The sequence below is a fragment of the Mobula birostris genome, chromosome 13 (assembly GCF_030028105.1).
Source record: "Mobula birostris isolate sMobBir1 chromosome 13, sMobBir1.hap1, whole genome shotgun sequence".
Lineage (NCBI taxonomy): Eukaryota > Metazoa > Chordata > Chondrichthyes > Myliobatiformes > Myliobatidae > Mobula > Mobula birostris.
The window spans coordinates 26,471,913-26,616,091 of record NC_092382.1 but is presented as its reverse complement, the minus strand read 5'-3'; the positions used below and the strand labels follow the sequence as shown (position 1 = coordinate 26,616,091).

General features: G+C 45.5%; 4 protein-coding genes and 2 non-coding genes across 10 annotated transcripts; 2 read left to right on the top strand and 4 right to left on the bottom strand.

The window, feature by feature from the left end:
- Positions 1-35,554: 35,554 nt before the first annotated feature.
- LOC140208646 (uncharacterized) lies at positions 35,555-46,990 on the bottom strand. The gene is made up of 2 exons (XM_072277487.1): positions 46,951-46,990; positions 35,555-39,465 (listed from the first exon to the last, which is right to left on the bottom strand). The coding sequence occupies exon 2, from the start codon at positions 39,085-39,087 to the stop codon at positions 37,864-37,866; it is 1,224 nt and encodes a 407-aa protein (XP_072133588.1). The 5' UTR covers positions 39,088-39,465; positions 46,951-46,990; the 3' UTR covers positions 35,555-37,863.
- Positions 46,991-54,344: 7,354 nt separating this feature from the next.
- On the bottom strand, positions 54,345-54,535 carry LOC140208761 (U2 spliceosomal RNA). The gene has a single exon (XR_011888916.1). It is a non-coding gene; the product is annotated as a U2 spliceosomal RNA (small nuclear RNA).
- Positions 54,536-61,091: 6,556 nt separating this feature from the next.
- LOC140208655 (NACHT, LRR and PYD domains-containing protein 3-like) lies at positions 61,092-74,991 on the bottom strand. The gene is made up of 3 exons (XM_072277500.1): positions 73,047-74,991; positions 67,680-67,766; positions 61,092-67,524 (listed from the first exon to the last, which is right to left on the bottom strand). The coding sequence occupies exon 1, from the start codon at positions 74,060-74,062 to the stop codon at positions 73,235-73,237; it is 828 nt and encodes a 275-aa protein (XP_072133601.1). The 5' UTR covers positions 74,063-74,991; the 3' UTR covers positions 61,092-67,524; positions 67,680-67,766; positions 73,047-73,234.
- Positions 61,144-61,326, top strand: LOC140208759 (U2 spliceosomal RNA). Its single transcript, XR_011888914.1, has one exon. It is a non-coding gene; the product is annotated as a U2 spliceosomal RNA (small nuclear RNA).
- Positions 74,992-95,557: 20,566 nt separating the features above from the next.
- LOC140208654 (uncharacterized) lies at positions 95,558-109,309 on the bottom strand. Of its 2 annotated transcripts, none has more exons than XM_072277499.1 (2): positions 109,283-109,309; positions 95,558-104,097 (listed from the first exon to the last, which is right to left on the bottom strand). In XM_072277499.1, the coding sequence occupies exon 2, from the start codon at positions 103,759-103,761 to the stop codon at positions 102,889-102,891; it is 873 nt and encodes a 290-aa protein (XP_072133600.1). In that variant the 5' UTR covers positions 103,762-104,097; positions 109,283-109,309; the 3' UTR covers positions 95,558-102,888. The 2 variants fall into 2 exon arrangements, with proteins under 2 accessions (XP_072133600.1, XP_072133599.1); XM_072277498.1 differs by having other exon boundaries at positions 108,926-109,300.
- A 9,481-nt stretch (positions 109,310-118,790) lies between these two features.
- On the top strand, positions 118,791-141,527 carry LOC140208645 (uncharacterized). 4 transcript variants are annotated; one of them, XR_011888853.1, is made up of 4 exons: positions 118,791-118,835; positions 123,907-124,087; positions 129,869-130,036; positions 134,500-134,565. XR_011888853.1 is itself a non-coding variant. In XM_072277486.1 (4 exons), the coding sequence occupies exon 4, from the start codon at positions 138,312-138,314 to the stop codon at positions 139,599-139,601; it is 1,290 nt and encodes a 429-aa protein (XP_072133587.1). In that variant the 5' UTR covers positions 118,791-118,835; positions 123,907-124,087; positions 129,873-130,036; positions 137,918-138,311; the 3' UTR covers positions 139,602-141,527. The 4 variants fall into 4 exon arrangements, 3 of the variants coding, with proteins under 3 accessions (XP_072133587.1, XP_072133585.1, XP_072133586.1); XM_072277486.1 differs by lacking the exon at positions 134,500-134,565 and adding an exon at positions 137,918-141,527 and having other exon boundaries at positions 129,873-130,036; XM_072277484.1 differs by lacking the exon at positions 134,500-134,565 and adding an exon at positions 137,918-141,527.
- Positions 141,528-144,179: the final 2,652 nt, after the last annotated feature.

Sequence of the window (144,179 nt, the reverse complement as noted above, 5' to 3'; positions counted from 1 at the left end):
CGGCACGAGTTTGCTCCAGCAGATAATGAAAAGGAGAGCACCAACTCCTTCATCAAATATATTCAAAACAAAAGTATACCAAAAGGCAAAATTGGTCTTCTTGAAGTTCAGAGAGGGCATTAATGCATGAAGCTGACGTAGGTGGGGGAGATTTAAAATGGATTTTTTGCATTTATGTTTACTCAGGAGACATACAGCGTCTTTACAGTGAGGCGAAACAGCAATGCGATCATGGACCCTATACAGATGACGGAGGAGGAGGTGTTTCTGTCTTGATATAGAATATAGAATAGTACAGCACAGTACAGGCCCTTCGGCCCACAATGTTGTGCCGACCCTCAAACCCTGCCTCCCATATAAGCCCCCACCTTAGATTCCTCCATATACCTGGCTAGTAGTCTCTTAAACTTCACTAGTGTATCTGCCTCCACCACTGACTCAGGCAGTGCATTCCACGCACCAGGAAGCAACAAATCTCTCTTTATATTAATCTCTGTCTAATCTTGCTGCTAACATTGTGTTTGTCACAGAGTCCAGAGTCTGGGAACAGCTAGATGGCAGGAAGCAGATGGTGATGATGGGAGGCTGGTTATTGGAGTCCAGGCCCGCGCCTCGTGGAGTTCCCCAGGGTTACACCCATTGCTACTTGTCATCTATGTCAATAATCTGGTTGAGAATGTACAGGGTATGGGGAGTGAGTTTGCAGCAAGTAATGTCAAACAATTACTTCTTTTTGCAAGATTGTAATATAAACACCCCTCTTTCCCTCTCCACACTCAGAACAGACCAAAAGCTACTTCATAAGATGCAAGTTCTTCAAATGAGCAAACACTGAGGGAATGTGAGTGAGATTAAAGAGCTGGGATACTGACAGTACATTACCAGACCTGGAGTGATTGTAACTGGGTCTGACAGAGGCATAACTGGTATTTCTGGGCACATTCAGTCTCACCATAACTATTCCCTACCTTACTCTGTACAGATATGTAATGTCTAAAGGACCAGTGTTTGAGTAAATGAGACTCACCAAACTTGCTCCGGACTGAATCAATGGAAACCCTGAGTCAGAAGGGTTCTCTCCAGTTGGTGCTCTCAGTCCTCGGGCTGGGTCACTTGCTGCTGTTCCCTCATCTTCAGTCGTGGTTCTCTTCCAGTTGTGAGCTTTTCTTCCAATAAATCTCTCACCGCAGGTCTAACTTTAACATGAAAGATAATGAAGCACGTTAACAATACAAAGGAGAACAAAATATTTCTGCTCACTGAAATCTAAACATTGAAGACAAATATAATGATCTCTGTGAACAAATCTGTAATTGTCCCTGACACGTCACAGAACCTGATAAGGGATAGGAAGGAGTCATCGTTCAGTCATGGTCAGATATAAGATGCAGGAACAGAATTAGGTGATTCGATCCATGGAGTCTGCTCCATCACTCAACCACGGCTGAGATTTATTCCAACACCATATTCTCGCCTTCCTCCTGTAACCCTGAAGCTACTTACCAATCATGAATATGATTCTTCTCACCTCAGTCCAATGCCATTTTTGAAATTGTGACTCTTGGTTCTTGAGACTCCAACAGAGAAACATCCTCTTCCTAAATATACCCAAATGACAGCCTCAGCCACCCTCTGTGGCAACAAATTCCACAGATCAGCCATCTTTTGGCTGAAGAGATTGTTCTCATCTCAGTTTTAAAGGGAAGCGTCTTTATTCTGAGACTGTGCTGTCAGATCACTGACTCTCCGTCTAATGGAAACATCCTCTCCATGTCCACTGTATCCAGGCTTCTCAGCATTCAGTAGGTTTACTTAACCACCTCCCCTTTCACCACCCCGTCTGAACTCCAGTGAGCACAGCCCCATAACCATCAAATGCTCCTCACACGTAAAGCTGATCATTCCTGAGATTATTCATGTGAACCTTGTTGGCAACAACTGCACTGAACACATTCCCAAGTACAACAGACAATCAGAAAATTTAAACCATTCCAGAGTGAATTTAATAAAAAGCAACTGGAATCACCAGAGTCGCTCAACAGGAAAGGAACTGCTGTGGGGAGATCAACAAATTTAACGATTCAGGTTCACAATCTTCTGTCAGAATGGACTCAAAATTTTCCATTTTTAGTGCAGATCTCCAGCAACTTGAGTCTCTGTTTGATTTCCACTGTCTGACAGACAGGTGACAGCGTGGAGGAATTTCCAAACACAGTTCGAACACTGAACCCCCCCAGATCTATTTCTGCTGGTGCAAACACAGAACAGCCCATTTAATCACAGCCTCTCCTTGTGAGGGATGAATACAAACTCATTCTCTCCTCAGATTAACAGCATTGCTTCCAGAGGAACTCCAGAAACAAACATTTGATCCCAGACCAGAAATACTGGCTCAACACCTCACAAACCCGGGCAGCTTGATCCCCGGGTCCATTTTACTTGGATCTAAACAGGAGTGCAGTGCTGCCGGAGCTCACCGGGGCACCACTCCGGCACCTCGGTAAAAAAACGTCAAAATGAACAAGCGGGGAATTTAACAGCGGCCGCATATTAAATAGGGGGAATTTTACAGAAGTGGGGGTTGGGGATAGGTGGTGGTGATTGGTGGGGAAAATACCACTAACAACATTAGGATAGGATATTTGATCGTTTTTGGTGAAATCCTGGATCTGTGACTGTTTTTTATTTAGGTATTTGTGAAATTTGTCCTCGCTTGACCCGTTGTTTTCCCAGCATGCCCTGCTGTAGCCTCCCTCCATTTCACAGATCCTCCGTCTCTCTCCAGCCGAGGGACGACTGGACACAAGTGTGAGTGTTTTTCTGCTCTTTCCAACGGGTACCATTGGATTCCAGGTAGCAGCTGTATTAAGCAAGGAATGAACATCGAAACCCAGGTTAAAAGTCCAAAATAATGAAAGAAAAATTCACTGCTCGCTTATCTTCGGCCTGATTTTGATGAAGAATTCAAGGTAATCATCCAAAATCTTCTTCTACACCTGGATAAAGTGAATTTAGTTTTTTTCACAAGGCAAATGGGGAAAAAAAATTTCTAGGCTATAAGCTAGTTTTACATCATTTCAACTGTCATTAATAGCGCATCAACCCCTTGGCCGAGCTCCACCAACTGTAGTTGATTGGAAAGAGGCTGTTTGTCTCTTTGTGTTGACAGGAAAAAGAGTAACTTAGGGAGGCAATGAACGAGACGAAACGCATTTCCAAACCTCCCAAATGGTTGCCCTCCTCCCCTATTAACATTTATCACTTCCAAATACGATATTTTTTATTCGTATAGATACGACAATAATTTATGTAAAGATTCAAGCTTCTTTAACTTTTTATACATTTAAAGACTAAACAGAATCTGTATAGGTCTAACCATGTAGTACTCGACGTGTGAGGATATTGTGAGTATCGACACTCACAGATACACTTCCTGTCCAAACATTTCTGTGAGAGAAACGGTACGAGGCAGAGTTGCCAACCTTCCACTTTTGATACTAATATTCAGCAATATTCGTGGCTTCAGCAAAACTTCATTAGACGTTTTTTTTTCATACTTGATTACTTGGTTCCAATGTAGATATCTAAAAGTGTAAAAAACTTACTTGCTTTATTTCTGTTATTTTTATACCTGCTTAGGAACACTGCTAAGCGCTGTGGGCCCTGCTGTCTGCTCTGACTCAGTCGTATTAGTAAAGCTACATCTGTGGTGGTCCGTGGATTACTCACTAATACAAAAGTAAATTTTTCTCACTAACAACCCTGTGGCTTCTAAGCAAACAATGTTAACTTCTTTCTTCCGTAAACAAGCTGAGGAGTGTAACAAGAATAACATACAAGTCATTGATAACAGTAAAACTAACAAAAGCTGTGTTTCGCCTGCATCTAATTCAAATTTTCTAACCGGCTCCAAATGAAGTTCTGAAAGTAATGGTCCTTCGAAGTCAGGCTTGTATCCCTGTTCAGATGTTTGATAGGCTATAATCTTGTTAATGTCTTAACTGTCACTATATTTCTGTGTACATCAGTCACTGAAAGCAAGCATGCAAGTACAGCAGGCAGTGAAGAAAGCTAATGGCATGTTGGCCTTCATAACAAGGGGAATTGAGTATAAGAGCAAAGAGGTCCTTCTGCAGCTGTACAGGGCCCTGGTGAGACCACACCTGCAGTACTGTGTGCAGTTTTGGTCTCTAAATTTGAGGAAGGACATTCTTGCTATTGAGGGAGTGCAGCGTAGGTTCACAAGGTTAATTCCCGGGATGGCGGGACTGTCATATGTCGAAAGATTGGAGCGACTGGGCCTGTATACTCTGGAATTTAGAAGCCTGAGAGGGGATCTAATTGAAACATCTATAATTATTAAGGGATTGGACATGCTGGAGGCAGGAAACATGTTCCTGCTGATGGGTGAGTCCAGAACCAGAGGCCACAGTTTAAGAATAAGGAGCAGGCCATTTAGAACGGAGTTGAGGAAAAACTTTTTCACCCAGAGAGTGGTGGATGTATGGAATGCTCTGCCCCAAAGGCTGTGGAGGCCAAGTCTCTGGATGCTTTCAAGAAAGAGATGGATAGAGCTCTTAAAGACAGCAGAATCAAAGGTTATGGGGTTAAGGCAGGAACTGGATACTGATTGTGGATGATCAGCCATGATCACAGTGAATGGTGGTGCTGGCTCGAAGGGCCGAATGGCCTACTCCTGCACCTATTGTCTATTGAGCTGTGGAATTCATATATTTCTTTCATCTTGGTTTAGTGCTTGACATTATAAGAAGCCCTATTCATTTATATATGCCACACCCAATTTGTATACCTGCTCATTACATGAATGGGGGAAGGAAGTTACCCAGTGCATGAAATGAGCTGGTAGACTGATTAGGTGTGACATCGAGGTTCTTAGCCTAAGGTGGAAGAAGTCAATTTTGAAAACCTGTCAATTTTCAATGATCTGACACAGAAATACCACAACAGTTATTAGCTTCAAACTTTCTGCATGATCACTCACAGAGCGGAACTACACGTACATGTAACGACAGCTGTAAACTTCAGGCCTTCTGACTTAGGCCACGAACTTATCAATCACCCCTCGTCCAGCTCCGGCACCCAAAAAACTGGCACTGCACCCCTGCTCCAGCCGTCAGGCAGAGCTCGGGCCCGGGACTTTCCGAATTTAAGCGGCCCAGATTCACACAAACTCGGGGATGTTTCCACTCACCGCCGCCCCGAATCGGAGAACCACCAGCGGCAGCTGCATTCGGCACCGCGCATGCGTTAGCAGGATGTTCGCGGCAGCGCCACCAGTGTCCGGAGGTCCATGCAGCGCCACCAGTGTCCGGAGGTCCATGCAGCGCCACCAGTGTCCGGAGGTCCGTGCAGCGCCACCAGTGGCCGGAGGTCCATGCAGCGCCGCCAGTGGCCGGAAGGCCGGAGCGATAACAGGGAGGTAAATCACGAACACGACAAAGTCTGCAGATCAAAGTTGCTGGTGAACGCAGCAGGCCAGGCAGCATCTCTAGGAAGAGGTACAGTCAACGTTCCAGGCCGAGACCCTTCGTCAGGACGTCGACTTCCTAGAGATGCTGCCCGGCCTGCTGCGTTCACCAGCAACTTTGGTGTGTGTTGCTTGAATTTCCAGCATCTGCAGAATTCCTTGTGTTTAAAGTCTGCAGATGCTGGAAATCCAAAGCAACACAAACAAAATGCTGGCGGAACTGAGCAGGCCGGGCAGCATTTATCGAAAAGAGTCAACAGTCGACGTTTCCAGTTGAACCCTCCTTCAGGACTGAGATGAAATGACGGAAATACCTGAATAAAATCGGTCCGGATGAGGAAATGTCTCGCTGGAAGGTGATAGGTGAAGCCAGGTAGGTGGGAAAGCTGAAAAGCTGAAGAAAATAGAATCTAATAGGAGAGGAGAGTGGAGAATAGGAGAAAGGGATGGAGCAGTGGACCCAGAGAGAAGTGACCAACAGGTGAGTGGACGTGGAAAGTCAGAGAGGAAGAGAGGGAGTGGGAGGGAGGGGTGAGGGAGAGATTTGTTCACCGGAAGGAGAAATCGATATTCATGCCATCGGGTTGGGGGGCGAGGGGTACCCAGAAGGAATATAAGGTCCTGATCCTCGACCCTGAGGTGGCTTCATCTTAGCACAAGAGGAGGCGATGGGTTGACACGTCGGAACGGGAATGGGAATCGGAATGGGAATGAAAATGTTTGGACACCGGGAAGTCCTGCTAGGAGCGGATAGTTCAAAGGTTAATTTATTATCAAGCAGGTATCCGTAAACAACTCTTGAGTTTCTTTTCTTCTCCAGAGAGCCACGAAACAAAGAAAGAACATGAAAGTCGTTCAGAGAGAAAAATCAAACTCCCAGCCCACCCCCCGCATCAAAAAGAACGGCATCCCGATCATCAACCCCCAAAACCCACCCCTCCCGCACAAAAGGAAACACTAACATCGGACCCCCCACCAATAAAAACAACCCGACCCCGCACAACTGCGGAGGATCTGGTGTCACCAGTGTCGAGGCGGCCGCATCCGGAGCAGCGGACACAACGGGCGACCCCGGAAGGTTCACAGGTGAAGTGTCGCCTCACCTGGAAGGATGTTTGGACAACGGAGAGAGTTCGGCCGTCCGGCCCTTTCACTGTGACACCCCGAACTCCACATCAAATCCGTCCACACCAATCTGGGTGAACTTTAATGACCAATAAATATAATTGCTCTCAGTGATCAGCTGTCTGAGTGATCCCCTGACTCTGAGAGGAAGGGGTGTCTATGGTTCACATGGTCAGGGTGTTGAGTTTACCAGGAGACAGAGACTGCAGGGACGAGAGGTTTTCTGTTGACTAATACACTGTGTGTGGACCCCGCTGGCAATTCTGGTGTTGTGACCCGAATCGAGACAAACACCAGGCTGCCCACGCCACCAACAACACGGCACAGCCGGACACATAACAGGGGACTTTCCATCTCACAACACTGGATTCAGTGATGAAACCCGTGATTAATGTTGTTGTCCCACCGAAATCATTAGAAACGTCCATTCAGGTGTTTTTAAATACGAGCGCTCCCCCACAGGTGACGTCACACAGGTGCACGCACGCGCCTGACGTCACACATGGGCTCCCCCACACCGGGATCTGCCCTCACGTGCGCCGTGTCTTACGTCACCCGCGCGCTGGAGAGCTCGAGCTTTGTCGGTTTAACGGCTGGGCTACTAATCACGTGACCAGCCCCTCCCCCACCGCTGTCAACAGAGGATTCACGCGCTGCTCTATTCCCATTGGTGCGAAGCGATGTCAATCACTGGTTACAACCAATAGCGGAGGCGGACCAGCTGAGAGGGCGTTACCCCGCTGAATCAACCTGGCATTGCTCTCTCCGTCAAAGCGGAACAAATCCCAAAGTAAATGTCCGCTTTCTGATTTATTTCCATTTCCCTCCGAGGGAACAAAATCTTTTGCATCAGCTGTTGAGAAAATCACCTTTGTTCTGCCCCCATGTGAGATGAGGAGAGGTGAGGTACACCCCAGGTGCGGGACACGGGAAACTGGGTGAGAGTCGGGAAGGGGAATGAGGTGAAATGGCCATCGCAGAGTAATCTTGTGTCCGTCCCGCACAACAACAGGTGGACCCACTTTAGACACTGTCGGGGGGATCACTGACAGAGGAAAGTCAAAGGGGTGAGAGGGGACTAATATCCCAGTGGTGAGGCTCGCTAGTGCGAGTGTGGGGAGAGGGTGATGTGGTTCAAATAAGTTGTAGGGGGAATGGGAGCCAGAATGACAGAACAGATAGTGGGGAGGGTGAATTGACTTTATTACATACATCCTTCATATACATGAGGAGTAGAAATATTTACATTATGTCTCTGTCTAAATGTGCAATGTGTAATTTATAGTCATTTATAATAAATAGTTTGTACACAGGACAGTCAATATAACATAGAAATGCAATTGTATCAGCATGAATTAATCAGTCTGACGGCCTGGTGGAAGATGATGTCCCGGAGCCTGTTGGTCCTTTTGCTGTGGTACCGTTTCCTGGATGGGAGCAGCAGGAACAGTTTGTGGTTGTGGTGATTTGGGTCCCCAATATCCTTTGGGCCCTTTTTACCCCCCTGTCTCTGTAAATGTCCTGAATAGTGGGAAGTTCACATCTACAGATGTGCTGGGCTGTCCGCACCACTCTCTGCAGGTTCCTGCGATTAAGGGAAGTACAGTTCCCATACCAGGCAGTGATGCAGCCAGTCAGGATGCTCTCAATTGTGTCCCTGTAGAAAGTTCTTAGGATTTTGGGCCCCATCCCGAACTTCTTCAGCCGTCTGAGGTGAAAGAGGTGCTGGTGTGCTTTTTTCACAACACAGCCAGTGTGTACAGACCATGTGAGATCCTCGGTGATGTTTATGCTGAGGTACTTAAAGCTGTTCACCCTCTCAACCCCAGATCCAATTGATGTCAATAGGGGTTAGCCTGTCTCCATTCCTCCTGTCATCCACAATCAGCTCCTTTGTTTTTGTGACAACGAGGGAGAGTTTGTTTTCTTGACACCAGTCGGATGTTGTTCAGACCTCAGACAGAGTCAGCAATCAAATGGTTGAGCATGGTGCGATGAATGTGCATCGTAGGAAAGCCAGATGAGCTCAGGACAGGGAATTATAACCATATAACCATGTAGCAATTACAGCATGGAAACAGGCCGTCTCGGCTCTTCTAGTCCACGGATATTGAGGCCACGGATATTTTGTTCCTCCAAATGCCTCAGACTGTTTGGTGCTACCAAGACCCGTTAATGACTACAATATTATAATTCCACACACTGAGCTCATCGGACTGTTTTTTAGTCATCTTCTGTTGGTTTCTAAAAGCTTCCCAATAGTGTTTGCTCTTTTGTTTGCCCTCTCTTTGGCTTTTATGTTGGCCTTGGCTTCTCATTTCAGCCACAGTTGTGTCCTCCTGCCTTTCCAATGTTTCCACTTCTTTGGGATGTATCGATCACTCAGCTCCCGAATTGCTCCCAGAAACTCCAGCCATTGCTGCTCCATTGTCACTCCCACCTTTTCCCTTCCAAACAAGTTTGGCCATCTTCTCTGTCATAGAAACATGGAGAAGTTCAATACAGAAACAGGGTATTTGGCCCTTCTAGTCAATGCCAAAAACATTTAACCTGTCTAATGCAACTATCTGCACTGGGACCATCGCCCTCCATACCCCTACCATTCAGGTACCTGTCGAACTTCTTTTAAATGGTGAAACTGAGCTCATATTCACCAGTTGTGCTGGTATCTCATTCCACACTCTCACGACCATTTCAGTAAAGAACTTTTCCAAATGTTCCCGTTAAATTTTCACCTTCCCCACTTACCCATGACTTCTGGTTGTCATCCCATCCAACCTCGGTGGAAAAAGCTGCTAGCATTTACCCTATCTATACCCTCATAATTTTGTATACTAACAAATCCTCAAAGCAATGTATACTTTCTTTGTTTATATTAGGAACCTTGTTTAGGTGTATAAGATGATGAGGGGCATTGAGCCAGAGGTTTTTCCCAGGGCTGAAATGGCTAACATGAGGCGCATAGTTTTAAGGTGCTTGGAAATAGATACCAAGCGGATGTCAGTGGTAAGTTTTTTTACACAGAGAGTGGTGGGTGTGTGGAATGCACTGCCAGCGGCGGTTGTCGAGGCAGGTACAATAGGGTCTTTTAACAGCCTCTTAGATAGGTACATGGAGCTTAGAAAAATAGTGGTCTATGCTCTAGGGAAGTTCTAGGCAGTTTCTAGAGTAAGTTACATGCTTGGCACAACATTGTGGGCTGAATGGCCTGGAATATGCTGTAGATTTCTGTGTTCTGTGTTCTATGTTGAACAGCAAAATAACTTCTCTTATTAAATCTGTACAGGGTCCACGATTTTAATGCCACTTTTCCATACTCCCATACAATCTTTGTCCATCTCCTGAGTAAATAGAGATGATAAAAATACTTAAGATCTCCCCCATCCACATATGGATTGCCATTCCGGTCTTCCAGAGGAACAACATTGTGCCTTGCAATCCTCTTGCTCTTAATCTATCTCTAGAAACCCTGAGGATTATCCTTCATCTTTTCTGCGAGTGCAGCCTCGTGCCTTCTTTTAGCCATCCTGATTTATTTCTTATGTGTTCTCCTGCATTTCTTATACTCCATGAGAACCTGCCTGCTTATCCCTGTTATGCAACTCCATTTTGTGCTTTACCAAGGTCTCGATATCTCTTGAAAACCAAGGTTCCCTACAGTTTCTATCTTTACCTTTTATTCTGACAAGCAGATACCCACTTCGTATTTTGAAAACTTTGCTTTGAAGGCCTCCCATTTACCAAACACACTTTTTCCATAAAGCAGCCTGTCCCAGTCCACAGTTGCCAGATCCTAGTATCTTAATTCCAGGTGTTGATCCATGCCCTGAACACATCTGCCTTTCCTACGCTGCTCCTTGTATTGAAATATACAGGATTGAGCATATTTACTGCACCATGCTCAACGTTTCTCATTCCTGAATTTGTCTGAGGACTGAACAACATCTGTCTCCACAACCCCTCCACTATCTGTTCTGTTATTCAGGCTCCCATTCCCCCTGCAACTTTAGTTTAACACCCCCCCACCCCCACCTCCCACCATGCAGCTCTATCACCCCTTTGGCTTTCCTCCCCCGGATCAATAAAAAGGAGGTGCATACCAGGTACAGGCAGATAGGAGCAAATGGGGTACTTATGAGATACAGGAAATTCAGGTGAACACTTATGAAAGAAATAAAAGAAGACATCAGGTTGCCTCAGCAGACAAGGTGAAGAAGAATGCTCATGGATTCTGCAGGTATGTTGAGTGTGAAAAGATTGCAAGGGAAAAATTAATACTCTGCAAGATCAGAATGGTAATCCATATGAGGAGACAAAATAGATGTGGGAGATTTTTTGCTCAGGAGATGGACACAGAGTCTATAGAAGTGAGGCAAAGCAGCATCAACTTCATGGACCCTGTACAGATTACAGAGGTGGAGGTGTTTACTGTCTGAAGGCAAATTAGCGTGGATCAATCCCCAGGGCCTGACAAGTTGTTCCCTAGGACCCTGCGGCCGACAACTGCAGAAATTGTCGGGGCACAAGGACAGATATTTAAATCATCCTGAGTGACAGGTGAGATATTGGAGGATTGGAGAACAGCCAATGTTGTTCCAGTGTTCAAGGAAGGCTCTAAAAATAAAATAGGAAATTATACGTGGGTGAGCCTGACATCAGTAGTGGGAAAGTTATTGGAAGGTGTGTGCCAGTAGAAAGTTCTCTGGATTTGGGGCCCCATTCCAAGCTTCTGGTGAAAGAGGTACTGTTGTGCATTTTTCACAACACAGCCGGTATGTACAGACCATGTGAGATCCTCGGTGATGTTTATGCCGAGGAACTTAAAGCTGTTCACCCTCTCAACCCCAGATCCATTGATGTCAATAGGGGTTAGCCTGTCTCCATTCCTCCTGCCGTCCACAATCAGCTCCTTTGTTTTTGTGACAATGAGGGAGAGTTTGTTTCCTTGACACCAGTCAGATGTTGTTCAGACCTCAGACAGAGTCAGCAATCAAATGGTTGAGCATGGGGCGATGAATGTGCTGAGCTGTGTATATCACAATGCACGAAGCATAGTAGGAAAGCCAGATGAGCTCAGGACAGGGAATTATGATATTGTAGCCATTATTGGGACTTGGTTGCACCCAGCAGTCTAAGGGATATTGAGGAACAAATTTGTAGAGAGATTGCAGACCATGCCAAGAAACAAAGGTTGATTCAGTAAGTGATTTTAACTTTCCATATATTGACTGGGACTCCCATACTGTAAAAGGACTAGATGGGGTATAGTTTGTCAAATGTGCCCTTAATCAGTACGTAGAATTCCTGACGTAGAAGTGTGCAATGAGCTGATGATCCAGGGCTGGTGACAGAAATTAGTGATCATAATGCTATGAAATTCAAAGTAAATATGGAAAAATAGTGGTCTGGACCATGGGTTGAGATTCTAACTTGGAGAGAGGTCAATTTTAATGGTTTCAGAAAGGATCTGACAAGTGTGGTTTGGGACAGGCTGTTTTCTGGCAAAGGAGTACTTGGTAAGTGGGAGGCCTTCAGAAGTGAAATTTTGATGGTGCAGAGATTGTACGTGCCTGCAAAATAAAAGTTGAAAGGTAACTGGTGCAGGGAACCTTGGTTTTCAAGAGATACTGAGGCCCCAGATATTTTGTTCCTCTAAATGCCTCAGACCGTTGGGTGCAACCAAGACTGTTAAATGACTACAATATCATAATTCCACCCCCGAGGTCATTCAACTTTTTTTTAGTCGTTTTCTGTTGGTTTCTAAAAGCTTCCCAATATTTTTTGCTCTTTTGTTTGCCCTCTCCTTGGCTTTTATCTTGGCTTTGGCTTCTCATTTCAGCCACAGTTGTGTCCTCCTGTCTTTCCAATGTTTCCACTTCTTTGGGATGTATCTATCACTCAGCTCCCGAATTGCTCCCAGAAACTCCAGCCATTGCTGCTCCGTTGTCACTCCCAACTTTTCCCTTCCAAACAAGTTTGGCCATCTTATCTGTGATAGAAACATTGAGAAGTTCAGTATGAAAACAGGATATTTGGCCCATCTAATCAACACTGAAAGAAACATTTAATCTGTCTAATGAAACTACCAGTAACGGGACCATTGCCCTCCATACCCCTACCATCCAGGCTCCCATCCAAACTTCTTTTAAATGGTGAAACTGAGCTGATATTCACCACTTGTGCATTCCATACTCTCATGACCATTTCAGTAAAGAACTTTTCCAAATGTTTCCAATAAATTTTTTCCTTCCCCACTTACCCATGTCCTCTGGTTGTTATCCCACCCAACCTCAGTGGAAAAAGCTGCTCGCATTTACTTTATCTATACCCTCAAAATTTAGTATACTTCTACCAAATCCTCAAAGCAATGTATAATTTCTTGTTTATGTTTGGAGACTTTTTTGATGTATAAGATGATGAGGGCATTGATCGTGTGGATCGCCAGAGGTTTATTCCCAGGGCTGAAATGGCTAACACGAGGGGACATAGTTTTAAGGTGCTTGGAAATAGATACCGAGGGGAAGTCAGGGGTAAGTTTTTTACACAGAGAGTGGTGGGTGCGTGGAATGCACTGCTGGCTATTTGTGTGAGAGTGTTACTGTGGGGCCAGGAACCCATGCAGCTCAGTGGGAACAGGGAATAATACCAATGGAGAGAGTCAAACTGAGCCAGGTCACAGATTGGAGATGGCAGAAATGCTCCATTCTTATAGAGACAGGAATAGCATCAGAGAATTTGATGGTCATTCCAGATACCAGTACTGTGTCTTGCTAGAAGATGATTTTGTTCTCCTATTTGGGTTGAACTTCACTGTAACAGTGTGATGCCAGATCACACTTTGACAACTCAAGTGATCTAATCTGAAAGGTTGTCCAACACCGTTTGATGGATTTTGTAAATCTTTTTTTTACAGGTTAAAAATGACAAGGAATTTGTCTACTGGAATCTCGAACACAACACGCCAGTTTTGCTGTCTTTGTCCAGATATTTAAGAAGTAGAGCAAGGGATTCACTCAATCATTCTTCCTGCTCAGACTGTAGGGAGGAATTCTCTCAATCATCAGACGGACTGGCATTCCCGTCAATTTACACAGGGAGGAACCCATTCATCTGATCAGATAGAGGGAATGGATTCAGTCAGTCTTCTGAACTGAAGGTACATTAGCAAATTCACACTGGACAAGGCCATTCACCTGTTCTGTGTGTGAGAAGGGATTCAGTTGGTCTTTCCACCTGTGGACACACCAGTCAGTTCACACTGGGCGGAGGCTGGTCATCTGCTGAATTTGTGGGTAAGAATTCACTCGATCATCTGACCTAATGGCTCACCAGTCAGTTCATACTGGGGAGTGGCGATTCATCTGCTCAGACTGTGGGAAGGGATTCACTTGGTCATCCCAACTGAAGGTACATCAGCGAGTTCACACCAGGGAGCGGCCGTTACCCTGCTCGAACTGCGGGAAGGGATTCACTTGCTCATCTAAACTCAAGGTACATCAGCGAGTTCACAATGGGGAGAGGCCATTCACCTGCTCAGACTGTGGGAAGAGATTCACTCAGTCAGCCCACCTACTGTTACACAAGACAGTTCACACTAGAGAGAGGCCGTTCCTCTGCTCAGACTGTGGGAAGGGATTCTCTCGGTCATCCACCCTAATGGCACACCAGCGAATTCACACCGGGGACCGGCCCTTCATCTGCTCGGATTGTGGGAAGGGATTCACTTTGTCATCTCTGTTACTGAGACACCAGTCAGTTCACACCGGGGAGTGGCCATTCACCTGCTCAGTCTGTGGGAAGGGATTCACTTGCTCATCCCAACTAAAGGTACATCAGCGAGTTCACACTGGGGAGAGGCCGTTCACTTGCTCAGTGTGTGGTAAGGGATTCACTCAGTCATCTCAGCTGCAGAGACACCAGCGAGTTCACACTGGGTAGAGGCTGATCAGCTGCTCAGACTTTGGGAAGAGATTCTCTCAGCCAAATCAACCAAATTTGCATCATTGAGTTCACACTGGGAAGAGGCCGCTCACCTGCTGTGAATGTGGTAAAGGATTCACTCAGTTATCTATCCCTATGACACACTACCAGGTTCACACTGGGGAGTTGCTGTTCACCTGCTGTGAATGTGGAAGCGATTTACTCAGTCGTCTTGCCTAACAAAACTCTCACTTCAGCTAGCAGCTTAATATAGGGTGTGGTAGCCCCCCAGCCCAGCCAAACTTAAGAAATCTCGTTTGGGTGGATGCTGTGCGATGTCTCCCCTGTTACAAATCAGTACCCTGAAATAACAAACAATACACAATATGTGATTAAACGATTGAGCTTTATAATTCTGACTTTGACTATAGGGTTCATAAAGAAAACCAAAAAAAAGAGCCCACTCTCTCCATTGGCGTCTTCTCATCCCTCCCCAGCAAAACACCACGAAAATCTCCCTTCCAGACTCACAAGAGAGAACATTTCTGTCATTGGATAGCCCAGCATTCAAAACCCTGTTATCTCTAGTTGTAACCTAAACATTTCTGCTACAGAGAAACCGTGATGTTACTATTGTGTCCACTCCTTTTCTGAAAGTTTATTTAAGTAATCTTGTAAATTGTCTGGCAGACTTTTTGTTTTTCTGTTTTCGATTTGTTTTGTCCGTGCTCCACCTGGTACTGTATTTCCTTGGTATTGTTTTATCTTCAATATATTTTGTCTTTGTAAAATTGAAAATTGTAAATAAAGTAATTTTAAAAAAGAACGCATTACCTCAGCAGTGAAACATTGCAGAGAGGCCATTACATTAGCAGTGAAACCTTACAGCATTTTACACTTATGACACACTACCGGGTTCACACTGGGGAGAAAGTTTCAATAAGCTGCATGCTCGATATTTGTCCACCACCGTTGCTGAATGCAATTTTGACAGTGACTGTTGGTGCTGAACTCTGCAATTATTGTTGCTGCTCACTACACCTAGTTCTGCACCCTGGTCACTGGGCATGGGAGGAGTTTCTTCTGCTGCACATTCACCTCTAATGGGACTGGAGTTTAATATTCTCCATCTGAGACAAATAAATCAGTTCTATTTTAAACTCTGTCTCTGGTACTTAGTGAATTTATTACACAACTAATATACAGGAGAGAGTTAACTCAGGCTGGCTGCACCCTGCCAGTGATTCAGTTCCACGACAGTCCTTTTAAATCCTCCCCTGTTCCCCTTTCGCTCTCCCTGTGATGATGGGTTCCAAACAGTCACCACTCTGTGGGTGAAGAGGTTTCCCTTGAATTTCCTGCAGACTGAAGAAGTCGAGCTGACCGCAGTTCTGTCTGAGATGTTCTTCACTCCTCTAATCTCTGGGCTGAGGAAGAATGACATTGGTAGTTAACCTCCTTGTTCACGGCTCATTTCCACATGTGGGTCATTTTCCCTGCATCTAAAGGGTTGTTAGAAAACACCACTCTCCTCTAAAAACTGAAAACAGAATGGGAAACCATTAGTTGGATGTTCAACGGAGCAGGGTCAGAAACCAATGTTTTAATACTTTGGAGCTCACACCTCCAGTTCCATCCACAATGACCCTCCGAGCCCTCGGCCACCGTCTGAACCGCCGACTTCCAGTATCTGTCACCCTGGAACCGCTATCCGCTCCTCACACGTCCGTCCTCCTCGCTCGCCTCCTGAAAAAGACGGCGAACTCCCGCTCAGCTCACACATACAACATAGCATAACAATTCTCCATTGATTTGTTCCACCCGTATCCGCAGGAGGAGGAGAACATGGCGGCACAATGCAGTGCGCAGCGGCCACTCCGGTGGATGATATCTGTAATCTGTCAAGTAGGGTGCCGTGCACAATCCTGATTTGATGGAGACAGACGTGAGAGCTCGGAGGAACATCTGGAGAAACTTCTGAAATGCCTTCTTCGCCGCCGCTGCTACCACGTGGTCCAGAATCTCCGGAGGAGAAGGCCCCGAGTTCTCAGCTTTGCTTGTTGCTCTGTGGCCGGGGTGGGGTCAAAGCGCTCGGCAGAGGATGGTGCTCGGGAGGCTGTATCAGAGGGGCTGGTCGGAGACTCGAAGATTTCAGATGGGCTCAGAGTCTGCTGTGGTCAGGTGCTTCCAATGCATTGGCAGTTGGCGCCTGGAGGTTTACGGCAGGGTGGATTTCGGCCAGGAGCCTCCCCCTCCATCACGGGGGCCTCAGCGAACGGCCACATGCACCAATCGTCCGAGTCATCATCCTCCTCTGAGTCAATGTCCCTCACAGGGGCTGGGACCGGGCCCGTCTCTCCCGGTGTGCGTTCTTCCTCCACCCTGCGTGGACGCAGAGTCCGGTACTGGGTGTAGCCGGCACCTGGGGCTCCCACTCCACCTGTACATCTCACCCCAGGGGCGACAGATGATTCCGATGGAGAATCTTGACCGGCCCCTTCCCAAACTCGGGCCGCACTCGGAAAACCAGTAAGTTGGGCAACTGACTCTCCACCACATCATCGTGGCTCTCCCTCGAGGTCGAGGATGATGGACTTCGTTCTGTTGATCTACTTATGGGCTCTCAAGTGGTTTATGAGTCCAATCTTGGCTTTGAAAGTTCTTCTGCATTCAGGACAGGTAGTTCCAGATGGCAGATCGGGCTTTGGTTGTTGCTGCCTCTCTTTCCATTTTCTTCTCTTTTCTTCTAATTCTGCACATCTGTTGGCTTCGAAAGTTGCTGTTCCTTCTCGGATGATGGCTTGCCAGAGTTTCCTGTCCTTGGCATTGGCTTCCCAATTGTTGATGTCGATGTTACATTTCTTCATGGTGGCTTTTAAGATGTCTTTGAATCTCTTCTGTTGTCCGCCTCTTTTACGTTTACGATTTGTTTTGGCAGCTGTTTGTCTTTCATCCGAACAGCATGACCGCTCCATCTTAGTTGGTTCCTGAGGACGTCGGCTTCAATGCTTGTTGTCTTTGCTTCATTGGTTCTTCTATCTTCCCAGCTGATATTTAAGATGTTTCGAAGACAGCGTTGATGGAACTTTACAAGTGCCTTCAGATGTCGTCGGTATGTTGTCCAGGTTTCGGATGCATACAGCAGCATTGGGATTACCACTGCTTTGTACACTAACATCTTGGTATCTGTTCGGATGTCACCTATGGGTAAATTGGGCAACTGACTCTCCACCAGACAGGGCGTGCCCGACCGGCGATCAGCCAGCTTGTGCTTCCCAGGAAATCCCAAATTCCTTACGAGGACTCGGTCTGCCGGCAGGAGTTGGGAGAACTTCACTTTCTGGTCACACCTCTTCTTATTTCCCCGATTCTGCTTGGCAGCCGCCTCCCCAGACAACTCATAAGCCTTTGCAGCTCCCTCTTCATATCAGACACATACTTCAAGTGAGACTTCGGTGAAACTTCACCCACGGCAGTCCCGAGACAGAGGTCAATGGTACTGAGAGCCCTACCTTTGTAACCCAAAGGTGAATGTCGAGAGAAGGCAATTACATTGTTTTCCTCGATGATAAACAGGATAAAAATAGCTGCATGTTTTATCTCTGTCGTTCCCAGATCCACACACGAAGTATCTCCTACAGTGATCTTCACGGAATATCCTTTCGACATGTGGTTACCACAACACCACACCCGAATTCAGCTACAGGTAATCCCAAAGTGGTGACCACAGGACACTCAACCAGAATCCACTTATGCATCATCACCAAAAGGTAGCTTATCACAGGGGTAGTGTGTTCAGGGGGAACTACCACCCAGGCAAGGGTAACACACACAGGTAGATTCCACAGGGTTGCCCCAGTCACACAACGTGAAAGCCACTTGTCCAGTTCCACGACATACGAAGTAACTCCAGCAGTGATTTACCACAGGGATACCGTCTTCCAGTGGACTACCACGCCCAGGCAAGGGTAAAACAGAAGTGGTATTCACAAACGTATTCCCCAACCAGAAAGACCCACTCCAGTGGATCAAACTATGTGACAATCACACATTCCTATTCGCTGGAATCAATAACCAAACCCACCCTTGTGGGCTGTTGGGAGAGTCCAAACAGTGACCCCTTGTCACTCGGTTCTTTGTTTCAAACCTTCCTCCCCACTTCTCTGCAACGGCTTCCACCCACTGCCACTGTGTGTCTGCTTGTGAGAGTCACTTATCAATACCCTGGATCGAAACTCAACCCAAATTTCAAACAAATCATTTGTTCCATTCCCCAAGACCTTTGATTCCGTATGTTCCCATGACAACATCCGCAGATGGTCTCTCCTGGTCAAAATAACACTCCACTTTGTTTTGAGAGATCTCCAAGCCCTGTCTCTCAAAACCACAAACTTGAAAAAACAACCCCGTTGTTTATTTTCAAATTCCAAAACTCAATTTAACAGAATAACATCCACTTTCTCATCAAACCACTGTTCCCTCAGCAAGACCAAGGGTCCTGAAACCAATCCAGACTTCACAAAAGGACTGAATTCCCTTCCAACCAAATCAGACATTTCAAGTTTTAACTGAGCTTCAACACAATGCTCAGCATCCTGCGGGTTTACAGATGCTTCAACAACCTGAACCCAGGCAACTGGGACTGCCTCCTCTTCCAGGCTTTCATCACTAGTCCCAGTTTCCACTTCTAGTTTACCCTGGTCATCCCAGCTACTCTCTTGGAAGCTCTCATCCGAGGTAAACTTCACCTTGTGGGTCAAAACAAGCTCATCTGCTAATCTAGCAGCCTCCTGCAAAATGGCAACATCCTTTTCATCCAGGTACGTCTTCATCTCATCAGGGTCGCACCTTTTAAATTCTTCGATCAAAACCAACTCTTTCAAGTTGTGAACATCCCCATTTACCCCATCGGAGGTGCACCAACGATTGAAGTACACAGACTTCTCACTGGCAAATTCCACATACGTTTGGTTCCCAGATTTCCTCAAATCTCTAAACTTTTGTCTGTAAGTGTCCGGAACCAACTCATAAGGCTTGAGCACAGCCTCTTTCACTGAGTCATAATCAGCTGCCTCTTCAAGTGTTAGGGCAGACTACCCTTGCTGGGCTTTCCCCTGAATTACACTTTGTAACACAACAGCCCAGCTGTCTTTCGGCCACCTTCGATTCTGAGCCACTTTTTCAAAATGCAAGAAGGACTCATCAACTTCTGCTTCATCAAATGGAGGTACCAACTTAACTTCTCGACTGGCACTAAACCTCTCACCAAGGTCTGGCACTGGACCTCCTTGCAGCCATCCCTGCACCTCGAACCACCTCTGTCTTTCTGCCTCTTTCCTCTGTTTGTCCACTTCCTCAGCCTCAAACTGTTTTAGTCGTAACTCATGTTGTCTTTGCTTATCCTCAGCCTCCCTCTTTAATTTTTCGAACTGGAGCTGAAGCTCAGTCTCAGTAGGTTTACTTTCAGCAAACATTTCCAACACATCTCCGTCAAACCTTCCTCAGATAGATAATACTCCGCTGTCACATCTCTGTCAAACACTTCCTCAGATACATAATACTCCACTGTCACATCTCCGTCAAACACTTCCTTAGATACACAATACTCCCCTGTCACATATCCATCAAACACTTCCTTAGATACATAATACTCCACTATTAATGTCTGTATCTGAGCCTTCCTCATTTTAGTGCTCACCTGAAGTTTTAATTTCTGATCAATTTCCAACAGCACAACCCTCTTTGCACCATCCAATGTTTCAGGAGTTGTCTTTGTCAGAAACCTATCAACCTCCATTGCTGCTGATCTTCCACTCAGACAAATCAAAGGGGATTTCCCCAATCAGATCGATCATTAATCAATCAATTCAGCCCCCAAACAATTTGTTCATATCCCGGACTCAGGCCCCAATTATGTGACGTAAATGCAGCGGTTTAAATGAACCAGCAGCAATAGAGCACACCTGGAGTCTGGTTTTGATATTAAAAACCACTATATATTAGTAACTACTTAATATAGTAACTTAAACCAGGTAAATCAAAAGTTAGCAGTTTTATGCATATATTTGTGTGTAAATATAATTCCCGAACTCATTAAAGCTCGGGTGGCAACAGTTAAAGTCTTACGATGGTAATGTAAGGAAGTTCAGTTCAATTGGTGTGTAAGAGAGAGTGAGAGTGAGTGAGAGAGAGAGGGAGATTTGTGATCCAAGGTGAAAACCACACGAGGAGAAGACCGAGTAAACAGGTCCCGTTGATCTTCCGTCGTCAGGCTCCAAATCCACTCTCGAGTTAGGCAAACGCAGCTTATCACTAAGGGGACCGTCTTCGAGGGTAAACTACCACCCAGGCGAGGGTAGACACACCGGTAGCCTCCACAGGGTCAGCCCTTACACACACCGTGATAGCCACTGATCGATTCTGCTGATCGATCCTCAACCCTCGCTTGTGGGCACTCGAAAGTTCCACCCAGTGACTCCTCTGTCACTGGCCTCCTTTCACTGACCGGTCGCCGTAACCGGTGTCCCACTGTGTGTCTCTGGGAGAGTCATCTGACCTTGCTTAAATAAACTCGCTACGAAGCAACTGTGAACATCGAACTGTCCATCACATAACTCCGCCTCTCTCTCACCATGGCAACCAAGAAGCAACTGTGAACATTGAACTGTCCATCACATAACTCCGCCTCTCTCTCACCATGGCAACCAAGAAGCAACTGTGAACATCGAACTGTCCATCACATAACTCCACCTCTCTCTCACCATGGCAACCAAGAAGCAACTGTGAACATTGAACTGTCAATCACATAACTCCGCCTCTCTCTCACCATGGCAACCAAGAAGCAGGCAGCAGTACTGTAGACAGTTTCTCTCTCTCTCTCATTTAAAGGCACAGTCCATGTCCACCACAAATCCTTCACCACATTCACAGTGGGTGAACGGCCTCTCTCCGGTGTGAACTCAGTGATGCACAATTGGTTGATTTGGCTGAGAGAATTTCTTCCCACAGTCCGAGCAGGTGATCAGCCTCTACCCAGTGTGGACTCGCTGATGTTCCTTCAGTTGAGATGATGTAATGAATCCCTTCCCACGGACAGAGCGGGTGAACAGCCATTTCCTTGTGTGTCAGTAGGTGAAATGACCAATTGAATCCCTTCCCACAGACTGAACAAGTGAATGGTCACTCCCTGGTGTGAAGTGACTGGTGTCTCAGTAGATGAGATGAGCAAGTGAATCCCTTCGCACAGACTGAGCAGGTGAACGGCCTCTCCCCAGTGTGAACTCGCTGATGTACCTTCAGATGAGACGACTCTATGAATCCCTTCCCACAGTCTGAGCAGGTGAATGGCCTCTCCCCAGTGTGAACTGTCTGGTGTCTCAGTACAGCAGATGACTTTGTGAAACCCTCCCCACAGTCTGAGCAGGTGAATGGCCTCACCCCAGTGTGAATTCGCTGATGTATCTTCAATTGAGATAACTGAGTGAATCCCTTCCCACAGTCTGAGCAGGTGAACGGCCTCTCCCCAGTGTGAACTCGCCGATGTACCTTCAGGTTACATGACTGAGTGAATCCCTTCCCACAGTCTGAGCAGGTGAACGGCCGCTCCCCGGTGTGAACTCGCTGGTGAGCCATTAGGTCAGATAACCGAGTGAATCCTTCCCCACAACTTCAGCAGATGACCAGCCTCTGTTCGAAGTGAACTGACTGGTGTGTCCACAGGTGGGAAGACTGACTGAATCCCTTCTCACACACAGAACAGGTGAATGGCCTTGTCCCAGTGTGAACTTGCTGATGTACCTTCAGTTGAGATGACCGACTGAATCCATTCCCACTGTCTGAGCAGATGAATGGGTTCTCCCCTTTGTTGACGTACAGCTGGGATTTTCTTTTATCTACTGTCAGTTTAAAGTGCCACAGTTTTAAAGCCATGAAAACATTTTCTGCCCAGATGAATGGTTGGTCTGCACAGCTGTTAAAAGGAATTAAATGAATATTAGTATTATTTCATGTTCTTGTCACAGAGTCATAGAAAAGTACAACACAGAAACAGGCCCTTTGGCCCATCTAGTTTGTGTTGATCTATTTAAACTGTCTACCCTCGTATCCCTACCATCCAGGTACCTATACAAACCTCTTACACGTTGAAATTGAGCTTGCATGCACCAGTTGGGCTGTCTGCTCATTCCACACCTGGATGACCATCTGTGTGAAAAATTTTCCCCTCATGTTCCCTTTAACGTTTCACCTTTCACCCTTAATCCATGGCCTCTGATTGTAGTCCCACCCCATCTCAGTGGAAAAAGCCAGCTTGCATTTACCCCATCTATAACCCTCATAATTTTGGCACACCTCCATCAAAACTCCCCTCGATCTTCTACATTCCAAGGAATAAAGCCCTGACCTGTTCAATATTTCCTTATAACCCAAGTCCTCCAGACCTGGCAACATCCTTGTGAATCTTTCCTGTAGGTAGGTGATAAAACTGCACACAACACTCAAAATTAGGCCTCACCAATGTCTTGTGCAGTGTGAACATAACATCCATCCCCTGTACTCAGTACTTTGGTTCATGAAGGCCAATGTGCCAAAATCTTTCTTTCCATCCCTATTTAACTGTGACACCACTTTCAGTGAATTATGGACATGTATTCCCAGATCCCTTTCTTCTGCAGCACTCCTCAGTGCCCAACCATTCACTGTGTAAGACCCAGGTCCGACCAAAATGCAACACCTCGCACTTGTCTCCATTAAATTCCATTTTGCATTTCTCCAGCTGGTCCAGATCACACTGCAAGCCATTATACCCTTCCTCACTGTCCACTACACCCCCAATCTTAGTGTCATCCAGAAATCTGCTGATCCAGTTAACCACACTATCATCCAGATTACTGATCTAGATGACAAAGAACAACATATCCCTCACCGATCCCTGTGGCAAACCACTAGTCACAGTCCTCCAGTCAGAGAGGCAACCATCGGCTTCTCCCACAACCAGGGTTTCATGCAATTTACAATCTTATCTTGAATGCTGAGTGACTGAACCTTCTTGACCAACCTCCCATATGAGAATTTGTCAAGTGCTTTTGCTAAAGTCCATGTAGACAACATCCACTGCCATGCCTTCATCCAAATTCCTGATAACTTCCTCGAGAGACTCTACAAGATTGGTTAGACATGACCTACCATGCACAAAGCCATGCTGTCTATCCTTAATCTATCTATCCAAATACTTATAAATCTGGTTCCTGCACATGAGTTCCAATGACTTTCCCACTACTGATGTCAACCTCACTGACGTATAAACTTCCTAGTTTATTTTTAGAGCCTTTCTTGAACAGCGGAACAACATTGGCTGTCCTCCAATCCTCCAGTACCACACCAGTCACTAAAGATTATGTAAATATCTGTGCTTGGGCCCCGACAATTTCTGCACTTGTCTTCCGCAGGGTCCTTGGGAACAATTTGTCAGGCCCTGGGGATTTATCCACACTAATTTGCCTTCAGACAGCAAACACCTCCACCTCTGCAATCTGTACAGGGTCCATGAAGTTGATGCCATTTTGCCTCACTTCTATCGACTCTGTGTCCATCTCCTGAGTAAATATGGATGCAAAAATAATATTTAAAATCTCCCCCATACATTTTGTCTCCTCATACAGATTACCATTCTGATCGTCCAGAGTGGGCATGTTTCTGTACTGAACTGGCCAAACGTGATTGGGAGGGGAAGCTGGTAAGAATGATGATGGAGCAGCAATGGCTGGAGTTTCTGGGAGCAATTCGGGAGCTGAGTGATCGATACATCCCAAAGAAGTGGAAGCATTAGAAAGGCAGGGGGACACAACCGTGGATGAAATGAGAAGCCAAAGCCAACATAAAAAGCAAAGAGAGGGCAAACAAAAGAGCAAAAGCTATTGGGAAGCTTTTAGAAAGCAACAGAAGATGACTAAAAAAGATGTCAGATGAGTTCAGGGTGTGGAATTATGATATTGTAGTCACTAATGAGTCTTTGTAGCACCCAACAGTCTGAGGCATTCGGAGGAACAAAATATCCAGGGCCTCAATATCTCTTGAAAACCAAGGTTCCCTGCACCAGTTACCTTTCAACTTTTATTTTGGCAGGCACATACAAACTCTACACCCTCAAAACTTCACTTCTGAAGAATTCCCACTTACCAAGTACTCCTTTGCCAGAAAACAGTCTGTCCACACTTGTCAGATCCATTCTGATACCATCAGAATTGACCTTTCTCCAATTTAGAATCTCGACCCATGGTTCAGTCCTTTCTTTTTCCATGTTAACTTGGAATCTCATGGCAATATGATCACTAGATGCAAAGTGTTCCCATACACTAATATTCTGTCACTAGTCCTGGAATATTTTCTAATAGCTTATTGCATATTTCTATGCTGGGAATTCTACGTGCTGATTAATGGCACATTTGACAAACTCTACCCTGTCTAGTCCTTTTACATATGGGAGTCACGTCAATCTATAGAAATTTAAAATCGCTTAGTATATCAAGCATTGGCATAGTCTGCGATCTCTCTTGCTAATTTGTTCCTCCAAATTCCTCAGATTGTTGGGTGCAAACAAGTCCCAGTCATGTCAACAAGATCACAATTCCATGCCCTGAGGTCTGAACAGCATTTGCCTGGTGTCAAGAAAACAACCTCTCCCTCATTGCCACAAAAACAAAGGAGCTGATTGTGGATGACAGAAGGAATGGAGACAGGCTAACCCCTATTTACACCAATGGATCTGGGGTTGAGAGGGTGAACAGCTTTAAGTTCCTCGACATACACATCACCGAGGATCTCATGTGGTCTGTACATACCAGCTGTGTGGTGAAAAAGGCACAGCAGTGCCTCCCTCACGTCAGACGGTTGAAGAAGTTTGAAATGGGGCCCCAAATCCTAAGAACTTTCTACAGGGACACAGTTGAGAGCATCCTGACTGGCTGCATCACTGCCTGGTATGGGAACTGTACTTCCCTTAATCACAGGAACCTGCAGAGAGTGGTGCGGACAGCCTAGCGCATCTGTAGTTATGAACTGCCCACTATTCAGGACATTTACAGGGACAGGTGTGTAAAAGGGGCCCGGAGGATCATTGGGGACCCTACTCAACCGAACCACAAACTGTTCCAAGCTGCTACCATCCGGGAGACGGTACTGCAGCATAAAAGCCAGAACCAACAGGATTCTTCCATCAGGCCATCACACTGCTTAATTCATGCTGATACAACTGTATTTCTATGTTATATTGACTGTCCTGTTCTATTATAAATTACTATAAATTGCACATTGCACATTTAGATGGAGATGCAACACAGATTTTTACTCCTCATGCATGTGAAGGATGTAAGTAAGAAAGTCAATTCAATTCACCCTCTCTATTACCTGGCATTCTGGCTCCCATCCCCTCTACAATTTTAGTTTAACACCACCCCCCCACCCACCATACCAGCACAAGCAAGCCTTAACACTAGGATATCAGTCCCCTTCTAGTTCTGTTGCCGTAACTAGCAAATCCCCTATCACCCCTTTGACTTTCCTCTGCCACGTAATCTCCTCCCCCCAACAGTTTCTAAAGTGGTAGAATACATAGAACATAAAAAAAACATAGAAAACCTACAGCACAAAACAGGCTCTTCGGCCCACAAAGCTGTGCCAAACATGTCCCTACCTTAGAGCTACCGAGGCTTACCCAGAGCCCTTTACTTTTCTAAGCTCCATGTACCCATCCAGGAGTCTCTTAAAATACGTTATTGTTTCTGCCTCCTCCACTGCCGCCGGCCGCCCATTCCACGCACTCACCACTCTCTGCATGAATAACTTATCCCCGACATCTCCTCTGTATTTACTTCCAAGCACCTTAAACCTATGCCCTCTCGTGCTAGCCATTTCAGCCCTGGGAAAAAGCCTCAGACTATCCACAGAATCAATGCCTTTCATTATCTCATACACCTCTATCAGGTCACCTCTCATCCTCTGTCACTACAAGGAAAAAAGGCCGAGTTCACTCAACATATTCTCATAAGTCACGCTCGCCTGTTGAGGCAAAGTCCTTATAAATCTCCTCTGCACCCTATCTATGGCCTACCTGCTGTTGTGGGGGATGGCCACAAGAGTACTCTGAGATGGCTATTTAACCTCATTCCCCTTCCTGACTCTCACCCAGTTTCCTGCGTCCTGCACTTTGGGTGTAACTCACCTCTCTTTATCCCACCCCCTCCGACTCCCGGATGATACGGAATTCATCCATTTCCAGCCCCAACTCCTTAAAGTGGAGACACAACATGTGCACACTGAATTTTATATATAGAGGTACTCATTTTAACAGCTAGCAAATCACTGTCAGTAATAATTTTGATCTGCAATCTCACACAACGTTTGTAACAGGTCTGTAGCAGGTAATGAAGGATTTTCTCACTGGAGCAATTGCACACTGTCCATATCTGATTTGCTTGCTAAATAATGCTATAAAGTGTCAGATTTTCAAATATCACTCCACTTCCTCCCACTTTCAAATTCTCCAGCAACTTTTGCATCACCACAATACACACAGGTAACACCAGTTTCTGTATTGTACATAAATATTTCCCCTGAACCCTCCCCCAGGTGACTGACGGTGGTGAACTCAGTGATGGCAATGCCAATGAATATGAAGGGAAGGGCAGTAGTCTGTCTCATTGGAGTCTGGCACATTTGTGATGTGAAAGCTACTTGTTGCCCAGGGCAAAGGTGTTTGATATCATTATGTACCCAGAGAGAGTGGGACAAAACATGTTCTCACGGGTAGAAAGTCCAGAACAAGAGGGGGTGGAACCAGCAACAGACACAAAATGCTGGGGGAACTCAGCAGGCCAGGCAGCATCTATGGAAAAGAGTACTAATGCTGAGTTCCTCCAGCAATTTGTGTGTGTTGCTCGGATTTCCAGCATCTGCAGATTTTCTCTTGTTTGTGACTGGAGGCAGAACAAAGGTGATTTTCACAACAGCTGATGTAAAAGATTTTGTTCCCTTTCTCCGAGTTCCCGATCCTTGCATTTAGACAGCTGGAGCTCAGCTCTGTCTGAGAGACCCATCGGTTCCCATTCCCTCATCAGCCGGAAGCTCCCCGGGGCCCGTGTACGGATGGTGGGGCTGAGAGAGAGGGAAGAGAGCAGGACTGTCCCGGGATTGCGGGTCACGGAGTCCGGAGTCACAGCAACTACCCGAAGTCGGTGTTGAAAACGCCGCCCGGTGAGACCCCCAACCCGGAGATCCCTTCTCACCTCAACCGATCATCCGGGGCCTTTTGTGCCCCGCGCGCTGGTGAGCTCGAGCTTGGTCGGTTTAACGGCCGGGCTACTAATCACGTGACCATCCCCTCCCCCACCGCCGTCAACAGGGGAGTCACGCGCTGCACTATTCCCATTGGTGCGAAACGATGTCAATCACTGCTTCCAACCAATAGCGGAGGTGGACCAACCGAGAGGGCGTTACCCCCGCTGACACCGTCTCCCGAACTTTCCGTCACGGCGGGACAACCGTCAAAGTAAATGTCCGCTTTCTGATTTATTTCCATTTCCCTCCGAGGGAAGTTGGGGCGTTTGTGAAGCGTCTCCTGCGGCCGGAGTCTGATGTGTCGCTGAGAGGTAGGAGGAGACCGCTCGGCCCGTCGGTTTGATGCCGGTTCCCCGGGGAGGGAGAGGATGAAGACGGTGAGAGAGGGGGCGGACAGGATGTTTGTCCCGGTGGGGACAGGAGGGGCTCATCTGTGGAAATGTCTGAGCCCACGGTGGTGGCGATTCACCACATTGGGGGGCAAACACCGGCAGACTGTTGCCCTGCAAGCGGGGCCAATGGTCCGGGCAAAGTGACAATTATTTGTGTTTTGTTGAGACTGTACCGGGAATATGGTGTAAAATCCCGCTCCCCACACTAACACGGGTCACACAGACCAAAGAACAAACTGCCGGAGGAACTCAGTGGGTCGGGCAGCATCTGTGGAGGGAAATGGACCGTCAACATTTCGGGCCGAGACCCTCCCTCTGGACTGAGAGTGGACGGGAAATAGTCCGAGAAAAGAGGTGAGGGGTGGGGATGGGGCAAGAGCTGGGGAGTGAGAGGTGGATCCAGGTGAGGGGGAGGTGGGAAGGTGGAAATAGTGACGGGGTGGGAGGTGAGTGGTTGGGGCAACACGGGGCTGCAGAAGATGGAAATTAATTCCATAGAGGATTAACAAAGAGGTTAGAGAGTATTTGCTATAGAGAGTGCAATGAAGATTCACCAGACTGATCCCTGGAATGGTGGGGTCATCATATGAAGAAAGATCAAATGTGATAACCCTTTCATTTGGCGAATCGAGGACTGAGAGGTGAACACATTGAAATGCACAACATCATTACTGGCTGAACCAGGGATCCCAGTTTCTGAAAAAGGGGGTGGACTGTCCGGGACTGAGATAAGGGGAAATGTCTCCACACCGAGGATGGTGAATGTCTGTAAATCCCCACCACAGAGGCCGGTGAAGACTCAGTGATCGTCCTCACAAAAAACAGAGGCCGGCAGATGTGTGGAGACCGAAAGTATCAAGGAAATGAGGATCGGGCAGAAACATGTGGCTGAGATGGGAGAGCAGCCTTCATCTTGTTGGTAGTTAGAGGGGCTGAATGGCCACCTCCTGCTGTTTCTCACTTGATGTTTCAGTGTTCCTGTCCAGTGAGGCTGGAGGAATGTGAATAGAAATGAGTGTTTATAAACATGGACAGATTTAAATGAAACCTGCACATTTCCGGTTTGGGTCTGAATTGTGTGTTGGACCGGGATGGGAATCGAGCCCGTGACTCTGTGACCTTGGGGTGGAGGGAAAGGGACAGGGAAGATATGGAGGGAAGAAGTAAAAATGTATCTGGTGTAAATATGGAATGATGTGGGAAATGTGGCGGATGGTTCGGGCAGCGTGTGAGGGGCGAAGAGCAGAGTCACCGGATCAGGTGGGAGACCCTCCACCAGCACATGATCCCGTTTCCTGTTCACGTTTTCCCGCAGACCTGCAGCATCTGCCGGTCACTGCTGGAGTGTACGTGTAACTTCATCTTTCGCCCGTTCAGACAAGTCAGTGAGATCCGGATCTGTCACGTCCTCTCGTTGTGGGTGGACAATGTTTTATTCTGCAATATTTTCAGCATGTTTCCATATTACCACATAACAATTACAGCATGGAAACAGGCCATCTCGGCCCTTCTAGTCCGTGCCAAATGCTTACTCTCACCAAGTCCCAGACCTCAGACCATAACCACTGGGCCGAGGCCTGGGACTAGGCCTCATTCCACTGTTTTTACCTGCTGAAGGGCAGCCAATGTTTCTGGGTGTCTGACCCATTCATATGAGAACTTAGCCTTTTGTATTTATCCGAGCTTTTCATAAATGTGTACAGTTTAGTTCAGCTTCACTCCAGAATTTCCAAAGCACCAACCCAGTCAGTCAAATAGTTCCACACAATTAAAGTAGTTTACAGTATTACATTTTAATTTTATTTTGTATTACTTATATAATTTAACTATTTAATATGTATATTCTTATTTTAAATCAAAGGTAAAAATCTATTGTTATGAATTAAATTCTGTTGCTGCTGTAGAGACAACAAATTACATAACATCAGCCAGTGCTATTAAACCTGATTCTGATAATTGGTCTGGGAGACCCACCACCGGTCACCTGATCCCAGTTACCGCAGATCGTAATGCGAGATTGAAGCCTTTTCTATTTATTGGTGTTCATCAGTTCAGTTAACTTTCCCTCTGTGGTTCCAAAGCAGAAGCTCAGTCTGTCTAATATTTCCACACAATTAAAATGGGGACTTATCATGTACTGAGCTACAGCTGCAGAGAAAGTGCAGTGCAGATAGACATATGGGGCAGGGTCACGTCGAGTTACATTGTGAGGTCGAGTCCATTCTATTGGACTGGAGACCATTAATTTGGCCTAGAACTGCAGACAGGAAGCTGTCCATGAACCTGGTGGTACGCGCTTTAAGGCTTTTGCATCTCTTCCCCGATGGAGGTTTGGGTTTGCAGCAATAATGTCCAAAGTTGTGGGCATCTTTGAGTACAAGGCCTGCTTTCCCGAGGCAGGGGAAGTGTAGGAAGAGTCCATAGAGGGGAGGCTTGTTTCTATGATGTTTCCAGATGAGACCAAAGTTCTCTGCAGTTCCTTGCAGTCATGGGCAGAGCTTTAGCCATACGAAGTTGTGAAGTATCGACAAGAAGCTCAGAGACCTGGGCCTTCACCCTGCCTTGTGTAGCTGGATCCTGGACTTCCTGTCAGATGGCTGGCAGGTGGTAAGAGAGGGATCCCTCACCTCTGTCTCTTTGACCCTCAGCACACATGCCCCACAGGCTTGAATCCTTGGCCCCCTCCTTTACTCTCTGTGCACCCATGACTTGTGTCGCCACCCACAGCTCCAATCTGTTAATTAAATTTGCTGACGACACTATATTGATTGGCCTAATCCCAAATAATAACTTTCAATTGATCAAATGCTTCCTGACAAGTCTCGGTCCAAACAGACTTTTCACCCTTCTTCAGGAGATTAGTCAGAGGAAGAGCGATATCAGCAAAGTTCTTACACAACTTACGATAATATCCAACCATTCCCAGAAACCTTCCAAGAGCCTTCTTACCAGTCTGTCACAAAATCTGTGGGTCAACTGTCTAAGAAAAATAACAAGATGGTTTGAGTGGCAAAAATAGATTGAGGTGCTATTATTTACAAAGATAGTGGAAAAACAAAAACTTGGATGTCCACATGAAAACAAGAATTTTTTTAAAAAAAACAACTATATTATATATATATATACACACACACACACAGCTTGCAATTGTCACCTGTCTGGTTAACAGCCACCCTCAGACTAAACAGAAAAAAAAACGACCCAAAGCCTTGGTAACCTGAGGCTTATAACTGCTAAGCCAATCTCCCTAGACTAACCAAAAGCTAATTAACTCAATTATCTTCCATTTCACACAATCTGAAACTCTACCACCAGTTCTCACAATAAACACATAGACTTCATCATAGGATTCACCATTTCCCGGTTAAATAACTTGTATAAACCCCAAAACTTTACCACAAGATGAGTAATTAGGTAACATAACCCTTGTCCCAGGTAAAGATGGTATCCTCCACCATCGGCACACCTGTGCAGGTTGCTGCTGCCTCTATATAAAACAGCTCTATGCAGCAGCTCTGTTTCAGACCCAGTGACTGTGGAGGAGAGAAACGTCAGATTACCATGACACTTCAGCAAAACACTTACTGGAAAGATGAATATGAATAAATTCACCTGAGATAATAAAACTGTGACATAGTGTGTTTCTTTTTTTCATACCTGTTACAGCTGGGGATGAGTGTAAAATTGTGACTGTTGATTTATTGTGACGCGTGCACTCACCACAATAACAGAGGGAATAATGTGTGTGGATGACCCTTTGAGTGTTTTACCGAGTGTGCCATGAGACATCTGTAATCAGTGACGGGCCTTCGTCACACAGTCGGAATAGGAACTTCAGAAATGGCCTGGATTTTGCCTGCACAGGAGCCAACTTGCCTTGATCTACAACACAGCCAAGACAGATCACAGTGGCGTGGCCAAATTCATTCTTAGCTAAGTCAACTGTAAGGCTGACCCTGGAAAGCCTGTCAAACAGCTCTTCTACTACACAGATATGCTCTTCCCAAGTGTCACTCCCTGTGACTAAGTCATCAATATAGGTATCTGTGTGTCCTAACCCTTGAATTACAGAATCAATCATTCTCTGGAACGTTCCTGGAGCATATTTCATTCCAAATGGCGAAACATTGTATTCATACAACCCAGAAGGTGTCACAAATGCAGAAATTTCTCTACCTCAGTCCGTCAATGGAACACACCACACCCTTTCAACAGATCAATCTTTGTAAGAAATTACCTTTTCCAACCTTATCAATGCAATCATCCACCCTAGGGATAGGATAGGCATCTGTTTTTGTTACTGCATTTACCTTCCTATAATCAGTGCAAAATCTAACACTACCATCAAGTTTGGGCACAATAACGCAGGGTGAGCTCCAATTTGATGTTGAAGGCCTGATAATACCATTTTCAGCATATATTAAATTTCTTGCTCAGCCAATTTACACTTTTCTACATTCATGCGATATGGGTGTTGTTTAATCGGTTTGGCTTGACCAATATCTACGTCATGTACTGCGACCGTGGTTTGCTTGGGAACATTGGGAAATAAAACTTTAAAACTCAGAATTAATTCCTTCAGCTGTTGTTGTTGCTTTGGCTGCAGATGAGCCAACTTGTTGTCCACGTTTTTGAGAACAACCGAGTTCATTAGCCTAACTGGGACCATGTTTGGCTTGTGAAAAGTCTCAGACGAGTCAATTGTTTCATTCTCAGGGCTGTCAAATTTATATGTTTGACAACACTCACCGATGGTGCCTGCTTGCCAGAATAAGGCTTTATCATATTGATGTGTACCACCTGTGTTAGTTTACGTCAGTCATGTGTTTTAATAACATAATTCACATCATTAATTTGAGAGACTATTTCATACAGTCCATTGAATTTCGCTTGAAGTAGAATCGTCAACATTGGAGATAAGGCAAGCACATTATCCCCCACCTTGTATTTTCTTTTGTTTTGGTCCGCTTATCAAACCAACACTTCACTTTGTTTTGAGAAATCTAAGTTTTGTCTCGCTAGACTACAGGCCTGGTGTAGTTTATTTTTGAACTTCAAAACACAGTCTAACAAGTTAACATATACATCCCCATCAATCCACTGTTCCTTTAACAAGGTCAAAGGTCCCCTCACTCTATGACCAAATACAAGTTCAAATGGACTAAAGCCCAGTGATTCCTGTACCAACTCTCTTAAGCCTGATTTATACTTGTGCGTCAAGTGTACGCCATAGGCACTATGTACCCTACGCCGTCCCCACGCTGTACCCTACGCCACAGGGTAACGTGAACCTCTTCAAAAAAGTAACTCACGCGTCGCGGCGATGCAGACCGCAACAACTGTGATTGGTTCGCTTGGTAGCATTGCATTTCCGGTTGCTTTTCTCCGCCATGTCTGTACACTGATGCAAAATAAATGGTTGGAGACAATGAACCAAATCGTCAAATCTACCTGCCGACATCCGAAAATATTTGAAATGCATTTACTCGTCCATGTCTCTCACGAAGAAGCTCAACAGTGTCAGAGAAACCCCACTGCCAACTTGCGTTTTGGTGGTGAAGTGCAGAGCGATGCAGACACAACTACGCATGCTCGCTACGGCGTAGGGCTACGCAAAAATTAAATCAGGCCTATGGTGTAGGATACAGCGTATCCCGAATGCACAAGTATAAATCAGCCTTTACGGTGAACAAAATCAAATGTATTCCTTCATCCCGTTTTTTTTTCATTTTCAACACAGTATGTCTTAATCATTGTTTTGAGGGTAGAATGAAATCTTTCTAAAGCCCCTTGTGATTCTGGATGGTACGCAGACGATGTAATTTGTTTAGCTCCCAGTTCATAAACTACCTGCTGGAATAATCCAGATGTAAAATTACTTCCTTGATCAGACTAGATTTCTTAAGGCAAACCAAATAAAGTAAAAAACTTGTTAGAGCCTTCGCCAGTTTTAGCTTTAATATTTCTGAGAGGTATTGCCTCTGGGAATCTGGATGCAGTACACATAATAGTTAGCAAATACTGATGGACAGCTTTAGTCTTTGGCAATGGGCCAACACAATCCACTATAAATTTGGAACAGGGTTCTCCGAATGCAGGTATAGGCCGGAGTGGGGTCACTGGGGTGACCTCATTAGGTTTACCCACAACTTGACAAGTGTGACAGGATCTGCAAAAGGTCACAACATCTTTCCTCAAATTAGGCCAGAAAAATTCTCTCATAATCCTGTTTACAGTTTTATTCTCTCCAAAATGGCCACCTAAGGGCATACTGTGGGCCAAAGTTAAAATTTCAGTCCAATAAAATTCAGGAACTACAACTTGGTGAATAATTGTCCATTCCTCACTCGCAGGTATAGCAGGTGGCCTCCACTTCCTCATTAACACTCCATCCTTGAGATAATACCCTACTGACATTTTCTTAATCTCATCATCTGAGAGAGATGTTTCTTATAAAGCTTCAATCTCAGGGTCTCGGTTCTGTTCTGCTATAAACTCCTTCCTAGACAGGGATAAATCTTTCTCATCAGACTTACTACCTGAATCCTGTTGGAACAATGAAGGCTGAAAGGTCCCTGACAAGTCATCATAACCTGAATCCTGGTCAACCTGATTTTGGCAATCAGAGGTATCAGAATCATGCTGCACAGAACCGTCTGCATTGGCAGACTTTTTAGCCATACTTTGAGTTACTGTGACAAATGTTAAAATCCATCTGTGGGTCGTCAGTGGTTGGCTTAGTTGTCAACTGCACTGCAGGAACAACTTTACCATCTGCCAGGTCATTCCCTAACAGCAAAGTAACAGCTTCCACCGGTAAACTGGAGCATAATCCGATCCTAACAGGTCCCGAAACAAACCCTGACTGTAAAGTTACCTTGTGCAATGGCACAGAAACAATGCTGCCCCCAATGCCTTTAATAAGATTTACCTCACCAGTGTCAGTCTCATCACCGAACTAATATAAGTGACTGAGAAGTCCCAGTATCTCGAAGAATTTTCACTGGTAGCGGTGTTGACCCTTCCATTACTAATACAAACCCATCTGACATAAAATGATTGAATCCCTTCTTAACTCAGTCAGACCTCTCAGTCCTTAACTGAGCCTCAGCAGAATGTTCAGAACCCTGTGGGTTTATAGGTGCTTCAACATACTGATCACAGGCATGTGGGACTGCCTCCTTTTCCTTTTTCTTCTTCAGGACAGAACAATTAGCCACCATATGACCAGCTTTCTTACAATAGTAACAAGGAAGACCAGAATATTTCTCCTTCAACTGCTTCCCTTCATCCTTAGTCTCGTCACTAGTCCCAGCTTTAATTTCTGGTTTACCCTGGTTATCCCTGCTACTCTTTTGGAAGCTCTTATTCGGGGTAAACTTAATGTTATGAGTTAAAGCAAACACATCTGGTAATCTAGCAGACTCCTGCAAAGTGGCAGCATCCTTTTCATTTAATTACATCTTTATGTCATCAGGGACACACATTTTGAATTCGTCAATTAAAACCAACTCTTTCAAGCTGTTAAAATCATCATTTACATTTTTATATGTGCACCAGCGGTCAAAATACACAAACTTCTCATAAGCAAATTCCATATTAGTCCGGTTCACAGATTTCCTCAAATTTCTAAACTTTTGCCTGTATGCTTCTGGGACCTCGTAAGCTTTGAGCACAGCCTGTTTCACTATGTCATAATCAGCTGCTTCAACAACTGTCAAAGCAGAATAGGCTTGCTGAGCCTTCCCCTTAATTACTCTTTGTAAGAGAATAGGCCAACCCTCTTTTGGCCATTTTCAACCCTGAGCAACCTTCTCAAAATACTGAAAGTATTTATCAACCTCTGCCTCGTCAAATGGAGGTACCAATTTAACTTCCCGACTGGCCTCAAACTTATCGCCAGAGTCTAACGCTAGACCCCTTTGCTGCAATCTCTCTATCTTTTCCAGCTCGAACAGCCTCTGTCTTTCTGCTTCCTTCCTGTTTTTCTGCCTCTTCTCTCTGTTTTCCTGCCTTTGCAGCCTCAACCTGCCTCTGCCTTTCCACAGCCTCCATCTTTAATTTTTCTAACTTGTACGGGAGCCCAAGCTCACTAGGTTTACTTTCAGGAAACACCTCCAACTCCTCCACTTTAAACACACCCTCATATACATAATGTTCAGCTATTATCCTCTGCATCTGTGACCTCCTCATTGTCGATTTCACCTTAGCAAGTTTTAACCTTTTAGCAATACTCAACAATTCAATCCTTCTGGTGTCCTTTAATGCCTCAGAGGTTGGTGCTTCCAGAAATCTATCAACATCCATTGCTGCTGATTTTCCACACACAAATAAATCAAAAGGGATTTCTCCAATGAAATCGATAATTAATCTATACGCCTCCAAATCTTTTCCTATATCGGATGCAGGCCCCAATTTTGTCCCTGTAACGCTTTAGAAATGAGTCCTAAACAAAAGTGAACAGTGTTATGTGTATATATGTGGGTAAATATAACTCAAGGCTTGGAGTGTTCAGATGGTAAACTATGAAAGTTCAGTTCAACCACAGAATAGTTGAGGAGAGAGAGATATTTGCAATCCAGGGTAAATGTCGAGAGAAGGCAATAACGTTGAATTCCACAGCATCCATGGTGGTAAAACGAGAGAACAGTCGCTGTAGATTTTATCTGTCGTCGTTCCAAATCCACATACAAATTATCACCAAAAGTGACTTTTCACAAGGGGTATCGTCTTCAAGTGAATTTCCACACCACACCCAGGCAAGGGTTAACACATAAGTGGTCTTCACAGGATACCCCAAATCCGATCCACTCCTATGGATCAAATGAGGTGACAACCACACATTCAACGTATGTTGAATCAATAATTGACCTACCCTTGTGGGTATAGGAAAGTTCTAAACAGTGACCCTTGGCCACTGGTTCCCTTGTTCCGATCCTTCCATTTTTCCTCCTTCATCTCCGTCTGACTCTGAGTGTCTGTGTCCTCGGTTAAAACTAAACAAGCTGTGAGTGATGTGAACAAGATGCAAGTCAGACTGATTTCCATTCTTACTCTTTCTCTCTCTCTCAAAATGACAGTCCACAGCAAACAAAATCTAGGGATTCATAACAATGGCCACTCCCCATTGTGAACTGACTGGTGTGCCAGTAGGTGGGATGACTGAGTGAATCCTTGCCCACATTCTGAGCAGGTGAACGGCTTCTCCCCAGTGTGAACTCGCTGATGTCTCTGTAGGATGGATGATCGAGTGAATCCCTTCCCACATTCTAAGCAGGTGAACGGTTTCTCCCCAGTGTGAACTCACTGATGACTCTGTAGGTCGGATGACCGAGTGAAACCCTTCCCACAGTCTGAACAGGTGAATGGCCTCTCTCCAGTGTGAACTGATTGGTGTGCCATTAGTTTGGACGACTGAGTGAATCCTTTCCCACATTCTGAGCAGGTGAACGGCCACTCCCCACTGTGAACTGACTGGTGTGCCAGTAGTTTGAATGACTGAGTGAATCCTTTCCCACATTCTCAGCAGGTGAACGGCTTCTCCCCAGTGTAAACTCGCTGATGACTCTGTAGTTGGGACAACTGAGTGAATCCCTTCCCACATTCTCAGCAGGTGAATGGCTTCTCCCCAGTGTGAACTCGCTGATGATTCTGTAGGGTGGATGACTGAGTGAATCTCTTCCCACAAACTGAGCAGGTGAACGGCTTCTCCCCAGTGTGAACTTGCTGATGTCTCTGTAGGGTGGATGACTGAGTGAATCCCTTCCCACATTCTAAGCAGGTGAACGGCTTCTCCCCAGTGTGAACTCGCTGATGACTCTGTAGGTGGGATGACTGAGTGAATCCCTTCCCACATTCTAAGCAGGTGAACGGCTTCTCCCCAGTGTGAACTTGCTGATGTCTCTGTAGGTAGGATGACCTAGTGAATCCCTTCCCACAGTCTGAGCAGGTGAACAGTTTCTCCCCAGTGTGAACTCGCTGATGACTCTGTAGGTCGGATGACCAAGTGAAACCCTTCCCACAGTCTGAACAGGTGAATGGCCTCTCTCCAGTGTGAACTGATTGGTGTGCCATTAGTTTGGACGACTGAGTGAATCCTTTCCCACATTCTGAGCAGGTGAATGGCCACTCCCCACTGTGAACTGACTGGTGTGCCAGTAGTTTGAATGACTGAGTGAATCCTTTCCCACATTCTGAGCAGGTGAACGGCTTCTCCCCAGTGTAAACTCGCTGATGACTCTGTAGTTGGGACAACTGAGTGAATCCCTTCCCACAGACTGAGCAGGTGAACGGCTTCTCCCCAGTGTGAACTCGCTGATGTGTCTGTAGGTTGGATGAGTGAGTGAATCTCTTCCCACAGACTGAGCAGGTGAACGGCTTCTCCCCAGTGTGAACTAGCTGATGACTCTGTAGGTGGGATAACTGAGGGAATCTCTTCCCACATTCTGAGCAGGTGAACGGCTTCTGCCCAGTGTGAACTCGCTGATGACTCTGTAGGTTGGATGATTGAGTGAATCCCTTCCCACAGACTGAGCAGGTGAACGGCTTCTCCCCAGTGTGAACTTGCTGATGTCTCTGTAGGGTGGATGACTGAGGGAATCCCTTCCCACAGACTGAGCAAGTGAACGGCTTCTCCCCAGTGTGAACACGCTGATGTCTCTGTAGGTGGGATGACTGAGTGAATCCTTTCCCACATTCTAAGCAGGTGAATGGTTTCTCCCCAGTGTGAACTCGCTGGTGTCTCTGTAGGGTGTAAGAGTGAGTGAATCTCTTCTCACAGACTGAGCAGGTGAACGGTTTCTCCCCAGTGTGAACTCGCTGGTGAGCCATTAGGTCAGATAACTAAGTGAATCCTTTCCCAGAAATTCAGCAGATGACCAGCCTCTGCCCAGTGTGAACTGATTGGTGAGTCCAAGGGTGGGAAGACTGACTGAATTCCTTCTCACACACAGAACAGATGAATGGCCTTGTCCGGTGTGAACTTGCTGATGTACCTTGAATTGAGATAACCGACTGAATCCCTTCCCACTGTGTAAAATGACGGGAATGCCAGTCCGTCAGATGATCGAGTGAATCCCTCCCCACAGTCTGAGCTGGAAGGATGGCCGATTGAATCCCTTGCTCCACTTCTTAAATATCCAGACAGAGACAGCAAAACTGGCGTGTGTGTTTGAGATTCCTGTAGACAAATTCCTTCTCGTTTTTAACCTGTAAGAAGATTTACAAAATCCATCAGTCGGTGTAGGACAACATTTCAGAAGAGATTACTTGAGTTGCCATGGTTTGATCTGGTATCACACAGTTACAGTGAGGTTCAACCCAAGTTGGAGAGAGAAATCATCTTCTGACTGGGCACAGTGCTGGTATCTGGAATGACCATCAATTCCCTGATGCTCTTCCTGTCTCTGTCAGAATGGGGCATTTCTGCCGTTTCCAATCTGTGACTTGGCTCAGTTTGACTCTCTCCATTGGTATTATTCCCTGTTCCTGCTGAGCAGCATGGGTGCCTGGCCCCACAGTAACTGAAACAGTCTCACGCAAATAGTCTTTCTTGACATGCATCTGGGATTTTCTTTTATGTATTATTAACTTAAAGTGCCACAGTTTTAATGTCATATAAACAATTCCTGCTGAGATGAATGGTTGGTCTGCACAGCTGTTAAAAGGACTTGGAGTGAATTTTTGTATTATTTCAGGTTCTTGTCACAGTCACAGAAAATTACAACACAGAAACAGGCCCTTTGGACCATCTAGTTTGTGCTGAACTATTTAAACTACCCACCTCCATACCCCTACCATCCAGGTACCTATACAAACCTCTTAAATGTTGAAATTGAGCCCGCATGCACCACTTGTGCTGGCTGCTCATTCCACACCCGGATGACCGTCTGTGTGAAGAAGTTTCCCCTCATGTGCGCCTAACATCTCACCTTTCACCCTTAACCCATGGCCTCTGGTTGTAGTACCGCCCAATCTCAGTGGTAAAAGCCAGCTTGCATTTACCTTATCTATATCCCTCATAATTGTCATATACTCCATCAAATCTCCACTCAATCTTCTACGTTCCAAGGAATAAAGTCCTGACCTGTTCCACCTTTCCCTTTCACCCAAGTCCTCCAGACCTGGCAACATCCTTGTGAATTTTCTCTGAACTCTTTCAACATCTCTTACATCTTTCCTGCACGTTGGTGACCAAAACTGCACACAATACTCCAAATTAGGCCTCACCATTGTCTTGTACAATGTCAACAAAACATCCGTCTCCTGTACTCAGTACTTTGGTTGATGAAGGCCAATTTGCCTAAGTCTTTCTTTCTGTCCCTATTTAACTGTGACACCACTTTCAGTGAATTATGGGCATGTATTCCCAGATCCCTTCCTTCTACAGCACTCCTCAGTGCCCGACCATTCCCTGTGTAAGACCCAGGTCCTATCAAAATGCAACACCTCACACTTGTCTCCATTAAATTCCATTTTACATTTCTTAACCCATTATTCTAGCTGATCCAGATTGCACTGCAAGCCATGACAGTCTTCCTCGCTGTCCACTACACCCCAATCTTGGTGTCATCCACAAATTTGCTGATCCAGCTAACCATGTTAACATTCAGATTACTGATACAGACGACAAACAACAACAGATCCAGCTCTGATCCCTGTGGCACACCGCTAGTCACAGGCCTCCGGTCAGAGAGGCAACCATCTACTGCCACACACTGGCTTCTCCCAAAGACAGTGACTCATCCAATTTACTATCTCATCTTGAATGCTGAGTGACTAAACCTTCTTGACCAGCCTCCCATATGAGACTTTGTCAAGTGCTTTTGCTAAGGTCCATGTAGACAACATCCACTGCCTTGCCTTCATCCAATTTCCTGATAACTCCCTCGAGAGACTCTATAAGATTGGTTAGACATGACCTACCGTGCACAAAGCTATGCTGCCTATCCTTAATCAGTCCACATCAATCCAAATACTTCTATATCTGGCTCCTGCACACACATTCCAATAACTTTCCCACTACTGATGGGCTCACCAACGTATAATTTCTAGTTTATTTTTAGAGCCTTTCTTGAACAGTGGAACAACATTGGCTGTTCTCCAATCCTCCAGTACCTCACCTGTCACAAACGATTATTTAAATATCTGTGCTTGGGCCCCGACAATTTCTGCACCTGTCTGCCGCAGAGTCCCAGGGAACAACTTGTCAGGCCCTGGGGATTGATCCACGCTAATTTGCATTAAGACAGCCAACACCTCCATCTCTGTAATCTGTACAGGGTCCATGAAGTTGATGCTGCTTTGCCTCACTTCTATAGACTCTGTGTCCATCTCCTGTGTAAATACAGATGCAGAAAAAAATCTCCCACATCTATTTAGTCTCCTCATATGGATTACCATTCTGATCTTCCAGAGGATTAATTTATTCCTTTGCAATCTTTCTGCTCTAAACATATCTGCAGAATCCCCGAGGATTCTCCTTCACCTTGTCTGCTGGGGCAACCTCATGCCTTCTTTTATTTCTTTCATAAGTGTTCACTTGAATTTCCTGTACTTCATAAGTACCCCATTTGTTCCTATCTGCCTGTACCTGGTATGCGCCTCCTTTTTATTGATCTGAGAGATGAAGCACAAAGGGCTGATAGAGCTGCATGGTGTGAGGTGGGGGTAAGGGGGGTTAAACTAAAGTTGCAGGGGGAATGGGAGCCTGAATAACAGAACAGATAGTGGAGGGGTTGTGGAGACAGTTGTTGTTCAGACCTCAGACAAAGACAGGAATGAAAAAGTTGAGCATGGTGCAGTGAATATGCTGAGCCCTGTACATTTCAATACAAGGAGCAGCGTAGGAAAGGCGAATGTGTTCAGGGCATGGATCAACAGCTGGAATTTAGATACTAGGATCTGGCAACTGTGGACTGGGACAGGCTGCTTTATGGCAAAGGTTTGCCTATTAAATGGGAGGCCTTCAAAGCAAAATTTTGAAAGTACAAGGCGGGTATGTGGCTGTCAGAATAAAAGGTAAAGATAGAAACTGTAGAGAACCTCGGTTTTCAAGAGATATTGAGACCCTGGTGAAGCACAAAATGGAGTTGCAGAACAGGGATAGGCAGGTAGGTTCTTATGGAGTATAACAAATGCAAGAGAACACATAAGAAATAAATCAGGATAGCTAAAAGAAAGCATGAGATTCCCCTCACAGAAAAGATGAAGGATAATCCTCAGGGATTCTGGAAATAGCTTAAGAGCAAAAGGATTGCAAGGCATAAAGTTGGTCCTCTGGAAGACCAGAATTGCAATCCACGTGTGGAAGCAAAGCAGATGGGGGAGATCTCAAATATATTTTTCATCCCATTTACTCAGGAGATGGACACAGGGTCTGTAGGAGTGTGGAAAAGCGGCATTAAAATCGTGGACCCTGTACAGATTAAAGAAGAGGAGATGTTTGCCATCCTGAGGCAGATTAGGGTGGATAAATCTCCGGGGCATGATAAGGTGCTCCCTCAAACCCTATGGGAGGCAAGTGCAAAAATTGTCGGGGCCCTAGCAGAGATAATTAAATCATCCTTAGTGACAGGGGATTATCAGAGGATTGTAGGATAGCCAAAGTTATTTCGCTGTTCAACATAGAACATAGAAATCTACAGCATATTCCAGGCCATTCAGCCCACAATATTCTGCCAACCATGTAACTTACTCTGGAAACTGCCTAGAATTTCCCTAGTACATAGACCTCTATTTTGCTAAGCTCCATGTACCTATCAAAGAGGCTGTTAATAGACCATCTTGTATCTGCCTCGACCACCACTGCTGGCAGTGCATTCCACGCACCCACCACTCTCTGTGTAATAAAACTTACCCCTGACATCTCCCAGTATCTATTTCCAAGCACCTTAAAACTATGCTCCCTCATGTTAGCCATTTCAACCCTGGGGAAAAGCCTCTGGCTATCTACGTGATCAATGCCCCTCATCATCTTATACACCTCAAAAAGGCTCTAATCATGAACTAGGGAATTATACATTGCTTTTAGGATTTGTTGGAAGTATACAAAATTATGAGGGTATAGATCGGGTGAATGCAAGCAGCTTTTTCCACTGAGATTGGGTGGGATGACAACCAGAGGTCATGGGTACGTAGGGAAGGTGAAAATTTAATGGGAACATGTGGAAAAGCTCGTGAGAGTATGGAATGAGATGTCAGCACAAGTGGTGAATATGAGCTCTTTTTCACAAATAAGAGAAGTTTGGATGGGAGCCTGGATGACAGGGGTATGGAGGGCGATGGTCCCGGTGCAGATAGTTGCGTTACAGATTAAATGTTTTTTCAGCATTAACTAGATGGGCCAAATAGCCTGTTTCTGTACGGAAGTCCTCCATGTTCCTATGACAGAGAAGCTGGCCAAAGTTGGTTGGAAGGGAAAAGGTAGGAGTGACAATGGAGCAGCAATGGCTGGAGTTTCTGGGAGCAATTCGGGAGTTGAGTGATAGATACATCCAAAAGAAGTGGAAGCATTGGAAAGGCAGGAGGACACAACCGTGGCTGAAATGAGATGCCAAAGCCAACATAAAAGCCAAAGAGAGGGTAAACAAAGGAGCAAAAACTATTAGGAAGCTTTTAGAAACCAACAGAAGATGAGTAAAAAAAAGTCAGCTGAGCATAGGGTGTGGAATTATGACATTGTAGTCATTAATGAGTCTTGGTGGCACCCAACAGTCTCAGGCATTTAGGGGAACAAAATATCTGGGGCCTCAATATCTCTTGAAAACCAAGGTTCCCTGCATCAGTTACCTTTCAACTTTTATTTTGGCAGGCAGAAACAAACTAGACACCCTCAAAACTTCACTTCTGAAGGCCTCCCACTTGCCAAGTACTCCTTTGCCAGAAAACAGCCTGTCCCAAACCACACTTGTCAGATCCTTTCTGATACCATCAAAATTGACCTTTCTCCAATTAAGAACCTCAACCCATGGTCCAGACCTCTCTTTTCCCATACTTACTTTGAATCTCATGGCATTATGATCACTAATTTCTGTCACCAGCCCTGGATCATTTCCTAACAGCTTATTGCACACTTCTACATCAGGAATTCTAATTACTGATTAAGGGCACATTTGACAAACTCTACCCCATCTAGTCCTTTTACAGTATGGGAGTCCCAGTCAATATATGGAAAGATAAAATCACTTACTGAATCAACCTTTGTTTCTTGGCATGGTCTGCCATCTCTCTACAAATTGGTTCCTCTAAATCCCTCAGACTGTTCGGTGCAACCAAGTCCCAATAATGGCTACAATATCATAATTCCCTGTCCTGCGCTCATCTGGCTTTCCTGCGATGCTTCTTGCATTGTGATATACACAGCTCACCACATTCATCACACCATGCTCAACCATTTGATTGCTGAATCTATCTGAGGTCTGAACAACATCTGACTAGTGTCAAGAAAACAAACTCTCCCTCATTGTCACAAAAATAAAGGGGCTGATTGTGGATGACAGGAAGAATGGAGACCGGCTAACCCCTATTGACATCAATGGATCTGGGGTTGAGAGGGTGAACAGCTTTAAGTTCCTCGGCATAAACATCACCAAGGATCTTACGTGGTCTGTACATACCGGCTGTGTTGTGAAACGAGCACAACAGCACCTCTTTCACCTCAGACGGTTGAAGAAGTTTGGGATAAGGCCCCAAATCCTAAGAACTTTCTACAGGGACACAATTGAGAGCATCCTGACTGGCTGCATCACTGCCTGGTATGGGAACTGTACTTCCTTTAATCACAGGAACCTGCAGAGAGTGGTGCAGATAGCCCAGCACATCTGTAGATGTGAACTTCCCACTATTCAGGACATTTACAGAGACAGGTGTGTAAAAAGGGCCCGAAGGATATTGGGGACGCAATTCACCACAACCACAAACTGTTCCTGCTGCTACCATCCAGGAAACGGTACCACAGCAAAAGGACCAGCAGGCTCCGGGACATCATCTTCCACCAGGCCATCAGACTGATTAATTCATGCTGATACAATTGCATTTCTACTTTATATTGACTGTCCTATGTACAAACTATTTATTATATATTACTATAAATTACACATTGCACATTTAGACATAAAAGTAACAAAGATTTCTACTCCTCATGTCTAGGAAGAATGTATGTAATAAAGTCAATTCAATTCAATCTCTCCACTATCTGTTCTGTCATTCTGGTTCCCATTCCCCCTACAACTTATTTTAACCTCATCACCCCTCACCCCACACTAGAAGCATTACCACTAGGATATCAGTCCCCTCTTGTTCTGTTCCGCTAAATACCGAATCCCCTATCAGCCCTTTGACTTTCCTCTGCCAGGTAATCCCCCCAACAGTTTCTAAAGTGGTCCACCTGCTGTTGCGTGGGATGGCAGCAAGAGTACTCTGTGATGGCTATTTAACCTCATTCCCCTTCCTGACTCTCACCCAGTTTCCTGTGTCCTGCACCTTGGGTGTAACTCACCTCTCTTCATGTCATATCTATCACCCCCTCCGACTCCTGGATGATCCGGAATTCATCCATTTCAAGTTCCAACTCCGTAAAGTGCAGGGTTACAAGCTGCAGCTGGATGCACATCTTGTAGGTGAGGGCATCAGGGACACTGGAGGTCTCCCCACCTTCCCACCAATGTCCCCTCTAATTTGTAATGACCAGTGTGCACATAAAGCTTAAACTGTGCATTCTTTTAACCAGTGACATGTGCATAATGAATTTTATATAGCGAGGTATTTATTTCAACAGCCAGCAAATCACTGTCAGTAAGAACTTTGATCTCCTCTGGGTTCGATCGAGTTCATCTACACTCTCACACAATTTATGTAGCAGGCCTGTAACGGGTAATAAAGGATTTTCCCACCAGAGCTTTTGCACATTGTCCATATGTGTTTCTCTTGCTAAATGACACTTTAAAAAGTCAGAATTCCAAATATCACACCACTTCGTCCCACTTGCAAATTCTCCAGCAACTTTTGCATCACCACAATACACACAGGTAACACCAGTTTCTGTGTTGTATATAAATATTTCCCCTGAACCCTCCCCCAGGTGACTGACGGTGGTGAACTCAGTGATGGCAATGCCAATGCATATGAAGGGAAGGGCAGTAGTCTGTCTCATTGGAGTCTGGCACATTTGTGATGTGAAAGCTACTTGTTGCCCTGGACAAAGGCGTTTGATATCATTATGTACCCAGAGAGAGTGGGACAAAACATGTTCTCACGGGTAGAAAAGTCCAGAACAAGAGGGGGTGGAACAAGCAACAGACACAAAATGCTGGGGGAACTCAGCAGGCCAGGCAGCATCTATGGAAAAGAGTACTAATGCTGAGTTCCTCCAGCAATTTGTGTGTGTTGCTCGGATTTCCAGCATCTGCAGATTTTCTCTTGTTTGTGACTGGAGGCAGAACAAAGGTGATTTTCACAACAGCTGATGTAAAAGATTTTGTTCCCTTTCTCCGAGTTCCCGATCCTTGCATTTAGACAGCTGGAGCTCAGCTCTGTCTGAGAGACCCATCGGTTCCCATTCCCTCATCAGCCGGAAGCTCCCCGGGGCCCGTGTACGGATGGTGGGGCTGAGAGAGAGGGAAGAGAGCAGGACTGTCCCGGGATTGCGGGTCACGGAGTCCGGAGTCACAGCATCGCCCCGAGATTCTCGCTTACCTGCGCCCGATCCTGGAGCCGTGATCCCGAGGCCTTTGTGTACTACGCGCATGCGTGATATTCACCAACGTCATCAACCTTGACGCCTGCGCATTTGATCAATGCTTCAGCGCCGGCGAAATTTTTAACGCAGGCCCTTATGGGTCATCCCGGTGCCATTAATAGTTTCTGCAAGCACTAGTTCCTTGTCCACCTCAGTTTTTTTGTGTATATAGAATACTCAGCAACTGTTTTAACGCAGAAAGCGGCTCCCGTAAACAATATGCTCAATATCAACATGTATCTAATGCCAAAGTACAATCCTCTTAAAAATATAGATATAAAACACAAGGGGTTCTGCTGTTACTGGAAATGCAGAGACGCACACACACAAAATGCTGAAGCAACTCTGCAGTTCAGGCAGCAACTAAGCAGAGGAGCACACAGTCTAGGCATTCTGAAGGAGCTCGGCCTAATCGTTGTCTATTTATTCCTCTCCACATTTGCTGTCTGATCTGTTGATTTCCACCAGTAATTTGCAGAATTTAACCACACTTTTTTCAGTTAACCAGTTTCCAGATGTTTCTGATCCTTCATTTGTAGCCACATGCTGCCGGTCTGATTCACTTCCTCCTCGTCCTTGTAAATGATAGGCCCCATTTCCTTTTGGAGCCCCAAAGCCCTGACTCAGGATGCCAACTCTAGTTTCTGACTCTGCTCCATCGAACATTCACTCGCTAGTCTGCTGTCGGACTTCACAGGCGCATTGCAACAACCCAACTGTCTTTGTAATTACTGAAAATGACACGAAATGTTGAAAAGAGCAGCGGAGAAGGAATTTAACCCCCTTAGTCCAGAGTCCTGAGGAATGTCAAAGCTACAGTGAGCTCATCATCTGATTCAAACTGGAGAAAATCATGCAGGGAATTCGTACAGGTGTATAAAATCATGAGAGGCATTGGTCGTGGAATAGCCAGTTGCTTTTTCCCTGGACTGAAATGGCGAACACTCGGGGGCAGAGCGTTAAGGTGTTTGAAAGTATTTGCAAGACAGAAGTCAGAGCGGTGGGCGTATGGAATGCACTGCCGGTGATGGTGGTGGAGGCGGATGCAATTGAGTCTTTAAAGAGAATAGATAGGTACGTGGAGCTTAGAAAAATAGAGGGCTATGTGCGACGGTAATTCTAGGCTCTTTCGAGAGTAGGTTACATGGTCGGCACAACACTGTGGGCCGAACAGCCTGTACTGTGCTATTGATTTCTATGATTCTATGAAATTCAAGGGAAGTCTGCTATCCCACGGAGTGGTGACTAGCTGCAACCTGTCATCACAGGGAGAGTGAGAGGGGAACGGCAGGGATGGATTTTAAAATACTGATATGGAACAGAAACATGGGCAGGGACCAGATGGGCCGAGTGGCCTCTCTCGTGTACATTGTGAGTGTGGTAGAGACAGTAAGTACCTGAGACACGGGATTTGATACAGAACCGATTTATCTTTCACAGATCCACAACATTAAACATCAGTCTACTTTCAGGCTAATTATCAGCAGAACAAACTCCTCCAATGCTCAGTGACCAGGGTTCAGTCCTGGGTGCGATGAGCAGCCGCAAGAACTGCAGATTCTGACAGTAACAGTCCCTCATGAACCTGCAGCTGCCTTCAGTCACCGTGATGGTTAAACATTTAACACGGAGCTAATTTGAACTTCCTCCCTGATGTGAAGTTTCTGGTGTTGCAGCAGCTGTGAAGATTGAGTAAAACTCTTTGCTCACTCTCGACAGAAATGTGGCCTCTATTTATTGTGAACTCACTAGAGACAGTAAGTACCTGTTGTGGCTGTGATTCCCATACACAAATCCTTTGACTTTTCTACACTGCTAAAAGTTTACAAAGCACGTCAGTGGGTGAAGGACATTTCAACTGAGATAATTTTAGTCTCCATGGTGCCTTCTGGTAAAACACTGTCACAACTCAAAACAATTTGGAGGAACAAGATTTCATCTTCTAACTAGCTACAGTTCCGGCATCAGGCACAATAAGAAACGTTCTGCTTCCCTCTCGGTATCAAAATGGATCATTCCTCCCCTTCCTCAGTCTGTGACTTGGCTCAGTTTGTCTGTCTCCTTCGCATTCTGAGCATGTGCCACACACCTACTAAGATCACATTTTATTTACACGGCTGTGACTGGAGACTTTCTGATTATTATGTCCCTCCTGGCATTTGACGGTGGTAAACTAGGAGCCAGCAATGGTATTGATCCTCAGGAGTACCTGATTAGGTTTTCTCTTTGGAGACCGATAAACTGCCGGTTGTGTGTGGTCGGATGAGTGGGTCGTTTTCAGACCGGAAGGAGGTATCGTTTGGAGTACCCCAGAAATCAGTCCCTGACCACAGTTCTTCACAGTTTAATGGCCTGGCGGAGGCAGCGAGACGTGAGATGTCCCAGTCTGCTGGTGACGCAGAAAGAGCGGAGTTGGGGGAGGGGAGGCTATTCACATACTCTTTCGTAGTTTTGCAATCTGTACACAGTGCACTGTGGGGCTGCAGTGGCGGGTTCCATTGCTGGGATCAGTGCACAGTCACTGTGGGCTATGAGGATTTTGTGAATAAAGTGCCGTTCTTCTGTTTAGTATCTCAAGCCGCAGAGCAAGCCCATCGTTGGTATACTTAAGTTGTATTTATGGCGTTGTGATAACTAGATGATAGCCCTCCACGACCTCTCTGTCCTTTCCTTTCAATATTCGACTTCACTCGTAAATCTGTCATCCGATGCATTGACATAGAACTCGCTAATACAAAAGTAAAATTTTTTCACCAACAACCCTATGGCTTCTAAGCAAACAACGTTACTTTATTTGCTAATTATATTTTGTGATAATTAGTGAGTGCAACCGTGTCATATTATTAAATTAAGTATTATATGTTTTATTGTACCAGTTACACACTGAAATGCAGTGATAGGCTATAATCTTGTTAATGTCTTAACTATCACTACATTTCTGTGGAGCTCTGGAATTCATAAATTTCTTTCATCTTGGTTTAGTGCTTGACATTGTAAGAAGCCCTATTCATATATATATTCACAGATACACAGGTGAAGTGTCGCCTCACCTGGAAAGATGTTTGGACAACGGAGAGAGTTCGGCCGTCCGGCCCTTTCACTGTGACACCCCGAACTCCACATCAAATCCGTCCAAACCAATCTGGGTGAAGTTTAATGACCAATAAATATAATTCCTCTCAGTGATCAGCTGTCTGAGTGATCCCCTGACTCTGAGAGGAAGGGGTGTCTCTGGTCCACATTGTCAGGGTGTTGAGTTTACCAGGAGACAGAGACCGCAGGGACGGGAGGTTTTCTGGTCACTAATACACTGTGTGTGGACCCCGCTGGCAATTCTGGTGTTGTGACCCGAATCGAGACAAACACCAGGCTGCCCACTCCACCAACAACACGGCACAGCCGGACACATAACAGGGGACTTTACATCTCACAACACTGGATTCAGTGATGAAACCCCTGATTAATGTTGTTGTCCCACCGAAATCATAAGAACCGTCCATTCAGGTGTTTCTAAATACGAGCGCTCCCCCACAGGTGACGTCACACAGGCGCATCCACGCTCCTGACGTCACACATGGGTCCCCCACAGCGGGATCTGTCAGCACGTGCGCGGTGTCTTACGTCCCCGCGCGCTGGTGAGCTCGAGCTTTATCGGTTCAACGGCTGGGCTACTAATCACGTGACCAGCCCCTCCCCCACCCCTGTCAACAGAGGAGTCTGGAGCTCCGCCATTCCCATTGGTGCGAAACGATGTCAATCACTGGTTACAACCAATAGTGGAGGCGGACCAGCCGAGAGGGCGTTACCCCCGATGACACCGTCTCCCGAATTTTCCGTCACGGCGGGACAACCGTCAAAGTAAATGTCCGCTTTCTGATTTATTTCCATTTCCCTCCGAGGGAAGTTGGGGCGTTTGTGAAGCGTCTCCTGCGGCCGGAGTCTGATGTGTCGCTGAGAGGTAGGAGGAGACCGCTCGGCCCGTCGGTTTGATGCCGGTTCCCCGGGGAGGGAGAGGATGAAGACGGGGAGAGAGGGGGCGGACAGGATGTTTGTCCCGGTGGGGACAGGAGGGGCTCATCTGTGGAAATGTCTGAGCCCACGGTGGTGGCGATTCACCACATTGGGGGGCAAACACCGGCAGACTGTTGCCCTGCAAGCGGGGCCGATGGTCCGGGCAAAGTGACAATTATTTGTGTTTTGTTGAGACTGTACCGGGAATATGGTGTAAAATCCCGCTCCCCACACTAACACGGGTCACACAGACCAAAGAACAAACTGTCGGAGGAACTCAGTGGGTCGGGCAGCATCTGTGGAGGGAAATGGACCGTCAACATTTCGGGCCGAGACCCTCCCTCTGGACTGAGAGTGGACGGGAAATAGTCCGAGAAAAGAGGTGAGGGGTGGGGATGGGGCAAGAGCTGGGGAGTGAGAGGTGGATCCAGGTGAGGGGGAGGTGGGAAGGTGGAAATAGTGACGGGGTGGGAGGTGAGTGGTTGGGGCAACACGGGGCTGAAGAAGATGGAAATTAATTCCATAGAGGATTAACAAAGAGGTTAGAGAGTATTTGTTATAGAGAGTGCAATGAAGATTCACCAGACTGATCCCTGGAGTGGTGGGGTCATCATGTGAAGAAAGATCAAATGCGATAACCCTTTCATTTAGAGAATCGAGGACTGAGAGGTGAACACATTGAAATGCACAATATCATTACCGGTTGAACCAGGGATCCCAGTCTCTGAAAAAGGAGGTGGACTGTCCGGGACTGAGATGAGGGGAAATGTCTCCACTCCGAGGGTGGTGAATGTCTGTAAATCCCCACCACAGAGGCCGGTGAAGACTCAGTGATCGTCCTCACATAAAACAGAGGCTGGTAGATGTGTGGAGACCGAAGGGATCGAGGAAATGAGGATCGGGCAGAAACATGTGGCTGAGATGGGAGAGCAGCCGTCATCTTGTTGATGGTTAGAGGGGCTGAATGGCCACCTCCTGCTGTTTCTCACTTGATGTTTCCTGTCCAGTGAGACTGGAGGAATGTGAATAGTAATTAGTGTTCATACACATGGAGAGATTTAAATGAAACCTGCACATTTCCTGTTTGGGTCTGAATTGAGTGATTCGATCAGACCGGACGCAGCTTTGTCATTGTGCCGACTCCAGATACAAAGCCAATGAAACGCAGTTGGCATCTGGACTCGGGGGGGGGGGGGGGGTCGGGACCGTCACGTGACGGCTCTGCCCATTTACCTGGCCGGAAACACGTCACCTGCCAATCAAGGTTTGACCCCGCCTCGCCCATCAATGCACACCTCACCATTGGCCTCGTTAATTAGCCTTGTACTTGGCCTCGGGTAATTGGCCTTTGTAATCAGTTTAACCCTGCTGGCACCGAGCCATTGGCTTCCCTGTGAATCACCTGGGCTGGACCTTCCAGACCTATAAAGCAGCCCACGTGTGCATGACCCTTTCTGTTTTGTGCTACCTCCGAGGGACCACTCTGCTGTCCGTGAGTTGTGCTTTGAATAGGGTTGGGAGTGTGGATATTGTCCCTAAGCAGAAGAGCCGCGCCTGCACAAAGTCAAGGGTGGTTGTATACTTTGTCCCCACGCGATTTAATGTGATTTATTGCTGATCCGACTACTGTAAGTTGTGCGCGTGTTGCTTCCGTTGCCATTTTCCCCCGTTTGCCTTCTGTAAATAAAATCCTTCACTACCCAGACTGTGAGCCCAGAGCCCTTGACTTTGAGACCTGCAGAATCTGTTTCCTCACTGGCGCTGCGTGGGGAAAGTGTTCTGGAACAGGGGCAAAATGGCCAGTACAGGCACCGAGCGTAGGATTCCCGGCTGGACCGACGAGAGAGGGATTTGAGGCCTGGCGGACCACGGTAAACCGGTGGACTGGCCGGAGCAGTTGGATCCACGTTGCGAGCACCTGGCCGCGGGGCTGCTCCGGCTGTGGGATGAGGGGGGCCCCAACATGAGCCTCTCTGATCAAGAGGCGAGCGCCCCGGGGAGCCTGTCTGATCAACAACGCCCCACGGGCGCCGCAGCCGAAGATCCGGGTAGGCTCTACCCTGTGGGATCGGGTGGTGACCGCTGTGAGGGTCCGATACCCCACCCTCCTGGAGTGGGATCTACACTGGCGCCCGCAATGGGGTACGGTCAGTCAGGGCACCCGGGTTGTTAGAGAGTGGGCGCTGGTCAACGGCATCTACCAGGGAGCCTGCGACCGTAATTTTTATAAAACACCCGGGTGACCGGTACCGTCGCAGGATACCTGGTCAGCACCGCGCACCCCGATATAGTCAGTGATCCTGCCCCTCATGACACCAGCTAACGGGAGGACCGTGCGGGATGGTATCACTCTCCTTGAATAGATGCAGTGGGGGCAGAGGCAAGGGCTGGAGACAAGCCCTCCCCGTTTTACGCGCAGGCAGCTGTACATGGACATGGATCCCCAACCCTGACCTCTGCACCCTGTGGAAGGAGCTTTGTGGCGGTGGGGTGGTGGGCAACTGGGCGATTGCACTCATTCTCGTTATTTATCATCGCTGTGTGTATATTATGTTGTCTGCCAAATTTTTAAGAGCACGTCTGTCTTTCTTTAGTTCTGTATAGTCAGATATAGCGTTCACCTTATAAATAGAGTAAGATGTATTCCTTTCCTTTTCACTGCGGGAACGCCTGGCGAGTGGCGAGGCTGCCGAGGGGTGGACTGTGCTGACTGTCACGTGACAGCACTGCCCACGCCTGGTCAGAAGACACGCCCCCTGCCAATCAAGGATTGACCCCTCCTCGCCCATCACTGCACACCTAACCACCGGCCTTGTAATCAGCTTAACCCTGCCGGCACCGAGCCGTTAGCGTTCCTGTGAATTACCTGGGCCGGGCACTTCAGCCTTCCTGCATGAAAAGGGCTGGACGCTCTCTTTGCCATTTCCGAGGGACCACTCTGCTTCATTCCAGGCTGAGAACCGTGGAACAGCGCTGGAGGAAATTGTTGGTAAGCTGTGCATTGAATAGGGTTGGTGATTGTCCCTGATAGCATTGAGCCGTGCCTGTACAGTGAAGGGGCTCGGGCATCGTATTGACTTTTCCCTTGGATGTGTGTGTGTGTACTTTATTCCCACGTTCGTTATTAATCGTCTGCGTGTGTTTTATTGCCGACCTGACTTTATGCACGACTGCTGTAAATTGTGTGCGTGCTGTTTCTGTTGCCATTTTCCCATGGTTGCCTTTGAGCTGCTGTGTCCCCTCATTAAAAACAAATGTAGCCTGTGAAAAGTACGGGGCAGAAACAGGAAGCATAGAGACAACCGGATTCTATTTTTCATTTGTTGTTAGTTTCTCCGAGGGGAGGTGCATCGTTCCCGGAGGCACTGCAATACCGGGTCGATGCGCGGAGTGGACGGAGCAAGCCCCTATTCCATCTCCCTGTTCCAAAAATCAATTTAATATATGGTCCCCAGATAAGGGACGTATCAGATATTAAACTGATAAGAACAGATACTACACTTGATCTTAGCCAAAAGGCCGAGAAGCGATACCACAAATGTCCGGACCCTTTCGGATCTTGCTAGTCTTCCCTCTATTAAGTTGGACCGACTGTCTACAGGACACCGATTTATCCTACCTCTCTTCAACTTTTGAAGTAGGTTTGGTGTAATTTCGCTCAGTCTTTGACATAAGTTGTATTTTTCTCCCTTGTCGCGAAATCTCTTTCGGAATACAGCTGATCATGTAAAATAGCGGATATTCCGCCAACCAAATGAGAGAGGCGGCCCTGGTTTGTATGCAAACTCCTCCTCTCAGCTGTTCTGCCCGCCCCCTAGCGTCTGATGTCATTGCAAGCGTGATGACGTTTACGGAAGGCGTTGCAGCGAGAGAAGCGAAGTTGCGGCCGGGTCGTTTGGCGAGCCTGGCGGGGCAGGTGATTGGGGAGGGGGTCCTCCGGAAACGGGAGGAGGGTGGCTAGGAACATCGGGTGGAAGCGATGGCTGGGGATTGCGAAGAAGGAGAGGGTTGTAAATGGGGTAAGTGAGGTCGTTTGATGGGGGACGATGGGTAGTTGAGTTGGTCGGGGAGAGGGACGGGATAGAGTCGGATGAAAGGGAGGGGGTAGGGTTGCAACTCGGACAATATTTAAGTGTGAGCTGGCATGTGGCAAATAACGGCATTGCAGTCAATGGATTATTTCCACAGAAAATAATCTAACCGTCCGGCTGGACTTCATTGGTAAAGAAAGCTTGTTGACCAGAACTGGTTCCATTAAGAAATCGGCGATAATCGGGAGAATGTGGGTATACTACTTTCCTGACATCCGAAGGCCTTTCTGCCGTATCCCACCAGCCAAATACCGGAATTAATTATGAACATTCCGTATTTGCCTAAGTTTGTCCAGCTCCATCCAGCATTTAACAACATTCTCCAACCTATGGCTTGTATCACTTACTACGTCTCCAAGGAGGAAAAAAAAAGGTGGAAATCTGGGGAAAAGAGGCATAAAATGCTGAAAAGGATTTGGTGGTAATGCAGCATTCTGTAGAGAAAGAAGCAGTTAATGATTCAGATGTGATTCTTAATCATGGCAGTGATCTTTCATCAGTTCTAAGAGCCATTAACCTGACACATTTGCTCTATTTCTCTGCAAAATGCTGACTGAAGTGGCAAGTATTCCCAGCACCTATTTTATTTCAAAAGATTGCCATTCTGTCGTTATATTATTCTCCCAGTTCCTTTCGTCCATCCCTGGGGAGCAATTTTTTTTTTGCAGGACCAGCCACAGATTAGCGTTTCAATAACCCTATGCAGTGAACCCTATTCGTTCAACACTATTGTTGTGATAGAAGAATACTAAGTTGTAGATTACAGAATGTTAAATAACCAGCACTGTAACATTCTGACTTCTTTGCCTTTCTCCCGCTGTGGTTTGGGAACTTTAAAGCTTGGCTGTTTGCAAGGCTGAAGTTTCTCAAATTTATTTTAATCGTTTTCTTTTAAATGGTAGTGTAGCTGTGATTGAACAGGGAGATTGCTCTTCAGTGCCAGGGCACATCTCCTGGGCAGAATGTACTAGCCACAGGTCTTTATGATGCATGTTCTACGGGTCTATGGTGGCCAGTGCTATCATGTTTGCTGTTGTGTTCTGAGGCAGCAGGCTGAGGGTAGCAGACACCGACAGAATCAACAACCCCAGCATCTGCAGATTATTTTGTGTGAACAGAATCAACAAACTCATTCGTAAGGCCAGTGATGTTGTGGGGATGGAACTGGACTCTCTGACGGTGGTGTCTGAAGAGAGGATGCTGTCCAAGTTGCATGCTATCTTGGACAATGTCTCCCATCCACTACATGATGTACTGGTTGGGCACAGGAGTACATTCAGCCAGAGACTCATTCCACCGAGATGCAGTACAGAGCGTCATTCCTGCCTGTGGCCATCAAACTTTACAACTCCTCCCCTGGAGGGTCAGACACCCTGAACCAATAGGCTGGTCCTGGACTTATTTCCTCGCATAATTTACATATTACTATTTAACTATTTATGGTTTTATTATTATTTATGGTGCAACTGTAATGAAAACCAATTTCCCCCAGGATCAATAAAGTATGACTATGATTTTGGGTTACAGAGTTACCCTGGGACCAGCCTGCTGTGAGTTGCCAAGAGTACTGCGATTGGGATGCAAAGAAACTACCTGACACCATGGAAGAAGATTGAACCTTTCTCATTGAGTAAGGAAATGATTTGTAATCTGCCCTTTGGCTAGTGCCGCATTGAGTATAGTGAAGTAATTTGGTGTTGTTTTAAAATTTTGGGCTGTTTTTGGAGCGTTCAAAGGTAGACAGGTAAAACTTTCTCCACCACATTGATGACGTCATTGATGCTGTTTCCAGCTCCCGTGTGGAGCTCGTCAGACTTAGTCTGGAGTGAGCCCTGACGAAGGGTCTCGGTCTGAAACGTCGACTGTACCTCTTCCTAGAGATGCTGCCTGGCCTGCTGCGTTCACCAGCAACTTTTATGTGTGTTGCTTAAAATTCCAGCATCTGCAGATTTCCTCATGTTGTCGTCAGATTTGTCAACTTTCCCACCAACATACACCCCCTCTCTCAAATTTGCTTGGTCCATTTTTATGATCTCACTCCCCTTTCCTGATCTGTCTCTCTCTGTCTCCAGAAACGGATTACCTTCTGGCCTCTTTAACAAACCTACTGACTCCCACAGTTACCTTGTCCACAACAGTTACTTTCTGACATTAAATGGACCTATGGAAACTCTGCTCACACTGTCACTTTCAAGGATACTATTCCCTTCTCTCAGTTTCTTTGTCTCTGCTGCATCTGATTTTATGAGGAGGTTTTTCATGCTAGGACATCCAAGAAATCTTTTTTCAATCAATAAAGGGGTTTCCTGCCCACTGCAATCAATACAGAACTCACCCGTAACTCCTCCATTTCCTGCACGTCTGCCCTCTCCCCATGTCCCCTCCACGACATAATAACGATAGGATTACCTTTTCTGCATCTGCCATTCACTGAAGCTCTGCATTCAACATATTCTCTGCAATTTCCACTATCTCCACCAGGATCTCACCACCAGGCACATCTTCCTCTCCACGTCCGTCTCCATTTATCACAGGGATCACTCCCGCTGTGACTCTCGTCTGCCAAACACCCTGCAACCACAATAAGTGTTACATCTATCCCTACACCTCTTTCATAATCACACTTCCTCCCAGTGTAGCCTCCTCTACATCAGTGAGACCCAACTCAGTTTGGAGATCACTAACTGATGCACAAACACGAGGAATTCTGCAGATGCTGGAAATTCAAGCAACACACATCAAAGTTGCTGGTGAACGCAGCAGGCCAGGCAGCATCTCCAGGAAGAGGTACAGTCGACGTTTCAGGCCGAGACCCCTCGTCAGGACTAACTGAAGGAAGGGTCTCGGCCTGAAACGTCGACTGTACCTCTCCCTAGAGATGCTGCCTGGCCGACTAATTGATACATCTTCACTCTTTCTGCTACAAGTAGGACTAGAGGAGGAGTACACAGGTTGGAAAACCTTGAAAACCTTTGATTCCCCAGTTCTCTGGTGGGAAGCCACCAAGGAGAACATCAAGAAGTTCTTCATACGCAAGGGTATCCAGAAAGCAAGCCAGGAGCAGAGGGAACTGGTCGAGGCAGGTTTGAGGTTGTCATTTAAAGTTAAATTGGACAGGAAAGGAATGGAAGGTTATGGGCTGAGTGCAGGTCGGTGGGACTAGGTGAGAGTAAGAGTTCAGCGTGGACTAGAAGGGCCAAGATGGCCTCTTTCCGTGCTGTAATTGTTATATGGTTATATGGAACTGCGTAAACTCCAGACAGAGTTGCAGTAACTCCTCCTTCTGCAGTCGAAGGGGGTGGATGTCGGGGAGGAACTGCGAGAGGTGAAGAGCCCGAAAGCCCAGCACCTTGCCGCTGAATCCTCCAAGATCATCTACCGATCAAGGGTCCAAACCGTGGAGCAGGACGAGACGTGCTCAGGCTTCTTCTTCCAGAAGGTGCACAAGGGGAGCTCTGTGATCCTCAACCTTAAGGAAGAGGACGGCTCAGTCGTGTCCTCGTAGAATGACATACTGAGGATCTGCAGGTCCTTCTATGCCGGTCTGTACGATGAAAAGGCCACAGAATCCACAGCCTCCCGCAACTTCCTGTCATCTATCACGCAGGTCTTAGGCGACGGCAAGCGGGAGAGTCTGGATCAGCCACTGACTCTGGTCGAGTTGACAGGCTCCATCCATTCCTTTGGGTCGGGTAAGACTCCCGGAGGCGACGGCTTACCGGCTAAGTTGTACTCGGCTCTGTGGAACTGGATGGGCCCAGACCTGCTGGAAGTGTACAACGCTATGCTTCTGGCCGGCAGTATGTCAGAGTCCATGAGGAAGGGCACGATCACCCTCATCTGCAAGCAGAAGGGGGAAAGGGAGGACATCAGGAATTGGAGACCCATCTCTCCTGAATGTGGACTACAAGATCCTGTTGAAGGCCATTGCCAACAGGGTCGAGTCTGCTCTGGGACAGGTGATCCACCCGGACCAAACCTGTGCTGTACCGGGCAGGAAGATCTCAGACAGCCTCACGCTGCTGAGGGACACCATCGCCGATGTGCAGGACAGGGGTGAACGCCTGCCTGGTCAGCTTGGACCAGGAGAAAGTCTTCGACAGGATATCGCACACGTACATGGCGGATGTGCTCTCCAAAATTGGTTTTGGGGAGGGAATCCGGAATCAGATCAGACTGCTCGACACAGACATCTGTAGTGCAGTCCAGGTCAATGGGTGGGAAACCTCTCTCCCCTGTCTTGTTTGCTGCATTGAACCCTTTGCCGAAGCCATCAGGAGGGATGAGGGCATAAGAGGGGTGATGCTGCCAGGCAGTGGAGGGACCCAAGTGAAAACCTCCCTGTACATGGACGACGTCACCCTCTTCTGCTCTGATCCGAGGTCAGTTTGCAGGTTGATTGGCATCTGCGAACAGTTTGAGCTAGTGTCGGAGGCCAGGGTCAACCGCACGAAGAGCGAAGCTATGCTATTCGGCAACTGGCCGGACCGATCCAACGTCCCCTTCGCCATCAGGTCTGACCACGTGAAGGTGTTGGCGATCTGGTTTGGAGGGGCTGAGGCGTGCAACAAGAACTGGCAGGAGCGGACTGCCAAGGTGAAACAGAGACTGGGACTGTGGGGAGGGCGCTCCCTGTCGATAACGGGCAAGAACCTGGTCATCAGGTGTGAGGTGCTCTCAGGGCTGCTGTACTTGGCGCAGGTGTGGCCCGTCCCCAGCTCCTGCAGCTCGGAAATCACCCGAGCTGTCTTCAGATTCGTCTGGGGATCCAAGGTGGAGCGGGTGAGACAGACCGTTATGCACAAGTCCCTGGATAATGGGGGCAAGAATGTCCCCAATGTCGCCCTCATCCTGATGGCCAGCTTCGTGTGTGGCTGCATCAGGTTGTGTGTAGAACCCAGGTATGTGGGCACCAAGTACCACTCTGTGCCCAGGTTCTACCTGTCACCCGGGCTAGGAAGGATGGGTCTGGCCCCACTCCCGCGCAACGCCCCCGTCAGCTGGTCGTTGCCGGCATACCTGTCCTTCATAGAAAAGTTCTTCCAGGAGAACGCCTTTGACCACAGGGTCATCAGGCAGTGGTCGGCACGAAGTGTCCTGCAGGCACTGCAGGAGAAGGACGAGATGGACACAGTGGGGTGGTTCCTTGAGCAGACCGTCCAGTTCATCTGGCAAAATGCCTCATCGCCAGACCTCACCAACAGTCACCAGGACCTTGCCTGGCTGGCGATGAGAGGGGCCCTCCCAGTCAGATCCCTCCTGTACGCCTGGAACATCGTCTCCGCTCCCCACTGCTCACGGGAGGACTGCAGTGAGGAGGAGTCTGTGACCCACCTCTTCGCACACTGTCAGTTCGCAGAGAGGGTGTGGAGGATGACGGAAGGGACGGTGTCACGTTTCAACCCCAGCAGCTGCGTAACCGAGGACTCTCTGATCTACGGGCTGTTCCCGGGGACGCACACGGAGACCAACATCCGGTGCTGCTGTCAGATCATCAACTCGGTGAAGGACGCTCTTCGGTCGGCCCGAAAATTGATGATTTACCAGCACATGGAGATGTCCGTGGGAGAATGTGCTGCCGACTGGCACATTCTCAGCTGCAGGAGTACTTTATTGTTGCCAAACAATTGATACTAGAGCGTACAATCATCACAGCGATATTTGATTCTGCTCTTCGTGCTCCCTGGAGTACAAATTGATAGTAAATATTAAAAATTTAAATTATAAATCACGTGCTGAGGGATGCACTCAAACTTGGTGCAGCCACCGCAAAAGCCGGCTGGAGAAGGACCACAGTTTTCGGTTTGTCACCCGCGCGCGGGAGTGCGAGGAGTCGGGTGGCGAAGAGTATTCCTCTCCTCAGTGGTGTGGATAGATGAATCAACATCGTGCTACAGGAGTGGCTGGAAATGTGGAAAGGTATAGACTGTAATGGAACATCAGTAAAGGAATGAGAGTCAATGAATGATTTATTGTAAACATCTTTATTTATTCTATAAGGACTTAGGGTCAACAAATGTTTTTTTGCAAATAATTTTATTTTGTAATATTTCTGAATAAAGTATATTTTTCAAAAAAATCAGTTCTTATCAGTTTAAAATCTGATGCGTCCCTTATCTGGGACCATATATTACATTGATTTTTGGAACAGGAAGATGGAATAGGGGCTTCCTTCGTCCACTCCGTGCATCGACCCAGTATTGCAGTACCCCTCGGAATGCTGCACCTCCCCTCGGGGAGATTAAACAACAAATAAAGAGTAGAATGCAGTTATCCGTACGCATTAACCTTCTCAGGCTTTTTCCCTATTCCTTCGTTGTACTTTTACAGGTAGTGTTAATGGTAAGACTCCTGGCAGTGTGGAGCATCAGAGGGTTCTTGAGGTCCGAGTCCATAGGATGCTCAAAGCAGCTGTGCAGGTTGACTCCGTGGTTAAGAAGGTGTACGGTATATTGGCTTTCATCAATCGTGGCATTGAATTTAGGAGCCGAGAGGTAATGTTGCAGCTATATAGACACTGGTCAGACCCCACTTGGAGTACTGGCTCAGATCTGGTCGCTTCACTACAGGAAGGATATGGAAACCATGGGGAGGGTGCAGAGGAGATTTACAAGGATATTGCCTGGATTGGGGAGCATGCCTTATGAGAATAGGTTGAGTGAACTTGGCCTTTTCTCCTTGGAGCAACAGAGGATGAGAGGTGGCCTGATAGAGGTGTATAAGATTATGAGATGCTTTGATTGTGGGGGTGTGAGCTGGGTCTGTGCGGAGGAAGCTTGACTCTGTCTGGCCCCGGGTTTGTGTGCCAGGTCTGTAAAGAGGGAGCTTCAGCCCGTGTTGATTGCTTCTGTTCCCTTCTGTTTGCGACCTTGGTGGACGTGGGTCCGATATTATACAGTATATGAGCTTCCAATCTCCTTTATTGTTTTTGACTGTGAGAGCAAGAAAGCACGCAGGAAGGTGGGGATCAGGATAGTGCGAGTATCTGGCGTGAGAGGATGCGGTGGTCAGCCGGGATGGGGAGTGAACAGATCCTGGGGACCAGACACTATCAGACTGACATCCCTCAGCCTGGAGCTGAGATGCTGCCGTACCAGTGTGAGGAGCTCACACCATTATTGCAGTTCACCGGGTGCGGTGGGCAGCAGTAACCCCAGGGTACTGTTTCTCCTCTAGTGAGACTCGAGTCTGACACCAAGACAGGAAATTACAGTGGTTTATTGATTTCATCATGACAAATGTAAATTAAACAATGTGTGAGCTGCTCGTGTGCAGGGATAAATAAGCTGCTCCCGACTCACTCAGAATCACACACAATTAACTGACCGGTGACAACGGGTGACAGTTTGAATAATCAGTCCCGTTTCTCACCGTCACTCTGCATTGGGGAACCGATGATTATAAAATCACACTTCAGGGCCGTGTCCGAGATCGCTGCAGATCCAGGGTCACTGCCGAGGTATTTGTCAATTTAACATCATTATATCAGCCAGACTGCCGAATGCACCGTCCTCAGCAAAGGGAGCAAAAGGATTCTCTCCCGGGATAATCCCGCCCCGGGACACCAGTGTACCAGACTGAGCCCCGGCCCCCGGGCTCTTCCTGTCTAATTCCCCAGGGTCTCGTGGGGGAGTCTCAAACCCGCACATCCACTGGAAGCTGTGCCACTGGACAGGAGGCGGAAATACGTCACTGTGGGAATGCTCCGAACGACAGACAGCTTCAGGCTGGAGCCAGTTCCGTTAGAACGGTTGGGAATTAAACCTGGCGTGCAGCCATTAAAGGGGAGGGCAGGGAATTGGCCAAAATGTCCCCCATCAAAAAAGGTAGTAGGGATAGTTTGGGTAATTATAGACCAGGGAGCCTTACGTCTGTGGTGGGAAAGCTGTTGGAAAAGATTCTTAGAGATAGGATCTATAGGCATTTAGAGAATCATGGTCTGATCAGGGACATTCAGCATGGCTTTGTGAAGGGCAGATCGTGTCTAACAAGCCTGATAGTTATTTGAGGAGGTGACCAGGCATATAGATGAGGGTAGTGCAGTGGATGTGATCTATATGGATTTTAGTAAGACATTTGACAAGGATCCACACGGTAGGCTTATTCAGAAAGTTAGAAGGCATGGGATCCAGGGAAGTTTGGCCAGGTGAATTCAGAATTGGTTTGCCTGCAGAAGGCAGAGGGTGGTGGTAGAGGGAGGGCATTCAGATTGGAGGATTGTGACTAGTGGTGTCCCACAAGGATCTGTTCTGGGACCTCTACTTTTTGTGATTTTTATTAATGACCTGGATGTGGGGGTAGAAGGGTGGGTTGGCAAGTTTGCAGACGACACAAAGGTTGGTGGTGTTGTAGATAGTGTAGAGGATTGTCAAAGATTGCAGAGAGACATTGACAGGATGCAGAAGTGGGCTGAGAAGTGGCAGATGGAGTTCAACCCGGAGAAGTGTGAGATGGTACAGTTTGGAAGGACAAACTCCAAAGCAGAGTACAAAGTAAATGGCAGGATACTTGGTAGTGTGGAGGAGCAGAGGGATCTCGGGGTGCATGTCCACAGATCCCTGAAAGTTGCCTCACAGGTGGATAGGGTAGTTAAGAAAGCTTATGGGGTGTTAGCTTTCATAAGTCGAGGGATAGAGTTTAAGAATCGCTATGTAATGATGCAGCTCTATAAAACTCTGGTTAGGCCACACTTGGAGTACTGTGTCCAGTTCTGGTCACCTCACGAAAGGAAGGATGTGGAAGCATTGGAAAGGGTACAGAGGAGATTTACCAGGATGCTGCCTGGTTTAGAAAGTATGCATTATGATCAGAGATTAAGGGAGCTAGGGCTTCTCTCTTTGGAGAGAAGGAGGATGAGAGGAGACATGATAGAGGTGCAGAGGATAATAGGAATAGATAGAGTGGATAGACAGCGCCTCTTCCCCAGGGCACCACTGCTCAATACAAGAGGACATGGCTTTAAAGTAAGGGGTGGGAAGTTCAAGGGGAATATTAGAGGAAGGTATTTTACTCAGAGAGTGGTTGGTACATGGAATGCACTGCCTGAGTCAGTGGTGGAGGCAGATACACTAGTGAAGTTTAAGAGACTACTAGACAGGTATATGGAGGAATCTAAGATGGGGGGCTTACATGGGAGGCAGGGTTTGAGGGTCGGCACAACATTGTGGGCCGAAGGGCCTGTACTGTGCTGTACTATTCTATGTTCTATGTCTATGTTCTACGTAAGTATTTTTTACTTAATCTGAGATTTTTATTCTGCCATATATAAGAGGAACTTTTGGAATCAACAGTATTAAAAAAGGATTTAGGAAAAAAAATTGAACTTCAATAAGTCCTTATGCTTCTTATTAATCAATTTGTAACCGGAAAAGTTACTCAACTGAGGAAGCAGAGCTAAAACTGCCGGAATGGATTTCTCAGGGTTAGAGATATATAGTAATTAATCATCTGCATATAGTGATAGTTTGTGTATCTCATTCCTGCGGGTAATGCCAAATATATTAGGAGAGTCACGAATAGCAATAGCTAAAGGTTCCAGGGCGATATCAAATAATAATGGACAAAGAGGGCAACCCTGCCGAGTACCAGGAAATAACTGAAAAAAGGGAGATCTTTGATTATTGGTAAATGCCGAAGGGGGTAAGGTATATCAGTTTAATCCAAGATATAAATATCGGACTAAAATTGAATTTCTCAAGCGAATTAAACAAATATGTCCATTCGACTCTGTCAAAAGCTTTCTCAGTGTCCAGTGAAATGACACATTCTGGAGTTCTAGATGAAGAAGTATAAACAATATTCATTGATCTCCTAATATTAAAGAAGGAATAATGATTTTTAATAAATCCAGTCTGGTCAACAGAAATAATTGGAGGCAATACTTTCTCCAGTCTAGTTGCCAGTAATTTTGAAAATATCTTGGAATCCACATTTAGCAAGGATATAGGCCTATAAAGTTTCAAAGAAAGAAAAATAAAAAGTAAAAAAGAATAAATAAAATACAGAATCAGTAAAGAAAGAAAACTTATCCGAAAATATGAAAAATACCTACCCTACAAACCCAGGGCAAAAGCCCTCAGATTATAAAAATCCAAAGCTGTAAGCTTTTGGAGAGATGTTTTGAAAACACTATCAAAAGTTTTGGATCTGGATCTACTGAAAAAACAAGCATGTAAGAACAAAGAGAATAAACAACAGTCCGTTAATTAGTCCGGAGCAGAGGAACGCTGATTGTCAAGAAAACTGAGCTTCATCCGGAGATTTAAACAGACGACGAGAGTTATCGGCAAGAACTATTTTCAAACGTGCTGGAAACAGCAACGCTGGTTAAGGCCTTTTTGATAAAATTCTGACATCTGTGGTTTAAAAGCTATCCATTCCCTCAGAACTTCAGGACTGAAATCTTCAACGAGGCAAAATTTGAAACTTTGAACTTTGATCATATCTTTCCGCTACGCAGCTCGTACCACACGATCCTTAATGTGAGCATAATGGAACAGAATAATAATGGGTCTCAGTTTAAATTCTCTGGAAGGTTTGGGGCGCAATGTAAGGTGCACGCGATCGAGCAATGGAGGGGCCTCCAAAACCTCTGAACCAAACACATCCATTAAAAATTGAGAAAAGTATTTGGTAGGATCGGCCGTCTCGATATCTTTGGGAAGCCCGATTATCCGCAAGTTCTGTCATCGGGATTGATCTTCGAGATCAATAATCTTGGATTTATAACGTTCCAACATGGGATGTTGAAGCCAGATTTTTTTCCAGGGCTTCAATCTTTTGTCCTCTGCCAACGGGCAGCATCCAGTTCTGAAATTCTAGTTTGCTGTTGATCAATTTCACATCTAAACGATCTAATGTCATCTTGAATCATCTTCAAAACTTCTTCAAACACAGCAAATCTTTGATTAAGTTTTTCCTCTAGAAGATTCGACATTATTTCAAAAGTTATTGGTATTTGCTTAGATGCTTTAGGATCGCCATCTTTTTTTTCCCGTTGCCGTTGGAGTCTTTCCCATTTTTAACTTCTCGTCCTCTGGTTCACATTTCCAGCGAGTTAAAATCAAAGTTCAAAGATATATTTGTGTTATAAACCTATTAGTGTAGGTATAAACAGATTAAATAAGGGTGGTTACGGGTAAAAGAAGTAAAGGGAATGGAGCGAAGCCAAAATGTACCTCACACCATGAGCGCCTCCTGGAGAGTCCATTTCAAAAAAGGTTGTTAGCTTAATCTATAAACGGTTATTGAGTTCACGAATGATATCTGATGATAAAATTAAACGCTCTTCAAGAGTCATTTTCAGATAATCAATGGAGTAAAACTTTTCATTTGGTTAACAACTCATCTATTTGTGCCTGTCGTTCCTTGATACGGTTCAAGGTAGCGCATCGGGCCCATGTGTCAAAGGATAAACCAGCGCATATTTTCTCCAGTATTAATCCTACTTGTGACAGATGTAATATTGAGCTGGACGCTTTAACTCATATGTATTGGTCTTGTATAAAGCCAGATAACTTTTGCAGAGATGTTTTTAAAACACTATCAAAAGTCTTGGATCTGGATCTACAACCTAATTTGCTTACGAAATATTCTTGTTTCCACTCGATGTATGATAGCCGTTTCGACCTTACCGGCTGGGAGAGCCACTTTATTGGAGTGGAAGGATTCTAATCCACCTACAGTCATTTACTGGCTCTCCTCCATTATGTCCTGTTTAAGTTTAGAGAAAATAAGAAGTCGGACATTTGATACATCCTTTAAATTTGAGCAAATATGGTGACCTTTTATCCAATATTTTCATTTAATTTGATTTATTACTCTTACAATCTTTTTTTAATCCAAGTTTTAGATTTGATCAGAAAGTCTTTCTCTCTCTCTCTTTTTGGGTTGTATCCTCAAAATGAGATGCCCAGTCCCCCTTTTTTTGTTTTGTTATAGTGTAGTGGTTTTTTTCCCTTTTCATTTAAAACCCAATGTTTTTTCCTTTCTCTTCATAAACTGGTTAAGAGGAGAATTGTTATTTTCATTTTCTTTTATTATATATTATACTAGTTTAATATCTATGACTTTGACAATGTCTATCTTAATCTTGGTTTATATTGTTACTGATATATATACTTGAACTAATTCTCCTCTTTACTGTATTTATACTTTTAAATCAATAAAAAGGTTAATAAAGAAATTACTGATCACATTATTGTTCAGTGTCACACACTCAGTGACTGTAAACACAATCTCCCACAGTCTTGTACTTACCAGAGTTTCTGTATTTTACACTCCGGGTTCCTCAGAGCCGCAGACACCAGTTTCACTCCTGAATCTCCCAGTTTATTACCACTCAGGTCTAGCTCCGTCAGTGATGGGTTTGTACTGAGAGTGGAGATGAGATCCTCGGCACCAGAATCTGTGAGACCGACACTGTCCAGCCTGGAGATGAGAGAGAGTAAGGGTGAAGGACACAGAGAGACAGGAGACAGTACAAATCCCCAGTGTTTATCAGCAACACAATTACTGATCACATTAATGTTCAGTGTCAGACACCCAGTGACTGTAAACACAATCTCCCACAGTCTGGTACTTACCACAGTTTCTGTATTTTACACTCCGGGTTCCTCAGAGCCGCAGACACCAGTTTCACTCCTGAATCTCCCAGTTTATTCCTCCCAAGTCTGAACACAAACAAACAAGTTGATCAACAAAGTGATTCAAACTGTGGGTCTGAGGGAATTTCTCTCACTCGAATATTTCAGGAAACATTAAACCCTTCGGTAAATCACTGATCGGAGTTCCCATCATTATCAATGTCCCTCACTGCCCAGCTCCAGGGTATTCACCGAATGTCGGTAATTTAGTCTGTCGATGTGACCCTGTGAACTCCACATATTCTGCCTCATTTCCCGATGAGAGAAATGTTTCTGATGTGAGAGACTCCAGAGGGGTAGGGTTAACCATATAACGATATATAACAATTACAGCACGGAAACAGGCCATCTCGGCCCTTCTAGTCCATGCCAAATGCTTACTCTCACCTAGTCCCACTGACCCGCACTCAGCCCGTAACGCTCCATTCCTTTCCTGTCCATATAGCTATCCAATTTTACTTTAAATGACAACATCGAACCTGCCTCAACCACTTCTGCTGGAAGCTCGTTCCACACAGCTACCACTCTCTGAGTAAAGAAGTTCCCCCTCATGTTACCCCTAAACTTTTGCCCTTTAACTCTCAACTCATGTCCTCTAGTTTGAATCTCCCCCAATTTCAATGGAAAAAGCCTATCCGCGTCAACTCTATGTATCCCCCTCATAATTTTAAATACCTCTATCAAGTCTCTCCTCAACCTTCTACGCTTCAAAGAATAAAGACCCAACTTGTTCAACCTTTCTCTGTAACTTAGGTGATGAAACCCCGGTAACATTCTAGTAAATCTTCTCTGTACTCTCTCAATTTTATTGACATCTTTCCTATAATTCAGTGACCAGAACTGTACACAATACTCCAAATTTGGCCTTACCAATGCCTTGTACAATTTCAACATTACATCCCAACTCCTATACTCAATTCTCTGATTAATAAAGGCCAGCAAACCAAAAGCTTTCTTCACCACCCTATCCACATGAGATTCCACCTTCAGGGAACTATGCACCATTATTCCCAGATCCCTCTGTTCTACAGCATTCTTCAATGCCCGACCATTTACCATGTATAGGACATGGTAAATTTTGATTAGTCCTACCAAAATGTTGTACCTCACATTTATCAGCACTAAACTCCATCTGCCATCTTTCAGCCCACTCTTCTAACTGGCCTAAATCTCTCTGCAAGCTTTGAAAACCTACTTCATTATCCACAACTCCACCTATCTTAGTATCATCTGCATACTTACTAATCCAATTTACCACCCCATCATCCAGATCATTAATGTATATGCCAAACAACACTGGACCCAGTACAGATCCCTGAGACACACCGCTAGTCACCGGCCTCCAATCTGACAAACATTTATCCACCACTACTCTCTGGCGTCTCCCATCCAGCCACTGCTGAATCCATTTTACTACTTCAATATTAATACCTAACGATTGAACCTTCCTAACTAACCTTCCGTATGGAACCTTGTCAAAGGCCTTACTGAAGCCCATATAGACAACATCCACCGCTTTACCTTTGTCAACTTTCCTAGCAACCTCTTCAAAAAATTCAATAAGATTTGTCAAACATTACTTTCCATGCACAAATCCATGTTGACTGTTCCTAATCAGACCCTGTCTATCCAGATAATTATATATACCATATATAGCAATACTCCAATCCTCCGGCACCATCCCCGTTTCTAATGACATTTGAAATATTTCTGTCAGAGCCCCTGCTATTTCTACACTAACTTCCCTTAAGGTCCTAGGGAATATCCTGTCAGGACCTGGAGACTTATCCACTTTTATATTCCTTAAAAGCTCCAGTACTTGCTCTTCTTTAATTATCATAGTTTCCATAACTACCCTCTTTGTTTCCCTTACCATACACAATTCAATATCCTCTCCTTAGTGAATACTGAAGAAAAGAAATTGGTCAAAATCTGCCCCATCTCTTTTGGCTCCATACATAGCTGCCCACTCTGATTCTCTAAGGGACCAATTTTATCCCTTACTGTCCTTTTGCTATTAATATAACGGTAGAAACCCTTTGCATTTACTTTGGATTTATTTTCACCTTACTTGCCAAAACAACCTCGTATCTTCTTCTAGCTTTTCTAATTTCTTTCTCAAGATTCTTTTTACCTTCTTTATATTTCTCGAGCACCTCATTTACTCCATGCTGCCTATATTTATTGTAGATATCTTTCTTTTTCCAAACCAAGTTTCCAATATCCCTTGAAAACCATGGTTCTCTCAAACTTTTAACCTTTCCTTTCAACCTGACAGGAACATAAAGATTCTGTACCCTCAAAATTTCACCTTAAAATGACCTCCATTTCTCTATTACATCCTTCCCATAAAACAAATTGTCCCAATCCACTCCTTCTAAATCCTTTCGCATCTCCTTAAAGTTAGCCTTTCTCCTATCAAAAATCTCAACCCTCGGTCCAGACCTATCCTTCTCCATAATTATATTGAAACTAATGGCATTGTGATCACTGGACCCGAATTGCTCCCAAACACATACCTTCGTCACCTGCCCTATCTCATCCCCTAACAGGAAATCCAGCACTGCTCCTTCTCTAGCTGGTACCTCTATGTGTTGCTGCAAAAAACTATCCTGCACACATTTTACTAACTCCAAACCATCTAGCCCTTTTACAGTCTGGGCTTCCCCGTCTACGTGTGGAAAATTAAAATCTCCCACAGTCTCAACCGTGTGCTTACTACAAATATCTGCTATCTCCTTACAAATTAGCTCCTTCAATTCTTGCTCCCCATTTGGTGGTCTAGAATACACCCCTATAAGTGTTACTACACCGTTCCGATTCGTCAGTTCCACCCAAATAGCCTCCCTAGACGAGCCCTCTAATCTATCCTGCCAGAGCACTGCTGTAATATTTTCTCTGACAAGCAAAGCAACACCTCCCCCTCTTGTCCCTCTGATTCTAGCACACCTGAAGCAATGAAATCCAGGAATATTTAGTTGCCAAACAAACCCCTCCTGCAACCATGTTTCACTAATAGCTACAACATGATACTTCCAGGTATCAATCCATGCTCTAGGCTCATCCACCTTTCTTACAATGCTCCTAGCATTAAAATAAATGCATTTAAGTAATTTTCCACCTCTATCTCTCTGTTTATCACTAATGGTGCAAACAACTTTACTATCTCCTTTTTCTTCCTTCTCCCCTACATCTGTTCCTACACTTTGGTTCCCCTCGCCACTTGTATCTCGTTTAAGTCCACTGGAGCCTCTCTAGCAAACCTACCTGCAAGAATTGAAGGATGGAAGTAAGTCCCCCAGTGAGGAAGATTTGTGAATGGGAAAGTGTCGATGGGAGATAGTGGTGGGACTCCAGCCAAGCAAAAGGATAGGAAGATAGAACCTGCAGGAGGTAGGCGGATGAGGAAGCGAGATCCCGCGGGAGGAAGGCAGATGGGGAAGAGAGATCCCAGAGGATGAAGGGGGATGGGGAAGAGAGATCCCAGAGGATGAAGGGGGATGGGGAAGAGAGATCCAGCAGGATGAAGGCGGATGGGGAAGAGAGATCCCAGAGGATGAAGGGGGATGGGGAAGAGAGATCCCACAGGATGAAGGGGGATGGGGAAGAGAGATCCCACAGGATGAAGGCGGATGAGGAAGCGAGATCTCGCGGGAGGAAGGCAGATGGGGAAGATAGAACCTGCAGGAGGTAGGCGGATGGGGAAGAGAGATCCTGCGGGAGGAAGGCAGATGGGGAAGAGAGATCCAGCAGGAGGAAGGCGGATCGGGAAGCGAGATCCTGCGGGAGGAAGGCAGATGGGGAAGAGAGATCCAGCAGGAGGAAGGCGGATGGGGAAGAGAGATCCCAGAGGATGAAGGGGGATGGGGAAGAGAGATCCCACAGGATGAAGGGGGATGGGGAAGAGAGATCCCACATGAGGAAGGGGGAGGAGAAGAGAGATCCCACAGGATGAAGGGGGATGGGGAAGCGAGATCCCACAGGAGGAAGGGGGATGGGGAAGACATCCAACAGGAGGAAGGGATTGGGGAAAAGATCCCACAGGAGGAAGGGGGATAGGGATGAGTTGTCTCACAGGAGGACTCGGGGGGAAACGATAATCATACAAGATGAGGGGTTACAGAAAAAGATTGTACGGGAGGGGTGAGACTGAAAAGAGGCCCAGAAGAGATGCGCTCACGGTATCTGGTAGTGAGAAAAGTCACACACGGGGAAGGGCAGGGAGGACAATCTCACAATGGTATTTATCTCCTTCTCACTGGGAAGCGGGTGTGAATCTCTGACCCACCTGCTGCAGTCAGTGTCGGTAACAGTGAACCATAGAAACATAGAAAATAGGTGCAGGAGTAGGCCATTCGGCCCTTCGAGCCTGCACCACCATTTATTATGATCATGGCTGATCATCCAACTCAGAACACCGCCCCAGCCTTCCCTCCATACCCCCTGACCCCCGTAGCCACAAGGGCCATATCTAACTCCCTCTTAAATATAGCCAATGAACTGGCCTCAACTGTTTCCTGTGGCAGAGAATTCCACAGATTCACCACTCTCTGTGTGAAGAAGTTTTTCCTAATCTCGGTCCTAAAAGGCTTCCCCTCTATCCTCAAACTGTGACCCCTCGTTCTGGACTTCCCCAACATCGGGAACAATCTTCCTGCATCTAGCCTGTCCAATCCCTTTAGGATCTTATATGTTTCAATCAGATCCCCCCTCAATCTTCTAAATTCCAACGAGTACAAGCCCAGTTCATCCATTCTTTCTTCATATGAAAGTCCTGCCATCCCAGGAATCAATCTGGTGAACCTTCTTTGTACTCCCTCTATGGCAAGGATGTCTTTCCTCAGATTAGGGGACCAAAACTGCACACAATACTCCAGGTGCGGTCTCACCAAGGCCTTGTACAACTGAGAAGGAACATTGTCAATGGACGTGTCACAGTCAGTGAGAAACACGGCCATTCCTGTGATTTACTACCATTAAACCAATGGCCGTTGTTCACTGATCTGATGAAGTCTCCAACATCCCTTCACAAGGAACTACAGAACCCTCCTGTCCTTGGGGAATTACTGACCGATCCCCTGGTCACTTGTCACAATTCTTCACAATCTGATTCACTACAGTTTTATCCAAATCCCTTTACAGGATATCCCCGGGATGTGGATTCAGGAACTGTGCTACTGCAGTTACAAACTCTTGGATGGTGAGGTGTGGGAAATGTGTACACCGCGCTCCGGGCAGAATCCTCTCTCTCCAAAAGCTCCATCAGGAACTGGGAAGGCTGCAGATTGTAGTTGATCAAATCTCCACCTGTAAACACAATCTTCTTCTCGAACACTCCTCTGTAGGCCATCTGACCAACCCTGAGTAACACATCAGGGGACTGTCAATCTCACGACCATGGTTTTTCAGGATGTTGTAAATATAGTAGGAATATAGTTGGGTGATGGTCTTGGGAATTCGCTCTGGGTCCCTGACTCTTTGTGTGAAGAAGGGACTTAATGCCAGAGCGAGGATCCAGCAGTAGGAGGGGTTGCTGCCGCTACCGTCTGATCTTCAAAATACCTGATGAAATATTCCTTCCGTTCCTCACCAACAAATCCCAGGATTTCAGCCCAGACACCGATCTCCGCCTTTTCCAATCGATGTAACGCAGTGGGACGTGTGGTCACCAGCACTGAACATCCTGGGAGCAGCTTGTGCTGGATTAAACTGTACACAATGTCAGACACCTTGCACTTGAATTCAGGATCTGGGCACTGGTGCTTGGGTTCTGTATCTCTCCGACTGTCAGCAAAATCGATTCTGTGCTTGAATTCATCCAATCCATCGAATATAAACAGCAATCCCTCTGGGTTCTTCCAGACCTCTCTCAGGGCATTCCCAAAATACGGATATTGATGCAGAATCAGTTCTTTCAAGTTTATTCTGCAACTAATGGAGTTTAAATCCCAGAATTTGAAACTGAAGACAAACTGGAATTGTTGGTATATTTTCTCCGTGACCCAGTCATAAACAATCTTTTGTACCATTGTTGTTTTCCCGATCCCTGGGACTCCGGCCACTGCTGCTGAACATCCCGAAGTTGATTGTGTGAAGAATCTTTTCATTTTGTCCCAAAAACTATGTGAGTAACTATTCTCAAACAGATGAGCAATCCCGATTTTCTCCAGCTGTCCGCGGAGATGTTCCTCTCTCCACTCCTCGTGGTCTCTGCCTCTTGCCAGCAGCTCATGTTCCACCAGTCTCCGATCTCGAACAGTAGAAATGACCGTGAGCTCAGCGTATCGATCAACCAGCTGGAAAACCTTCACCTTCTCCCTCATCAGGATCGTGTTCACTCTCAGTGTTTCAGTTTGTGCCCGCAGAGTCTCCTTGTGTTTCTGCTGAACATCTTAGGATGGACAGAAATAGGTGGTCAATGCCTGATCTGATGAACACTGAACACTCACGTATTTACCCCAATAATAAGAAATTGTTAAGGACACTGTTTGGGTGAAATTGGGAGATCAGAGATAAGAGCGTCTGAAGATGAACGATGGCCCCGAAACATTTCTGATCCGATTCAGGTTCGCTGTTAAAGCCTCCCCTCTCCCCTCTGTTCGTAGTTTGCAGATTCCCCGGTGTTCCAGCGAGCACCAAGTGCACACGTGATTCTGGAGAGGAGAGTGTTGTGTGGAGCGGCTGGTTTCACCGCTTTCACTGCTCAGCTTCTGCTGAACTGGGCAACACCGCAGAGGGTAACAGTGGGGGTCGGGGGGCAATTTACTTGCTCTACTGACTTTTACTTTCTCATAATGGAGCGGATACTCTCGACACTTCTTTAGGTTGAAACTGTCAGTACTGAGCCACAGAAAAGGAACATTATTTCCATTTCCTTTTCCAAGCTCAGCCAGTCACGATGTAACACACCCCGCAGTAGTCTACAGTCTCTTCTTCTCCGAGGAACTGTTACATTAACTCAGGCAATACACCCTCACCACACCTCTACAGTCTCCTCTGCTCTGAGGAGCTAGTACGTGAACTCAGGCAATAAGCCCCACCACACCTCTACGGTATCCTATGCTCCGAGGAGCTGGGACATGAACTCAGGCAACTCCCGGATGTTGCGCGGAAGAGCAGAAATCTGTAGAGGATGTCAGCAGTAATACGGGACTCTATAGTCAGCAGGAGAGGTAAGCGATTCTGTGGACTCAAAAAGGAGACACCGATGCTACTTTGCCTCTCAGGAGCCAGGGTCTGAAACGTTACTGGACACGTCCATAATATCCTGAAAAGGAAAGGTCACGAGTCGTGATAAATATTGGTACCAATGATATGGGAAGAGGTCTGGAAAACAAAACACAGGGAGTTAGGGAGGAAGCTGAGAAGCAGGAACTCAAAGGTAGTAATGTCGGGATCGCTGCCTGTACCACCCGACAGTGGGGATAGGAATAGAATGAGGTGGCAGATAAGTGTGTGGCCGAAGAACACAGCAAGGGGCAGGGATTCCAGCAGGGTCCGATATTCTTGCAGGCGAATTTACTGGAGCTGTTGGGAGTGTTTTAAACTAATATGACAGGGCGATGGAAACCAGTATGATAGAGCTGAAGATGAGCCAGCAGGTTTAAATGTGGACACAGCCAAGTGTTAAATTGTACCACAGAGGCAAAATTCGATTTTGGTTGGTACGACGTTGTGGCCATTACTGAGTTGTGGCTGAAAGAAGATCTTGTTTGGGAGTTTAACATCAAAAGATATACTTTGTTTCGAAAGGACAGGCAGGAAGACATTGGCTATGTTTTCGAGATGGAATTACACCTTCAGAAAAAGGGGACATAAAGTCAGAGGACGTTGGCTCTTTGTGGGTGGAGATAAGAAATTACAGGGGTAACAAAGCACATTATGGGAATCATATACAGGCCTCCAAATAGTCGCCAAGATGTGGGTTTGAGTTGCAAAGGGAAAAGGCATGTAATAAGGGTAATGACACATTTGTCCTGGCGAACTTCAATATGCAAGGGGAATGGGAAAATCAAGCATACTTCAGGTGTCGGGTCGCAGGAGAGGGGATTTATTGCGATTGTGCTTGAGCCTACTTGGGGAAAGGCTAGCTTAGATTGGGTGTTGTGTAATAACCCAGATCCTGTTTAGTGGCTCGCCGAGCTGGCTTGTTCACTTGCAGATGTTTCGTTACCCAGCTAGGCAACATCACCAGTGCAACTTCGGATGAAATGCTGGTGATCTATACTGTTCGCCTTTTGTGTGTCCTGTGATTAGTCCATGAGTGAGTGAGTGTCAATATGGAAGCAAAAGTGAGTGGGAAGTTGGATGATTGGAAACCTTTTAAAATCTAACAAAAGGCAACTAAAAAAGCTATAAGAAGGGAAAAGATGAAATATGAGGTGAGACTAGACAATAATATCAAGCAGGATAACAAATGTTTTTGTTCAGTTATATAAAAAGAAAAAATGGAGTTGAGAGTTGATATTGGTCCACTGGAAGATGATATTGGTGAGCTAGTAATGGAAGACAAAGAAATAGCAGGTGAACTTTAGAAACATAGAAACATTGAAAACCTATAGCACAATACAGGCCCTTCAGCCCACAATGCTGTGCTGAACATGTACTTACATTAGAAATTACCTAAGGTTACCCATAGCCCTCTAGTTTTCTAAGCTCCATGTATCCAGAAGTCTCTTAAAACACCCCTTCATATCCGTCTCCACTACAGTTCCATGCACTCACCACTCTGCGTAAAAAAACATCTCCTCTGTACTTACAAGCACCTTAAATCTGTGTGCCCTCTCGTGCTAGCCATTTCAGCTCTGGGAAAAAGCCTCTGACTACCCACACGATCAATGCCTCTCATCATCTTATACACCCATATCAGGTCACCTCTCATCCTCCACCGCTCCAAAGAGAAAAGGCTGAGTTCACTTAACCTATTCTCATTAGGCATGCTCCCCAATCCTTGTAAATCTCCTCTGCACCCTTTCTGTAGTTTCCACATCCTTCCTGTAGTGAAGTGACCAGAGCTGAGCTCAAGTGGGGTCTGACCAGGGTCCTGTATAGCTAATGCATACTTTGCATATCTCTTCACTGTGGCCCGTGAGTGACGGGAAGCAGCAGTGACTGCCATCACTATTAATGAGAACAAGATTTCTGGATGGTGTGTTGCCATGGTCGGGGAAATCTCGCATCCAGTCTGAAACATGTTTAAGGGTAGTGTGAGCAGAGGTCAAGGTTCACGTCGGCACCAATGACAGGGCAGGAAGGGTGAAGAGGTGCTGCAAAGTGAGTTCATGGATGTAGGTGATAGGTTAAAGTGCACAACATCCAGGGTTGTGTCTTCAGGATTGCCACCCATACCACATGCTAGTGAGGCCTGAAATAGGATATAATACAGTCTAACGTGTGGCTGATGAGATGGTGCATTGTGGAGTGCTGCAGATGTTTGGATGATTCCAAGGAAGATGGGACCTGGACAGACATGATCGTTTTGCATCTGAACTGGAGGGGGACTGATACCCTTGCGGGAAGGGTTGTTAACACTGCATCGGGATGGGGTGAGGTGTCAAACTTGAGCTGCAAGGGGATGAAGAACCAGAGTGGATAGTGGAGTGGTTGTGTGGGAAAGATGCTGTTAATCCAACATAAAAAGTCAGGAGTCCAAAGAAAGAACATGGTGAAACAAATGTTCCCAAATGTGTATTATTTCATTGCAAGGAGTATTGTAGGAAAGGCTGATGAGCTTAGAGCATGGATCAGCGTATTGAATTACAGTATTGCAAGCATTAATGTGATTTGATTGGAGGAGGTGCAGGACTGGCAGCTCAGTCTTCCAGGGTTCTGTTGCGTTAGACACAATTTGATTGAGTGGCAGGGATTAAAGAAGGACAAGTGACATCACTAGTTAGGGAAAATGTCCCTGCATTGCTCATACAGGACAAACTGGAAAGCTCATCCACTGAGGCCTTATGGGTGAAACTGAACAATAAGGAAGGGATGGGATTATATTACAGAGTGCCCAATAGTCAATAGGATTTGGGGGATCAAATTGTTTGAGAAATCACAGGCAACTTAGAAGGTTATGATGCTAGATGGTTGTAACTTTCCACTTATTGACCGGGACACCCATACTTTAAAGGGCTGTTTGGGATATCGTTGGTAAAATGTGTTCAAGGAAGTTCCCTTGATGAATATATTGAGGTCATAACTATAGACTGAAATACTATTAGGGAACATGACGGGGCAGGTAACAGAGGTCTGTGCAGGTAAATACTTTGGATCTAGTGATCATAATACCATTAGTTTAAAGATCATTATGGAAATGGGTAGCTCTGGTTCTAAATTGGAGAAAAGGCCAATTTTAATGGTATCAGAAAGGATCTGGTGAACGTGGATTGGAACAGGTTGTTTTCGAGCAAATCTGTGCTTGGTAAGTGTGAGGCCTTCAAAACTGCTATTTTAAGAGTACAGAGATGGAATGCATAAATGACGACCAGTACAGAGTTTGAATGTTGCTGACAGAATAAAAGGCAGGGCTAACATGTTTAGGGAACCTTGGGTTTTGACAGATATTGAGACCCTGGTGAAGGAGTGCATAGCAAGTATAGGCAGGAAAGAACAAATGAGGTACTGATAAGTATAAATAATTCAAGAGTTACTAAAGGAGGGAATCAAGAGGGCTGAAGTACGGCACGAGTTTGCTCCAGCAGATAATGAAAAGGAGAGCACCAACTCCTTCATCAAATATATTCAAAATAAAAGTATACCAAAAGGCAAAATTGGTCTTCTTGAAGTTCAGAGAGGGCATTAATGCATGAAGCTGACGTAGGTGGGGGAGATTTAAAATGGATTTTTTGCATTTATGTTTACTCAGGAGACATACAGCGTCTTTACAGTGAGGCGAAACAGCAATGCGATCATGGACCCTATACAGATGACGGAGGAGGAGGTGTTTCTGTCTTGATATAGAATATAGAATAGTACAGCACAGTACAGGCCCTTCGGCCCACAATGTTGTGCCGACCCTCAAACCCTGCCTCCCATATAAGCCCCCACCTTAGATTCCTCCATATACCTGGCTAGTAGTCTCTTAAACTTCACTAGTGTATCTGCCTCCACCACTGACTCAGGCAGTGCATTCCACGCACCAGGAAGCAACAAATCTCTCTTTATATTAATCTCTGTCTAATCTTGCTGCTAACATTGTGTTTGTCACAGAGTCCAGAGTCTGGGAACAGCTAGATGGCAGGAAGCAGATGGTGATGATGGGAGGCTGGTTATTGGAGTCCAGGCCCGCGCCTCGTGGAGTTCCCCAGGGTTACACCCATTGCTACTTGTCATCTATGTCAATAATCTGGTTGAGAATGTACAGGGTATGGGGAGTGAGTTTGCAGCAAGTAATGTCAAACAATTACTTCTTTTTGCAAGATAGTAATATAAACACCCCTCTTTCCCTCTCCACACTCAGAACAGACCAAAAGCTACTTCATAAGATGCAAGTTCTTCAAATGAGCAAACACTGAGGGAATGTGAGTGAGATTAAAGAGCTGGGATACTGACAGTACATTACCAGACCTGGAGTGATTGCAACTGGGTCTGACAGAGGCATAACTGGTATTTCTGGGCACATTTAGTCTCACCATAACTATTCCCTACCTTACTCTGTACAGATATGTAATGTCTAAAGGACCAGTGTTTGAGTAAATGAGACTCACCAAACTTGCTCCGGACTGAATCAATGGAAACCCTGAGTCAGAAGGGTTCTCTCCAGTTGGTGCTCTCAGTCCTCGGGCTGGGTCACTTGCTGCTGTTCCCTCATCTTCAGTCGTGGTTCTCTTCCAGTTGTGGGCTTTTCTTCCAATAAATCTCTCACCGCAGGTCTAACTTTAACATGAAAGATGATGAAGCGCGTTAACAACACAAAGGAGAACAAAATATTTCTGCTCACTGAAATCTAAACATTGAAGACAAATCTAATGATCTCAGTGAACAAATCTGTAACTGCCCCTGACACGTCACAAAACCTGATGAGGGATAGGAAGGAGTCATCGTTCAGTCATCGCTAAGATATAAGATGCAGGAACAGAATTAGGTGATTCGATCCATCGAGTCTGCTCCAGCACTCAACCATGGCTGAGATTTATTCCAACACCATATTCCCGCCTTCCTCCTGTAACCCTGAAGCTACTTAGTAATGATGAATATATTAATCTCTGCCCTAAATATACCCAAATGGCAGCCTCCAACCACCCTCTGTGGCAACAAATTCCACAGATCAGCCATCTTTTGGCTGAAGAAATTTTTCTCATCTCAGTTTTAAAGGGAAGCGTCTTTATTCTGAGACTGTGCTGTCAGATCACAGACTCTCCGTCTAATGGAAACATCCTCTCCATGTCCACTGTATCCAGGCTTCTCAGCATTCAGTAGGTTTACTTAACCACCTCCCCTTTCACCACCCCGTCTGAACTCCACTGAGCACAGCCCCATAACCATCAAATGCTCCTCACACATAAAACCGATCATTCCTGAGATTATTCATGTGAACCTTGTCAGCAACAACTGCACTGAACACATTCCCAAGTACAACAGACAATCAGGAAATGTAAACCATCCCAGAGTGAATTTAATAGAAAGAAACTGGAATCACCAGAGTCGCTCAACAGGAAAGGAACTGCTGTGGGGAGAGAAACAAATTTAACCATTCAGGTTCACAATCTTCTGTCAGAATGGGTTCAGAATTTAGTGCAGATCTCCAGCAAGTTGAGTTTCTGTTTGATTTCCACTGTCTGACAGACAAGTGACAGCGTGGAGGAATTTCCAAACACAGTTTGAACACTGAAACCCCCCCAGGTCTATTTCTGCTGGTGCAAACACAGAACAGCCCATTTAATCACAGCCTGTCCTTGTGAGGGATGGAATACAAACTCATTCTCTCCTCAGGTTAACAGCATTGCTTCCAGAGGAACTCCAGAAACAAACATTTGATCCCAGACCAGAAATACTGGCTCAACACCTCACAAACCCGGGCAGCTTGATCCCCGGGTCCATTTTACTTGGATCTAAACAGGAGTGCAGTGCTGCCGGAGCTCACCGGGGCACCACTCCGGCACCTCGGTAAAAAAACGTCAAAATGAACAAGCGGGGAATTTAACAGCGGCCGCATATTAAATAGGGGGAATTTTACAGAGGCGGGGGTTGGGGATAGGTGGTGGTGACTGGTGGGGAAAATACCACTAACAACATTAGGATAGGATATTTGATCGTTTTTGGTGAAATCCTGGAGCTGTGACTGTTTTTTATTTAGGTATTTGTGAAATTTGTCCTCGCTTGACCCGTTGTTTTCCCAGCATGCCCTGCTGTAGCCTCCCGCCATTTCACAGATCCTCCATCTCTCTCCAGCCGAGGGACGACTGGACACAAGTGTGAGCGTTTTTCCGCTCTTTCCAACGGGTACCATTGGATTCCAGGTAGCAGCTGTATTAAGCAAGGAATGAACATCGAAACCCAGGTTAAAAGTCCAAAATAATGAAAGAAAAATTCACTGCTCGCTTATCTTCGGCCTGATTTTGATGAAGAATTCAAGGTAATCATCCAAAATCTTCTTCTACACCTGGATAAAGTGAATTTAGTTTTTTTCACAAGGCAAATGGGGAAAAAAAATTTCTAGGCTATAAGCTAGTTTTACATCATTTCAACTGTCATTAATAGCGCATCAACCCCTTGGCCGAGCTCCACCAACTGTAGTTGATTGGAAAGAGGCTGTTTGTCTCTTTGTGTTGACAGGAAAAAGAGTAACTTAGGGAGGCAATGAACGAGACGAAACGCATTTCCAAACCTCCCAAATGGTTGCCCTCCTCCCCTATTAACATTTATCACTTCCAAATACGATATTTTTTATTCGTATAGATACGACAATAATTTATGTAAAGATTCAAGCTTCTTTAACTTTTTATACATTTAAAGACTAAACAGAATCTGTATAGGTCTAACCATGTAGTACTCGACGTGTGAGGATATTGTGAGTATCGACACTCACAGATACACTTCCTGTCCAAACATTTCTGTGAGAGAAACGGTACGAGGCAGAGTTGCCAACCTTCCACTTTTGATACTAATATTCAGCAATATTCGTGGCTTCAGCAAAACTTCATTAGACGTTTTTTTTTCATACTTGATTACTTGGTTCCAATGTAGATATCTAAAAGTGTAAAAAACTTACTTGCTTTATTTCTGTTATTTTTATACCTGCTTAGGAACACTGCTAAGCGCTGTGGGCCCTGCTGTCTGCTCTGACTCAGTCGTATTAGTAAAGCTACATCTGTGGTGGTCCGTGGATTACTCACTAATACAAAAGTAAATTTTTCTCACTAACAACCCTGTGGCTTCTAAGCAAACAATGTTAACTTCTTTCTTCCGTAAACAAGCTGAGGAGTGTAACAAGAATAACATACAAGTCATTGATAACAGTAAAACTAACAAAAGCTGTGTTTCGCCTGCATCTAATTCAAATTTTCTAACCGGCTCCAAATGAAGTTCTGAAAGTAATGGTCCTTCGAAGTCAGGCTTGTATCCCTGTTCAGGTGTTTGATAGGCTATAATCTTGTTAATGTCTTAACTGTCACTATATTTCTGTGTACATCAGTCACTGAAAGCAAGCATGCAAGTACAGCAGGCAGTGAAGAAAGCTAATGGCATGTTGGCCTTCATAACAAGGGGAATTGAGTATAAGAGCAAAGAGGTCCTTCTGCAGCTGTACAGGGCCCTGGTGAGACCACACCTGCAGTACTGTGTGCAGTTTTGGTCTCTAAATTTGAGGAAGGACATTCTTGCTATTGAGGGAGTGCAGCGTAGGTTCACAAGGTTAATTCCCGGGATGGCGGGACTGTCATATGTCGAAAGATTGGAGCGACTGGGCCTGTATACTCTGGAATTTAGAAGCCTGAGAGGGGATCTAATTGAAACATCTATAATTATTAAGGGATTGGACATGCTGGAGGCAGGAAACATGTTCCTGCTGATGGGTGAGTCCAGAACCAGAGGCCACAGTTTAAGAATAAGGAGCAGGCCATTTAGAACGGAGTTGAGGAAAAACTTTTTCACCCAGAGAGTGGTGGATGTATGGAATGCTCTGCCCCAAAGGCTGTGGAGGCCAAGTCTCTGGATGCTTTCAAGAAAGAGATGGATAGAGCTCTTAAAGATAGCGGAATCAAAGGTTATGGGGTTAAGGCAGGAACTGGATACTGATTGTGGATGATCAGCCATGATCACAGTGAATGGTGGTGCTGGCTCGAAGGGCCGAATGGCCTACTCCTGCATCTATTGTCTATTGAGCTGTGGAATTCATATATTTCTTTCATCTTGGTTTAGTGCTTGACATTATAAGAAGCCCTATTCATTTATATATGCCACAGCCAATTTGTGTACCTGCTCATTACATGAATGGGGGAAGGAAGTTACCCAGTACATGAAATGAGCTGGTAGACTGATTAGGTGTGACATCGAGTTTCTTAGCCTGAGGTGGAAGGAGTCAATTTTGAAAACCAGTCAATTTTCAATTATCTGAAACAGAAATACCACAACAGTTATTAACTTCAAACTTTCTGCATGATCACTCACAGAGCGGAACTACACGTACATGTAACGACAGCTGTAAACTTCAGGCCTTCTAACTTAGGCCACGAACTTATCAACCACCCCTCGTCCAGCTCCGGCACCCAAAAAACTGGCACTGCACCCCTGCTCCAGCCGTCAGGCAGAGCCCGGGCCCGGGACTTTCCGAATTTAAGCGGCCCAGATTCACACAAACTCGGGGATGTTTCCACTCACCGCCGCCCCGAATCGGACACCCACCAACGGCAGCTGCATTCGGCACCGCGCATGCGTTAGCAGGATGTTCGCGGCAGCGCCACCAGTGGCCGGAGGTCCATGCAGCGCCACCAGTGTCCGGAGGTCCGTGCAGCGCCACCAGTGGCCGGAGGTCCATGCAGCGCCACCAGTGGCCGGAAGGCCGGAGCGATAACAGGGAGGTAAATCACGAACACGACAAAGTCTGCAGATCAAAGTTGCTGGTGAACGCAGCAGGCCAGGCAGCATCTCTAGGAAGAGGTACAGTCAACGTTCCAGGCCGAGACCCTTCGTCAGGACGTCGACTTCCTAGAGATGCTGCCCGGCCTGCTGCGTTCACCAGCAACTTTGGTGTGTGTTGCTTGAATTTCCAGCATCTGCAGAATTCCTTGTGTTTAAAGTCTGCAGATGCTGGAAATCCAAAGCAACACAAACAAAATGCTGGCGGAACTGAGCAGGCCGGGCAGCATTTATCGAAAAGAGTCAACAGTCGACGTTTCCAGTTGAACCCTCCTTCAGGACTGAGATGAAATGACGGAAATACCTGAATAAAATCGGTCTGGATGAGGAAATGTCTCGCTGGAAGGTGATAGGTGAAGCCAGGTAGGTGGGAAAGCTGAAAAGCTGAAGAAAATAGAATCTAATAGGAGAGGAGAGTGGAGAATAGGAGAAAGGGATGGAGCAGTGGACCCAGAGAGAAGTGACCAACAGGTGAGTGGACGTGGAAAGTCAGAGAGGAAGAGAGGGAGTGGGAGGGAGGGGTGAGGGAGAGATTTGTTCACCGGAAGGAGAAATCGATATTCATGCCATTGGGTTGGGGGGCGGGGGGTACCCAGAAGGAATATAAGGTCCTGATCCTCGACCCTGAGGTGGCTTCATCTTAGCACAAGAGGAGGCGATGGGTTGACACGTCGGAACGGGAATGGGAATCGGAATGGGAATGAAAATGTTTGGACACCGGGAAGTCCTGCTAGGAGCGGATAGTTCAAAGGTTAATTTATTATCAAGCAGGTATCCGTAAAAAACTCTGGAGTTTCTTTTCTTCTCCAGAGAGCCACGAAACAAAGAAAGAACATGAAAGTCGTTCAGAGAGAAAAATCAAACTCCCACCCCACCCCCCGCATCAAAAAGAAATGCATCCCGATCATCAACCCCCAAAACCCACCCCTCCCGCACAAAAGGGAACAATAACATCGACCCCCCCCCCAAAAAACACAACCCGACCCCGCACAACTGCGGAGGGTCTGGTGTCACCAGTGTCGAGGCGGCCGCATCGGGAGCAGCGGACACAACGGGCGACCCCGGAAGGTTCACAGGTGAAGTGTCGCCTCACCTGGAAGGATGTTTGGACAACGGAGAGAGTTCGGCCGTCCGGCCCTTTCACTGTGACACCCCGAACTCCACATCAAATCCGTCCACACCAATCTGGGTGAACTTTAATGACCAATAAATATAATTCCTCTCAGTGATCAGCTGTCTGAATGATCCCCTGACTCTGAGAGGAAGGGGTGTCTATGGTCCACATTGTCAGGGTGTTGAGTTTACCAGGAGACAGAGACTGCAGGGACGAGAGGTTTTCTGTTGACTAATACACTGTGTGTGGACCCCGCTGGCAATTCTGGTGTTGTGACCCGAATCGAGACAAACACCAGGCTGCCCACTCCACCAACAACACGGCACAGCCGGACACATAACAGGGGACTTTACATCTCACAACACTGGATTCAGTGATGAAACCCGTGATTAATGTTGTTGTCCCACCGAAATCATCAGAAACGTCCATTCAGGTGTTTTTAAATACGAGCGCTCCCCCACAGGTGACGTCACACAGGTGCACGCACGCGCCTGACGTCACACATGGGCTCCCCCACACCGGGATCTGCCCTCACGTGCGCCGTGTCTTACGTCACCCGCGCGCTGGAGAGCTCGAGCTTTGTCGGTTTAACGGCTGGGCTACTAATCACGTGACCAGCCCCTCCCCCACCGCTGTCAACAGAGGATTCACGCGCTGCGCTATTCCCATTGGTGCGAAGCGATGTCAATCACTGGTTACAACCAATAGCGGAGGCGGACCAGCTGAGAGGGCGTTACCCCGCTGAATCAACCTGGCATTGCTCTCTCCGTCAAAGCGGAACAAATCCCAAAGTAAATGTCCGCTTTCTGATTTATTTCCATTTCCCTCCGAGGGAACAAAATCTTTGACATCAGCTGTTGAGAAAATCACCTTTGTTCTACCCCCATGTGAGATGAGGAGAGGTGAGGTACACCCCAGGTGCGGGACACGGGAAACTGGGTGAGAGTCGGGAAGGGGAATGAGGTGAAATGGCCATCGCAGAGTAATCTTGTGTCCGTCCCGCACAACAACAGGTGGACCCACTTTAGACACTGTCGGGGGGATCACTGACAGAGGAAAGTCAAAGGGGTGAGAGGGGACTAATATCCCAGTGGTGAGGCTCGCTAGTGCGAGTGTGGGGAGAGGGTGATGTGGTTCAAATAAGTTGTTGGGGGAATGGGAGCCAGAATGACAGAACAGATAGTGGGGAGGGTGAATTGACTTTATTACATACATCCTTCATATACATGAGGAGTAGAAATCTTTACATTATGTCTCCGTCTAAATGTGCAATGTGTAATTTATAGTCATTTATAATAAATAGTTTGTACACAGGACAGTCAATATAACATAGAAATGCAATTGTATCAGCATGAATTAATCAGTCTGACGGCCTGGTGGAAGATGATGTCCCGGAGCCTGTTGGTCCTTTTGCTGTGGTACCGTTTCCTGGATGGGAGCAGCAGGAACAGTTTGTGGTTGTGGTGAATTGGGTCCCCAATATCCTTTGGGCCCTTTTTACACTCCTGTCTCTGTAAATGTCCTGAATAGTGGGAAGTTCACATCTACAGATGCGCTGGGCTGTCCGCACCACTCTCTGCAGGTTCCTGTGATTAAGGGAAGTACAGTTCCCATACCAGGCAGTGATGCAGCCAGTCAGGATGCTCTCAATTATGTCTCTGTGGAAAGTCCTTAGGATTTATGGCCCATCCCGAACTTCTTCCACCATCTGAGGTGAAAGAGATGTTTTTGTGCTCTATTCACAACACAGCCAGTATGTACAGACCATGTGAGATCCTCGGTGATGTTTATGCCGAGGAACTTAAAGCTGTTCACCCTCTCAACCCCAGATCCATTGATGTCAATAGGGGTTAGCCTGTCTCCATTCCTCCTGTCGTCCACAATCAGCTCCTTTGTTTTTGTGACAATGAGGGAGAGTTTGGTTTCTTGACACCAGTCAGATGTTGTTCAGACCTCAGATGGAGTCAGCAATCAAATGGTTGAGCATGGGGCGATGAATGTGCATCGTAGGAAAGCCAGATGAGCTCAGGACAGGGAATTATAACCATATAACCATGTAGCAATTACAGCATGCAAACAGGCCGTCTCGGCTCTTCTAGTCCGTGCCGAACTCTTACTCTTACCTAGTCCCACCGACCTACACTCAGCCTATAACCCGCCATTCCTTTCCTGTCCATATATCTATCCAATTTAACTTTAAACAACAACATTGAACCTGCCTCAACCACTTCTGCTGGAAGCTCGTTCCACACAGCTACCACTCTCTGAGTAAAGAAGTTCCCCCTCGTGTTACCCCTGAACTTTTGCTCTTTAACTCTCAACTCATGTCCTCTTGTTTGAATCTCCCCCACTCTCAATGGAAAAAGCCTATCCACGTCAACTCTATCTATCCCCCTCATAATTTTAAACACCTCTGTCAAGTCCCCCCTCAACCTTCTACGCTCCAAAGAGTAAAGACCCAACTTTTTCAACCTTTCTCTGTAACTTAGGAGATGAAACCCAGGCAACATTTTAGTAAACCTTTTAGAATGCACGATTTCTCTCCCTCTTTCACCAAATTTCAATCCCTCATTATGATATTGTAGCCATTATTGGGGCTTGGTTGCACCCAACAGTCTGAGGGATTTAGAGGAATAAATTTGTAGAGAGATTGCAGACGATGCCAAGAATGAAAGGTTGATTCAGTAAGTGATTTTAACTTTCCATATATTGACTGGGACTCCCATACTGTAAAAGGACTAGATGGGGTAGAGTTTGTCAAATGTGCCCTTAATCAGTATGTAGAATTCCTGACGTAGAAGTGTGAAATAAGCTGATGATCCAGGGCTGGTGACAGAAATTAGTGATCATAATGCCATAAGATTCAAAGTAAATATGGGAAAAGATAGGTCTGGACCACGGGTTGAGATTCTAAGTTGGAAAAAGGTCAATTTTGATGGTATCAGAAAGGATCTGACAAGTGTGGTTTGGGACAGACTGTTTCCTGGCAAAGGAGTACTTGAAAGTGGGAGGCCTTTAGAAGTTAAATTTTGAGGGTGTAAAGTTTGTATGTGCCTGCAAAATAAAAGTTGAAAGGTAACTGGTGCAGGAAACGTTGCTTTTCCAGAGATATTGAAGCCACGGATATTTTGTTCTTCCAAATGCCTCGGACTGTTGGGCACTACCAAGACTCATTAATGACTACAATATCATAATTCCACGCACTGAGCTCATTGGACTTTTTTTTAGTTGTCTTCTGTTGGTTTCCAAAAGCTTCCCAATAGTGTTTGCTCTTTTGTTTGCCCTCGCTTTGGCTTTTATGTTGGCTTTGGCTTCTCATTTCATCCACAGTTGTGTCCTCCTGCCTTTCCAATGCTTCCACTTCTTTGGGATGTATCGATCACTCAGCTCCCGAATTGATCCCAGAAGCTCCAGCCATTGCTACTCCGTTGTCACTCCTACCTTTTCCTTCCAAACAAGTTTGGCCAGCTTCTCTGTCATAGAAACATGGAGAAGTTCAGTACAGAATCAGGCTACTTGGCCCTTCTAGTCAATGCCAAAAAACATTTAACCTGTCTAATGCAACTACCTGCACCGGAACCATCGCCCTCCATACCCCTACCATCCAGGCTCCCATACAAACTTCTTTTAAATGGTGAAACCCAGCTCATATTCACCAGTTGTGCTGGTATCTCATTCCACACTGTCACGACCATTTCAGTAAAGAACTTTTCCAAATGTTCCCATTAAATTTTCACCTTCCCCCCTTACCCATGACCTCTGGTTATCATCCCAGCCAACCTCAGTGGAAAAAGCTGCTTGCATTCACCCTATCTATACACTCATAATTTTGCATACTTCTAACAAATGCTCAAAGCAATGTATAATTTTCTAGTTTATATTTAGAACCTTGTTTAGGTGTATAAGATGATGAGGGGCATTGAGCCAGAGGTTTTTCCCAGGGCTGAAATGGCTAACACGAGGGGCATAGTTTTAAGGTGCTTGGAAATAGATACCGAGGGGATGTCAGGGGTAAGTTATTTTTACACATGTAATGCACTGCCAGCAGCGGTTGTCGAGACAGATACAATAGGGTCTTTTAACAGCCTCTTAGATAGGTACATGGAGCTTAGAAAAATAGAGGGCTATGCGCTAGGGAAATTCTAGGCAGTTTCTAGAGAAAGTTACATGCTTGGCACAACATTGTCAGCTGAATGGCCAGGAATATGCTGCAGATTTCTATGTTCTGTGTTCTATGTTGAACAGCGAAATAACTTCTCTTCTTTAATCTGTACAGTGTCCACGATTTTAATGCCACTTTTCCATACTCCAATACAATCTTTGTCCATCTCCTGAGTAAATAGAGATGATAAAAATACTTAAGATCTCCCCCATCCACATATGGGTTGCCATTCCGGTCTTCCAGAGGACCAACTTTGTGCCTTGCAATCCTTTTGCTCTTAATCTACCTTCAGAATCCCTGATAATTATCCTTCATCTTTTCTGCAAGGGGAATCTCATGCCTTCTTTTCGCCATCCTGATTTATTTCTTATGTGTTCTCTTGCACTTCTTATACTCCATAAGAACCTGCCTGCCTATCCCTGTTACGCAACTCCATTTTGAGCTTCCCCAGGGTCTCAATATCTCTTGAAAACCAAGGTTCCCTACAGTTTCTATCTTTACCTTTTATTCTGACAAGCACACACCCGCTTTGTATTTTGAAAATTTCGCTTTGAAGGCCTCCCATTTACCAAGCACACCTTTTCCATAAAGCAGCCTGTCCCAGTCCACAGTTGCCAGATCCTAGTATCTAAATTCCAGGTGTTGATCCATGCCCTGAACACATCCGCCTTTCCTACGTTGCTCCTTGTATTGAAATATACAGGATTGAGCATATTTACTGCACCATGCTCAACGTTTCTCATTCCTGAATTTGTCTGAGGACTGAACAACATCTGTCTCCATAACCCCTCCACTATCTGTTCTGTTGTTCAGGCTCCCATTATCCCTGCAACTTTAGTTTAACTACCCCCCCCCCTCTACCCCCACCTCCCACCATGCAGCTCCATCACCCCTTTGGCTTTCCTCCCCCAGATCAATAAAAAAGAGGTGCATACCAGGTACAGGCAGATAGGAACAAATGGGGTACTTATGAGATACAGGAAATTCAAGTGAACACTTATGAAAGAAATAAAAGAAGACATGAGGTTGCCTGAGCAGACAAAGTGAAGGAGAATGCTCATGGATTCTGCAGGTATGTTAAGTGCGAAAAGATTGCAAGGGAAAAATTAATACTCTGCAAGATCAGAATGGTAATCAATATGAGGAGACAAAATAGATGTGAGAGATGTTTTTTTGGCTCAGGAGATGGACACAGAGTCTATAGAAGTGAGGCAAATCTGCATCAACTTCATGGACCCTGTACAGATTACAGAGATGGAGGAGTTTACTGTCTGAAGGCAAATTAGCGTAGATCAATCCCCAGGGCCTGACAAGTTGTTCCCTAGGACCCTGCGGCAGACAAGTGCAGAAATTGTCGGGGCACAAGCACAGATATTTAAATCATTCTGAGTGACAGGTGAGGTACTGGAGGATTGGAGAACAGCCAATGTTGCTCCGCTGTTTGAGAAAGGCTCTAAAAATAAACTAGGAAATTATACATTGTGAGCCTGACATCAGTAGTGGGAAAGTTATTGGAATGTGTGTGCCAGTAGGAAGTTCTTTGGATTTGGGGCCCCATCCCAAGCTTCTGGTGGAAGAGGTGCTGTTGTGCTCTTTTCACAACACAGCCAGTATGTACAAACCATGTGAGATCCTCGGTGATGTTTATGCCGAGGAACTTAAAGCTGTTCACCCTCTCAACCCCAGATCCATTGATGTCAATAGGGGTTAGCCTGTCTCCATTCCTCCTGTCGTCCACAATCAGCTCCTTTGTTTTTGTGACAATGAGGGAGAGTTTGTTTTCTTGACACCAGTCAGATGTTGTTCAGACCTCAGACAGAGTCAGCAATCAAATGGTTGAGCATGGTGCGATGAATGTGCTGAGCTGTGTATATCACAATGCAAGAAGCATCGTAGGAAAGCCAAATGAGCTCAGGACAGGGAATTATGATATTGCAGCCATTATTGGGACTTGTTTGCACCCGACGGTCTGAGGGACTTTGAGGAACAAATTTGTGGAGAGATCGCAGACCATGCTAAGAAACAAAGGTTGATTCAGTAAATGATTTTAACTTTCCATATATTGACAGGGACTCCCATACTGTAAAAGGACTAGCTGGGGTAGAGTTTGTCAAATGTGCCCTTAATCAGTACGTAGAATTCCCGACGTAGAAGTGTGCAATAAGCTGTTAGGAAATGATCCAGGGCTGGTGACAGAATTTAGTGATCATAATGTTATGAGATTCAAAGTAAATATGGAAAAAGAGTGGTCTGGACCATGGGTTGAGATTCTAACTTGCAGAAAGTTCAATTTTAATGGTTTCAGAAAGGATCTGACAAGTGTGGTTTGGGACAGGCTGTTTTCTGGCAAAGGAGTACTTGGTAAGTGGGAGGCCTACAGAATTGAAATTTTGATGGTGCAGAGATTGTACGTGCCTGCCAAAATAAAAGTTGAAAGGTTACTGGTGCAGGGAACCTTGGTTTTCAAGAGATACTGAGGCCCCAGGTATTTTGTTCCTCTAAATGCCTCAGACTATCGGGTGCAACCAAGACTGTTAAATGACTACAATATCATAATTCCACCCCCGAGGTCATCCATCTTTTTTTTAGTCATTTTCTGTTGGTTTCTAAAAGCTTCCCAATAGTTTTTGCTCTTTTGTTTGCCCTCTCCTTGGCTTTTATGTTGGCTTTGGCTTCTCATTTCATCCACAGTTGTGTCCTTCCGCCTTTCTACTGCTGCCACTTCTTTGGGATGTATCGATCACTCAGCTCCCGAATTGCTCCCAGAAACTCCAGCCATTGCTGCTTCATTCTCTCTCCTACCTTTTCCCTTCCAAACAAGTTTGGCCATCTTCTCTGTCATAGAAACATGGAGAAGTTCAGTACGGAGACAGGATATTTGGCTCATCTAGTCAAAGCTGAAAGAACATTTAATCTGTCTAATGAAACTAACAGCACCGGGACCATCGCCCTCCATACCCCTACCATCCAGGCTCCCATCCAAACTTCTTTTAAATGGTGAAACTGAGCTGATATTCACCAGTTGTGCATTCCATACTCTCATGGCCATTTCAGTAAAGAGCTTTTCCAAATGTTTCCGATAAATTTTATTCTTCCCCACTGACCCATGACCTCTGGTTGTTATCCCACCCAACCTCAGTGGAAAAAGCTACTCGCATTTGCTCTATCTATACCCTCAAAATTTTGTATACTTCTACCAAATCCTCAAAGCAATGTATAATTTCTTGTTTATGTTTGGAGCCTTTTTTGGTGTATAAGATGATGAGAGCATTGATCGTGTGGATAGCCAGAGGTTTATTCCCAGGGCTGAAATGGCTAACACGAGGGGGCATAGATTAAGGTGCTTGGAAATAGAAACCTAGGGGATCCCAGGGGTAAGTTTTTTACCCAGAGAGTGGTGGGTGCATGGAATGCACTGCCGGCTATTTGTGTGAGTATTTCAGTTACTGTGGGGCCAGGAACCCATGCAGCTCAGTGGGAACAGGGAATAATACCAATGGACAGAGTCAAACTGAGCAAGGTCACAGATTGGAGATGGCAGAAATGCCCCATTCTTAGAGAGACAGGAAGAGCATCAGAGAGTTTGATGGTCACTCCAGATTCCAGCTCTGTGCCCTGTTACAAGATGATTTCTCTCTCCAACTTGTGTTGAACTTCACTGTAACAATATGATGCCAGAATAGACCTTGACAACTCAAGTGACCTCATCTGAAAGGTTGTCCAACACTGATTGATGGATTTTGTAAATCTTTTTTTACAGGTTAAAAATGACAAGGAATTTGTCTACTGGAATCTCGAACACAACACGCCAGTTTTGCTGTCTCTGTCCAGATATTTAAGAAGTGGAGCAAGGAATTCACTCGACCATCCTTCCTGCTCAGACTGTCGGGAGGGTTTCTCTCGATCATCAGACCGACTGGCATTCCCATCATTTTACACAGGGAGGAACCCATTCATCTGATCAGACAGAGGGAATGGATTCAGCCAGTCCTCTGAACTGAAGGTACATTAGCAAGTTCACACTGGACAAGGCCATTCACCTGTTGCGTGTGTGAGAAGGGATTCAGTCGGTCTTTCCACCTGTGGACACTCCATTCAGTTCACACTGGGCGGAGGCTGGTTATCTGCTGAATTTGTGGGGAAGAATTCACTCGATCATCTGACCTAATGGCTCACCAGTCAGTTCATACTGGGGAGTGGCCATTCATCTGCTCAGACTGTGGGAAGGGATTCACTTGGTCATCCCAACTGAAGGTACATCAGCGAATTCACACTGGAGAGAGGCCGTTCACCTGCTCAGACTGTGGGAAGGGATTCACTTGCTCATCCCCACTGAAGGTACATCAGCGAGTTCACACCGGGGAGAAGCCATTCACCTGCTCGGACTGCGGGAAGGGATTCACTTGCTCATCTAAACTGAAGTTACATCAACGAGTTCACACTGGAGAGAGGCCGTTCACCTGCTCAGACTGTGGGAAGGGATTCACTTGCTCATCCGAACTGAAGGTACATCAGCGAGTTCACACTGGAGAGAGGCCGTTCACCTGCTCAGACTGTGGGAAGGGATTCACTCAGTCATCCGAACTGAAGGTACATCAGCGAGTTCACACTGGGGAGTGGCCATTCACCTGCTCAGACTGTGGGAAGGGATTCACTCAGTCATCCGACCTACTGTTACACAAGACAGTTCACACTAGGGAGAGGCTGTTCACCTGCCCGGACTGTGGGAAAGGATTCACTCAGTTACCCACCCTAATGGCACACCAGCGAGTTCACACTGGGGAGCGGCCCTTCACCTGCTCGGATTGTGGGAAGGGATTCACTTTGTCATCTCAGTTACTGAGTCACCAGTCAGTTCACACCGGGGAGAGGCCATTCACTTGCTCAGTGTGTGGGAAGGGATGCACTTGCTCATCCCAACTGAAGGTACATCAGCGAGTTCACACCGGGGAGAGGCCATTCACCTGCTCAGACTGTGGGAAGGGATTCACTCGGTCATCTCACCTGCAATCACACCGGTCAGTTCACACTGGGGTGTGGCCATTCATCTGCTCAGTGTGTGAGAAGGGATTCACTCAGTCATCTCAGCTGCAGAGACACCAGCGAGTTCACACTGGATAGAAGCCGATGAGCTGCTCAGACTTTGGGAAGAGATTCTCTCAGCCAAATCAACCAGATTTGCATCATTGAGTTCGCACTGAGGAGAGGCCATTCACCTGCTGTGAATGTGGGAATGGATTCATTCAGTTATCTATCCCTATGACACACTACCAGGTTCACACTGGGGAGTTGCTGTTCACCTGCTGTGAATGTGGAAGCGATTCACTCAGTCATCTTGTCAAATGTAACTATTGCTTCAGCTAGCAGCTTAATATAGGGGGTGATAGCCCCCCCAGCCCAACGAAGCTTAAGAAATCTCATTTGGGTGGATGCTGTGCGATGTCTTCCCTGTTACAAATCAGTTCCCTGAAATAACAAACAGTACACAATATGTGATTAAACGATTGAGCTTTATAATTCTGACTTTGGCTATAGGGTTAGTAAAGAAAACAAAAAAAAAGAAAAAGAGTCCACTCTCTCCATTCGCGTCTTCTCATCTCTCCCCAGCAAAAGACCACGAAAATCTCTCTTCCAGGCTCACAAGAGAGAACATTTCTGTCATTGGATAGCCCCGCACTCCAAAACCCTGTTATCTCCAGTCATAACCTAAACATTTCTGCTACAGAGAAACCGTGATGTTACTATTGTGTCCACTCCTTTTCTGAAAGTTTATTTAAGCAATCTTGTAAATTGTCTGGCAGCCTTTTTGTTTTCTGTTTTCAATTTGTTTTGTCCGTGCTCCACCTGGTACTGTATTTCCTTGGTATTGTTTTATCTTCAATACATTTTGTCTTTGTAAAATTGAAAATTGTAAATAAAGTAATTTAAAAAAAAAGATCCCAGTGTGAGGTGCTCCACTGGTCGAGGCACATGTGTGTGGTGGGAATGGTTATATCTATTGAGGGAGTTGTTCCTGCTTGTTTATCCTGTAATATTATATTCGGATGGTTATTATGGATTGCCCTATCTGAAATAATGTATTGATTATCATATACTTTGTGAGATTTTGACTCTAAAACTGGATCAGGCTCGAATATATTTTGCCTTAATGAAGTGATGAAGGTCATTCATAAGTTTGTATTTTTAAGCAAGATTCTGGTGAATGATATTTGCCACTTGATTGTAATCAAATTGAGTTCAACTGCTGCAGGATCCTGGAATGTGTTGGATTGTGTCTGATTTCTCTTGTTATTCCCTGCATTTATTGCCTTGCTTGTTTGTATTGTACAACGTTTGCATGTAGTTTTGATTTTTTTCTTATTTTTCTTAACCACCTTGTCCTGTATTTCTGCAAGGAACCCCTCTGTTTCTGGGAAGAGATCTCCAACTCTCAGTCAGGTGCTCGATGCTTCCTTGTCAACATCTGGTTGATCTTTTCTTCCATAGTGATGATTCATTTTTCTGAGTTAGCCTCTCATTTAAGTTTCTGGTCTGTATTTCTTATCACAATTGCATATATACACACAGACTGTTAAGTCCGGTTCAGTTTTCGTGAAAATATATACTCCGAAGTTTTATCTGACTGTTGTGTGATTTTTTTTTTCCAAGTGTGTTATTTCTCTTCCTCCATCTGTCCAAGGTAGTGTTAATCTAAGTGGGTTTGAGTGTAAATAGTCTTTTCTAAAGTTGTCATTTCAGTTCTTATTTATCTTTGTAAATTTTACTGATTGAAATATTTTCATTAAAAAAAGTCAATGTTGGTATTGATGAAAGTGTTTATTGCCTTTGTTGTATTTGTTAACAATTGATCTCGGTTTGGCAGGTTTTTTTTAAGCCTTGACTAAATTTTGTCAAAGGTTTTCCCTATTTCACACTACTTTCTATTGTCTTTGCTTGTTGATATTCCAAATATGTGGGTATCAAGAGTCCCGATGAAGCGTCTTGGCCCGAAATGTTGATTCCCATCCATAGATGCTGCCTGACATGCTGAGCTCCTCCAGCACTTTGTGTGTAGTTCTCTAGATTTCTAGCATCTGCAGGTCCTCTTGTTTCCCAGATACTTATATGTTTCTTGAAAGAACAAGCTGGTAGTGGGGTTGTGTGGCTCTGTTGGTAAAATACTAAATAAGATCATTCGAAAGACGTGGCATAGGGTTGGAAGGTGTAGAATCTCTGTGGGTGGATAAAGGAACAGCAAATGTAAAAAAAAAAAATCCCTGATGGGAATTGTATAGAGACCTCCAAACAGTAGTATGTTTTCCACAAATGACAATGGGAGATAGAAAATGCATGCCAAAAGGGCAATGTTACATGGGGGATTATCATGCAGGTGATTAGGAAAATGAGGATGGTATTGGTCTCAAGAGGAGGAATTCCTAGAATACCAACAAGATGCTTTTTTAGAGCAGCTCATGGTTGAGCCCTCTTGGGGATCAGCTATTCTGGATTGGGTGTTGTAATGAACCAGAATTAATTAGGTCACTTAAGTTCAAAGAACCCTTCAGGGCAAGTGATCTCAATATGATAAAATTCATCCTGACATTAGAGAAGGAGAGGCTTGTTACGTACCCCGTGACGGGTTAAATGAACCAGCAGCAATAGAGCAGACCTGGAGTCTGTTTTTAATGTTAAAAACCACTATTTATTAGTAACTACTTAATATAGTAACTTAAACCAGGCAAATCAAAAGTTAGCAATGTTATGTAAGGAAGTTCAGTTCAATCCTCAGGTTAATTGATGAGAGATGTTTGTGTAATGTCTGTGCCCCAATTTACCCCCGTTCGCCTACGGTGAACTGCTGTCACCCTGCCAATAGTGCAATACTTCGGTGTAAATACGGTGTAATGCTCCCAACACAAATATCAGACAATACACCAAAGGCGAGTAAGTAATTACAGTTTTTGTTATTTCTTAGTGATGGGTTAGTAGAAACACATAACCTAAAGGCACCAAAGCAGTAAGTTTATCAGTTTGTGCACATAATGTTTTAATACGTTGGAGCTCACACCTCCGGTTCCAACCACAACGACCCTTTGAGCCCTCGGCCACCGTCCGAACCGCCGACTTCCAGTATCCGTCACCCTGGAACCGCTGTCCACTCCTCACACGTCCGGCCTCCTCGCTCGCCTCCCGAAAAAGATGGCGAACTCCCACTCAGCTCAGACATACAAGATAGCATAACAATTCTCCAGTGATTAGTTCCACCCATATCGGCAGGAGGAGGAGAAGATGGCGGCGTGACGCAGCGTGCAGCAGCTACTCCGGTGGTGATACCTGTAATCTGTCAAGTCAGGTGCCGTGCACAATCCTGATTTGATGGAGACAGACGTGAGAGCACGGAGGAACATCTGGAGAAACTTCTGAAATGCCTTCTTCACTACCGCTGCTACCGTGTGATCTGGAATCTCTGGAGGAGAAGGCCCGGAATCCTCGGCTTTGCTTGTTGCTCGGTGGCCGGGGTGGGGTCGAAGCGCTCGGCAGAGGATGGTGGTCAGGAGGCTGTATCGGAGGGGCTGGTCGGAGGCTCAAAGTTTTCGGACAGGCTCAGAGTTGGCTGTGGTCGGATGCTTCCAATGCATCGGCTGTTGTCAGCACATGGAGGTTTACGGCAGGGAGAATTTCTCCCTTTTGCCGCCTGCTATCGGGAGTCGATTGGAACTTTGAGACTTTTTTTTACCGTGCCCATGGTCTGCTCTTCATCAAATTATGGTATTGCTTTGCACTGCTGTAACTATATGTTATAACTATGTGGTCTTGTCAGTGTTAGTCTTTGGTTTGTCCTTTTTTTTTGTGATATCACTCTGGAGGAACATTGTATCATTTCTTAATGCATGTATTTCTAAATGACAATAAACGAGGACTGAGTGTCCTCATAATCTAAATAATCTAACTCAAACATTTCGGCTACAGAAACCCATGACAGCATTAAGTGACATTACAGAGAAGCCATTCTGTTAGCCTGAACAGCTAACACCACAGTTAATGGTAATGAGAGCCTACATTCTCCCCCCACAGAATTCAGTCATGTCCTCATGACACTCAGATAATTTGCCAACCCTTCCTGCAAAACACAGAGCCCAACCCAAGTGCAGAAAGCAGTGACATAACTCCCCGAAACAGTGGAGATCACACCCTGTTCCCTGGGCGCTATCAAGGCCAACCTATGTGGGGGGTCCTTACTTCTCTGTGACCTGTGTACTCCCTCCTCGAACTCCTCCACCTCGGACATTACAGGAGACTCATGGAAACTATGAGGCGAACCCTCCTGCGAGCGGTCACCCAAACCCCTCTGCACCTCGGAACCCTCTATCTCTCACTCGGGCCCCACATCATCCTCTCCAACGCCCTGTGGTACCCCTGACGGTCCATCAGTAGCCACCCTTACCCCGTCTAACCCAGTGGGGGAAGGGCCAGGAGCCTCCCCCTCAATCATGGGGGCCTCAGCGAACAGCCACATGCACCAGTTGTCCGAGTCATCATCCTCCTCTGAGCGGGCCCGTCTCTCCCGGTGTGGGCTCTTCCTCCATCCCACGTGGACGCAGAGTCCCAGTACTGGTTGTAGCCGGCACCTGGGGCTCCCGTTCCACCTGTACATCTCACCCCAGGGGCGACAGATGATTCCGATGGAGAATCTTGACCGGCCCCTTCCCATCCTCGGGCTGCACTTGGAAAACGGTAAGTCGGGCAACTGACTCTCCACCAGATAGGGTGTGCCCGACCAGCGATCAGCCAACCTGTGCTTCCCAGGAAATCCCAAATTCCTTACGAGGACTCAGTCTGCCGGCAGGAGTTGGGAGAACTTCACTTTCTAGTCACACCTCTTCTTATTTCTCCGATTCTTCTTGGCAGCTGCCTCCCCAGCCAACTCATAAGCCTTTGCAGCTCCTTCTTCATATCAGACACATACTTCAAGTAAGGCTTCGGCGAAACTTCACCTGCGGCAGTCCCGAGACAGAGGTCAATGGTACTGACAGCCCTACCTTTGTATCCCAAAGGTGAATGTCAAGAGAAGGCAATTACATTGTTTTCCTCGATGATAAACTGGATAAAAATAGCTGCAGGTTTTATCTCTGTCGTTCCCAGATCCACACACGAAGTATCTCCTACAGTGATCTTCACGGAATATCCTTTTGACACGAGTGGTTACCACAACACCACACCCGAATTCAGCTACAGGTCATCCCAAAGTGGTGACCACAGGTTACTCAACCAGAATCCACTTATGCATCATCACCAAAAGATAGCTTATCACAGGGGTAGCGTGTTCGGGGGGAACTACCACCCAGGCAAGGGTAACACACACAGGTAGATTCCACAGGGTTGCCCCAGTCACACAACGTGATAGCCACTTGTCCAGTTCCACGACGTACGAAGTAACTCCAGCAGTGATTTACCACAGGGATACCGTCTTCCAGTGGACTACCACGCCCAGGCAAGGGTAAAACAGAAGTGGTATTCACAAATGTTATTCCCCAACCAGAAAGACCCACTCCAGTGGATCAAACTATGTGACAATCACACATTCGTATTCGCTGGAATCAATAACCAAACCCACCCTTGTGGGCTGTTGGGAGAGTCCAAACAGTGACCCCTTGTCACTCAGTTCTTTGTTTCAAACCTTCCTCCCCACTTCTCTGCAACGGCTTCCACCCACTGCCACTGTGTGTCTGCTTGTGAGAGTCACTTATCAATACCCTGGATCGATGCTCAACCCAAATTTCAAACAAATCATTTGTTCCATTCCCCAAGACCTTTGGTTCCGTATGTTCCTATGACAACATCCGCAGATGGTCTCTCCTGGTCAAAATAACACTCCACTTTGTTTTGAGAGATCTCCAAGCCCTGTCTCTCCAAACCACAAACTTGAAAAAACAACCCCGTTGTTTATTTTCAAATTCCAAAACTCAATTTAACAGAATAACACCCACTTTCTCATCAAACCACTGTTCCCTCAGCAAGACCAAGGGTCCTGAAACCAATCCAGACTTCACAAAAGGACTGAATTCCCTTCCAACCAAATCAGACATTTCAGGTTTTAACTGAGCTTCAACACAACGCTCAGCATCCTGCGGATTTACAGATGCTTCAACAACCTGAACCCAGGCAACTGGAACTGCCTCCTCTTCCAGGCTTTCATCACTAGTCCCAGCTTCCACTTCTAGTTTACCCTGGTCATCCCAGCTACTCTCTTGGAAGCTCTCATCCGAGGTAAACTTCACCTTGTGGGTCAAAACAAGCTCATCTGCTAATCTAGCAGACTCCTGCAAAGTGGCAGCATCCTTTTCATCTAAATACAGCTTTATGTCATCAGGGACGCACCTTTTGAATTCTTCGATCAAAACCAACTCTTTCAAGTTGTTAATATCCTCATTTACCCCAACAGAGGTGCACCAACGATTGAAGTACACAGACTTCTCATTGGCAAATTCCACATATGTTTGGTTGCCAGATTTCCTCAAATCTCTAAACTTTTGTCTGTAAGCGTCCGGAACCAACTCATAAGGCTTGAGCACAGCCTCTTTCACTGAGTCATAATTAGCTGCCTCTTCAAGTGTTAGGGCAGACTACCCTTGCTGGGCTTTCCCCTGAATTACACTTTGTAACACAACAGCCCAGCTGTCTTTCGGCCACCTTCGATTCTGAGCCACTTTTTCAAAATGCAAGAAGGACTCATCAACTTCTGCTTCATCAAATGGAGGTACCAACTTAACTTCTCAACGGGCACTAAACCTCTCACCAAGGTCTGGCACTGGACCTCCTTGCGGCCATCTCTCCACCTTGAACCACCTCTGTCTTTCTGCCTCTTTCCTCTGTTTGTCCGCTTCCTCAGCCTCAAACTGTTTTAGTCGTAACTCATGCTGTCTTTGCTTATCCTCAGCCTCTCTCTTTAATTTTTCTAACTGGAGCTGAAGCTCAGTCTCAGTAGGTTTACTTTCAGCAAACATTTCCAACACATCTCCGTCAAACCTTCCTTAGATAGATAATACTCCGCTGTCACATCTCTGTCAAACACTTCCTCAGATACATAATACTCCGCTGACACATCTCCGTCAAACCTTCCTTAGATAGATAATACTCCGCTGTCACATTTCCGTCAAACACTTCCTCAGATACATAATACTCCCGTCACATCTCCGTCAAACACTTCCTTAGATACATAATACACCAGTGTCACATCTCCGTCAAACACTTCCTTAGATACACAATACTCCCCTGTCACATATCCATCAAACACTTCCTTAGATACATAATACTCCACTATTAATGTCTGTATCTGAGCCTTCCTCATTTTAGTGCTCACCTGAAGTTTTAATTTCTGATCAATTTCCAACAGCACAACCCTCTTTGCGCCATCCAATGCTTCAGGAGTTGTCTTTGTCAGAAACCCATCAACCTCCATTGCTGCTGATCTTCCACTCAGACAAATCAAAGGGGATTTCCCCAATCAGATCGATCATTAATCAATCAATTCAGCCCCCAAACAATTTGTTCATATCCCGGACGCAGGCCGCAATTATGTTACGTAAATGCAGCGGTTTAAATGAACCAGCAGCAATAGAGCACACCTGGAGTCTGGTTTTGATATTAAAAACTACTATATATTAGTAACTACTTAATATAGTAACTTAAACCAGGTAAATCAAAAGTTAGCAGTGTTATGCATATACTTGTGTGTAAATATAATTCCCAAACTCGTTAAAGCTCGGGTGACAAGAGTTAAAGTCTTACAATGGTAATGTAAGGAAGTTCAGTTCAATTGGTGTGAGAGAGAGAGAGAATGGGGTATTTGTAATCCAAGGTGAAAACCACACTAGGAGAAGAACGAGTAAACAGGTCCCATTGATCTTCCGTCGTCAGGCTCCAAATCCACTCTTGAGTTAGCCAAACGCAGCTTATCACTAAGGGGACCGTCTTCGAGGGTGAGCTACCACCCAGGCGAGGGTAGACACACCGGTAGCCTCCACAGGGTCAGCCCTTACACACACCGTGATAGCCACTGATCGACTCCCCAGATCGATCCTCAATCCTCGCTTGTGGGCACTCGAAAGTTCCACCCAGTGACTCCTCTGTCACTGGCCTCCTTTCACTGACCGGTCGCTGTAACCGGTGTCCCACTGTGTGTCTCTGGGAGAGTCATCTGACCTTGCTTAAATAAACACGCTACGAAACAACTGTGAACATCGAACTGTCCATCACATAACTCCGCCTCTCTCTCACCATGGCAACCAAGAAGCAACTGTGAACATCGAACTGTCCATCACATAACTCCGCCTCTCTCTCACCATGGCAACCAAGCAACTGTGAACATTGAACTGTCCATCACATAACTCCGCCTCTCTCTTACCATGGCAACCAAGAAGCAACTGTGAACATCGAACTGTCCATCACATAACTCCGCCTCTCTCTCACCATGGCAACCAAGAAGCAGGCAGCAGTACTGTAGACAGTTTCTCTCTCTCTCTCATTTAAAGGCATAGTCCATGTCCACCACAAATCCTTCACCACATTCACAGTAGGTGAACGGCCTCTCCCCGGTGTGAACTCAGTGATGCCCAATTGGTTGATTTGGCTGAGAGAATTTCTTCCCACAGTCCGAGCAGGTGATCAACCTCGACCCAGTGTGGACTCGCTGATGTTCCTTCAGTTGAGATGACGTAATGAATCCCTTCCCACGGACAGAGCAGGTGAACGGCCATTTCCCTGTGTGTCAGCAGGTGAAATGACCAATTGAATCCCTTCCCACAGACTGAGCAAGTAAATGGTCACTCCCTGGTGTGAACTGACTGGTGTCTCAGTAGATGAGATGAGCAAGTGAATCCCTTCCCACAGTCTGAGCAGGTGAACGGCCTCTCCCCAGTGTGAACTCGCTGATGTATCTTCAGTTGAGATGACTCTATGAATCCCTTCCCACACACTGAGCAGATGAATGGCCTCTCCCCATTGTGAACTGACTGGTGTCTCAGTACAGCAGATGACTTTGTAAATCCCTTCCCACACACTGAGCAGGTGAACGGCCTCACCCCAGTGTGAATTCGCTGATGTACCTTCAGTTGATATGACTGAGTGAATCCCTTCCCACAGTCTGAGCAGGTGAACGGCCTCTCCCCAGTGTGAACTCGCTGATGTGTCAGTAGGTGAGCGAACAGTTTGAATCCCTTCCCACAGTCTGAGCAGGTGAACGGCCTCTCCCCAGTGTGAACTCGCTGGTGTACCTTCAGATTAAATGAGCAAGTGAATCCCTTCCCACAGACTGAGCAGGTGAACGGTCTCTCCCTGGTGTGAACTCTCTGATGTACCTTCAGTTGAGATGACTGAATGAATCCCTTCCCACAGTCTGAGCAGGTGAATGGCCTCTCCCCAGTGTGAACTGACTGGTGTCTCAGTAACTGAGATGACACAGTAAATCCCTTCCCACAGTCTGAGCAGGTGAATGGCCGCTCTCCAGTGTGAACTCGCTGATGTACCTTCAGTTTACATGATTTAGTGAATCCCTTCCCACAGTCTGAGCAGGTGAACGGCCTCTCTCCCGTGTGAACTCGCTGATGTACCTTCAGTTTACATGATTTAGTGAATCCCTTCCCACAGTCTGAGCAGGTGAACAGCCGATCCCCGGTGTGAACTCGCTGGTGAGCCATTAGGTCAGATAACCGAGCGAAACATTCCCCACAAATTCAGCAGATGACCAGCCTCTGCCCAGGGTGAACTGATTGGTGTGTCCACAGGTGGGAAGACCGACTGAATCCCTTCTCACACACAGAACAGGTGAATGGCCTTGTCCCAGTGTGAACTTGCTGATGTACCTTCAGTTGAGATGACCGACTGAATCCATTCCCACTGTCTGAGCAGATGAATGGGTTTCCCCTTTGTTGACGTACAGCTGGGATTTTCTTTTATCTACTGTCAATATAAAGTGCCACAGTTTTAAAGCCATGAAAACATCTTCTGCCCAGATGAATGGTTGGTCTGCACAGCTGTTAAAAGGAATTAAATGAATATTAATATTATTTCATGTTCTTGTCACAGAGTCATAGAAAAGTACAACACAGAAACAGGCCATTTGGCCCATCTAGTTTGTGTTGAACTATTTAAACTGTCTACCCCTGTACCCCTACCATCCAGGTACCTATACAAACCTCTTACATGTTGAAATTGAGCTCGCATGCACCAGTTGGACTGTCTGCTCATTCCACACCTGGATGACCATCTGTGTGAAAAAGTTTCCCCTCATGTTCCCCTTCATGTTTCAACGTCACCCTTAATCCGTGGCCTCTGGTTGGAGTCCCACCAAATCTCAGTGGAAAAAGCCAGCTTGCATTTACCCTAACTATAACCCTCATAATTTTGGCACACCTCCATCAAATCTCCCCTCAATCTTTTACATTCCAAGGAATAAAGCCCCATCCTGTTCAATCTTTCCTTATAACCCAAGTCCTCCAGACCTGGCAACATCCTTGCGAACTTTCCCTGAACTCTTTCAACCTCTTTTACATCTTCCTGTAGGTTGGTGATGTGACAAAGGTGTGCAAAGACTGAGATGTTGACTGTCCTGTGCTATCAGCAGTGGGATCGTCAGTTGATCTGCCACCTGTCTTCAGGAGGAGAGATAAGTAAGACAATGGAGCAACATTTGGAAATGTTAATGAAGAGACGAGAGAGTTTAACGGAAGGAGACACCGGTCTGAGTATTGTCAAGACCGGCTGCTTTGAAACCCTGAACTGTTTGAAGTCTGATGGACAGGCGATACCCCAACAGGGGGGATAAAAAGGGACAGGTTCGCTAAGGCAATAGACACCACTCACGACACCACGAGGTAACGAGACCCTGGAAGCGGTGCGCCCCCACAAGTCGGTGGAGTTTTGGGGGGCTGATCGCGGGACCAGCCATAGACGCACAGGGTGGAAAGTTACGGTCGGCGGGAACCAGGTGTGTGGGTCCGCCCTTGCCTGGGTGCTAGGTTCACCGCAGAAGAACGATCATGTCTGAAACGGAGGGGTCACAGTCGGTGACCTCAGAAGACATTACAAAGGGCTCGCCCGAAAGCTAACTGTGAGGAATATCGAAGGTCTGTTTGGAATCCGATTTGAATATTCATTCGTTCTCTCTCTCTCTCTCTCTTCAACGGCACAAAAGCGATTACTGCGAAATGAACTAAATTGAACTCTGTCACTTGTGATTGATCATTTTACCCCTAGACTGCGATAGAGCTTGATTGATCCTATTATCCTAGTTCTGTGTACATGTGTGTTTATTCATTGCTAACCTGTTGCATTTATATCCTTACTATTAGGGTACTGTGTTGCTTATTCCTTTAATAAAACTTTCTTAGTTCCAGTAATCCAGACTCCAACTGAGTGATCCATTTCTGCTGGTTTGGCAACCCAGTTACGGGGTACGTAACAGTGACCAAAACTGGACCCAACACTCCAAATTCGGCCTCACCAATGTCTTGTACAACACCAACATCACATCATCTCCTGTACTCAGTAATTTGGTTTATGAAGGCCAATGTCCCAAAATCTTTCTTTCCATCCCTATCAAACTGTGATACCACTTTCAGTGAAATATAGACCTGTATTCTCAGATTCATTTCTTCTACAACACTTCTCAGTGCCCGACCAGTCACTGTGTAAGACCAACCCTGGTAGGTCCCACCAAAGTGCAACACTTCGCACTTGTCTGCATTAAATTCCATTTTCCATTTCTCAACCCACTTTTCCAGCGGGTCCAGATCACACTGCAAGCCATGATAGTCTTCCTCGCTGTCCACTACACCACCAATCTTGATGTCAGCCACAAATTTGCTGATCCAGCTAACCATGTTAACATCCAGATTACTGACATAGATGACAAATAATAACAGATCCAGCACTGATCCCTGTGGCACACCACTAGTCACAGGCTTCCAGTCAGAGAGGCAACCATCTGCTACCACACACTGGCTTCTCACAAAGCCAGTGTCTCATCCAATTTACTATCTCATCCTGAATGCTGAGTGACTGAACCTTCTTGACCAACCTTCCATATGAGACTTTGTCAAGTGCCTTGCTAAAGTCCATGTAGACAACATCCACTGCCTTGCCTTCATCCACTTTCCTGATAACTTCCTCAAAAGGCTCTGTAAGATTGGTTAGACATTACCTACCGTGCACAAAGCCATGCTGTCTATCCTTAATCAGTCCACATCTATCCAAGTACTTACAGTATATATCCGGTTCCTGCACACACGTTCCAATAGCTTTCCCACTACTGATGTCAAGCTCACCAATGTACAATCTCTTAGTTTACTTTAGAGCCTTTCTTGAACAGCGGAACAACATTGGCTGTCCTCCAATCCTCCAGTACCTCACCTGTCACTAAGGTTGATTTAAATATCTGCGCATGGGCCCCAACAATTTCTGCAGTTGTCTGCCGCAGAGTCCCAGGGAACAACTTGTCAGGCCCTGGGTATTTATCCACGCTAATTTGCCTTAAGACAGCAAACACCTCCACCTCTGTAATCTGTACAGGGTCCATGAAGTTGATGGTGCTTTGCCTCACTTCTATAGACTCTGTGACCATCTCCTGTGTAAATACGGATGCAAAAAAAATCTCCCACATCTATTTTGTCTCCTCATATGGATTACCATTCTGATCTTGCAGAGGATTAATTTTTTCCCTTGCAATCTTTTCACTCATAATATATCTGCAGAATCCCTGAGGATTCTCCTTCACTTTGACTGCTGGGGCAACCTCACGCCTTCTTTTATTTCTTTCATAAGTGTTCACTTGAATTTCCTGTACTTCATAAGTACCCCATTTGTTCCTATCTGCCTGTACCTGGTGTGCACCTCCTTTTTATTGATCTGGGAGAGGAAAGCCAAAGGGGTGATAGAGCTGTATGGTGGGAGGTAGGGGTAAGGGGGGGGGGGTTAAGCTAAAGTTGCAGGGGGAATAGAGCCCTGAATAACAGAACAGATAGTGGAGAGGTTGTGGAGACAGATGTTGTTCAGTCCTCAGACAAATTCAGGAATGAAAAAGTTGAGCATGGTGCAGTGAATATGCTCAATCCTGTACATTTCAATACAAGGAGCAGTGTAGGAAAGGCAGATGTGTTCAGGGCATGGAACAACACTGAAATTATGACACCAGCATCTGGCAACTGTGGACTGGGACAGGCTGCTTTATGGCAAAGGTGAGCTTGGTAAATTGAGGACTTCAAAGCAAAATTTTGTAAGAACAAAGTGGGTATGTGCTTGTCAGAATAAAAGGTAAAGATAGAAACTGTATCTCTTGGTTTTCAAGTGATATTGAGAACCTGGTGAAGCACAAAATGGAGTTGCATAACAAGGATAGGCAGGTAGGTTCTTATGGAGTATAAGAAATGCAAGAGGACACATAAGAAATAATTCAGGATGGTTGAAAGAAAGCATGAGATTCCCCTCACAGAAGAGATAAAGGATAATCCTCAGGGATTCTGGAGATAGATTAAAAGCAAAAGAATTGCAAGGCACAAAATTGGTCCTCTGGAAGACTGAAGTGGCAATCCACGTGTGGAACCAAAGCAGATGGGGGAGATCTTAAATATTTTTTTCATCTCATTTACTCAGGAGATGGACACAGTGTCAATGAGAGTGTGGAAAAGTGGCATTAAAATCATGGGACCTGTACAGATTAAAGAAAAGGAGATGTTTGCTATCCTGAGGCAGATTAGGGTGGATAAATCTTCAGGGCATGACAAGGTGCTCCCTCGGACCCTACGGGAGGTAGTGCAGAAATTGTTGGGGCCCTAGCAGAGATAATTAAATCATCCTTAGTGACGGGGGATTATCAGAGGATTGTAGGATAGCCAAAGTTATTTCGCAGTTCAACATACAACATAGAAATCTACAGCATATTCCAGGCCATTCAGCCCACAATGATGTGCCAACTATGAAACTTACTCTAGAAACTGCCTGGAATTTCCCTAGCACATGGACCTCTATGTTTCTAAGCTCCATGTACCTATCTAAGAGGCTGTTAAAAGACCCTCTTGTATCTGGCTCGACCACCACTGCAGGCAGTGCATTCCACGCACCCAGCACTCTCTGTATAAAAAACTTACCCCTGCCATCCCCTCGGTACCTATTTCCAAGCAGCTTAAAGCTACGCCCCTCATGTTGGCCATTTCAGCCCTGGGAAAAGCCTCTGGCTATCCACATGATCAATGCCCCTCATCATCCTATACACCTAAAAAAGGCTCTAAGCATAAACAAGGAAATCATACATTGCTTTGAGGATTTGTTGGAAGTGTACAAAAGGTATGAGGGTATAGATAGGGTAAATGCAAGCAGCTTTTTCCACTGATGTTGGGTGGGACGACAACCAGAGGTCATGGGTAAGTGACTTCCCCATTTATACAACACAATACAATACAGCACAATACAGGCCCTTCGGCCCACAACGCTGTGCTGAACATTATTTACTTCAGAAATTCCCTAGAGTTCCCCATAGCCCTGTATTCTTCTACACGCCGTGTACCTATCCAGGAGCCTCTTAAAAGACCCTATTGTATTCGGCTTCATCACAGCTGCCGCAGCCCATTCCACGCACTCACCACTCTGTGTAAAAAAACTTACCCCTTGTGGTGATATCACGTGTCAGGACGTGACTGGACAGAGTTCCCAGCATGAGCAGAAATGAAGAATGATAGAGAAGCATGGCAGTGTAAAACTTGTTTTTTTCTGCTGTTAAATACAAGTTCAATTCTGCAGAATATGGTTTGTTATTAGTAACCCACGGTACGTATAAAGAACACAACACCCCTGACATCTCCTTCGTACCTGCTTCCAAGCGCCTTAAAACTGTGTCCTCTCTGCAGATTTTCTCTTGTTTGTGACTGGAGGCAGAACAAAGGTGATTTTCTCAACAGCTGATGTAAAAGATTTTGTTCCCTTTCTCCGAGTTCCCGATCCTTGCATTTAGACAGCTGGAGCTCAGCTCTGTCTGAGAGACCCATCGGTTCCCATTCCCTCATCAGCCGGAAGCTCCCCGGGGCCCGTGTACGGATGGTGGGGCTGAGAGAGAGGGAAGAGAGCAGGACTATCCCGGGATTGCGGGTCACGGAGTCCGGAATTAACAGCAATTGTCCCGAAGTCGGTGTTGAAACCCCCTACTAACCCCCGGACACTCCCTCTTACCTGCAGCCGATCTACTTAGGCCCACCGTACTGCGCGCATGCGCGATATTCGAAACGTCACAACCTTTACGCCTGCGCATTTGATCGGTGCTTCGGCGAAATTTCTAATGCAGGGATTTATGGGTAATCACGGCGCCATTACAAGTTTCTGTAAGCACCTGTTCCATGTCCATACCTAAGTTTTTTTTTGTTCAGCAGCTGTTTTAACGAAGAAAGCGGCTCCCATAAACAATATACTCAATATCAACGTGTATCAAATGCCAAAGTACAATCCTCTTACTAACGTAGATATAAAACACAACAGATTCTGCAGTTGCTGGAAGTACAGAGACATACACACACAAAATGCTGGAGGAACTCTGCAGTTCAGGTAGCGACTAAGCAGAGGAGTACATAGTCCAGGCATGCTGAAAGGGTTCGGCCTGAATGTTATCTTCTTATTCCTCTCCACATCTGTTGCCAGGTCTGCTGATTTCTTCCAGTATTTTGGAGAAATTAACCAACTTTTTTTTTCAATCAATCAGTTTCCAAATGTTTCATTTGTAGACACATCCTGCTGGTCTGATTCCTCCTCCTCCTCATAAACTCTAGACCCCATCTCTCTCTGGAGCCTCAAAGCCCTGACTCAGGCCGACATCTCATTGGTTTCTGACTCTGCTCCATCAAAGAATCATTTGCTAGTCTGCTGTCAGACTTTAGAGGCGCATTGCAACAACCCAGCTGTCTGAGGCACAGTCCTTTGAAATTAGTGAAAATGACCGAAAACTTTGAAAAGAGCAGCAAAGGAGTTCAGCTAAATTATTTCACAGCGCTGAAGAACTTCAAATACACAGGGAGCTCATCGTCTTATTCAGCCTGGAGAAAATCATGCAGGGAATTCATGCAGGTGTATAAGATGATGAGAGATATTGGTCGTGTGGATAGCCAGAGGCTTTTTCCCAGGGCTGAAATGCCTAACACGAGGGGCATAGTTTTAAGGTGCTTGGAAGCAGGCGCACAGGAGATGTCAAAGAGTGGTGGGTGTGTGGAATGCACAGCCAGAGACATTGGTAGACGTGGATACAATAGGGTCTTTTAAGATACTCTTAGACAATCGACAATAGGTGCAGGAGTAGGCCATTCGGCCCTTAGAGTCAGAACCACCATTCACTGTGATCATGGCTGATCATCCACAATCAGTATCCAGTTCCTGCCTTCTCCCCATATCCCTTCACTCTGCTATATTTAAGAGCTCTATCTAACTCTTTTTTGAAAGAATCCAGAGAATTGGTCTCCACTGCCTTCTGAGGCAGAGCAATCCACAGAACCACAACCCTCTGGGTGAAAAAGTCTTTCCTCAACTCTGTTCTAAATTGTATACCCCTTATTCTTAAACTGTGGCCTCTGGTTCTGGACTGCCCGAACATCGAGAACATGTTTCCTGCCTCTAGCGTGTCCAATCCCTTAATAACCTTATACGTTTCAATCAGATCCCCTCTCATCCTTCTAAATTCCAGCGTATATAACCCCAGTCGCTCCAATCTTTCAACATATGACAGTCCCACCATCCCGGGAATTAACCTTGTGAAACTATGCTACACTCCCTCAATAGCTGGAATGTCCTTCCACAAATTTGGAGACCAAAACTGTACACAATATTCCAGGTGTGGTCTCACCAGGGCCTGTACAATTGCAGAAGGACCTCTTTGCTCTTATACTCAATTCCCCTTGTTATGAAGGCCAGCATGCCATTAGCTTTCTTCATTGCCTGCTGCACCTGCATGCTTACTTTCAGTGACTGATGAACAAGGACACCTCAATCTCCTTGTACTTCCCCTTTTCCTAACTTAACACCATTTAGATAGTAATCTGCCTTCCTGTTCTTGCCACCAAAGTGGATAACCTCACATTTATTCACATTAAACTGCACCTGCCGTGCATCTGCCCACTCACCCAACCTGTCCAAGTCACCCTGCATTCTCATAACGTCCTGCTCACATTTCACACTGCCACCCAGATTTGTGTCATCTGCAAATTTGCTAATGTTACTTTTAATCCCTTCATCTAAATCATTAATGTATATTGTAAATAGCTGCGGTCCCAGCACCGAGCCTTGCGGTACCCCACTGGTCACTGCCTGAAAAGGACACATTAATCCCTACTCTTTGTTTCCTGTCTGCCAACCAATTTTCTATCCATGTCAGTACCCTACCCCGAATACCATTTGTTCTAATTTTGCACACTAACCTCCTACGTGGGACCTTATCAAAGGCTTCCCGAAAGTCTAGGTACACTACATCCACTGGCTTTCCCATGTCCATTTTCATAGTTACGTTCTCAAAAAATTCCAGAAGATTAGTCAAGCATCATTTTCCCATCGTAAATCCATGTTGACTGGGACCTATCCTGCCACTGCTATCCAAATGTGCAACTATTACATCTTTTACAATTGATTCCAGCATCTTCCCCACCACTGATGTCAGACTAACTGGTCTATAATCCTAGGGGGTACTTGAATCCTAGGGGGACCAATATCCTGGCAGGGAAATTAGCGGGGGCTACTGAGGTGACTTTAAACTTGAACGGTTGGGGGGTGGGAATCAAATTAAAGAGGCTAGGCGTGAGGAGGTTAGTTCACTACAGGGGGATGGGAACCAGTGCAGAGAGACAGAGGGGTATAAAGTGAGGGTAGAAACAAAAAGTACTATGGAGAAAAGTAAAAGTGGCAGGCCGACAAATCCAGGGCAAGCATTAAAAAGGGCCACTTTTCAGCATAATTGTATAAGGGCTAAGAGAGTTGTAAAAGAGCGCCTGAAGGCTTTGTGTGTCAATGCAAGGAGCATTCGTAATAAGGTGGATGAATTGAAAGTGCAGATTGTTATTAACGATTATGATATAGTTGGAATCACAGAGACATGGCTCCAGGGTGACCAGGGATGGGAGCTCAACGTTCAGGGATATTCAATATTCAGGAGGGATAGACATGAAGGAAGGGGAGGTGAGGTGGCGTTGCTGGTTAAAGAAGAGATTAACGCAATAGAAAGGAAGGACATAAGCCGGGAAGATGTGGAATCGATATGGGTAGAGCTGCGTAACACTAAGGGGCAGAAGACACTGGTGGGAGTTGTGTACAGGCCACCTAACAGTAGTAGTGAGGTCAGAGATGGTATTAAACAGGAAATTAGAAATGTGTGCAATAAAGGAACAGCAGTTATATTGGGTGACTTCAATCTACATGTAGATTGGGTGAACCAAATTGGTAAAGGTGCTGAGGAAGAGGATTTCTTGGAATGTATGCGGGATGGTTTTTTGAACCAACATGTCGAGGAACCAACTAGAGAGCAGGCTATTCTGGACTGGGTTTTGAGCAATGAGGAAGGGTTAATTAGCAATCTTGTTGTGAGAGGCCCCTTGGGTAAGAGTGACCATAATATTGGGGAATTCTTCATTAAGATGGAGAGTGACATAGTTAATTCAGAAACAAAGGTTCTGAACTTAAAGAGGGGTAACTTTGAAGGTATGAGACGTGAATTAGCTAAGATAGACTGGCAAATGACACTTAAAGGATTGACGGTGGATATGCAATGGCAAGCATTTAAAGGTTGCATGGATGAACTGCAACAAATGTTCATCCCAGTTTGGCAAAAGAATAAATCAAGGAAGGTAGTGCACCCGTGGCTGACAAGAGAAATTAGGGATAGTATCAATTCCAAAGAAGCAGCATACAAATTAGCCAGAGAAATTGGCTCACCTGAGGACTGGGAGAAATTCAGAGTTCAGCAGAGGAGGACAAAGGGCTTGATTAGGAAGGGGAAAAAAGATTATGAGAGAAGACTGGCAGGCAACATAAAAACAGACTGTAAAAGCTTTTATAGATATGTAAAAAGGAAAAGACTGGTAAAGACAAATGTAGGTCCCCTGCAGGCAGAAACAGGTGAATTGATTATGGGGAGCAAGGACATGGCAGACCAATTGAATAATTACTTTGGTTCTGTCTTCACTGAGGAGGACATAAATAAACTTCCAGAAATAGTAGGGGACAGAGGGTCCAGTGAGATGGAGGAACTGAGCGAAATACATGTTAGTAGGGAAGTGGTGTTAGGTAAATTGAAGGGATTGAAGGCAGATAAATCCCCAGGGCCAGATGGTCTGCATCCCAGGGTGCTTAAGGAAGTAGCCCAAGAAATAGTGGATGCATTAGTGATAATTTTTCAAAACTCGTTAGATTCTGGACTAGTTCCTGAGGATTGGAGGGTGGCTAATGTAACTCCACTTTTTAAAAAAGGAGGGAGAGAGAAACCGGGGAATTATAGACCGGTTAGCCTAACGTCGGTGGTGGGGAAACTGCTGGAGTCAGTTATCAAGGATGTGATAACAGTACATTTGGAAAGCGGTGAAATGATCGGACAAAGTCAGCATGGATTTGTGAAAGGAAAATCATGTCTGACGAATTTCATAGAATTTTTTGAGGATGTAACTAGTAGAGTGGATAGGGGAGAACCAGTGGATGTGGTATATTTGGATTTTCAGAAGGCTTTTGACAAGGTCCCACACAGGAGATTAGTGTGCAAACTTAAAACACACGGTATTGGGGGTAAGGTATTGGTGTGGGTGGAGAATTGGTTAGCAGACAGGAAGCAAAGAGTGGGAATAAACGGGACCTTTTCAGAATGGCAGGCGGTGACTAGTGGGGTACTGCAAGGCTCAGTGCTGGGACCCCAATTGTTTACAATATATATTAATGACTTGGATGAGGGAATTAAATGCAGCATCTCCAAGTTTGCGGATGACACGAAGCTGGGTGGCAGTGTTAGCTGTGAGGAGGATGCTAAGAGGATGCAGGGTGACTTGGATAGGTTGGGTGAGTGGGCAAATTCATGGCAGATGCAATTTAATGTGGATAAATGTGAAGTTATCCACTTTGGTGGCAAAAATAGGAAAACAGATTATTATCTGAATGGTGGTCGATTAGAAAAAGGGGAGGTGCAACGTGACCTGGGTGTCATTATACACCAGTCATTGAAAGTGGGCATGCAGGTACAGCAGGTAGTGAAAAAGGCGAATGGTATGCTGGCATTTATAGCGAGAGGATTTGAGTACAGGAGCAGGGAGGTACTACTGCAGTTGTACAAGGCCTTGGTGAGACCACACCTGGAGTATTGTGTGCAGTTTTGGTCCCCTAATCTGAGGAAAGACATCCTTGCCATAGAGGGAGTACAGAGAAGGTTCACCAGATTGATTCCTGGGATGGCAGGACTTTCATATGAAGAAAGAATGGATGAACTGGGCTTGTACTCGTTGGAATTTAGAAGATTGAGGGGGGATCTGATTGAAACGTATAAGATCCTAAAGGGATTGGACAGGCTAGATGCAGGAAGATTGTTCCCGATATTGGGGAAGTCCAGAACGAGGGGTCACAGTTTGAGGATAGAGGGGAAGCCTTTTAGGACTGAGATTAGGAAAAACTTCTTCACACAGAGAGTGGTGAATCTGTGGAATTCTCTGCCACAGGAAACAGTTGAGGCCAGTTCATTGGCTATATTTAAGAGGGAGTTAGATATGGCCCTTGTGGCTACGGGGGTCAGGGGGTATGGAGGGAAGGCTGGGGCAGTGTTCTGAGTTGGATGATCAGCCATGATCATAATAAATGGCGGTGCAGGCTTGAAGGGCCGAATGGCCTACTCCTGCACCTATTTTCTATGTTTCTATAATTGCCTGTTTTCTCACTCCCTCCTTTCTTCAAAAGTGGGATAACATTAGCTACCCTCCAATCCACAGGAACTGATCCTGAATCTATAGAACATTGGAAAATGATTACCAATAGACAGGTACATGGAGCTTAGGAAAATAGAGGGCAATGCGGTCGGGAAATTCCAGGCAGTTTCTGGAGTAGGTTACATGATTGGCACAACATTGTGAGCTGAGGGGCCTGTAATCTGCTCTAGATTTCTATGATTCTATGAAATTCAAGGGAAATCTCTTCTCCTGCAGAGTAGTGACTAGTTGCAACCTGTCATCATGGGGAGAGTGAGAGGTGAAGTGAACAACAGGGCTAGATTTTACAATACTGATATGGAACAGAAACATGGGCAGGGACCAGACGGACTGAGTGGCCTCTCTAGTGTACAGAGTGAGTGTGGTAGAGACAGTAAGTATCTGTGACATGAGATTTGAAACAGAACTGATTTATCTTTTACAGATCCACAATATTAAACATCAGTCTAGTTTAAGGCTAACATCAGAAGAACGTTGGATTTGATAAGGTACACCATGCAAGGCTTATTGAGAAAGTAAGGAGGCCTGGGATCCAAGGGGAGATTGCTTTGTGGATCCAGATCTGGCTTGCCCACAGAAGGCAAAGAGTGGTTGTAGACAGGTCATATTCTTCATGGAGGTCGGTGACCAGTGGTGTGCCTCAGGGATCTGTTCTGGGACCCCTACTCTTTGTGATTTTTATAAATGACCTGGATGAGGAAGTGGAGGGATGGGTTAGTAAATTTGCTGATGACACAAAGGTTGGAGGTGTTGTGGATAGTGTGGAGGGCTGTCAGAGATTACAGCAGACATTGATAGGATGCAAAACTGGGCTGAGAAGTAGAAGATGGAATTCAACCCAGATAAGTGTGAGGTGGTTCACTTTCGTAGGTCAAATATGATGGCAGAATATAGTACTAATGGTGAGACTCTTGGCAGTGTAGAGGATCAGAGGGATCTTGTGGTGCGAGTCCATAAGTCACTCAAAGCTGCTACGCAGGTTGACTCTGTGATTAAGAAGGCGTACGTTGGGAATTCTAGGTACTGATTAAGGTCATCTTTGTTTCTTGGCACGGTCTGCGATCTCTCTACAAATTTTTTCCTCTAAATCCCTCAGACTGTTGGGTGCAACCAAGTCCCAGTAATGGCTACAATATCATAATTCCCTGTCCTGAGCTCATCTGGCTTTCCTACGATGCTTCTTGCATTGTGATATACATAGCTCAGCACATTCATCGCACCATGCTCAACCATTTGATCGCTGACTCTATCTGAGGTCTGAACAACATCTGACTGGTGTCAAGAAAACAAACTCTCCCTCATTGTCACAAAAACAAAGGAGCTGATTGTGGACGACAGGAGGAATGGAGACAGGCTAACCCCTATTGACATCAATGGATCTGGGGTTGAGAGGGTGAACAGCTTTAAGTTCCTCGGAATAAACATCACCGAGGATCTCACACGGTCTGTACATACCGGCTGTGTTGTGAAAAAAGCACACCAGCACCTCTTTCACCTCAGACGGCTGAAGAAGTTTGGGATGGGGCTCCAAATCCGAAGGTCTTTCTACAGGGACACAACTGAGAGCATCCTGACTGGCTGCATCACTGCCTGGTATGGGAACTGTACTTCCCTTAATCGCAGGAACCTGCAGAGAGTGGTGCGGACAGCCCAGCACATCTGTAGATGTGAACTTCCCACTATTCAGGACATTTACAGAGACAGGGGTGTAAAAAGGGCCCAAAGGATATTGGGGACCCGAGTCACCACAACCACAAACTGTTCCTGCTGCTCCCATCCAGGAAACGGTACCACAGCAAAAGGACCAACAGGCTCCGGGACATCATCTTCCACCAGGCCGTCAGACTGATTAATTCATGCTGATACAATTGCATTTCTATGTTATATTGACTGTCCTATGTACAAACTATTTATTATAAATGACTATAAATTACACATTGCACATTTAGATGGAGACATAACGTAAATATTTCTACTCCTCATGTATATGAAGGATGTATGTAATAAAGTCAATTCACCCTCCCCACTATCTGTTCTGTCATTCTGGCTCCCATTCCCCCTACAACTTATTTGAACCACATCACCCTCTCCCCACACTAGCACTAGCGAGCCTCACCACTGGGATATTAGTCCCCTCTCACCCCTTTGACTTTCCTCTGTCAGTGATCCCCCCGACAGTGTCTAAAGTGGGTCCACCTGTTGTTGTGCGGGACGGACACAAGATTACTCTGCGATGGCCATTTCACCTCATTCCCCTTCCCGACTCTCACCCAGTTTCCCGTGTCCCGCACCTGGGGTGTACCTCACCTCTCCTCATCTCACATGGGGGCAGAACAAAGGTGATTTTCTCAACAGCTGATGTCAAAGATTTTGTTCCCTCGGAGGGAAATGGAAATAAATCAGAAACCGGACATTTACTTTGGGATTTGTTCCGCTTTGACGGAGAGATCGACGCGGGAAACGGAGTCAGCAGGGGTAACGCCCTCTCGGCTGGTCCGCCTTCGCTATTGGTTGTAACCAGCGATTGACATCTCTTTGCACCAATGGTTATAGCGCAGCTCCTGAATCTTCTGTTGACAACGGTGGGGGAGGGGCTGGTCACGTGACTAGTAGCCCAGCCGTTAAACCGACAAAACTCGAGCTCTCCAGCGCACGGGTGACGTAAGACACGGCGCACGTGAGGGCAGATCCCGTTGTGGGGGACCCATGTGTGACGTCGGGCGGTGCGTGCATCTGTGTGACGTCACCTGTGGGGGAGCGCTCGTATTTAAAAACACCTGAATGGACGTTTCTGATGATTTCGGTGGGACAACAACATTAATCACGGGTTTCATCACTGAATCCAGTGTTGTGAGATGTAAAGTCCTCTGTTATGTGTCCGGCTGTGCCGTGTTGTTGGTGGAGTGGGCAGCCTGGTGTTTGTCTAGATTCGGGTCACAACACCAGAATTGCCAGCGGGGTCCACACACAGTGTATTAGTCAACAGAAAACCTCTCGTCCCTGCAGTCTCTGTCTCCTGGTAAACTCAACACCCTGACCATGTGAACCATAGACACCCCTTCCTCTCAAAGTCAGGGAATCAATCAGGGTCCAGGATCAGCACCTTATATTCCGTCTGAGTACCCCCCCCCCCCCTCCCCAACCTCCACATCCTCTCATCTGCTGATCACTTCTCTCTGGGTCCACTACTCCATTCCTTTCTCCTATTCTCCACTCTCCTCTCCTATTAGATTCTATTTTCTTCAGCTCTTCAGTTTTCCCACCTACCTGATTTCACCTATCATCTTCCAGCTCGGCATTTCCTCGCCCGCCCCGATTTTATTCAGATATTTCCCTCATTCCATCTCAGTCCTGAAGGAGGGTTCAACTGAAAACGTCGATTGTTGAGTCTTTTCGATAGTTGCTGCCCGGCCTGCTGAGTTCCGCCAGCATTTTGTTTGTGTTGGTCTGGATTTCCAGCGTCTGCAGACTTTATTGTGTTTGTGATTTTCCTCTCCGTTGTCGCTCCGGCCTCCGGCCACTGGTGGCGCTGCTGGACCTCCTCCACTGGTGGCGCTGCATGGACCTCCGGCCACTGGTGGCACTGCGTGGACCTCCGGCCACTGGTGGCGCTGCATCGACTTCCGGCCACTGGTGGCGCTGCATGGACCTCCGGCCACCGGTGGCGCAGCATGGACCTCCGGCCACCGGCGGCGCAGCATGGACCTCCGGCCACCGGTGGCGCTACCGCGAACGTCCTGCCAAACGCATGCGCGGTGCCGAATGCCGCTGCCGTTGGCGGTTCTCCTGTTCGGGCGGCGGTGAGTGGAAACAAATCTCGGGTTTGTGTGAATCGGGGCCGGTGGATCGGGAAAGTCCCGGGCCCGGGCTCTGACTGACGGCTGGAGCAGGGGTGCAGTGACAATCTTTTAGGTGCCGGAGCTGTACGAGGGGTGATTGATAAGTTCGTGGCCTAAGTTAGAAGGCCTGAAGTTTACAGCTGTCGTTACATGTACGTGTAGTTCCGCTCTGTGAGTGATCATGCAGAAAGTTTGAAGTTAATAACTGTTGTGGTATTTCTGTGTCAGATAATTGAAAATTGACAGGTTTTCTAAAATTGACTTCTTCCACCTTAGACTAAGTACCTCGATGTCACACCTAGTTAGTGTACCAGCTCATTTCATGCACTGGGTAACTTCCTTCCCCCATTCATGTAATGAGCAGGTACACAAATTGGGTGTGGCATATATAGTGTCAGTCTCCCTCTCCCTCTCCCTCTCCCTCTCCCTCTCCCTCTCCCTCTCCCTCTCCCTCTCCCTCTCCCTCTCCCTCTCCCTCTCCCTCTCCCTCTCCCTCTCCCCCTCTCCCTCTCCCTCTCCCTCTCCCTCTCCCTCTCCCTCTCCCTCTCCCTCTCCCTCTCTCCCTCTCCCTCTCCCTCTCCCTCTCCCTCTCTCCCTCTCTCCCTCTCTCCCTCTCTCCCTCTCTCCCTCTCTCCCTCTCTCCCTCTCTCCCTCTCTCCCTCTCTCCCTCTCTCCCTCTCTCCCTCCCCCTCTCTCCCTCTCTCCCTCCCCCTCCCCCCCTCTCTCCCCCCTCCCCCCCTCTCTCCCCCCCCTCCCCCCCTCTCTCCCCCCCTCCCCCCCCCTCTCTCCCCCCCCTCTCTCCCCCCCCCTCTCTCCCCCCCCCTCTCTCTCTCTCTCTCTCTCTCATGTATTTATGTATACATACACACACACATGCATATGAATAGGGCTTCTTATATTGTCAAGCACTAAACCAAGATGAAAGAAATATATGCATTCCAGAGCTCTACAGAAATATAGTGATAGTTAAGACATTAACAAGATTGTAGCCTATCTCTACATTTCAGTGTATAACTGGTACAATTAAACATATAATGCTTGATTTAATAATATGACAAAGTATTGCACAGTTGTACTCACTAATTATCATACAATATAATTATCAAGTAAGTAAAGTAACTTTGTTTGTTTAGAAGCCATAGGGTTGCTGGTGAGAAAAAATTACTTTTGTATTATCCAGTAATACATGGACCACCACAGATGTAGCCTTACTAATACGACTGAGTCAGAGCAGACAGCAGGGCCCACAGCGCTTAGCAGTGTTCCTAAGCAGGTATAAAAATAACAGAAATAAAGCAAGTAAGTTTTTTTACAATTTTAGCCACCTAAATTGGAACCAAGTAATCAAGTATGAAAAAAGCTCGTCGAATGAACTATTACTAAAGCTACGAATATTGCTGAATATCAGTATCAAAAGCGGAAGGTTGGTAACTCTGCCTCGTATCCTTTCTCTCACAGAAATGGTTGGACAGGAAGTGTACCTGTGAGTGTCGATACCTACAATATCCTCACACGTCGGGTATTACCTTGTTAGACCAATACAGATTCTGTTTAGTCTTTAAATATATAAAAAGTTAAAGAAGCTTGAATCTTTACATAAAGTATTATCCAATCTATACGAATAGAAAATATCGTATTTTTGAAGTGACAAATGTTAATGGGAGGACAGCAACCATTTGGGAGGTTTGGAAATGCGTTTCGTCTCGTTCATTGCCTCACTAAATTACTCTTTTTCCTATCAACACAAAGAGAAAAACAGCCTCTTTCCAATCAACTGTAGTTGGTGGAGCTCGGCCAAGGGGTTGATCTGCTATTAATGATAGTTGAAATGACGTAAAACTAGCTTATAGCCTAGAAATGTCTTTTTTTTCCATTTGGCTTGTTAAAAAAAAAACTAAATTTATCCAGGTGTAGAAGAGGATTTTGGATGATTACCTTGAATATTTCATAGCGAGCAGTGAATTTTTCTTTCATTATTTTCAACTTTTAAGCTTAGGTTTCAAAGTTCATTCCTTGCTCATTATATCTCCTTCCTGGAATCCAATGGCACCCGTTGGAAAGAGCGGAAAAATGCTCACACTTGTGTTCAGGTATTTCCCAGCTTCCTGGGACAACGGGTCGAGCGAGGAGGAATTTCACAAATACCTAAATAAGAAACAGTCACAGCTCCAGGATTTCGCAAAACACGATCAAATATCCTAATGTTATTAGAGGTATTTTCCCCAACAGCCAACACCCCCTCTCCCCAAACCGTGCTTCCGTAAAGTTCCCTCTATTTAATATGCGGCTGCTGTTAAATTCCCCACTTGTTAATTTTACCTAACTCTGTTTTTATCTTTTTCTTAAATTTCGTCAAGTAAGATGTTATCTGACCTCGCAAATATGCTTTGAGTGTATCCCATGCAATCAATTTGGAAACATCTCCGGTATTATTAAAAAGAAAGACATCTTTTATCTGAATCTCTATAAATTTAACAAAGTCCGAACTTTGTAATAAATTTTCTGGAAAGCGCCAGGGCAAGTTTACATTACTAACATCATTTAGGTCAAAAGTTAAGCTTAAAGGCGCATGGTCCGAGACTGCAATAGCACCATTTTCACGTTTCTGGACTTTGGACAAAAATCGGAAATCAGCTATAAAATAATCAATTCTCGAATATTTATTATGAACATGTGAATAAAAAGAATAATCTCTGTCATTAGGATGTAAATTTCAACAGATTTCTATCAAACCATAATCAGTTAAAAAGGAATTAGTAGGTGTTGCCAAATGACTCGGAAGCTGCTGATTGGTTGAACTCTTGTCAATCAAAGGGTTTAAACAACAGTTGAAGTCACCGCCCATCAGCAGCGTATATTCATTTAAGTCTGGTAATAAACCAAATACATTTTTAAAAAAAGAAGGATCATCTACATTAGGTCCATAAAGATTAACCAGGACAATTTTTCTATTACAAGTTGTTCCTTTAATAATTAAAAATCTACCATTATTATCTGAAACAATGTCTTCTTGAATAAATAAAACATTAGATTTAATAAAAATAGATACTCCCTTTGTTTTATTTTGACAAGTAACATGGTATTGAAGGCCCTTCCATGTTTTAAAAAATCTATTTTGATCACCCGTTCTGATATGCGTTTCTTGAGCAAAAATTATATTGGGCTGGAATCGATTAATAACTTTAAATGTCTTCTTTCACTTAATAGGGTGATTCCAGCCACGTACATTCCAACTAATAACGTTTATCTGTTTAAGTACCGTTGGATATTATTCTTAAACACGACAGTACACACATACCATCACGGGCTAATCAAAGATGGTGGTGATGAACATAACCAAGTAGAAAACACACATAATGGGAAAAAAATACAAAAAGTGTGTGCGGAAAAATAATCCCACAATAAACCCTAAAATACAAAAATACCACCAAACCTCCCACCATCCCCAAAGAAGGAAATCTGGCAAAAGAGAGAAAAAGCCAGAACGCATCCCCAAGAAAAGAAACATAGGAACGGAATTCCACGTGCCGCTGAATATAAATAATGATTAAATTTTTTTTTCCCAATTCCCTCCTCCCTCTTACAACAAAAGTACGTAACCTTAAGATAAGAAAGCCCGGCGAAGAAAAAAATGTTTATACTTAATCATTGAAAATAGGCTAAAGGAATGCGGAGACAGTCTCCAAAGACATCAAAACAATACTATTGACCCAAACAGTTTAATCTCCAAAGAGAGAAAATCAGCACCATTATTCTTTAACTTACTGCCTTATTTAACAAAAGAATTAAAGCTAATTATCTATTACTAAACACTCCATAATATAAGGAAAAAAATCTATATAAACTGCAAGCAAACTATCACTTTATTAATAAAGAAAAAGAAAAATAGAAACAGATGATCAAACCAGTTCACAATCTATCCGCTGTATTAATTCACGCCGTATACTAAACAGTCTTCAAAAAAAAGTCATTCTTTAATCAAACCAAGAAGGCCACCTCTTCTTTAAGTAATCCATCAATCAAAAGATATCTTCAGCTACCGAGATCTTCAAAACCTGTTTTCTTTCAGACTCTAATATCCTTCATACTTCAGCTGATTCCACAATAGAATTGACAAAATCCAATGCTGCTTGGGGATCCAAGAAGACACGAGGGGTAGAGTCTTTGGGAAATAACTTTAGTTTCGCTGGATATCTCGAAGATGGAAAAAGAGTTTTTTCATAAGCGATTTTCATGACCTGCATGAATTTGATCTGTTGTTCCATAACTTCCCGTGGATAATCTTCATAAAAACGGATCTCGGAACCATTAAATTTAAAAGCTTTCTGTTTTCTTGCACATTTTATGATTTGATCTTTAACTTCAAAGCAAAGAAAGTTGACTAAAATTGGTCGAGCTTTACCTGATGAAGTAAAAATTCTGTGAGCTCTTTCAATCTCGGGAGGCTGAGATAGAATATCCGGGAACAGAGATTGAAACAGATTGGCAAAATAATCCAATAGATTCCCAGATTCAGAGTGCTCCGGAAGACCCAGAATACGAATGTTATTTCGACGAGACTTTGCTTCTAAATCGACAATTTTGCGTTGAGCCTGTTCCAGTTGGGTTGAAATATCCACAATCTGACATTTCGATTCTTGAAACTCAGTATTCAAGGAAAGAATATTTTCCTCAATAGTCTGTAAACTCTGTCGGAAGGACTTCAACTCAGAAGTGTTATTATCCATTTTGTTATTGAGAGCCATCAACGTACGTTCCAAACGCTCAGCCCAGACAGGCATGTCTTCTGATTTTTCTTTTGAAGTTTTTTCCTTCCCATTGCTGGGTTCAAAAGGCTGTTTTCCACTTCTTAAAGGATACGACATAATGACCACTATTTCCCTCTAAGATCCAGAAAATAAAAGTTGAATAATTCAAAGTTTAGACTGGGGAAAAGGAGGAATTAAAGGCAGCCACAGAATTTATGTGTTACTCCATTGAGCTGCAGGTGGAAGTCTCCGCTTGTTAATTTTGACTTTATTTTTTTTTACAGAGGTGCTGGAGTAACAGTCACTTCGTGCATGCTCACAGTCTCCAGGTGGGCGGTGTTTTCCTTTCCGCTCAGTGCTGAAGCAGATCGTCTGCGGGATCGGGAAAGGGACCTCGCCTCCTTGGTCAGGGAGCCGGGGGTCGGGATCACTGTCTGCGGGCCGAAGATATCAGTTTTCCCATCGGTGAGTACTGAGACCGATCCCGAGCGGGGAGATCTGATGTTGGCCGTCAGCCCCGAACTGAGGGCCAATTACTCATTTAGTACCCAGTTATCTGGGCTGGAAAAAATGTGTAGATTTCACTTAATCTGCATTCAACGATCCAAACCAGGAGCCCAGGCTGTCTCTTCCCGCAGAATTGAAATGGAAGTCCCGCCAACAGGTCACGTGAGGCTATTTCCCGCAGATCTGCCCCGCCCTCCGCTTTGTGACGCAAGATCACGTGCTGTGTGCACACTCTCCGGATGGGTGCTGATTCTTCCTCCTGACGAAGGGTCTCAGCTCGAAACATCAACTGTACCTCTTCCTAGAGATGCTGTCTGGCCTGCTGCGTTCACCAGCAACTTTTATGTGTGAAGTTTTCTCCACGTTGTGCTGGGAAATCTGATGTTGGTCACTGAGTCCCATTAACTTCCCCCAACTCGCCTCGCTTCCTGAGGCTCCTGGCATTTGTCCTTGAGCTTTATGGCTGTTGTGTCTTCTCCCAGACTGGGGTGGGTGAGAAAGGAGAACGTTCTTTTGGCAAAAGAATAAATCAAGGAAGGTAGTGCACCCCTGGCTGACAAGAGAAATTAGGGATAGTGTCAATGCCAAAGAAGAAGCATACAAATTAGCCAGAAAAAGTGGCTCACCTGAGGACTGGGAGAAATTCAGAGTTCAGCAGAGGAGGACAAAGGCCTTAATTAGGAAGGGGGAAAAAGATTATGAGAGAAAACTGGCAGGGAACATAAAAACTGACTGTAAAAGCTTTTATAGATATGTAAAAAGGAAAAGACTGGTAAAGACAAATGTAGGTCCCCTACAGACAGAAACAGGTGAATGGATTATGGGGAGCAAGGACATGGCAGATCAATTGAATAATTACTTTGGTTCTGTCTTCACTAAGGAGGACATGAATAATCTTCCAGAAATAGTAGGGGACAGAGGATCCAGTGAGATGGAGGAACTGAGCGAAATACATGTTAGTAGGGAAGTGGTGTTAGGTAAATTGAAGAGATTAAAGGCAGATAAATCCCCAGGGCCAGATGGTCTGCATCCCAGAGTGCTTAAGGAAGTAGCCCAAGAAATAGTGGATGCATTAGTGATAATTTTTCAAAACTCGTTAGATTCTGGACTAGTTCCTCAGGATTGGAGGGTGGCTAATGTAACCCCACTATTTAAAAAAGGAGGGAGAGAGAAACCGGGGAATTATAGACCGGTTAGCCTAACGTCAGTGGTGGGGAAACTGCTGGAGTCAGTTATCAAAGATGTGATAACAGCACATTTGGAAAGCGGTGAAATCATCGGACAAAGTCAGCATGGATTTGTGAAAGGAAAATCATGTCTGACGAATTTCATAGAATTTTTTGAGGATGTAACTAGTAGAGTGGATAGGGGAGAACCAGTGGATGTGGTATATTTGGATTTTCAAAAGGCTTTTGACAAGGTCCCACACAGGAGATTAGTGTGCAAACTTAAAGCACACGGTATTGGGTGTAAGGTATTGATGTGGATAGAGAATTGGTTAGCAGACAAGAAGCAAAGAGTGGGAATAAACGGGACCTTTTCAGAATGGCAGGCAGTGACTAGTGGGGTACCGCAAGGCTCAGTGCTGGGACCCCAGTTGTTTACAATATATATTAATGACTTGGATGAGGGAATTAAATGCAGCATCTCCAAGTTTGAGGATGACATGAAGCTGGGTGGCAGTGTTAGCTGTGAGGAGGATGCTAAGAGGATGCAGGGTGACTTGGATAGGTTGGGTGAGTGGGCAAATTCATGGCAGATGCAATTTAATGTGGATAAATGTGAAGTTATCCACTTTGGTGGCAAAAATAGGAAAACAGATTATTATCTGAATGGTGGCCGATTAGGAAAAGGGGAGGTGCAACGAGACCTGGGTGTCATTATACACCAGTCATTGAAAGTGGGCATGCAGGTACAGCAGGCGGTGAAAAAGGTGAATGGTATGCTGGCATTTATAGCGAGAGGATTCGAGTACAGGAGCAGGGAGGTACTACTGCAGTTGTACAAGGCCTTGGTGAGACCACACCTGGATTATTGTGTGCAGTTTTGGTCCCCTAATCTGAGGAAAGACATCCTTGCCATAGAGAGAGTACAAAGAAGGTTCACCAGATTGATTCCTGGAATGGCAGGACTTTCATATGAAGAAAGACTGGATGAACTGGGCTTGTACTCATTGGAACTTAGAAGATTGAGGGGGGATCTGATTGAAACGTATAAAATCCTAAAGGGATTGGACAGGCTAGATGCAGGAAAATTGTTCCCGATGTTGGGGAAGTCCAGAACGAGGGGTCACAATTTGAGGATAAAGGGGAAGCCTTTTAGGACTGAGATTAGGAAAAACTTCTTCACACAGAGAGTGGTGAATCTGTGGAATTCTCTGCCACAGGAAACAGTTGAGGCCAGTTCATTGGCTATATTTAAGAGGGAGTTAGATATGGCCCTTGTGGCTACGGGGGTCAGGGGGTATGGAGGGAAGGCTGGGGCAGGGTTCTGAGTTGGATGATCAGCCATGGTCATAATAAATGGCGGTGCAGGCTTGAAGGGCTGAATGGCCTACTCCTGCACCTATTTTCTATGTTTCTACGTTTCTATGTCCCAGGTTGTGGGGATCTTTGATTTCACTGCCTGCTTTCCTGAGGGACCGGGAAGTGTGGGGGGGGGGGGAATGGTTTCTGTGATGTGCTGATCTGTATCCAAAGGTCTCTGCATTTCCTCGCAGTCATGGGCAGAGTAATTACTATACAAAAGCATGAAGTGTCTGGATGGGAAACTTTCTGTGGTGTGCTGATTAAACATTTGGTAAGGGGTAAAGCATATATGGGAATGTTCTTGTTGTTTGTTCTAACTTTGTCATTTTAGGATCTTTTATACAGTAGTATGTACTATTCATTCAGTATCTGTGTATTGCTGGAGGACCATCAATGATTGTCCTTGATCCCTTCTCCCACCTGGTTCCATGTGCTCATCCCTGCCCATCTTGTTCAACCTCTGTCCAGTCTCCTAACCCCATCCCACCCCCCCCCGCCCCGCTTCAGCGATATACATCAACCATCTGGGTCAACCTCGGTCTATCCTGTGTCCCACCTCCTCAATGTTATATATCAGCAATCTTTCTTCTAACCTTTGTCTTCATTGTGAAGTTTTTTTTTGCACCTTTGGCCTCGCTGCGTTATTTCCAGAATCAGTTTTTGTTAGCTGGAATGCCAGAGGGTCATCAGGTACCAGTTGTGTTGTGCATTGGTCTGGAGGAGCTGGTTTTTGAACTGTGACTGGCTGACACACTGCAGCATTTTCCTGGCAGCAAAGAGTACTGGGGGAGTCCTGTGATCTACATTCCAGGCATATGGAACTGTCGCTGTTTTGGTTTTGACTTTGGTTAGTGCTTCTACAGATGGGGCTGGATGTTCGTCCTTCTGCAATGAAGCAGAAATTTCGAGCAGCTGGACATTGGTTGTGTGGAAATCCCGGATTGCACTATCCAGTGTGAGATGGGGGCGGGGGATGATGTGTGAGATTTTCAGGGTCAGTGAGTGGCAGGTTCAGCTGTGTGACTCTGTGAAGTTGGGTCCTGGGATATCACGGTTTTTGCTCCAGGTAAAATGGACCCGGGCATCGAGCTGCTTGGGTTTATGAGGTGTGGAACAAGTATTTCTGGTCTGGGATCAGATGTTTATTTCTGGAGTTCCTTTGGAAGCAATGACTGCTAATCTGAGGAGAGGCTATGAGTAAATGGGCTATTCCGTGTTTACAGCAGTAGAAATAGACCCATGAGTTTGGTGTTCAAACTGTGTTTGGAAATCCCCCCTGTCTGTCACTCGGTGGAAATCAGACAGAATCTCAAGTTGCTGGAGATCGGCACTAAAAACTGAAAATGTTTGAAGTCATTCTGATGAAACGTTATTAACCTGAATTGTAAAGTGTGTTCCTGTCCCCACAGCTATTCCTTACCTGCTGAGTGTTTCTGGTAATTCCAGTTTCCTTTTATTACATTCACCCTGGACTGGTTTATATTTCCTGAAATAAACCTGGTTTCACTTGGAAATGGAAATGGCTTGTTTTGTGATCGTAGTGTTACGTGGTCGGCAACTATGAATATAGAATTGAGTCAGGTTTTATAAACAAACTTAAACATTTAATAAACTCTGCTCGACAATAGTGAAAAGTAAACAAACGATTAACTTAACCGGAAGTTAACTGCTATATGGCAATTTAACAAACAGCCAAACTCTGGAACAGTTCTTAAAGAGGTAAATTCGAACACAGTCTTAAAGTGGTAAATTTGAAAGTCCAAGTGATTTACACAGTCAATAACGAGAGATTTCTCTGGAAATGGATTTCTTCAAAGACGTGACGTTTCTGCTGATTCTGTCCAAAGGATTCACGTCAAAGGAAATAAAAGGGATTAAAAGAACTGACCTTTTTCTGGATGCTGAACACTGCACAAACCTTTCCCAAGCTTGCAGGGGTTATCTCAGTTGCAGGTCACTAATTCTGAATGAAGATTCAATAAGGTCGATCTTTTATGAAACTGCCAAATGACACAACCTTTACTCAATCCTTCAGGTTCCTGTAGTTTGGTAAAGGTCTTCACTCTCCGACACTAGACTGCAAAGGTAAACAAACAAAACCCGGCAGCGATTGGCGAAACTGCCAGCACAACGTTTTTACCTTAAGATAGAAAGTAAAACTTTGCTTTGAAACGAAACTACATCATGAGATGATTACGCAGCAAAACTAACTGACTGAGTAACTGACGAACCAAAACTGACGAACTAACTCCGTAACAACAGGGGTTTCCCCATGTATACCTGTTGGAACAGGTCATCACATGACCTCACACTGGTGGGAAAATTACTTGACCCCACCATCACAACGCAATTACATCATGCTCACAAGATACTCCATTACTTCATGGTCATAAGACAGTCACAAGATGCCCACAAGGTATGTAACAGTAAAACAGTAAAGAAAGCACAACATTTCCCCCTAAATTATCCTGGTACCAATTTGTCTATTATTCCTGGAAATGTGTTTGTACAGTTGTTGCAAACAAGGTTTACAAGAATAATCTCAGGAATGATCGGCATTATGTATGAGGAGAATTTCATGGTTCTGGGCCTGTGCTGGATGTAGTTCAGAGGGACAGTTGGGGTGGTGGAGGGATGTATGGTCAAGTAAACCTCTTGAAAGCTGAGAAGCCTGGATACAGTGGACATGGAGAGGATGTTTCCATTAGACGGAGAGTCTGTGATGTGACAGCACAGTCTCAGAATAAAGATGCTTCCCTTTAAAACTGACATGAGAAAAATGTTTTGGCCAAAAGATGTCCGATCTGTAGGATTTGTTGCCACAGATTTTGGTCGAGGCTGCCATTCGGGTATATTTTTGACAGAGATTAATATATTCATGATTGCTAAGTAACTTTGGGGTTACAGGAGGAAGGCAGGAACATGGTGTTGGAATAAAAATCTGCCATGGTTGAGTGGTGAGGCAGACCAGATGGATCGACTCACCTAATTCTGTTCCTGTGTCTTATGTCTTACCATGACTGAATGATGGCTCCTTCTTATCCCACATCGTTCTGTGACGTGTGAAGGACAATAATAGATTGTTCACTGAGATCATTATATCTGCCTTCAATGTTTAAATTTTAGTGAGTTTTGTTCTTAGTAACATTAAACAGAAATGTTTTTTTCTCCTTTTTATTGTTATTGTGCTTCATTATCTTTCACGTTAAAGTTAGACCTGCGGTGAGAGATTTATTGGAAGAAAAACCCCAACTGGAAGCAAACCACGACTGAAGATGAGGGAACAGCAACAAGAGAATCAGCCCGAGGGTTGAGAGCATCAGCTGGAGAGGACCCATCTGACTCGGAGAATCCAGTGATTCAGTCAGGGGAAAGTTTGGTGAGTCTCATTTACTCAAACACTGGTCTTTTAGACGTTGCATACTTGTACAAAGGATGGTAGGAAATAGTTGAGGTGAGACTGAATGTTCCCAGAAGAGCCAGTTATGCCTCTGTCAGACCCAGTTGCAATCACTCCAGGTCTGGTAATGTGCTTCCAGCAGCCCAGCCCTTTAAAACCACTCCCATTCTGTGGAAGTCGAATCCGGATAAAGTCACTCAGAGATCGTATAAGTACAAACTCTTTATTCCAAGCACCCGGGGCTATTCAGTTATTCGCTCAAACAGGAACAGTCCATGACTGTTCCTGCCCAATCCACTAACTGACTAACAATTTCCCTTACACCACAGATATATCCGTCCAGATACCCCCCACACAAGACAAGCTGGAGTCAAAGTTATTTGCTAAAGACAAATTACAAAATAGTCATAATGGCTTACACACACAGAACAGACTGAATCTGTCCTATCTCTATGCATGAGTGCACAGGGAGATAAGCATCCTGAAACCCCGGCTAGCTACCCTCAAGAAGAAATATGGCTCAGCGTGGCTCAGCACATCTGTTGATCATCAGCAGTTTCTTTCAGAAAAACAGGCTGCTATCGTTTAACAACGTGTTAACCCTTTTATATACTTTATCATTCCCTCCTTTTGATCATTACATGATCAACAAAGCAGTAATTTTTCACAGAGAAAGCAACCGAGTACAGCATTGACATATCAGTGGGTAATAACAGCGTACAACAGTAATTATAACAATGACATGTAGAACTATTAGGCCATAATGCAATATCATGCCCCACATATCACCGAACAGGCCTTCGAAGACCATCATTTTGACCCTTTGGTGACCCCATGTAAATCCTGTCCAACTTTCTTAATGCTGCAGTCTCCTCGGCAGTGTGCTCAGAGAGGGATGTAATGTTAGTAGAGTCATCAGGGATATAGGTGCAGCATTCTGTGTCAATAATAGCACAGGTTCCCCCTTTCTCAGCTGGGATAAAATCTGAAGCCATAAGATTCTGTAGGACGGTTTGCCGGATTGCAGTCATTTCAGTAGATATTTCTGTTACTTGGGCCTGTGTTTCTGTCAGGGCCCCTGTAGTATTGTGGCCAGCTCCTCAAGTGCTGTAGCCAAATTGATCATCTCTCGTGAATTCCTGGCTACTCCATAGAAGAGAAAAGTGATTATCCAAAATCGCTCAGTCTCAGTTATTCCTCTCCGCTGCTGGCCACCTGCAAGTATGGCCAGGATGCATGTTTCCCAGTATAGGAATTTCCATTTAGTGGGGGCCTGAGATACCATTCCTCAAAACACTGACAGCCATGGTCATCTTTGACTGGACCACAGTTCCTCACCTCACTTCCCCGGGTGTTACTTGAGAAAAGCCAGGCTGAGAGTTCCTCACTCTGGTTGAGCGGGATTACTGACATTGGAATCATAGTTTTACCATGCTGCGGAATTGTGACACAAACCCAGCAGACACCTAGTTCTACCTGTATGGCATAGGTGTGATAGAGAGACAGAAAGGTGTTAAAACGGGGGCCCCCGGATGCTGGGGTGAGCCCACTCAAAGACATAAACACGGATACCACTATCAACCAATACATTTTCCTTTAGTCCGAGAGAGTCCTTCTACTCAGTACCTTCAGTATCATGTTTGCAGTCTGTTCGATTTATCCACCGAGATTGCTCCTTCAGTTTCACAGCCGTGGGAGTGGTCAGTAACACCTGATATGGTCCTCTGTACCGACGTCCAAGTTTCTCTCAATCCCAGTTCTTGATCAGGACAAAATTCCCAGATTCTGTGGTGGGATAGTCACTCCTCTCTGCGGGGTAGTTCTCTTCCTTCTAAGCCTGTCGTAGCTGTGAATGTAATGCTTGGAAAATTTTGGTTAGTTGGCATATATATTTCCCCATCTCTTCCCCTAGAGTATGCACATCTAATTTTGCCGGTAGACTTTCTGGGAGCAATGGTACACAAGGTCTTGGTCCCCAGTGTGTCCTCATGGGCCGTCCATAAGTGATTTCAGCTGGTGATGACCCTGTTTTCCCCTGTGGGGTAACCCTCATGTGGAACAGGGCTAACGGTAGAACCTTCAACCAAGTGGGTCCAGTCTCCGCCGTTAGTTTGGCCAATTTACTCTTCAGAGTGCCATTGGCTCTTTCTACTACGGCAGCGGCCTGTGGGTGGTGTACACAGTGGAATTGTCGCTTCATAGCTAGTTCGTTACATACCCTTTCGTTAAGTTTCACCACAAAGTGTGGGTCATTGTCAGAGCTCAGCATCTCTGGCAGGCCGTACCTAGGAATTATTTCCCATAATAATACCTTCACAGCAGTCAAAGCAGTATTATTGGTAGCTGGAATAGCTTCAGTCTAGCTACTAAACACATCTATAATAACTAAGCAGTATCTATAGCAATATGCTCTAGGCAATTCAATAAAATCAACTTGTAGACACGAAAAAGGTCCACCTGGTACGGGAGTCGTACCCGGTGTGCAGGGTACAGGTTACCAACTATTCCCTCCTTTTCCAGGTGTCTACAATTATGTATATAATTGACCAATATTGATAAGAACTGTGTAGGAACACAAACCTGTCCCGCTGGGGTGATCCAAAAACCTAGGTCGGGGTCTTTCTGGCATGCCATCTGGGACCACAGTTTGCACTCCTCCTCAGAGGCATCCCCTGAACTTCAGACTGACGTTCCTGCCCTTATCTCCTATCTAGGCCTTGGTTTGCTTACGCTGTTTTCCTGCTCTTGTTTTCAGCTCCCATCCTCCCACTCACGCTCCACTTTTAGTGTCTCCCAACCTTTGGTGTTTCTTCTGCAGTACATAACTCTATTCCTTTGTCACATGCATTATTCCTCCAACTTGCTAATAATATACTGTTCCACTTTACATCTGCCTTTTCCTTCCATTCCCTTTTCAACAATTTCCACTTCTTTCCACAGTTGTTGTGCCATATCTAATTTACTGCTTGTTCTCATGAGGTAAATGTGTACTGCAGACGATCCCAGTGGCCACATTTTGTCCCCCAACTGCTTACTGAGCACTGCAGTCAACATTCGCAAATCTTTTTCCTTGTCTGGAAACCTCTCACACACATTGTGTGGGTCTGCTCCTGTTCCAAGCGTATCAATCGACTGCAGTTGACCCGTGTTCTCTGAGTAATTTACCCGGCACAACGCCTGCTGCTCAAGTAACAATCAGATAAACTTACCCGGCCGGCACATCCTGCCCAATTCATTACTTTACCCGGCTGGCATCTCCTGCTCAATTGATAAATTTACCCGGCAAGTCTACCTCCTGTCCACTGAGTAAAGTTTACCAGGTAATACCTCCTGCCCACTAAGTAAAACTTTGCCTTCCTTATACGAGCCTCCTGACAGATTCTTTCCCGATCCCGTCAACGTATGCGATCAGCCTCGGGCGAGGGACTGTTCCTCCAAAGGAACGAACAGAGAGAGACAAAAGGTAAAATACCTATTGGGCGCCTGGTCGGTCTCCGCAGTCCCCAGAGTGGTCCAGCCGCTTACTCAGCCCGTCTGCTTGGTACTCCCTATATTGGGATCCTTTTTGTGACGCCAAATGTTAACTTTGAATCTGAATAAAACACGGGAGACCGGCTTCTTATCGTCACCACAGTTTATTGTGCATTTTCCTGCGGGAGATTGAGACCCAGTTGTCAAAGGGAAGGCACGTAAGCACTGCCGCCATCTGACAAGTGGACTGACTTAGTCAGGTTACAGCTGTATATTTACACATAGTAAGCCCCATACATTACTCTTGCAAGATGTTATTTGAATTGGTACACCCAACAAGTCTGTTGGTGCAAAATTTAATTAGTTAGATAAGAGAGTTCGCGAAATCAAAGTTTTATTTACAGATGGATGTACTGTCCAGTCCTTATCAGTTATTCTCTTTGCAAGGCTGTGACTTAATTACAGTCAGATGTTCAGTCCTGTCTGTATCAGTGAGTCCTCCTTTCCCCCAGACAAACGAGAGTACGATGTACAATTTATCGATTCTTCCTTTTCTGAAGCGAGGGTACAATGTATAATGTTATCAGCTGTCTGTGTGTCTCTCTGCAAGCCGCAGAGAACTGTTATTAAGCTTGTCTTAGCTAACCACTGAAGGCAGAGTTTACTTCAGTTCAAAAATTCCTGTTCGGTCCCAATTATTCTTTTAGATAGAGGTTACATAGGTTCAAAATATTTTTTTTCATATATGCTCAATTCCTCAGGAGGGTTCAGGAAAATATTTATGTTGAATATGGAAACTGGTGTTACCTGTGTCTATTGTGGTGATGCAAGAGTTACTGGAGAATTTACAGGTGTGACGAAGTGGAGTGGTATTTGGAAATCTGACTTTTTAAAGCATAATTCAGCAAGCACACCACATATGGACAATATGCAAAAGCTGTGGTGGGAAAATCCTTCGTTATCCATTACAGGCCTGCTATATCGGTTGTGTGAGAGTGCAGATGAACTCCATCGAACCCAGAGGAGATCAAAGTTCTTATCGACAGTGCTTTGCTAGCTGTTAAAATAAATACCTCTCTATATAAAATTCACTGTGCACATGTTGTCACTGGATAAAAGAATGCACAATACAGGATTTATGTGCACACTGGTCATTACAAATTAGAGGGGATATTGGTGAGAAGGTGGGGAGACCTCCAGTGTCCTTGATGCCCTCACCTACAAGATGTGCATCCAGCTGCAGCTTGTAACCCTGCACTTTACAGAGTGGGAACTTGAAATGGATGAATTCTGGATCAGCTGGGAGTTGTAGGGGGTGATAGATATGACATGAAGAAAGGTGAGTTACACCCAAGGTGCGGGACACGGGAAACTGGGTGAGAGTCGGGAAGGGGAATGAGGTTAAATCACCATCGCAGAGTACTCTTGTGGCCATCCCACACAACAACAGGTGGATCCACTTTAGAAACTGTTGGGGGGATTACCTGGCAGAGGAAAGTCAAAGGGGTGAGAGGGGATTCGTTAGTGAGGGGAACAGAACAAGAGGGGACTAATATCCCAGTGGTGAGGCTCGCTAGTGCTAGTGTGGGGAGAGGGTGATGTGGTTAAAATAAGTTGTTGGGAGAATGGGAGCCAGAATGACAGAACAGATAGTGGAGAGGGTGAATTGACTTTATTACATACATCCTTCATATACATGAGGAGTAGAAATATTTACATTATGTCCCCATCTAAATGTGCAATGTGGAATTTACAGTAATTTAGAATAAATAGTTTGTACAGAGGACAGTCAATATAACATAGAAATTCAATTGTATCAGCATGAATTAATCAGTCTGACGGCCTGGTGGAAGATGATGTCCCGGAGCCTGTTGGTCCTTTTGCTGTGGTACCGTTTCCTGGATGGGAGCAGCAGGAACAGTTTGTGGTTGTGGTGAATTGGGTCCTCAATATCCTTTGGGCCCTTTTTACACACCTGTCTCTGTAAATATCCTGAATAGTGGGAAGTTCACATCTACAGATGTGCTGGGCTGTCCGCACCACTCTCTGCAGGTTCCTGCGATTAATGGAAGTACAGTTCCCATACCAGGCAGTGATGCAGCCAGTCAGGATGCTCTCAATTGTGTTCCTGTGAAAAGTTCTTAGGATTTGTGGCCCCATCCCAGATCTTCAACCATCTGAGTTGAAAGAGGTGCTGTTGTGCTCTTTTCGCAACACAGCCGGTGCGCACAGACCATGTGAGATCCTCGGTGATGTTTATGCCGATGAACTTAAAGCAGTTCACCCTCTCAACCCCAGATCCATTGATGTCAATAGGGGTTAGCCTGTCTCCATTCCTCCTGTCGTCCACTATCAGCTCCTTTGTTTTTGTGACAATGAGGGAGAGTTTGTTTTCTTGACACCAGTCAGATCTTGTTTAGACCTCAGATAGAGTCAGCAATCAAATGGTTGAGCATGGTGCGATGAATGTGCTGAGCTGTGTATATCACAATGCAAGAAGCATCGTAGGAAAGCCAGATGAGCTCAGGACAGGGAATTATGATATTGTAGCCATTTTTAGGACTTGGTTGCACCCAACAGTCTGAGGGATTTAGAGGAACAAATTTGTAGAGAGATTGCAGACCATGCCAAGAAACAAAGGTTGATTCAGTAAGTGATTTTAACTTTCCACATATTGACTGGGACTCCCATACTGTAAAAGGACCAGATTGGGTAGAGTTTGTCAAATGTACCCTTAATCAGTTCATAGAATTCCCGACGTAGAAGTGTGAAATAAGCTGTTAGGAAATGATTAGGGTTGGTGACAGAAATTAGTGATCATGATGCCATGAAATTCAAAATATAGATGGAAAAAGAGAGATCTGGATCATGGGTTGAGATTCTAAATTGGAGGAAGGTCAATTCTGAAGGTGTCAGAAAGGATCTGACCAGTGTGGTTTGGGACAGGCTGTTTTCTGGTAAAGGTGCACTTTGTAAGTGGGAGGCCTTCAGAAGTGAAGTTTTGAGGGTGTCTAGTTTGTATGTGCCTGTCAAAATAAAAGTTGAAAGATAACTGGTACAGGGTATCTTGGCTTTTAGGAGATATTGAGGCCCCAGATATTTTGTTCCTCTAAATGCCTCAGACTGTTGGGTACTACCAAGACTCATTAATAACTGACTCATTAATCATCATTCCACGCCCTGAGCTCATTTGATTTTTTTTTAGTCGTCTTCTGTTGGTTTCTGAAAGCTTCCCAAAAGTTTTTGCTCTTTTGTTTGCCCTTTCTTTGACTTTTATGTTGGCTTTGGCTTTTCATTTAAGTGTCAGTTGTGTCCTCCTGCGTCTCCAATGCTTCCACTTCTTTGGAATGTATCGATCACTCACCTCCTGAATTGCTCCCGGAAACTCCAAACATTGCTGTTCCGGTGTCACACCTACCAGTTTTCCCTGCCAAACAAGTTTGTCCAGCTTCTCTGTCATACAAACAAGGAGAGGTTCAGTACAGAAACAGGCTATTTGGCCCATCTGGTCAATGCCGAAAAAACATTTATGCTGTCTACTGCAACTACCTGCACTGGGACCATCGCCCTACATACCCCTACCATCCAGGCTCCCATCCAGACTTCTTTTAAATGGTGAAACTGAGCTCATATTCACCACTTGTGCTGACATCTCATTCCACACTGTCACGACCATTTCAGTAAAGAGCTTTTCCAAATGTTTCTGTTTAATTTTCACCTTCCCCCCTTACCCATGACCTCTGGTTGTCATCCCAACCAACCACAGTGGAAAAAGCTGCTTGTATTTACCCTGTCTATACCCTCATATTTTTGTATACTTCTTACAAATCCTCAAAGCAATGTATAATTTCTTGTTTATGTTTAGAGCCTTTTTTAGATGTATAAGATGATGAGGGGCATTGATCGTGTGGAGAGCCAGAGGTTTCTTTCCCGGGGCTGAAATAGCTAACATGAGGGGGCATAATTTAAAGGTGCTTGCAAATAGATACCGAGGGGATGTCAGGGGTAGGTTTTTTACACAGAGTGGTGGGTGTGTGGAATGCACTGCTGGCTATTTGTGTGAGAGTGTTTCAGTTACTCTGGGGCCAGGAAACCATGCAGCTCGGTGAGAACCGGGAATAATACCAATGGAGAAAGTCACACTGAGCCAGGTCACAGATTGGAGATGGCAGAAATGCCCCTTTCTCATAGAGACAGGAAGAGCATCTGAGAATTTGATGGTCACTCCAGATACCAGCACTGTGCCCAGTTAGAAGATGATTTCTGTCTCCAACTTGGGCTGAACCTCACTGTAGCAGTGTGATACCAGATCACACCTTGACAACTCAAGTGATCTCATCTTAAATGTTGTCCTACACCCATTTATGGATTTTGTAACTCTTTTTACAGGTTAGAAATGACAAGGAATTTATCTACAGGAATCTCGACCACAATGCACCAGCTTTGTTGACTCTGTCCAGATATTTATGAAGTGGAGCAAGGGATTCACTCGATCATCCTTCCGGCTCAGACTGTGGGGAGGGGTTGACCGACTGCCATGCCCATCATTTTACACAGGGGAGAGGCCATTCACCTGCTCAGACTACAGGGATAGATTCACTGAGTCATCTCAGCTGAAGGTACATCAGCAATTTCACACTGGACAAGGCCATTCACCTGTTCTGTGTGTAAGAAGGGATTCAATCGGTCTTCCGACCTGTGGACACGCCAGTCAGTTCACCCTGGGCAGAGGCTGTTTGTCTGCTGAATTTGTGCAGGGGGATTCACTAAGTCATCTGATGTAATGGCTCACCAGCGAGTTCACACCGGGGAGCGGCCGTTCACCTGCTCAGTCTGTGGGAAGGGATTCATTAAATCATCTAAACTGAAGATACATCAGCGAGTTCACACTGGAGAGAGGCCGTTCACCTGCTCAGACTGTGGGAAGGGATTCACTCAATCATCCAGTCTACTGATACACCAGCAATTTCACACTGGGGAGAGACCGTTCATCTGCTCAGTCTGTGGGAAGGGATTCACTCGATCAGCTGACCTTGATAGACACCACCAAGTTCACACTGGGGAGAAGCCGTTCACCTGCCCAGACTGTGGGAAAGGATTCACTTTATTATCTCAACTACGGAGACACCAGTCAGTTCATACTGGGGAGAGGTCGTTCACCTGCTCAGAATGTGGGAAGGGATTCATTCAGTCATCCCAACTACTGGCACATCAGCGAGTTCACAACGGGGAGCGGCCGTTCACCTGCTCGGACTGTGGGAAGGGATTTATTAAATCATCTAAACTGAAGATACATCAGCGACTTCACACTGGAGAGAGGCCGTTCACCTGCTCAGACTGTGGGAAGGGATTCACTCAATCATCCAGCCTACTGATACACCAGCAATTTCACACTGAGGAGAGACCGTTTACCTGCTCAGTCTGTGGGAATGGATTCACTCGATCAGCTGACCTTCATAGACACCACCAATTTCACACTGGGGAGAAGCCGTTCACCTGCCCAGACTGTGGGAAAGGATTCACTTTATTATCTCACCTACGGAGGCACCAGTCAGTTCACACTGGGGAGAAGCCATTCACCTGCTCAGAATGTGGGAAGGGATTCATTCAGTCATCCCAGCTACGGGCACATCAGCGAGTTCACACTGGGGAGTGGCCGTTCACCTGCTCAGACTGTGGGAAGGGATTCACTCGATCATCCACCCTAATAGCACACCAGCGAGTTCACACTGGAGAGAGACCATTCACTTGCTCAGTCTGTGGGAAGGGATTCGCTCGATCAGCCGACCTTCATAGACACCACCAATTTCACACTGGGGAGAAGCCGTTCACCTGCCCAGACTGTGGGAAAGGATTCACTTTATTATTTCACCTACGGAGACACCAGTCAGTTCACACCGGGGAGAGGTCATTCACCTGCTCAGTGTGTGGGAAGGGATTCAATCAGTCATCTCATCTGCTGAGGCATCAGCAAGTTCACACTGGGGAGAGGCCGTTCACCTGCTCAGTGTGTGGGAAGGGATTTGCTCAGTCATCTCATCTACTGAGACACCAGCAAGTTCACACTGGGTAGAGGCTGTTCACCTGCTCAGACTTTGGGAAGAGTTTCTCTCAGCCATTTCCACCAAATGTGCATCATTGAGTTCACCCTGGGGAGAGGCTGTTCACCTGCTGTAAATGTGGGGAAGGATTCTCTCAATATTCTAACCTTGTGACACATTACCGGGTTCACCTGAGGAGAAAGTTTCAATGAGCTGCATGCTGGATATTTGTCCATCACTGTTGCTGAATGCAATTTCGAGAGTGACTGTCGGTGCTGAACTCTGCAATTATTGCTGCTGCTCACCACACCCAGTTCTGCACCCTGGTCACTGGGCATGGGAGGAGTTTCTTCTGCTGCACGTTCACCTTTAATGGGACTGGAGTTTAATATTCTGGATCTGAGACAAATAAATCAGTTCTATTTTAAACTCTGTCTCCGGTACTTAGTGAATTTATAACATACCTAGTGTACAGTAGAGCGTCAACTCAGGCTGGCTGGACCCTGCCAGTGATTCTGTTCCATGACAGTCCTTTTAAATCCTCCCCTATTGTTCATCTCTCACTCTCCCTGTGGTGATGGGTTCCAAAAGTCACCACTCTGTGGGTGAAGAGGTTTCCCTTGAATTTCCTGCAGACTGAAGAAGTTGAGCTGACTGCAGTTCTGTTTGAGATGTTCTTCGCCCCTCTAATCTCTGGGCTGAAGAAGAATGACATTGGGAGTTAACATCCTTATTCACGACTCATTTCCACATTATGGGTCATTTTCCCTGCTTCTAAAGAGTTGTCCACTGTCCTCTAAAGACTGAAAGCAGAAAGGGAAGCCATCAGTTAGTTGTTCAACGGAGCAGGGTCAGAAACCAGAGGCGGGTCCACGCAGGGCAGAGCTTGGGGCTCTGGATGATGGTCGGGGTAAGAACGCATGGTGAGGAGAAGGGAATCAGCAGTGGGGTATGGCAACGAATGACAGAGTAGCAATATTTCGAAGCCGATTGACAGAGAAAATAATTCGGTTGTCTGACTGATGACACAAACAATGCCTGTGGTGAGGTGCTCCACTGGTCGAGGAACATGTGTGTGCGGGGAATGGTTATATCTATTGAGGGAGTTGTTCCTGCTTGTTTATCCTGTAATATTATATCTGGATGGTTATCATTTGTGCTATTAGTAGTAATGTATTGATTATCATATAATTTGTAAGATTTTGACTCTGTAACTGAATCAGGCTTGAATTTATGGTGCTTCAATGAAGTTGTGGTCATTCATGAGTTTGTATTTTAAAGCAAGATTTTGGTGAATGATATTTGCCACTTGATTGTACCTTTGTAAGTAATCAGATTGAGTTAAACTGCTGCAGGATCCTGGAATGTGTTGGATCGTGTCTGGTTTCTCTTGCATTTTCTGCACTTACTGCGTTGTTTGTATTTCATGTATTTTCAATTTTGTTTTTCCTTTTGTTAACCACCTTGTCCTGCATTTCTGCAAGGAACCCCTCTGTTTCTGGGAAGAGGTCTCCAACTCTCAGTCAGGTGCTCGATGCTTCCTTGTCAACATCTCGTCTGCTCAGATCGTTGGGATGTCTCCCATGGAGGGTCATACTCATTCCACTGGTTAATGTTTTCTTCCACAGTTATGATTCATTTTTTCTGAGTTAGCCTCTCATTTGAGTTTCTGGGCTGTATTCCTTATCATGATTGCATACACACACAGGGAGTGCTGAATCCTGTTCAGTTTTGATGAAAAAATATACTTTCAAGTTTTATCTGACTGTTGTGTGATTTTTGTTTTTCATGTATGTTATTTCTCTTCCTCCTTCTGTCCAAGGTAGTGTTAATCTAAGTGGGTTTGAGTGTAAATAGTCTTTTCTAAAGTTATCACTTCAGTTTTTATTTACCTTTGGAAATTTTGCTGATTGAAATTGAATCAAGATATTTTCATTAAAATAAAGTCAATGTCGGTATTGATGAAATTGTTTATTGCTGTTGTTGTATTTGTTAACTATTGAGCTCTGATTGGCAGGTTTTTAAGCCTTGAACTATATTTTGTCAAATGTTTTCCCTGTTTCGCACTACTTTTTACTGTCTTTGCTTGTTGATATTCCAGATACATGGGTATCAAGAGTCCCAATGAAGGGTTTTGGCCGGAAATGTTGAATCCCATCCATAGATGCTGCCTGACATGCTGAGCTCCTCCAGCGCTTTGTGTGTATTTCTCTAGATCTCTAGCATCTGCAGGTCCTCTTGTTTCCCAGATACTTATATGTTTCTTGAAAGAACAAGCCAAGAACAAGCTGTTAGTGGGGTTGTGTGGCTCTGTTGGTAAAATTTTAAATAAAATCATTAGAAAGAGGTTGCATAGGGTTGGAAGGTGTAGAATCTGTGGGTAGAATTAAGGAACAGCAAATGTAAAAGAAATCCCTGTTGGGAATTGTATAGAAACCCCCAAACAGTCGTAAGTATGTGGTCCACAAAGTACAATGGGAGATTAAAAATGCTTGCCAAAAGGGCAATCTTACAATAGTCATGCAGGATTGTCATGCAGGTGAAAAGGAAAATTAGTGTATTGTTCTCAACTGGAGGCATTCCTAGAATGCCTACAGAATGCTTTTTTAGAGCAGCTCGTGGTTGAGCCCTCTTGGGGATCAGCTATTCTGGATTGGGTGTCGTAATGAGCCAGAATTAATTAGGTCACTTACATTCAAAGAACCCTTAGGGGCAAGTGATCTAAATATGATCAAATTCACCCTGACATTAGAGAAGGAGAAGCTAAAGTCAGATGTGGAATAAATGTGAGGCTGCTTAACAAGATCACAGCTCATGGAATTACAGGAAACATACTTGTCTGGATCGAAGATTGGCTGACTGACGGGAGAAAGAGTCAGAATAATGTGGGCAATTCTGTTTTGCTGTCAGTAACTAATGGTGTTCCGTAGGGGTCAGTATTGAGATAGCATCATTTCATGTTAAATATGAACGATACGGATGACGGAATTGATACCTGGGTGATGAACTTTGCAGCTGATACAAAGATAGGTACGGGACAGGTAGTTTAGAGCGAAGCGAGAGTCTGCAGAAGGACTTCGATAGGTTTGGATAACAGGCAATGAAGTAGCAGACAAAATACATTGTATGAGGTATATTGGGTGCAGGGAGGATATACAAGGATGTTGCCTGGATTGGGGAGCATACCTTATGAGAATAGGTTGAGTGAATTCAGCCTCTTCTCCTTGGAGTGATGGACAATAAGAGGTGACCTGATAGAGCTGTATAAGATGGCGAGAGGCATTGATCATGTGGATGGTCAGAGGCTTTTTCCCAGGGCTGAAATGGCTAATATGAGAGGGCACAGTTATAAGGTGCTTGGGAGTAGGTACGGAGGAGATATCAGGGTTAAGTTTTTTACGCAGTGAGTAGTGGGTGCGTGGAATGGGCTGCCAGCGGTTGTGGTTGAGGTGGAAATGATAGGGTCTTTTAAGAGTCTCCTGGATAGGTACATGGAGCTTAGAAAACTGGAGGACGATAGGTAAGCCTAGGTAGTTCTAGGGTAAGAACATGTTCGGCTGAGCTTTGTGGGCTGAAGGGCCTGTATTGTGTTGTAGGTTTTCCATGTTTCTAAGGGGCTGCATGTGAGGCTGCTGAACAAGATCACAGCTCATGGAATTACAGGAAAGATACTTGTATGGGTCGAAGATTGGATCGGCTGACTGACAAGGGAGAAAGAGTCAGAATAATGTGGAGAATTCTGTTTTGCTGTCGCTAACTAATGGTGTTCCATAGGGGTCAGTATTGAGACCACATGTTTTCATATTAAATCTGAATGATATGGATGACAGAATTGATACCTGGGTGATGAACTTTGCAGTTGATACAAAGATAGGTACAGGACAGGTAATTTGGAGGAAAGCCGGAGTCTGCAGAAGGACTTTGATAGGGTTGGAGAACAGACAACGAAGTAGCAGATGAAATACAGTGTATGCAAATGTCCGGTCATGTACAATTGGTAGAAAGGATAAAGACGGAGAGAAAAAAAATAAATGGGAGAAAATACAAAAATCAGAAATAGGTACTTGGGAGTCCGTGAGCAGGAGCCCCTGAAGGTTTGCTTGCAGATTGAGTTAAGGATGACAACTGTAACGTTAGCATATAGGAGCAAGGATGTGACACTGTAGCTTTATAACACATTGGTCAGATCGCTCTTGGCGTATTGTGACCAGTTTCCGACCTCCTGTCTGAGAAAAAGATGTGCTCGTATTGGAGCGCGTCCGGAGAAGGTTCATGAGAATGAGTCTAGGAATGAAAGGGTTAACGTATGAGGAGCGTTGACCCTGTACTCACTGGTCTAGAAGAAAGAGAGGGGATCTCATTGAAACCTATCAAATATTGAAAGGCCTGGACAGAGTGGCTATGAAGAAGATGCACCCTACGCTGTGTGAGTCTGGGAGCAGAGGCCACGGCCTCAATGTATAGAGCATCCACTGACAGCAGAGATGAGGAGGAATTTCTTGAGTCAGGGAGTGGTTAATCTTTGGAATTCATTGCCACGGATGGAGTAGAGGCCAAGTCAGTGAGTGTATTTTAAATGGATGTTCACAGATTAAGGGGAGAAGGCAGGA

What these genes read in the sequence shown, in the direction of transcription:
- LOC140208655 (XM_072277500.1), bottom strand. Translation starts at nt 74,062, where the DNA reads ATGAGGGAGAAGGTGAAGGTTTTCCAGCTGGTTGATCGATACGCTGAG.
- LOC140208646 (XM_072277487.1), bottom strand. Translation starts at nt 39,087, where the DNA reads ATGGCTCACCAGCGAGTTCACACTGGGGAGAAACCGTTCACCTGCTCA.
- LOC140208645 (XM_072277486.1), top strand. Translation starts at nt 138,312, where the DNA reads ATGGCTCACCAGCGAGTTCACACCGGGGAGCGGCCGTTCACCTGCTCA.
- LOC140208654 (XM_072277499.1), bottom strand. Translation starts at nt 103,761, where the DNA reads ATGGCTCACCAGCGAGTTCACACCGGGGATCGGCTGTTCACCTGCTCA.